This window comes from Muscardinus avellanarius, assembly GCF_963383645.1.
Source record: "Muscardinus avellanarius genome assembly, chromosome: 12".
Taxonomy (NCBI): domain Eukaryota; kingdom Metazoa; phylum Chordata; class Mammalia; order Rodentia; family Gliridae; genus Muscardinus; species Muscardinus avellanarius.
Genome location: NC_137798.1, coordinates 14,809,851 through 14,953,712, shown reverse-complemented (window position 1 = coordinate 14,953,712; position 143,862 = coordinate 14,809,851). Strand labels below are relative to the sequence as shown.

At 44.1% G+C, this 143,862-nt stretch overlaps 2 protein-coding genes across 5 annotated transcripts; both read right to left on the bottom strand.

The window, feature by feature from the left end:
- Nucleotides 1–29,574: 29,574 nt before the first annotated feature.
- Nucleotides 29,575–143,189, bottom strand: NEDD4 (NEDD4 E3 ubiquitin protein ligase; the record flags this gene model as incomplete). 4 transcript variants are annotated; one of them, XM_080707990.1, is made up of 29 exons in its annotated part: nt 29,575–29,677; nt 30,369–30,441; nt 32,598–32,694; nt 33,488–33,595; nt 33,690–33,749; nt 35,234–35,294; nt 35,544–35,617; nt 36,129–36,224; nt 36,951–37,021; nt 37,109–37,230; nt 40,022–40,251; nt 42,391–42,456; nt 43,868–43,932; nt 44,025–44,079; nt 44,277–44,357; nt 46,165–46,359; nt 47,923–48,042; nt 51,059–51,124; nt 52,672–52,839; nt 52,931–53,048; nt 59,672–59,838; nt 65,023–65,125; nt 67,770–67,831; nt 70,278–70,328; nt 106,371–106,424; nt 129,837–129,875; nt 129,968–130,046; nt 137,075–137,148; nt 143,145–143,189. In XM_080707990.1, the coding sequence occupies 29 exons, from the start codon at nt 143,187–143,189 to the stop codon at nt 29,575–29,577; spliced, it is 2,703 nt and encodes a 900-aa protein (XP_080564116.1). The 4 variants fall into 4 exon arrangements, with proteins under 4 accessions (XP_080564116.1, XP_080564113.1, XP_080564114.1 ...); XM_080707987.1 differs by lacking the exons at nt 106,371–106,424; nt 129,837–129,875; nt 129,968–130,046; nt 137,075–137,148; nt 143,145–143,189 and adding an exon at nt 97,119–98,567; XM_080707988.1 differs by lacking the exons at nt 70,278–70,328; nt 106,371–106,424; nt 129,837–129,875; ... (1 more) ...; nt 137,075–137,148; nt 143,145–143,189 and adding an exon at nt 97,119–98,567.
- Nucleotides 133,825–134,443, bottom strand: LOC308271577 (MARCKS-related protein-like; the record flags this gene model as incomplete). The annotated part of the gene is made up of 1 exon (XM_080707991.1): nt 133,825–134,443. The coding sequence occupies exon 1, from the start codon at nt 134,425–134,427 to the stop codon at nt 133,825–133,827; it is 603 nt and encodes a 200-aa protein (XP_080564117.1). The 5' UTR covers nt 134,428–134,443.
- Nucleotides 143,190–143,862: the final 673 nt, after the last annotated feature.

The window sequence follows — 143,862 nt, the reverse complement described above, 5'->3', positions numbered from 1 at the left end:
AGGGGCCCTGCCAGCTCCCCTGACCCTCATACTAAGTCTATGGCCCCTCAGGGAGGCCTTGCCCAGCTCCCCTGACCCCCATGCAAGGTCTAAGGGCCCTGCCAGCTCCCTGCCCCCCATGCCATGTCCATGACCCTACAGGGGACCCTGCTTAGCTCCCCTGACCCCCATGCCAGGCCGCCCCTTGGGGGCCCTGCCCATCTTCCTGACCCCCATGCCAGGTCTAGGGACCCTGCCCAGCTCCCCTGACCCTCATGCCAAGTCTGTTGCCCCGCTGGGGGCCCTGCCCATCTCCCCTGACCCCTATGCCAGGTCTGGGGCCATCTCCCCTGACCCCTGTGTGAGGTCTGTGCCCCCGCGGGGGGCCCTGCCCATCTCCTCTGACCCCTATGCCAGGTCTGTGGCCCTACTGGGAACCCTGCCCATCTCCCCTGACCCCCTCCAACCAGCCCAGCCTGCAGAACAGCCCAGGCGCCCGGAGATGGACAAGTGGTCTCATTTGCAAGGGCTCTGCCTACAGAAGGCAGAGAGATTCTCCTGAGATTCCAGATTCCCCAAGTCGGCCCATGTTGGGGATAATGGGCTTTGGCATAGTATAATGAGTTCACTCAAGGGGGAGGTGTCAGAGAAAAGGAGCGTATGCATGTGGGGGGCGGTACTGGGGTGGAGCCCAGGGCATTCTACCTCCCAGCTACACCCCCAGCCCTATTTGTTATTTTTGATTTTGAAACAGGGTCTCACTGAGTTGCGGAGGGCCTCACTAAGTAGCTGATGCTGTCAGCAAACCGTGATCCTCCTGTCTCAGCCTCCCAAATGCTGGGATTACAAGTGTGCACCACCACGCCCAGCTTCCCCAGCCCTATCTTTTATTCTTATTTTATTTATTTATTTATTTTATTGCAGTACTGGGGATGGAACCCAGGGACATTCTACCTCTGAGCCACAACCCCAGCTGTATTTTTTAGTCTTTATTTATTTATTTATTTTTGCAAGTCTGGGATGGAACCCAGGAGCATTCGACCTCTGAGCTATACCCCCTGCCCTGTTTTTTATTCTTTATCTTTATTTTGAAACAGGGTCTCACTGAGTTGCAGAGGGCCTCACTAAGTAGCTGAGGCTGTCCGCAAACCACGATCCTCCAGTCTCAGCCTCCCAAGTGCTGGGATGACAAGCGTGTGCCACCACACCTGGCTCCATGATGCATATTATTTCTAACAATCATGCTTGCCCCGATGCATCTTCTTCCTAACACCGTGGGAGACCAGGCTTTGACACATCACCCTGCTCAGCAGTGCGGCTGACCAGCAGAGACACAGAGATGTGAATTACTCACAGCTCCTAAAATGAATTGAGGGTAACCAGAGGAGTTGGGTGTGTGTTTAAAGAGTACAATCAGATGCAGAACGTGTGTGGGTCCTAGAGAGCACTTACATGTGGATTAGTATTTGCTAATCCCAAACTAAATCTGTGGCCCCTGGTGTGGGCACAGGCTAAACGCTAGTGTTAACAAGAGCTGCTCATAGAAAACTAACTTTGGTCACTAAGGTTTCTACACACTCACTGCCTGAAGCATGTTCCAGGGATCCTCCTAAGCAGGGAGAAAATTAACAGCTCTAAAACACTACCTTCGCCGGGCGTGGTGGCGCACGCTTGTAATCTCCACGCTTGGGAGGCAGAGACAGAAGGATCGTGCAGGTTCGAAGCCAGCCGCGCGCGCTGGCTTAGGAGACCCTGTTTCCAAATAAAAATGTAAAAATAGGTCTGGGAGTATAGCCCGGAGGTAGAAGGGCTTCCAGGAACCCCAGTACCACCAAAAAAAAAAAAAAAAAACCAACAACAAAAAAAAAAACAAAAACAAAACAAAAAAACCACTACCTTCGCCGGGCGTGGTGGCACACGCTTGTAATCCCCGCACTTGGGAGGTAGAGACAGGAGGAAGCCAGCTTTGCTGGCTTAAGAGACCCTGTTTCCAAATTTAAAAAATAATAATAAAATAGTTCTGGGAGTGTAGCCTGGAGGTAGAAGGGTTTCATCCCCAGTACCACCAAAAAAAAAAAAAAAAAAATAGGGCTGGGGGTGTAGCTCGGGGGTAGAATGCCTCTGGGTTCCATACCCAAAGCCACAAAAAAAACAAATTAATTAAAAATAAAATATAATAAAATAAAACACTGTCTTCCCCCAGAGTTGTTTAAGAAAGATAACTACTTAGCATTTTCAACTTAAAGACGTGTAAAACAGCAAAACCCTTGGCTACAGATATTGCTACCAAATCTTTGTCATAATGTAGATGAGTTTCAACTATGTCCAAGCATCAACATAAAGGTTCACAGAAAGAGAAATCGTTTGGGGTAATAAGATAAAGCATTCGCAAAGATGTGTTAAGTACCTGATGATTCAGATTTACACAAAATAATACACTTAACTGTTTGCTGTTAAAATAGCTTTTTTTTTTTTTTGAGGGTCTGGGGATAAAACCCAGGGGCATTTGACCTCCGAGCTACACCCCCTGCCCTATTTTTTTATTCTTTACTTTGAAACCGGGTCTCACTGAGTTGCAGAGGGCCTCACTAAGTAGCTGAAGCTGTCCGCAAACCGCGATCATCCAGGTCTCAGCCTCCCGAATGCTGGGATTACAAGCGTGCGCCACCACGCCCGGCTAAAATAGCTTTTTTTTTTTTAAGCGTGACATTCTTCTCCCTCATGACTCCTGGTTCTCCTTCAATCGACCCTAAGTGCTCATATTTCCTGGATAAGAATTGCTAATAAGATACTTTTATACTGTTCTTCGTAATAAATCACAAGAATAGAGGTCGGGGAGGGGAAAGAGACCCTGAAAGGCAGAGGAAGAACTTTTTTTTCGTTTTTAACTGTCCTTTGTCTTTTCTTTAACATCCAATCAATCATAATTAATTGATTCTTGCAGGGGGGGTCTTTGGATAAAACCCAGGGTCATTCTTCCTCGGAGCTATAACCCCAGACCTATTTTCTTTTCAAATAGGGTCTTACTAAGTTGCGGAGGCTGGCACTGAACCTGGGGTCCTCCTGTCTCGGCCTCCCAAGCGCTGGGGTCACAGCGCAGCGCCACCACGCCCAGCTAATTGACTTTCACGAGGCGGCTTTGCACTTTGAGTTGCCTGGGGAAGAATATTTGCATTCTGTGAAAATGAAGTGAGTTGAGATTTAAAAAAAAAAATCCTGTGGGATCTTTTCTGATTCTCTGTTTACTCCCTCATGGTGGGCATCGTCAGACTTAAATACACTACATTGTATAAAGCTCATAGCATACCCATCTGATTCTCACAAGGACCCGGGTGGGCAAGTAGAGATGTTATTATCAGTATCTTCATTTTAGCCAGGCCCACATGCTCGTCATCCCAGCATTCGGGAGGCTGAGACTGGAGGATTGTAGTTATTTTATTATTATTTTTTTTTTAAACAGGGTCTCACTAAGTTGCGGAGGCTGGCCACAAACCTGCGATCCTCCTGCCTCAGCCTCCTCAGTCCTGGGATTACAAGTGTGCACCACCATGCCGGGCCGTAGCACATTTCTTTGAATAACACAGTACATATCTTCTCAGACACTTTAATTTTGCCTTACATATTATACTTGTTTTATATCATGATCTAGACCTTGTTTCAAAATAAAATAAAATAAAATAGAGATGGGGGTATAGCTCATCTGGGTTAAATCTCCAAATCACAGCCGGGCGTGGGGGTGCACACTTGTAATCCCCGCACTTGGGAGGCAGAGACAGGAGGATCGCGCAGGTTCGAAGCCAGCCGCGCACATTGGCTTAGGAGACCCTGTTTCCAAATAAAAATGGAAAAATAGGTCTGGGAGTGTAGCCCGGAGGTAGAAGGGCTTCCAGGAACCCTAGTACCACCAAAAAAAAATAATAAATAAATAAATAAATAAATAAATAAATCTCCAAATCCCCCAAAAAGAGAGTTGTTACCCAATTCGTGTGGATGTCCCATAATTCCTACCCAACACAGCCCTTTGCATATAGAAGGTTAGCGTGTAATAGTTAAAAGCCCGGTTTTTGGTTGCTAACACACTAGAGTTCAAATTTCACTATTGCATAGACAGGTTACTCAGACTCTCAAAGCTAATCTATTTAATGGAAGTAAGTACGATACCAATGGGCTACTGTGGTGTAACGTGATGCTTGGAAAATACCTGCTATTCTTATTATTTAGTAAGTGAATATTCCCAATTGTAAAAAATAAATAAAACCTTTGTCCTTTCATAGTGGTGCTGGGGATTGAATCAAGGGCATTCTATCTTTGAGCTACACCCCCAGCCCTAGTTTTTATTCTTTTTTTTTTTTGTGGTACTGGGGGTGAAACCCAAGGGCCTTCTACCTCCAGGCTACATTCCCAGACCAATTTTATACTTTAATTGGAAACAGGGTCTCACTAAGTTGCTGAGAGCTTCACTAAGTAGCCGAGGCCGGCTTCGAACCTGTGCGATCCTCCTGTCTCAGCCTCCCAAGCGCTGGAAATATAAGCGTGTACCACCATGCCCAGCCTATTTTTTTATTCTTTATTTTGAAATAGGGTCTCACTGAGTTGCAGAGGGCCTAAGTAGCTAAGGCTGTCGGCAAACCGTGATCCTCCTGTGAGCCTCCCAAGCATGGGGATTACAAGCGTGTGCCACCATGCCCGGCCTACATGACTTACTTTTTTAAGTTACTAAACTGGTTCTGAAAGAGGGAAGCAGGGTCTTGGTGTCCAGCTCCTCAAAACTACCCCTTGAAAGAGAATTATCATTGAGATAAATAACTACTTAACTTATATTTTTCTTTTCACAATTCTAAACAAAGACAATTACTTTCAAACTGAAAAGACTGGCGCCTATATTGTAGAAAAAAGCTGAAATCTGAAGGAAGGTTAAAAAGAAAAACAAAACAGAATCAAGTTTCTTTAATAAATCAAGTCTCCAGGACCAAATCCGTGAAAAAGATATCATATAACTTCACCCATCAAATTCTGAAGCTTGTACTAAATGATTTTCAAACCCCTGACCTCTAAACACTACAGGTTTCTATGGAATCACAGCACCATCGTAGAAGATTATGAATCAGAGAACAGCAAAAGTCTACCTTTAGTCAGGCACTGTGGCGCAGGCCTGTAATCTCAGTGCTTGGGAGGCTGAAAGAGAAGGGTCACAGGTTCGAAGCCAGCCTCAGCAACTTTACCAGGGCCTCTTCAATTAGTGACACCCTGTTTCAAAATATATAAATATAGCCAGGCGTGGTGGTGCATGCAGTGGTGCATGCTTGTAATCCCAGCACTGGGGAGGCTGAGACAGGAGGATTACACAGGTTTGAAGCCAGCCTCAGCTACTCAGTGAGGCTCTCAGCAACTTAGTGACACCCTGTTTCCAAATTAAGTATAAAATAGGTCTGGGAGTGTAGTCTGGAGGTAGAAAAGCCCCTGGGTTCCACCCTCAGTACCACAATATACATATAAAATAGGGCTGGAGTGTAGATCAGAGGCAGAATGCCACTGGGTTCATTCCCTAACACACACACACACACACACACACACACACACACACACACACACCAATGGCCATGGTGGTGCATGCTTGTAATCCCAGTTCTTAGGAGGCTGAGACAGGAGGATCACAGGCTAAAGGACAGCCTCAGCAAGTAGTGAGACTCTCATCAACCTAATAAGACCCTGTTTCAAAATAAAAATAAAATAGGGTGAGGGTGCAGGTCAGGGATAGAATGTCCCTGGGTTCTATCTCCAGTACCATAACAAGGGGGCTCACAACAAACTTCCCCCAAACTTTCCAGGCTTTTTTTATTTTCCAATCCTTTTTTTTTTTTTTTCCCCAGGCTGGGGATGGAGCCCAGGGGCATTTGATCTCAGAGCTACACCTCTTGCCCTGTTTTTTTTTTTAATCAGAGCATCACTAAGTAGCTAGTGCTGTCCGCGAACCGCGATCCTCCTGTCTCAGCCTCCCGATTGCTGGGATGACAAGCGTGCGCCACCACGCCCGGCTCCAATGTATTTTTATAGTTAGTACCAGGTAAGCTTTTCTGTGATCAAGTTTTTCTCCAAAAACTTTCACTACCCCCTCGCCACCTGTAAAATGGCCTCATTGCCTATAAAACGCAAAAGTGCTCATTACAAACTCCTTAATTCTAATGGCATCCGATCTGGCCCAACCTGCATTACAATTTTATGACCAGTTTTTTTCTTGTACATATGTAACCCTCAGGCCAGAGTGAAGGCTCCTTTGTTTATCCCAAAGCACCTGAACTGTCCTGACTTGGAGCTTTCGTAAAAACTCTTCCCTAAACCAAGGGGACCTTCCGGCCCCTTCACACCACACGGCAAGCTAGAGCTTTCCAAGTCCCAAGTATACATTCAGGAGCAGTGCTGGTGTTAGGATGTCTAAAATCTCATAGTATTTTCATGGAACATAACTTTATATATTTTACAACTAGCCACTAAGCACCTTGAGGTCCCAAATCATTATCGATTCACCTTTATCTTATTTTATTATTTTGGTTTTGTTCTTTTTTTTTTTTTTTTTTCCAGTACTGGGGATGGAACCCAGGGGCATTCTACCTCCGAGCTACACCCCCAGCCCTATTTTTATTCTTTATTTTGAAACAGGGTCTCACTAAGTTGCAAAGGGCCTCATTAAATAGCTGAGTGGCTTTCATGAAACCTGTGATCCTCCTGTCTCAGCCTCCCAAATGCTGGGATTACAAGTGTGCGCCACCACGCCCAGCTTTATTTTTATTTGGAAACAGATTTTCATTAGATTGCTAAGAGTCTCTCTAATTTGCTGAGGCTGGCTTTAAACCTGTGACCCTCCTGCCGCCTCCCAACTACTGAGGGTGCATTATCACACCTGGCTGCAAGGGTCTTGCTCTTGTCAACCTTTTGAGAAATATCATTTTCTTTACAGTAAGTGTGAGGAACCCGAGAGCTGGAGAGTATGTATAATCCTCTTCTTGGTTGCTTTCCTGCTTTGGAGAAAACGGAAAGTTTGATAACCATACCACAGTGTACATGTTGCTGGGGACTGAACCCAGGAGCCTTCTATCTCTGAGCAACACCCAGACCTATATTGTTGTTTATTTGGAAACAGGGTCTCACTAAGTAGCTGAGGCTGGCCGGAAACCTGCGATCCTCCTGTCTCAGCCTCCTTTAATTTTATGTATGTATGTATGTATGTATGTATGTATGTATGTATTTATTTATTTATTATTGTGTGTGTGTGTGTGTGTGTGTGTGTGTGTGTTACTGGGGATTGAACCCAGAGGCATTCTACCTCTGAGCTAGACCCCCAGCCTTGTTTTATTCTCAGCTAAGGCTTTCATTGAACCTGTGATCCTCCTCCTGTCTCAGCCTCTCAAGTACTGGGATTACAGGCATGTGTCACCATACCTGGTTAATGTGTGTGTGTGTGTGTGTGTGTGTGTGTGTGTGTGTGTGTGTTACTGGAAATTGAACCCAGGGTCCTTCTATTTCTGAGCTACACCCCCAGACCCATTTTGTTTTTTATTTGGAAACAGGGTTTTACTAAGTTGCAGAGGACCTCACTAAGTAGCTGAGGCTGGCTGGAAACCTGAGATCCTCCTGTCTCAGCCTCCCAAGTACTGGAATTATAAGTGGGTACCACTATGCCAGGCCTGGCTAAACTATTCTTTTTCTTTTTGCGGGTCTGGGGATGGAACCCAGGGCATTGGACCTCCGAGCTACACCCCCTGACCTATTTTTTATTCTTTATTTTGAAACAGGGTCTCACTGAGTTGCAGAGAGCCTCACTAAGTAGCTGAGGCTGTCTGCAAACCACGATCCTCTGGTCTCAGTCTCCCGAATGCTGGGATTACAAGCGTGCGCCACCACGCCCAACTAAATTATTTTTAAACAGGGTCTCGCTAGATTGCTGAGAATTTTGCTAACTGGCCTCAAAACTGGGATCATCCTGTCTCAGCCTCCCAAGTACTGGGATTACAGGCATTAATTACAGGCGTTAAGTCTTGGCTACCTACGGTCATTTTAATTTTCTATTTCTCCACGAAGATTTCAAGCAAGTCTCTGTTGATCTTCCAACATTTGACTCTATGGTGAGAACTGATTACTGAGGACATTGTTGGCCTTATTTAGGCCTGTGCTCTTTCTAAGCATCTTCTCTACCCTAAAGAGACTCGTCAGCTGCTCCAAAGACCCCTAAAAGTTTCTATTTCTTTTGTGACCTCTGTCTCCCTCTCCCTCCATCTCTCCCTCCCTCTCTCTCCTCCCCCTCCCTCTCTCTCCTCCCCCTCCCTCCCTCCCTCCCTCTCTCTCTCTCTCTCTCTCTCTCTCTCTCTCCTCCCCCACCCCTAGCAGTATGAGAGATTCCAGGGGCATATATATGTTTGCTCCATGACTGTCCACATACTACGTACTCATTTCCCCAAACTGAGCCGTCACCTAGACTCTTGGGAGAAGTCTGCATTCTTTAAAACCATCGCAGCAAGCCGGGAGTGCTGGCACACGCTTGTCATCCCAGCATTTGGGAGGCCGAGATAGGAGGATCTCGGTTCACGGACAGCCTCAGCTACTTAGTGAGGCCCTCTGCAACTCAGTGAGACCCTGTTTCAAAATAAAGGAAAAAGGAAAAAGGTCGAATGCCCCTGGGTTCCATCCCCAGACCCGCAAAAATAAAATAAAATAAAATCATCGCAGCATCTTGAATTAAGTAAAAAACGTTTTCAAATTAGACAGCTTGAATTTATTAATAGACACTAAAATAATTTTGGATCCTATGTGAATTGAAAGGAGAGAATCTGCCGGCTTCTGGCCCAAAGGTGACCCTTTCAAAGACGTTCTCATTAGTCCTGAGTGACAGGGGGCACCGAGCCAGCCAGGACCATTTCTAAAGTGTTAAGCTGACCTTAGGCAACAAGGTTATGAGGTCGGGAGGGGTCGAGCCGGGCTGAGGAGAACTCTGCCTTTTGTAGAGAGCTTTTAAAAGGCTTCAGCTTTCTGTCCCCCCACCCCCCTCTTCTTTCTGGTCTTACCCTGCCTGGCTGTTTTCAAAACCACCATGATTTGAAATCTGACTCATGGGCTGACCTCCCCGTCTAAGGGCAGAGGGACAACCAGATGCCGCGGTCCCGCAGCTTCCCGTGTGGCGGGACGGCAGGAGCCGGGAGATGAGGCTCTGCCATCTGTGAGGATGGCTTGATGAAGACACAGCCTCCAGGTCTTCAGTCCCCCTGGCTTCTCTGTGTTTACGGATGTTTCTCTGAGGATCTCCGAGTACATTCAAACATTTGGGGCTAATTTTTTTCTCATCAACAGAATGAGACATTTGAGCTGCATGGCACACCCTTCTTGCTTCTGATTTTGTTAGTTTGGCTAGCTAAAATAACTTTCCTTGGTTGCTGTGGTTGTTCCTATTTAGTAAAAAATTAAAGAAGGAGCCAGGGATGGTGCACGCTTGTGATCCCAGTGCTTGTGAGGCTGAGACAGGAGGATCGCAGATTTGAGGTTAAGTGCCCAATAACTTAGCGAGACCCTATTTCAAAATTAAAATTAAAATAGGGCTGGGGGTGTATCTTAGAAGTAGAACACCCCTGGGTTCAATCCCCAGTAAAACACACACGGGCACACGTGCACGCGCGCGCGCACACACACACACACACACACACACACACACACGAGAAGCCATATTCTGTTTTCTGTAATATACGTATTTTTCTAGGAATAAAGACACTGGTTACTCTTGTTCCTTTTATTTTGTTGTTTTTTTTTTTTTTTTTTTTTGGTGGTACTGGAGTTCTTCCTGGAAACCCTTCTACTTCTGGGCTACACTCCCAGACCTATTTTTATATTTTTATTTGGAAACAGGGTCTCTTAAGCCAGCAAGGCTGGCTTCGAACCTGCGCGATCCTCCTGTCTCCACCTCCCAAGCACAGGGATTGCAAGCGTGCACCCGCTCTTGCAAACTATTCTGAGTATAATTACTGGCATTGTACAAGATGGAGTAATACATTTGAGGCTCCGACTCCAAGTACTAAGCCTTTGCTTTTAGCCCCAAACTACTTAAGAAATTTAGTACCAGCTTCTAAGCCCCTGCACGTGGCCTGTGCTCAGACATGACTGTGCTTGGTGTCTTTAGCATGTAGCTGGAACATTACTCATGTAAGCCTCTCCACTCTCCCCTGAGGGTTCCCAATGATCTCTTATTAAAGATTTATCTTTTCCCCTTTTTGAATATTTAAATTGATGCATTTGGACTGACATTTTTTATGCTGAGACATATGGTCACTTGTTCAGGAATATCTTTTTTTATTTTTATTTTTTTTGCAGACCTGGGGATGGACCCCAGGGACATTCTATCTCTGAGCTATGCCCTCAGCGCTATTCCTTTTTCTTTCTTTCTTTTCTCTCTTTCTTTCTTTCTTTCTTTCTTTCTTTCTTTCTTTCTGCGTCTGGGGATGAAACCCAGGGTAATTTGACCTCCAAGCTACACCCCCAGTCCTGTTTTTTATTCTTTATTTTGAAGGAGAGTCTCACTGAGTTGCAGAGGGCCTCGCTAAGTAGCTGAGGCTGGCTGCAAACCGCTATCCTCCTGTCTCAGCCTCCCGAATGCTGGGATGACAAGCGTGTCCACCACGCCCGGCTCTCAGGACTATCTTAATTGATGTAGAGACATTTTCTCCTCATTAACCTCTCTTCATCAATTAGAAAAGGAAATGGGCAAGACCTCACTATGAGTCCTTCCATTTCTGAGTGTTCACGTTTCCCTGATTTGGGAGGTCCGAGGGAGTCTGCGCCTGGCCTGGACTGTCCTCCAGGCCCCCGCGGCAGTGCGCTCAACTCCCTGAGGCCATTGGTGGGCTCTGGGCTCCTGGTCTCCACGGGAGGCTGCCGGCAGCTGAAGGCAGGCAGGCAGCTCTGGATGCCAGATGCTTACCAAGCTCTGCCACCTCCCTTTCAGGAGAAAATGACCAGGAGAAGAGGAGGAAATGATGATCACGGCCCGTGATGACCCAGCATGCACTCCAGAGGGCCAGTGGGAACCCTGGGCACCTGAGTAAGAAATTCAGATTTGTTCCACTTAATTCGATATTTACACATTTAAGTTTGTGTCAGGTGAGCAATAGAGACAGGCAAGACCCACAAGAGGAACAAGAGTCAGGTCCAGGAGCCAGCGAGGGAGGAAGAAAAATACAGACAGAACTTACACCCCACCTTGGAAAGGGACATGGCCGGCTGCCGTGGCGCCCACCTGAGTCCCAGCAACTCGGGAGGCCGAGGTGGGAGGACCACATGTTGAGGCCAGCAACAGGGACCTGTATCAAAATACAAGATAAAAGAGGCGGGGTGTCGCTCAGTGTAGAGCATCCTGGGTTCAGTCCTTGATACGGCCCCCCTCCCGCACACACAGCAGACACATGGGGATGCTCTGTGGGGACAGAGGATGGAGTTGCTGGGGGGGACTCCGCTGGCTTCATGGGGAGAATGCACTTTAGCTAATTCTTTTTATTTTATTTTATTTTGCGGTACTGGGGATGGAACCCAGGGGCATTCTACCTCCGAGCGACACCCCCAGACCTATTTTTTATTCTTTATTTTGAAACAGAGTCTCACTGAGTTGCAGAGGGCCTCGCTAAGTAGCCGAGGCTAGCCGCTAACTATGATCTTCCTGTCTCAGCCTCCGGAATGCTGGGATTACAAGCGTGCGCCATCACACTCGGCTCTATTATTTTTATTTTGAAACAGAGTCTCATTAAGTTGCTGAGGCTGGCCTCAAACCTACAATTCTCCCAAGTACTAGGATTACAAGTGCAGGCCACCACAACCAACCCACATACTGACTTTAAGAGTTTGCTTCACCTAAAGGTGTTGAAGGTAGCCCCAAATCCTAGATGTATGGGAAAAAATCAAAATCCATTTCTTTTTTATTTTTTTGTGGGTCTGGGGATGGAACCCCAGGACATTCTACCTCCAAGCTACACCCCCAGCCCTGTTTTTTATTCTTTATTTTGAAACAGGGTCTCACTGAGTTGCAGAGGGCCTCACTAAGGAGCTGAGGCTGGCCACAAACCGCGATCCTCTGATCTCAGGATCCTGGGATCACAAGCGCGCCCACCACGCCCGGCTTAGCACATCTATTATAACAGGACACCTTTTGAGCTAGAGGATCATAATCAAGCCTGTATTTAAGGTTGTTTTTGTAAATCTGCCTTCCTATGAGCCCTACAAAAACAGGAATTCTATCTTTATATTCCTCAGACAGGGCAGCATACAACCTTTCATCGAGTGGGAATTTGATAGTCCTGGATACGTAAAAGAACGTGAACAAGGGCAGCCCCTGTTCGCTGGGGTTGAGCAGCACAGCCAACCTGTTCTCTTCTTCTTCTTCTTCTTCTTCTTCTTCTTCTTCTTCTTCTTCTTCTTCTTCTTTTTTTTTGTGGTACTGGGGTTCCTAGAAGCCCTTCTACCTCCGGGCTACACTCCCAGACCTATTTTATATTTTTGAAACAGGGTCTCTTACACCAGCGCGGCTGGCTTCGAACCTGCACGATCCTCCTGTCTCCGCCTCCCAAGCGCCGGGATTACAAGTGCGCGCCACCACGCCCGGCCAGCCAACCTGTTCTTTGAGCTGGATAAGGTGATCTGGTGGGAGTCCTGCTCCTGGGCTTCCCGTGGCTTCCAGCTCCTGGGCTTTCTTCCGCCCTGCTGATCTGCACTTCTCAGGATCGTCCTATCCATCTCCCCAATTTGGGGAAAGCAGTTTACCCTGTGGCTTTAACTCTCCACTGGCTCTTAAGAAGAGCTAATAATTTTCAGTCAGGTGTGGTGGTGCAGGCCTATAATCCTAGTATCTGGGAGGCTGACACAGGAGGACCTCAGGTTTGAGGCCAGCCTCAGCACTTAGCAAGGCTCTCTGCCACTTAGCGAGACCACTGCAAAACAAAAAGTAAAAAAAAATAGGGCTAGAGCTGGGTGTGTGGCGCATGTTTGTAATCCCAGTACTTGGGAGGCTGAGTCAAGAGGATCAAGGGTTTGCGGCCAGCCTCAGCAGTGCTAGGCCCTCCAGGACTTAGTGAGACCCCAGTTCAGAAAAAACGATGAGCCCCGTGTGGTGGCACCGGTAATCCCAGCATTTGGGAGGCTGAGAAAGAAGGATCCAGGTTTGTGGCCAGCCCCAGCTATTTAATGAGGCCCTCTGCAACTCAGTGAGACCCTGTTTCTAATTAAAGAATTAAAAAAAAAAAAAAAAACTGCAGGTGTAGCTTGGAAGTAGAATGGCCCTGGGTTCCATCCCCAGTACTACAAAAACAAAAAAACAAAAAACAACAACAACAAAAAAAGATGAAGCCAGGCACAGTGGTGCATCCTTGTAATCCCAGTACTTGGGAGGCTGAAACAGAAGGATCACAGGTTCAAAGCCAGCCTCAGCAATTTAGTGAAGCTGTTAGCAACTCAGTGAGACCCTGTTTCCAAATAAAAAATAAAAAAGGCTGAGGGTGTCTTCTGGAGGTAGAAGGCCCCTGGCTCCATCCCCAGACCAAAAGTGAAGTAAGGCTGGCAGAGAATTTTCAGCTTGTTCAGACTTTTCCTCTGCGCGGTGGGAGTGGCGGCTTCGGAGCCAGAAGGCAGAAGTCTCTGCAGGTCTACCTTGGTGTAAGAAGCAGATGACCCGGCGGAGGCAGCGGCACTGTGCATGAAGCCGCTCTGCCTGGAGGCCCATCCTGGAGGGCCTGTGCCCTGGAGGCCCACCTGGCTGTGTGTGTCTCTGAGGTCCATGCCCCCCTCTCCAAGGGGCCTGGGAGGGCTCCTCAGAGCAGCCAGCAGAGGAGGTCACAGGGTCACAGGATGGATGAGGCTCCGGGCTCACCCAGGATGGGGCCACTCCTCAGAGAAGGGACTCTGAAGTGTACAGAATCGCTAGAAGCATCGACCTCGCCTCAGACACTCCTGTTTGTAAAGTTTGGCAACAGGAGAGAACAGGGCAGACAGAAGAATAAATTAACTTCTATTTTATTTTCAGAGGGTGCTGGGATTGAACCCGGGGCATTCTGCCTCTGTGATACACCCCAGCCCTTTTTATTACTTATCTTTCTATTTATTATTTATTTATGGGTGTATTTTTTTGGGGGGGAGGTTGGTACTGGGGGTGTTACCCAGAGGCTTTCTACCTCCGGGCTATACTCCCAGACCTATTTTATGTTTTATTTGGAAACAGGGTCTCACTAAGTTGCTGAGAGCCTCACTCAGTAGCTGAGGCTGGCTCGAACCTGCGCGATCCTCCTGTCTCAGCCTCCCAAGTACTGTGAGTGTTTGAAAGACTAGAGAGGAGCCAGGCGTGGTGGCACACGCTTGTAATCCCAGCATTTGGGAGGCTGAGACCAGAGGATCATGATTCGAAGACAGCCTCAGCTACTTGGTGATAAGTCAGGTCCCTCCCTTCCTCCACCGGACCCTGCAGCAGGGACAGGAGGTGGAACCCGGAAGCCACAGTGGAGATGTCGTTGGGAGACTCCAGGTGTCTCAAGAGGACCAGTTAGCCCCACCCCAGGATCCAGCTACATAAATACCTTCTCTGACCACATGACTCTGACCATCAACCACGGCTCTGCTGCCGTGTGGTTGCTGCTCTGTCCTCATCCTCGGTCCCTTCCCCCACGGTCAGCAGACCTCGCCTGAAGGCGCCAGTTGATTAAAGAGGCCTTTAATAACTTGGCTGGTGTTTGCCTCCTTCGAGACCCTCCAACTTCATTTCAAAGAAAAAAGAATGGGGCCGGGGTTGTAGCTGGGAGGTAGAATGCCCCTGGGTTCCATCCTCAGTACTGCAAGAAAACAATTAAAGAAAGAGAGAAAAGGGCTGGGATGTAGCTGGGCACTTGAGCAGGCCTGGGTCCAATCTCTAGTATGGAAACAGTGGCGGGGGCTGGGGAAGAAGTTAGCAGGCGGAAGCTGTCTGGTGTTTTTCTGTTAGCTTCCTAACACGGTTATAACCAGTATCACAAGCTGGGAGGCTTAAACAACAGAAACTCAGCATCCCAGTTCTGGAGCCTGGAAGTCTGGGAACAAGGCGTCACAGGGTGGGCTCCTTCCAAGGGGACCTTCCCGCGCTCTCCCAGCTGCAGCGTTGCTATCATCCTCTGCATCTTTGCCTGGTGGCGCCTTCTCCAGCGCCTCCGTCTTCCCGTGGCATCTTCTGCGTCTCCACGCGGCCTCCTTCTAGACACAGCAGCCATGCTGGATGAGGCCACCCTACCTAGGATGGCCTCATCTTAACTAATCACACCTGTGGCTGTCCTAGTTCCAATAAGGCCACTTTCTGAGTTACTCGGACTTACGACTCCGATATATAGGTTGTTTTGAGGAGGCACAAGTCAATGAATAATAGTTCCCTGTTTTATAAATAAACAGGAATCAGCCGGGCGTGGTGGCGCACACTTGTAATCCCAGCGTTTGGGAGGCTGAGACAGGAGGATCGCGTTGGAGGACAGCCTCAGCTGCTTAGTGAGGCCCCTTGCAACTCAGTGAGACCCTGTTTCTAAATAAAGAATAAAAGTATATAAAAGTATAGGGCAGGGGGTGTAGCTCAAAGGTAGAATGCCCCTGGGTTCCATCTCCAGTACCACAAAATAAATAAACAAATAAACAAACAAACAAACAGGAATGAGGCTCAGAGAGGTTTAACGAATTGCCCAACACTAGCCAGCCGAGAAGATACAAGCCAGGGACTGAACTCCTGCCTCTCTAGCTCTGAGAGGCTCTTCTGGATGGACTAAGGGCTGGCGAAGAGCAGACAGAGCCTGGCATGGCGGTGCAGGCTTATGATCCCAGCACTTCGGGGGCATTTATTAAGTTACCGAGGGCCTCACTAAGTTGCTGAGGCTGGCCTTGAACCTGTGATCCTCCTGACTCAGCCTTTAAGTACAGGCATGTGCTACCAGGCCCAGCTTGCATATTGATATATTTTCATGCTAATTCACAGTATTTCTGCACCTTTTGGAGCAGAAGGCCAGAAAATAAAAAACAATGGTGAGCAGGTGAGGTTGTCTCCTGCTCCACTGAAGAAGTAGGTCTGCTACAAGGTGTTGGTGTAGGGTTTCTGCCATCCAAATATACTCGAGCACATCGAGGCTTGCCTGCTGCCTGACTTCCTTCCGTCTTTCCTTCCTTCCATCTTTCCTGTATTAGGGATTGAACCCAGTAGCATTCTACCTCTGAGCTACATTTCCAGCCCTTTTCTTCTCTTTTCTTTTCCTTTCTTCCTTCCTTTCTTTTTTTTTCTCTTCTTTTTTGAAACAGTGTCATTAAGTTGCAGAGGGGCTCACTAAATACCTGATGCTGGCCTTGAACTCGCGATCCTTCTGTCTTAGCCTCCCAAGTACTGGGATTACAGGCATGCGCCACTGTGCCCAGAAATCATGTTTATTTTTATTATAAAAATTAAATAATGGTGATAGCAATAATTGATGCGTCTATAGTACTTTATAATTGTCTTTACAGGATGCTCACATCTATTATGTTCATTAGAAGGCCTGTATAATACCAACTTCTTCTTCTTCTCCTTCTCCTTCTTCTTCTTTGGGTCTGGGGATGGAACCCAGGGGCATTCTACCTCCGAGCTACACCCCCAGTCCTATATTTTTATTATTTATTTTGAAGCAGGGTCTCACTGAGTTGCAAAGGGCCTCACTAAGTAGCTGAGGCTGTCCGTGAACCGCGATCCTCTGGCTTCAGCCTCTCAAATGCTGGGATCACAAGCGTGCCCACCACGCCCGGCTTGCCTATTTCTTTTATTTGCCCACCAGGAAAGCAAGATCAGAAAAGTCAGCGACTTACCTAGAACCTTCCACCCAGGGGTAAGGAGAGATGGCTAGGATTCGTGTGTGTGTGTGTGTGTCTGAGCTACACTGCGACTCCTATTTTATTTTGAAACAGGGTCTCACTACATTGTGGAGGTTCCCGAGGCTGGCTTTGAACCTGCGATCGTAATCCCAGTACTCGAGAGGCTGAGAGAGGAGGATCGCAGGTTCACGGCCAGCCTCCGCAACTTAGTGAGATCCTGTTTCAAACTAAAGAATAAAAAATTGGGCTGGGGATGTAGCTGGGAGGTAGAATGCCCCTGGGTTCCATCCTCAGTACCGAAAAAAAAAAAAAAAATAGGGCTAGGGGTAGAGCTTGGAGAAGGAATGCCCCTGGGTTCAAGCCCCAGTTCCACGCATACACGTGGGCGCGTGCACACACACACACACACACACACACACACACACACACATTGCATAGGGAAGATCAAGAGAATAAAGAGGGGGAAATGTCCCCTAGATTCCGGAATGAGTAGCTCACAGTCACCGCTTAAAGGTTCTGGGAGCACTGGGGGAGGAAATGGAGCAGGGGTGGGTGAGGAGAGGGACGCTGAGCCGCTCTAGTTCTCATTCAGAAAGCTTGGCCGGGAAAGGAAGAGGGAGCGGGGGTCAGCGCTGGAGGGCACAGCAGGATGCGGGGAGGCTGGGGGCTGGGCATGTCTGGGACTCATGTGATCTAAGCCGGCCTCTGCTTCCAGATGTGCATCAGCCGCAGCGGACTACAATAGTATCTCCACCGTCGGCCGAGCCAGGTCCCCGCTCTCACCAAGACATGTCGCCTGCACGTGTTATTAATTGTTTGCAGTGCTGGGCAAGGCATAGCCCGGCACTGTCAGACAAGCCCCTGCGCTGGTTATGTGCACACTGCCACGCACCGCATCTCCCACGGGAGACCTGCTGGGAATGCCGGTCTCAGGGTCCCTACCCTCGGTGTCCCTGTTTGGAAATTGGGGCTCCTCTATCTCAGAGTGTTGCTGGGAGACTTCAATAAGCTAAAACACGTGTAGTGCTTAACTCAGTGCCTGGGAGAGACTACACATTCAGTACCTAAAAGCTATTAGTAGCTGTGGTCTTGGCGAAACAAAAAACGCAGTGATATTACTGTCTCGTCCTTAAAAATCAAAGCAGGCCGGGCGTGGTGGCGCACACTTGCAATCCCAGCATTCGGGAGGCTGAAACCGGAGGATCACGGTTCCCAGACAGCCTCAGCTACTTTGTGAGGGCCTCTGCAACTCAGTGACACCCTGTTTCAAAATAAAGAATAAAAATTTAAAAAATAGGGTAAGGGTTGTAGCTCAGAGGTCGAATGCCCCTGGGTTTCATCCCCAGACCTGCAAAAAAAAAAAAAAAAAAGAAAGAAAGAAAAGAAAAAAAGTCAAAAGAGGCATTATTCTTATTTTTCTACTATTATTATTATTATTATTATTATTATTATTATTATTGCCTCCATGCTGTTTTTACCGTCTCTTTTTACTAGAATTTTCTCTAGAGAGAGATGAAGGGGGTTGAATTGGGTGCCCCTCCCCCAGTCAATCCTCTGCTATCAGGTCAGTCTGTGTGTGGGAAAAAGATCTGAGATCTTTTCAAACAGATCTGGGATGGGGGTTGGGAAGGTCGGGCACCAAATGAAACTCTTTGATCTAAAAAAAAAAAGAATGCCCTCCTACACACACACACACACACACACACACAATTTGGTTTCTCTCTATCCAGCCTGAATCCAGGATGCTTCCTCTTTGAGGCCACAGAGACAAAGATAACATTGCTAAGAGTTTCTACTTCCATAAACGTTAAAACTGCAAAGTTCCACGGAAGCCTGGTGTGGTGGTGCATGCTTGTGATCCATCCCAGTGCCTGGTGCTGGGGAGGCTGAGACGGGAGGATTGAAGGGTTGAGGACAGCCTAGTGAGACCTTGTTTTAAAGAATAAAATAAATAAGATAAAATAGGGCTGGGGGCATCACTCAGAGGTAGAATGCTTCTGGGCTCAATCCCCAGCACCAAAAACAAAAGAAAACAGCAGCATGAGGAACAGCTCTTTCTCTACCTACAACATCATTAATGGATCAGACCCGTGCGCATTCGGATTATTTAAAGGAAAAGCTTCCTGCTTGGGCGATAGATGGGAGAGTGGGGTGCAGATGGAGAGAGGGCAGACGCCGCCGTAGCTGTAGGCCATTCTGCCTCAGGAACCCAGACCAATATAAACAAATATCCATTCCCACTGCGATTTTCTTTCAAGTTTTCTTAGCTCTTCACAAATACCAATTCTCCTTTGATCCCGAGGGGGGAAATGGAAACCGGCTTCCCGCTGCTCTCACCCGCTCTATCTCCCTGAGACCTACTGCTGATTAGGGGGGACCCACCGCGTATCTCTGCTCTTGGAATGTGCTGCTACAGTGCTCGCTGCTGTCAGGGGAAGAGCGATGGCCTCTCAGAGACTGAAGATAAACAAATTCCCTGCTACAAAGCTTGTTTCCAGCACCACCTACCCGGCCCTGCTCTGAAAGGACCCTTCTGGCCACCCCCAAGCTTTAAAAACCTCCAGACTTAGCAGGGCATGGTGGCCCACGCTTGGAATCCCAGGACTTGGGAGGCGACACAGGAGGACCGCAGGCTTGCTGCCAGCCCCTGCTACTTAGTGAGGCCCTGTTTCAAAATAAAGAAAAGCCGGACATGGTGGGCACGCTTGTCATCCCAGCACTTGGGAGGCTGAGACAAGAGGATCATGGTTCGAGGACAGCCTCAGCTACTTAGTGAGGCCCTCTGCAACTCAGTGAGACCCGGTTTCAAAATTAAGAATAAAAAACAGGGCTGGGGGTGTAGCTCAGAGGTAGGGTGCCCCTAGGTTCCATCCCCAGTACTGAAAAAAATAAAAAAGAATAAAAAGTAGCGCTGAGGGTATAGCTTAGAAATAGAATAACCCTGGGTTCAACCCCTAGTTCCTAAAAAAAAGAAAACTCCAAACCTGAGCGCCCCGAAGCCACTCCCATCACGCATTCCAAGTAACTGTGGTCTCAGGCCCCTGCAGGGCACCGTGGTCAGCGCAACTCGGAGGCAGTGCTGAGGCAGACCCGCCAGCAGGGCCAGAACACCCGAGAGAGCCAGGTGTGGTGGGAATGCTTGTAACCCCCGCGCTTGGGAGGTTGAGACGGGAGGATCGCACAGGTTCGAAGCCAGCCTCAGCTACTGAGTGAGGCTCTCAGCAACTTAGTGAGACCCTGTTTCCAAGTTAAAAAAAAAAAAAAGGCCTGGGAGTGTAGCGCGGAGGTAGAAAGCCCCTGGGTTCCACCCCTAGTACCACCAAAAAAAAAAAAAAAAAAAAAAAAAAAAAGGCAGAGGGTGTAGCTTGGAGGTCAAATGCCCCTAGATTCCATCCCCAGACCCACAAAAAGAAAAGAAAAAAATAGGCCTGGGGGTGTAGCCCGGAGAAAGAATGTCCCTGGGTTCCAACCCCAGTATCAAAAAAAAAAAAAAAAAAAAAAAAAGCAAAACAAAATACAGACCCTCCTCCCAAGAAGGAATGTGGTTCTATGTTGTCCAGAGCCTGTCTGATCTGTGGAGGCCACAGGAAGGTGGACTGTCCCAAGGTCCCAGGGCAGAGACACCATGCCACCTGGCCCCAAAGCGGAGTGATGCGTCCTGGGCCCCCTTCCCAGCGCCCACTCACACCATCCTCCTCATAGGAGACCAGGCGAGCCTGACCTCTATTATTATTATTATTATTATTATTATTATTATTATTATTAATTTGGTGGTAGTGGAGGTGGAACCCATGGGTATTCCACCTCCGAGCTACACCCCCTGACTGATTTTTTTGTTCTTTATTTTGAAACAGGGTCTCACTGAGCTGCAGAGGGCCTCACTAAGTAGCTGAGGCTGGCCCTAACCACGATCCTCCAGTCTCAGCCTCCCAAATGCTGGGATTACAAGTATCTACCACCATGCCCGGCTTCAGTTCTCTTTTTTTGGTATGGGAATTGCAGGCATGTGCCACCATGCCAGGCTTCCCAGCTTTTTTTATTTTTATTTTGAAACAAAGTCTCACTTAATTGCCCAGGCTGGTGACCCTTCTGCCTCAGTCTTCCAACAGTTGCTGGGATTATAGGCATGTGCCAGCATGCCCAGCTATACATTTAATATTTTCTACTTAAATCTTAAAATTATTAGCCAGGCGTGGTGGTGCACACTTGTAACCCCAGCATTCGGGAGGCTGAGACAGGAGGATCGCGGTTCACACAGCAGCCTCAGCTACTTAGTGAGGCCCTTTGCAACTCAGTGAGACCCTATTTGAAAATAAAGAATAAAATATAGGGCTGGAGGTGACGTTCAGAGGTAGACTGTCCCCGGGTTCCATCCCCAGTAACACACACACACACACACACACACACACACACACACAGGAGAGAGAGAGAGAGAGAGAGAGAGAGAGAGAGAGAGAGAGAGAGAGGGGAGAGGAGAGGAGAGGAGAGGAGAGGAGAGGAGAGGAGAGGAGAGGAGAGGAGAGGAGAGGAGAGGAGAGGAGAGGGAGAGAGTGTGTTGGGTCCTATTTTTCTGACCTATCTCTTCCTGACCTGCTCAGGCCACAGTACTGATCTTGCTTGCGGCAACCAGAAAAGACTAGAAATCCACATTTTCTGGGTGCCAGCCCAGAAGGCCACAGCGCTGTGTCTGTGATTCCCCTCTGCGATGGCCCGGGCGGCCTGGGCGCCATCAACAGCGCCGCCCCCTGGCGTCTGCAGCTTAGGGGCTGAGCGGAACGAAGGGCCTGACTTGTCCTCTCCCCTCTCTCCATTTTTTTCTCAATATCTCTTTGCAGAATACTGATGACTGTTTAAAGCAAGACCATTTTGATGTGCTTGAAGAAAAAAGAAAAAAAAAAAAAAAAGCAAGCAGTCAGCATCTTTTCCAAGTGTTTACCAGGATTAACAGGAGCGCGGGCCCGTGGCGCCACCTGCCGGCGGCGGGGAGCAGGGCGGCCGTTTTGTTTGGGGAGTCGCGGAAAGTGGATCTTAGGGCTTCTCTGTTTCTCGTGTGTGTGTGTGTGTGTGTGTGTGTGTGTGTGTGTGTGTGTGTGTGTGTGTGTGTGTGTGTGTGTGTGTGTTTCTGGGATTGAACCCAGAAGCATTCTGCATTCTACCTCTGAGCTACACCCCCAGTCCTATTTTTTTTTTTTTTTCCGGTACTGGGGTTGGAACCCAGGGGCATTCTACCTCTGAGCTGCACGCCCAGCACTATTTTTCATTATTTTGAAACAGGGTCTCACTGAGTTGCAAAGGGCCTCACTAAGTAGCTGAGGCTGTCCGCGAACCGTGATCCTCCTGTCTCAGCCTCCCGAATGCTGGGATCACAGTGTGCGCCACCACACCCAGCTTTTTATTTTTTATTTTGAAACAGAGCCTCACCAAATTGCTGAGGCTGGCCCCAAACTTGCGATCCTCCTGTCTGAGTCTCCCAACCCCTGGGATGACGGCAATGAGTGCCCCACTGCACCCAGCCGCCCTCCGGTTCTTTACCCAGCTTGAATACCTTCAAGAAATGCAGTGGGTTGGAGGCAGCCTATCCCTGGGACAGGCCTGGGACTCAGGCTCCTGCGGCGTGGACTCAGCCCGCCTCTAACAGTGGCAGCCCAGCCCTGACTTCCTGGGCACTGCACCTGTCGTCTTCTCTGTGGTGATCAAGTGTCCACTGCTCTCTCCGGCGGCATCTCCTTGGTCCTTCATGAAGTTTCTCTCCTCACCGTGCAGCCTCCATCCCCCCCCACCCCTGCACCGTGGCCCTGGGGGCTTGGCTGGGGGTTAGCAAGGCACGCAGGAACCCCGCCCGACTGCTGGCCTCGGGCCATCCCTGAGACAGCCGGGCTGGCCCAAGGCTCTGTTGTGGGATCCCAGCTCCTACGGCCTGCTCTGCTCACCAATCCCCAATCCCGTCACCTCCGTCCTTGAACGAGCACTCCCTGCCCACTTCTCAGCAGTGAGGTGAGGTGAGCCCTCTGGCATGGCTGCCGGCACCCTGAGCTCACACGCCGGGCTCTCTGCAAGCAGAAGTGGCGATTTTCTTCCAGGATTTAGGCACAACTGCACTTACTCTACATTTTATGTCTTCCTTCCTGGAAACAATTTTCATAATGGCTTGCAGAATGGATTCCAGCTGGAGAATCCTTGACATTACAAGTCGCCTCTTTCCTCCTCCCCTCCCTTCTGCCAGGTCCATCTCTGCTGCCCCAGGGAGCTGGGAGGCGGGCCAGGCCACCAGGGCCCAGGACCACACCAGACACAGCCAGGGCTGCCAGCTGCTGCCAAGACTCCAGGACCCGATCCTCAGCTCTGTGCTGGGCGTGGGGCTTCTTGCCCCGCCTGCCCCGCAACACCACCTGAGTGACTTGGGACAGTTTTATTTTTATTTATTTATCTTTGTGGGTCTGGGATGGGACCCAGGGGCATTCAACCTCTGAGCTACACCCCTGCCCTATTTTTTATTCTTTATTTTGAAACAGGTCTCACTGAGTTTCAGAGGGCCTCACTAAGTAGCTGGGGCTGTGATCCTCCTGTCTCAGCCTCCCAAGTGCTGGGATTACAAGCATGCCCACCACGCCTGGCTTAGGAGGGTTTTATTTATTTTTTAAGTACTGGGGGTTGGGGCCATTCTACCTCTGAGCTATACCCACAGCCCCCTGCCCCCCCCCATTTCTTAAAACTTTGAAACAGGCTCTCACTAAAGTTGCTGAGGCTGGCCATGAACCTATGAGCCTCCTGTCTCAGCCTCCCAAGTACTAGGATTACAAGCATGTAGTTCCACACTGGGCTGTGTTTTGTTTTTTGTGGTACTGAGCATTGAACCCCAGAGGCAGTCCACCTCCAACCTACACCCCAGTCCTATTTTATTTTTATTTTTGGAACAGGGTCTTACTAGGTTGCTGAGAGTCTCAATAACTTGCTGAGGCTGGTCTTGAACCTGCAATCCTCCTCTTCCAGCCTCACAAGTACTGGAATTACAGGCATGTGCCACCTTGCCTGACTGAGTAGAGTGTTGAACACTGGGAAACAGCGGTGTGCATATATATATATATAATATTATATATATATATATATATATATATATATATATATATATATATATATATAATTTTTTGCAGTACTGGGGATAGAACCCAGGGCCATTCTACCTCTGAGCTATACCCCCAGTCCTTTTTTTTATCCTTTTATTTTTGGACAGGGTCTCACTGCATTGCAAAGGGCCTCACTAAGTAGCTGAGGCTGTCCTCGAACCGCGATCCTCCCGTCGCAGCCTCCCGGATGCTGGATGACAAGCGTGCGCCCCCCCCCGCCCGGCTCTAACGGCGGTGTACATTAGGGCCGGTTGTGAGACTATAGTAGCTACTCTTTCCGTATAATAATTGTTTTTCCAACAAGATCGCCATTATTACTATTAATTGAGATTCAAAGCTAGTGGAGGTGGCGCTTTCTCTTTTCCTAAATTATATATTTATTTGTGCAAGTATTCCACAGAGCTTGGAGCATGTAATTATCCTGGCACAAGAAGCGTTTGCTATCTTCCTAAAGGGAAACATACCCTGTTGGAGTGATGCCAGTCACACTGTTCTGTGTCTACCTTTTACTTCTGAGCCTGGAGAACAAGGGGAGGGTTAAGGGACTCACCAGGCTTGGGGTTCGGCTGCCCTGGGAATCCCGGTCACCCACAGGGAGCCACTGGCTGCTGCTCTGAGGGGCTCGGGAGAAATCACCAAAGAGAGAAGACACAAAAATATTTGAATTGTCTTGTAACCTCTCCTTAGCTGTGAAACAAGGTGGCCTTTACAGCCCCCTCCCCAGAGAGACTAAACACTGGGCCAGGACTATTTTTAATGAAAGCCCATAAAATGCAAGCATTTGAAAGGAGTGCTACTCTGCTCCGCAGGCTCAGGACCACACAGAGGACCCTTCCTGGTGGAGGTCTCAGCAGGTCTTCAGCAGGAGCAAACCTGGGCCCATCTGCGGTCTGCGGGCCCAGCCGAACTCTCCCAGAAGAAGACCCAGGGGCAGGGATGTGAGCAGACCTGTTGATCTACCCTCTTTCCCCTCTTACACATGGGCTCCGCGAATCCAGGGTCTATTACCTTGGGAAAATATTGCAGTGTGAGCCGGGCGTGGTGGCGCATGCTTGGGCGGCTGAGACAGGAGGATCGCACGGGTTCGAAGCCAGCCTCAGCTACTTAGTGAGGCTCTCAGCAACTTAGTGAGACCCTGTTTCCAAACAAAATATTAAAAAAAGGTCTGGGAGTATAGCCTGGAGGTAGAAAGCCTCTGGGTTCCACCCCCCCAGTACCACCAAAAAAAAAAAAAAAAAAAGAATGGGATAAAATATTGCCGGGTGTGGTGGCGCACGCTTGTAATCCCAGCATTCAGGAGGCTGAGACTAGAGGATCGCAGTTCGCGGACAGCCTCAGCTACTTAGTGAGGCCCTCTGCAACTCAGTGAGACCCAGTTTCAAATTAAAGAATAAAAAAACTAGGGCAGGGGGTATAGCTCGGAGGTCAAATGCTCCCGGGTTCCATCCCCAGACCCACAAAAAAAAAAAAAAAAAAAAAAAAAAAGAACTAGGGACATAGGTCAGAGGTAGAAGGCCCCTGGGTTCAATTCCCAGTACCAAAAAAAAAAAAAAAAAAAGACCAATGGAGGAATATAATAATATTTGGTAGCTTACGCTGCTAAGTAGAATAAATAAGGTAAACATTATAACAGGTAATAAAGTATGTGTAAAACTGATAAATCAGAGAGCAGAGCCAGAAACATTATTTATAGACGTGGAGAGGGAAATAACAGAAACCTAATCATGACCGTCAAATTCCCTCTTTCCTGTCACCTTTACTAACTGGAACTCTTCTGAAAGAGAAAGCAGCGTCCTTTCCCCAAGCACAGATGAGTCCCGACTTGACGATGGTTCCACTTGATACCGACATTTTTTTTTTTTTTTTTTTTTTGCGTGTCTGGGGATGGAACCCAGGGGACATTCAACCTCTGAGCTATACCCCCAGCCCTATTTTTTATTCTTTATTTTGAAACAGGGTCTCACTGAGTTGCAAAGGGCCTCACTAAGTAGTGGAGGCTGGCCTCCAGCCACAATCCTCTGGTCTCAGCCTCCCAAATGCTGGGATTACAAGCATGCACCACCATGCCTGGTTCGAAATCCAGTCCATTTCTAACTTTGTCTACTGGATATTTTATTACTAATAAGACTTCTGGAACATGACCTTTTGTAAAGTATAGACTGACCATCTGTGGTTAAAAGACAATAATCATGTTAGTGCATCAGTTACAAAATCAAGATTATCTTGATAATTAGAAGATATCAACCAGCAGACTGGCTTGAAAACACTTCTATTTAAAAATAAGTCACAGCCAGGCATGGTGGCGCACGCTTGTAATCCCAGCATTTGGGAGGCCGAGACAAGAGGATTGTGATTCAAGGACAGCCTCAGCTACTACTTAGTGAGGCCCTTTGAAACTCAGTGAGATCTTGTTTCAAAATAAAGAATAAAAATAGGGCTGGGGGTGTTGCTTGAAGGTAGAATGCCCCTGGGTTTCATCCCCAGTACCACCAAAAAAAAAAGTCACAGTTTTGTTTTTAAAATTAGAATAGAGCTTTATTTGTGCAATTGAGACTTTTAAAACAAGTTTATACATTAAAGTATAGAATGAATTTCGATACGTTAATCTTGATATTTATCATATAAGATTAAAAAATGTTGAATAGCTTGTAATCAAAACAAATTTTTCAACTTGGTATCTATATGGAAAAATTTCAGCATTATAAATAAAACACTAGAACAAATACCATTTAAACTTGCATTTGTAATACAATTTTGTCAAAATGTTTTGATGATAGAAAATACAGACTAAAATAATGTGCTTAGAATTCATTTCTAGAAAAGTATGGTGCCCTTGCTTTATAAAAATGTCTCTATTGACTCTCCATCTGAGATACTTTCTTCCCGGGGTGGGGGCCGTGCCGCGCAGCATGGGCTCCTGGCCCATCGACCCGCAGCGGGGCGCTCGGCGGCCGCGGTGGCCCGAGCAAGGCTGGCTTCACTGACACCAGGTTCTGTCCGAGTCACAGGATCAGCCACATGAGTGTCACCAGTCAGATAAAAAGAGGGCCGGGTGTGCTATTTTAAAGACCGTGTACAGTCCTGCTTTAACCATCTTAGACATGTCCCTCCATCCTTGTCTACGGTAAATCATTTTATTTTTATTTATTTATTTTTATGGTACTGGGGGTGGAACCCAGGGGCTTTTCTACCTCCGGACTATACTCCCAGACCTATTTTATACTTTATTAGGAAACAGGGCCTCACTAAGTTGCCGAGAACCTCACTAAGTAGCTGAGGCTGGCTTCGAACCTGTGCCATCCTCCTGTCTCAGCCTCCCAAGCGCGGGGATTACAAGCGTGCGCCACCACGCCCGGCATCATTTTATTTTTAAATGAGGAGGGTCTTTGGGAGCATAGTTAGTGTGTACAACTGATTTGACAAAATCTGATGGCCACCTCCAAAGCATTTTCTGGTTGTAATACTTTGCAAAACACTTTCTAATTTCGCAGTTCTCCGGGACGTACAACAATTTGTGTGATGATAAGGGTGTTGTGATTATTCTAATTTGTCAGATGAAGAAACAGGAACTAAGATTCGGTCGCTCCAGTTCACACAGTTGGAGGTGAGAAGATTTGCACCCAGTGGTCATGCCTAGATGCTGCTGGACGCTGGTGAAGGTGCACGGATCTGTGGATCACTTTCCCTAAACCAAGCTGTTGAGGTCGGATTTGAAAAGTGGTTTTGTGACTGTCGTTTGAAATCGACACTGTTGCTGTTGGGCGCCTATCATGTTATTCCCAACAAACTAAGCCCAACAGCCAGAAGGGCTTTTTACAAGTTTTACAGAAAATTATATGCATTTAAGAATGTTTAAACATATATTTACAATTATTGCTATATCCCCCAGGTACAATATTGAGAAATAGACTTAATTTTTATAAGACTATTTTCTGTATAATTGTTCCAATACAGACATGAAACATATAAGCCTTGGCACACCTGACCCCTGCAGGTGGCCTGGGCCTGTAATACTGTTCCGTACGCAGCTCACCCTCCTTTACATGGTTCATTTACGCTTCTGTGAGTTCCTTGAGGATGAAGGCTGGGCTCAGTCCCACCGTCACTAGTGATTCCGCCCAAGGGCCTAGCACGGTCTGCACACAAAGCTCTCATTCAGACTTGCTGAACACACGCACGCGCAGGCACTTGTATTTGGTTAACAGGATTCTACCTGTCGTGTTTTGCCTAAAGCGTTCTGGATGTGTCATCAAACACCATCATTTTCGTAGTAAACAGCGTTTTTAGAAAACAGAAAACAACGTGGTAACGAATTTATACAAAGTGTGCATTTAACTGCTCTTTGGTTATTTTTAACAAATTTTTGGCTTTTGATACTAAAATAATACTAAAAATACAAAAATGTAACTACAGAAATCAGCTTAAACTGTAAACATAATAAACCATGTAAACATGTATCTACTACATAACTGTGAGTTTAAGAGTGACCAGGAAAGACAGGAGCATTTAACTCCACTCTTCATGGCTTATTTAGAAATACTGCTTTGTGGAGCTTTGGTTTAATACTTGAAGGAATTCTTTTAACCACACTACAGCTTGAAAAGTAGAGCCCACACTAATGAACCGTAAGGACATTCACTGAGAGGAAGGCTCTAACACATCCCATCTATTGCAAATGGGAATTTGCTTTACATCTTATAATCTACCTTGTTTAGTAAATCTGTGGATTAACAAAACCCAAATACTTTCATATATATATATATATATAATTTTTGTGGTACTGGAGGTAGAACCCAGGGGCTTTCTACTCCCAGGCTATACTCCCAGACCTATTTTTTTTAATATATTTTATTTGGAAACAGGGTCTCACCGAGTTGCTGAGAGCCTCACTAAGTAGCCGAGGCTGGCTTCGAACCTGTGTGATCCTCTTGTCTCAGCCTCCCAAGTGCTGGGATTACAAGCGTGCCCACCACGCCTGGCAAACCCAAATACTTTCAAAGTGAAGAAGTACACAATTTTTTTTTTAAAGTGTCAACTGACTAAAAATACAGGTAACACACTTTCCAAGGTTTTTTCAAGAATCTGGAGAATAAGGTAATTAGGCAAGTCTACAAAATAATAAATAGCTGTAGGTAGCACTGAGAATACGGAAGTTTACTCAGTATTAGAGCATTTCCCCCCAAATTTCAGTTTCCTCCTCAAAACGCATCTAACTTTTCATACATGATACTTATCACAAATATTTCACAGTTATATTTCAGTAGTTTAGAAAGACCTGGCTGGCAAATACTGCGAGAGGTAAGTGTTCAGGACAGAGCACTGTTTCAGACACACAGGACAGATCCTGTTTGTGCTCTCTAAAGGTAGAAAGAAGTAACTGCATGAATGCAAGACAGAAGGGATCGAAATAAAAGTAAAACTATTCTTTTAGTCATACTATTTCTTAATACTATTTATTAATAGTCATGCTATTTCTTCTAGTGTTTTTAATTTTTTTCCCAAAATATGGGAAGACCCAGGGACCAAGTTTTAATAGTGCCCTGGAAAATTTAAGTAAAAAAATTTGCTTCTAAAACGGTAGCAATAAAAACGGCCACCGACTGCCATGTGCGATCTAATCGACTCCATCAAAACCCTGAGTGTTTTCAATTGCCACCTGCAGCTTATCCCATAATTCTTCAAATGATTCATAGGGCGGTAAGTCCAAGCGATTAAAGCTGGAAGGAGAGAGGAACTTGTTAGAAATTATTAGCACAACACACGCCATGACGTTCTGTCTTGGGGTGAGGCTATTCCAGGGGCACCAACGGACATCTTTGCACCCATGTGTTAGGCCGGGCCTGGGCTCCAGCATGGACCCCCTGACTCCTTGGGCCCTACCTTGACTTCTAAATGTCTGGAGTCTATGGATTTGAGATCCGAAGGGGAAGTGCCCCGCCCCTTCTTGGGATGGCATTTCACCCACCAATGGACGTAACACACGGCCGTCAGATTGGATTGGCCTCTCCAACATTCAGGTTCCTAGACTTTTTTTTTTTTTGGCACTGGAGTTGGAATCCAGGATCATTCTACCTCTGAGCTATATCCCCAGCCCTACCTACTTTTTGTTCTTTATTTTGAAACAGGGTCTCACTGAGTTGCAGAGGGCCTCACTAAGTAGCCGAGGCTGTCCATGAACCCGGATCCTCCTGTCTCAGTCTCCTGAATGCAGGGATGACAAGCGTGTGCCGCCATGCCCAGCGTAGGTTCCTAGACTTGGAGCCCAGGCCTACCTCATAAAGCACCACTCCTGGCTAAGTGTCACCAGCCCCGCGTGTAGCACAGACCGGCTGGACCCGATGCACTCAGACCAACAGAGCAGCTTGCTCTCCGGGGCTCCGCTCTGTCAAGGACAAAGCAACCGCTTACCAGGTATGAGCTCTTGGCAGCTTTTCAGGGGTGCCCCACTGCTCCACCGTAAAAGACTGTGGTCCATTCGAACCTGTAAAGAGGAAGAGTTTTGGTGGCTTCATTTACTACACCAAGGAGTCACTGGGCATTTCAAAACCGACTTTTCTTTCTTCTTCTTCTTCTTCTTCTTCTTCTTTCTTTTTGTGTGGTACTGGGGATGGAACCCAGGGGCCTTCTACTCTGAGATACACACCCTGCCCTATTTTTTATTCTTTATTTTGAAACAGGGTCTCACTGAGTTGCAGAAGGCCTCACTGAGTAGCTGAGGCTGTCCTCGAACCGTGATCCTCCTGTCTCAGCCTCCCGAATGCTGGGATGACAAGCGTGCGCCACCACACCCGGCTCTTTTTTTTTTTTCCCCCAATACTGGGGATTGAACCCCGCTGCATTCTACCTCTGAGGTATGCCCCAAGCCCTTTTTACTTTTTATTTTTGAAACAAGTTTGTGATCCTCCTAAGTACTAGAATCACAAGCGTGTGCTATGCCTGGTTCAAAACCCACTTTTTCTAATGTCGAACTTATACAGGGAATGGATCTGGTTTAAACTCGAGAGAAAGAAACCTGTCCTGTGTGATGGCGCCGCTGTCAAGCCAGGAATGTGGACTCCTGGCAGACGTTAACAGTGAGCAGTGGCCCATGGCGTGGGGCAGGTGCTGTGATCCTGCTGTCTGCGGGGCCTACACACCACTCTTCTCTACTGACACCTTCAGAGGCACACAGACAAAACGAGATTCTCTTTTGAGTCCCACCAAAACCAGCTTTATTTTGTCTGATTATGTAAGTGTTATTGTAAAAAAAAAAAAGCTGAAGTAACAGAATTAAACACAATGAAATATTAAAAAATCACTTCCAAGTCGGGCGTGGTGGCACACGCTTGTAATCCCCGTGCTTGGGAGGCGGAGACAGGAGAATCACGCAGGTTTGAAGCCAGCTGTGCTGGTTTAAGAGACCCTGTTCCCAAATTAAAAAAGTATAAAATAGGTCTGGGAGCATAGCCCGGAGGTAGAAGGGATTCCAGGAACCCCAGTACCACCACACACAAAAAATCACTTCCAAGTCAGGCTTAGTGGTGATTACTTGTAAGGTTGAGATAGGTCGAGGACAGCCTCGGCATCTTGGGAAGACTCTTGGTAACCTAGTGAGACCCCGTTTCAAAATAAAAAATACCCGGCCATCGTGGCGCACGCTTGTCATCCCAGCATTCATGAGGCTGAGATAGAAGGATAACAGTTCGCAGACAGCCTCAGCTACTTAGTGAGGCCCTTGGCAACTCAGTGAGACCCTGTTTCATAATAAAGAGTAAAAAATAGGGCTGGGGGTGTCACTTGGAGGTAGAATGCCCCTAGGTTCTATCTCTAGAACTGCAAAAAAAAAAAAAAAAAAAAAAAGGCTGGGAGTGGAGCTCAGAGGCAAAAAGACCCTGGGTTCACACACACACACACACACACACACACACACACACACACACACACACACATAGTTTGAAGGCATAATACCTCTGGGTTCAATTCCAAGCATCAGGAGGAAAATAATTTATAATAAAATTTCTGAGCAAGCCCCAAAGAAATCCACAGTAGTTCCCTCTAATCCAAGAGGAATACATCCCAAGATCCCGAGTGGATGCTTGAAACGGTGCGTAGTACCATACCCTAGATATGGTTTTCACTGTGCATACTGTGATCAAGTTTAATTTATAAATTCATATAAGATTAATTACAATAGCCAATAATAGAACAGAACTATTGGAACAACACACTGTAGCCAAAGTCATGTGAGTGTTACGTGTCTCTTTCTAGGTGGGCATTTAATAGTCTGACAGCAAACGCTTCAGCCCCGTTTCCCAGGTGACACTCCTCGTTTACTCAGCGCGCTACCGACCGCCCGGAACGTCAGCGTCCAGGCCTGACACCCTGGAGCTGATGCTTTTCTTGAAGTGTCAGTATCCTGAGAACAGGACTCACGTTCAAGAAAAGAAAGCACCTCAAACTATTTCCTGTTTTTCTCCTTCACTATCTGATTAAAAGGTGTAAATCTATTTTGACCTACTTCAGTGTTTATGATCGTAGCTTAGAAATCTCAATTCTTTCTGTAAACATCGAGCTAAACACATTAAACGGCAGAGTCAGGAGCCGTAACACCGTCGGCTGGCGCTGCCCCCCTGCTCAGGATCCCTGCACGGTCCTTACCGTAGAGCTCAGCAAAGCCGTTCATGGGCACACGGGATGTACCGGTGACAAACTGAAGCAGTCTTATTCTTTTTTCTGAGTCCATCATTAAAACAGCCTGAATAAGGTAGAAACGTTGAAGAATAGTACTTGAAAAAGTGCTAAGTTATTCAGAAAAATATGCTCAGAAAAAGACCAGATAATGTCGTGATATGAATGTCATTATGAATCTATCATGTACAATTACGACGCACCAATAAAAGGAGAAAATAATAAAATTTCAATAAAATATGATTTACTTAAGAGCATAATAATCAATAATTTACTATAGTTGCATTTTTTTTTAGTTAGGTTTGTTTTTATGGGTAGGTTATAAAGTTCTTGAAAACTCTGCTCACTTTGGCAGCACAGATACTAAAATTGGAATGATGCAGAGACTATTCCCATGGCTCTGGAACAAGAATGACATGCAAATCTGCAGATCATTCCATATTAAAAAAAAAGTTCTGACCTGGGCACTCATGGCTTTTTAAGAATTGCCCTCATTGATTTTGCTGAATGACGTATGTATTTCTCTGCAAGAAAATTGAAAGGAGTCAAGCAGGAGCCTCCAAGAACACAGAGTGGATGATCACAAGTTCCCATGAGAGTCCCCACTTTGGCAAGAAACCATTCTTGCCATCACCATTTGCTACACTCCAAGCCCTTCTCTTGGTCACATCTAAATACTTACGGAGACTTGCACTCTGACCAGAATGTATGTACATGTACGGAATCGAAGACGATCTTTGCTGGGCTATATATTTTTTTGCAATACCTATAAGTAATCCACGAGTATAGTTCACTTGGAGTTGACATAAATATGATTTAGTCTACCACAATGTAACCTCTGAAGAAAAGTTTTAAATTACCTTCCAAAACCACTGTATGACTCGGTGGTTTGCACTGTAGCCATTTTTATACTTGGTATGCTCTCTCCAGTCGGCCACGTCCACGTCGCCCAATCCGCACATGAGAAGCTACATAATTAATAAAAGTGCGCGGTGAGAACTGTAAGCCGGAAGGACAAGGGGTACACAACTTCTGTGTTGATGGGAACAGAACGTTTCTTACCTCCAGTTCATTTTCATCAAAAATTTTGATGAGATCCTGTGGTATCAGTTCAAAAAATCCCTAGCAGAAACAAAATGTACTTAAAAACCTGGGTAGCGGGCTCAGTGGGCATTCCTAAGACTTCAGCTTCGGGGACTACAGAAGAAATCAAACTTCTACATCCGTGTCCTCACTATTTACTCATGGGTTCTTTACCATGATCGTATGTGTTCAGTCTTTTCTCTTTTATTATCCTCAAAAAGGTTGGCTTGTCCTCCCTCCCTCCCTCCCTCCCACCCATCCATCCTGGGATTGAACCTAGGTGTACTCTACCTCTGAGCTACATTCTCAGCCTCTTTTTACTTTATTTTGAGACAGGGTCTCTCTGAGTTGCTCAGCCTGGCCTTGCACCTGTGGTCCTCCTGCCTCAGCCTCCTGAGTTGCTGGGACTGTATCTGTGTGTCTCTGTCTGTGTCTGTCTGTCTGTCTGTCTGTGCCTGTCTGTCTGTCTGTCTGTCTGTCTCTCTCTCTCTCTCTCTCGCTTTTGTGGTACGAGGGATTGAACCCTGGGTATTCTGCCTCTGAACTACACCCCCGGCACTATTTTATTTTTAAGTAGGGTCTTGCTAAATTGCCGAGGGCCACCCGCCAGCGACACCTTAGCTTCTGGAACTCCGTCTGCTCTGGGTGTCTCTCCCTCTGGCATCTTTGTTAAACCTTTCGAGGCCTCCGTTTCTGCGGAGATGCCTGTGCCAGGCTCTCGCTACTCCTCCTCATTTTCTGTCTTCCCTAGTCCGCAGCCACACTGCACATATGCAAATGGCCCCAGATGCATACTCTCTCCCCTAATTTCCCTTCCCGAGGCCACTCAAACACAAAGACTCCTCCCACACCACTGTCGTGACTTGTCTTCCACCCTGGCTACCTCGCACCTGTACACCGCAGCGCCTTCCCAGCTCTGCTAGGCTGCGTCTGAGGCTGGCCTGGCTGTCTCTAAGTTTTCTATATATTACTTCCAGAATGATCTCACTAAAACTTATTTATTTATTTTTTAAGTTTTTTTTTTTTTTGTGGGTATGGGGATGGAACCCAGGGGCATTTGACCTCCAAGCTACACCCCCTGCCCTATTTTTTTATTCTTTATTTTGAAACCGGGTCTCACTGAGTTGCAGAGGGCCTCACTAAGTAGCTGAGGCTGTCCACGAACCGCGATCCTCCAGTCTCAGCCTCCTGAATGCTGGGATTACAAGCGTGCGCCACCACGCCCGGCTCAATTTATTTATTTATTTATTTATTGGAGTGCTGGGGATAGAACCCAGGGGCACTCGACCTCCGAGTTATACCCCCAGCCCTATTTTTTACTCTTTATTATGAAACAGGGTCTCACTGAGTTGCAGATGGCCTCACTAAGTAGCTGAGGCTGTCTGTGAACCGCGATCCTCCTGTCTTAGCCTCCCGAATGCTGGGATCACAAGCGTGCGCCACCATGCCTGGCTAGGCCCAATATCTTAAACTTATAAATAATTTCTAAATTTGTAGAAGAGCAAAGGAAATAAAATAAATACCTCCTTAAAAGCAGCCATTTGCTTCTGGATTCGGTTGACAAATCGCCATTGAATTACAAGACTGAAAAGGAAAAAGTACATTTTATTCTTTTTCACATGAACCAAGAAAAAAATTTAAGCCATATTTATTCCAGTCAGAAACAGAAAATAAAGACTATATAAAGGAAAAGTTGAATGCAGAGGTTAATACTACAATTTATTTTTCACAGGAAAAAAGAATGTTGAGATTCCAATCATGGGAGAAGATAAATAGGTTTAGGAATTTTTTTCTCAGAAGGGAGTATAAAAATATTTCTAGAAAAATACTTACTAAATATATTCCTTTTTGTTCTTATTGGTTACAACAATTTCGGATCCACCATTTTTTAATTCATGTTGATGTGTCTAAAATTAAACACGACACCTTAATATGTTATTTTAGTGAGAAAAATAAAAAGTATGAATATTATAGTTATTCCAGAAACCTGTTATTTTAAATTAAATCTACTCAAAAGCTAAGAGCTATGAAAACTCAAATATTAGTTTTACTACAATACACACAGAATGAGTCAAATGTGTAAAAAAACCCCACAAATTTTGCTGAGAGAGAGCTTTTGTTACTGTAAAATATATGTAAAAATAAAACAGAGAAATTTACTGAATGTGTATATTAACATCTAAACTCAAGTTACAACATCTCTTTCACAACCGATGAAAGGAAAATTGAGTTTAATTTGCTTTTAATTGAGCCCGGTACTTTTAATTTGTGCCCAGTGTGGTGGCGCACGCTTGTAATTCCAGCATTCAGGAGGCTGAGACCAGAGGATCGCGGTTCGCGGACAGCCTCAGCTACTTAGTGAGGCCCTCTGCAACTCAGTGAGACCTGTTTCAAAATAATTGAGGAAAATTCACAAACCTGTCCAAAGAGTTCTTCATCTATGATAAACCTGAGGTCCAATTCTGTTGGGTCATTTTCAAGAATCCATCTGAGTGAATTGTAGTATTCACTATCCTGGATAGGAAAGTTGCATTTTGAAAGTCTGGATATATAAAGACACCTGAACTTGCAAAAAATATATGCGGAGGGTCTGAATTGTTGAGAGAGAGATGAAAGGGCTAGTTGTACGTCACACACACACACACACACACACACACACACACACACACCCTGAGGGGGACTGACAGGTAAAGCGCAAGAGTAAAAACCTATCCATCAACAGACAGGCCTAGAAATCCATCTCTGTGTGGAAGCGCTGGCGATACCATTAAGGGGTTAAATAAAACGGTTTTCAGATAAATCCTGACTTCCATGGATATCTAGGAACACCCCACACTTTTCTCAAATGACCCATGAGAATGTGTGTGAAATGTTTAAGCATTTACGAGAAAAGGCAAGTTAAAGAAAAATTTGAAATATTTGTTACTTGGCCCAAGTTAAAGAAAAATTCCAAATATAGACGCTCAATTAACCCCCTCAAATACCTGTGTGATCTTGTGATTTATAAAGAGTCATGCTAGTTGCACATGTGTAATAAAAAAGGAGCAAGAAATGCACTTAGTACTAAGTAAGACGTCCTGGAATCCATGCGTACCACATTGCGTGGGGCGGTTCAGAAGCACAGGTGACCACAAGCTGCAGTCAGGGATGTGGTCCTGGCCCCTAGGCTACCATTTAGGAACACATGCCAGCTGCCTATTAAGTCAAACCTCCGCCCCATTAACAGTGAAAAGCACACACCACTGATTCCATATCATGAAGCGTTATCGGCTTGTGTAGCATCATCTTGTAAAACGGGCGGATGAAAAAACCTGGCGGGAAACGAGATCTATTTAAAACGATTACCACGTAAAAGAGAGCACATCTTTACGGTGACATGCTTCGTACTTAACACTAACCATCCAAGAGCTTGCCATGATAAACTGCCATCCCAGCTACGCGACCAATAAACTTGAAGTAAGAGAGGTGGTCTTCATTACATAATCCAGAGTTTGGGTTTATCTGTAGAGTATAGTTATCCCTGAAAGACAAACACATTTAAATGCTCCTCTTGCTACTTTAGATTTTTTTATTATTATTATTTTTTTTAGTGGTACTGAGGATGGAACCCAGGGGCATTCTACCTCTGAGCGACACTCCCAGCCCTATTTTTTTATTCTTTATTTTTATTTATTTATTTATTTATTTATTTATTTATTTATTTATTTGCGGGTCTGGGGATGGAACCCAGGGGCATTCTACCTCCGACCTACACCCCAGCCCTATTTTTTATTCTTTTGAAGCAGGGTCTCACTGAGTTGCGGAGGGCCTCACTAAGTAGCTGAGGTTGTCTGCAAACCATGATCCTCCTGTCTCGGCCTCCCAAATGCTGGGATGACAAGCGTGCACCACCATGCCCAGCAGAAAAAAAAATTTTTAACATGATAAGTAATTATAAAATTTATTTCTCTATTTAGAGTTATTTACTATGAAAGCTATATTTGACCATTGGACTTTGTGCCCTTCTTTTGGTACTGGGGATAGAACCCAGGGGCATTTAACCTCGGAGCTACATCCTCAGCCCTATTTTTCATTATTTATTTTGAAACAGGTCTCACTGAGTTGCAGAGGGCCTCACTAAGTAGCTGAGGCTGTCCGCGAACCGCGATCCTCTGGTCTCAGCCTCCTGAATGCTGGAATTACAAGCGTGCACCACCACACCGGGCTCAACTTAATGGTTTTAAAGGTAATAATTTCCAGAAGGTGGAAATAACCCAAATATCCACTGACAAATGGATGGACAAATAAAATATGGAATGTACAAAACATAAAATAAGAGGAAATGATGACACGTGCTATAGGTGAACCGTGAGGACAGCATGTTCAGCATAATAAGACAGACACTAAAAGGGGAATGCTGTACGATGCCACTGATGCGAGGCACCCGGGCACTTTTATTCCCTGAGAAAGAAAGTAGAGAATTGATTTCCAGGAAACGGGGAGTCAAGTGTTCGATGGGGATAGAATTTTATTTTGGGAAGAGGAAAGTTCTGGAGATGGTGATGGTGATGGCTGCCCAGCAAAGTGAATGTACTTGAAATGCCAGTGAACTGTATGTTTAAAATGATTAAACTGAGAAACTTTATATTATATATATATATATGTTTTTACCATAATTTTCAAAAGACATTTCTGAAATATTAGTTGCACTTTCTCAGAGTAGCAATTTTTTTTCCCTCCTGTATGCAGTCACATAAAGACACTTAGGCCAAAAAGCTGGGTGTGGTAGCACACACCTGTAATCTCAGTACTTGAGAGGCTGAGACAGGGGGATTGCAGGTTCGAGGCCAGCCTCAACAACTTAGTAAGGCCCTCGGCAACTTAGCAAGATCCTGTTTCAAAATAAAAATAAAATGGGCAAGGGAGCCGGGTGTGGTGGCGCACGCTTGTAATCCCCGCGCTTGGGAGGCAGAGAAAGGAGGATCGCGCAGGTTCGAAGCCAGCCTTGCTGGCTTAGGAGACCCTGTTTCCAAATAAAAATATAAAAATAGGTCTGGGAGTGTAACCCGGAGGTAGAAGGGTTTCTAGGAACCCCAGTACCACACACACACACACACACACACACACACACACACACACACACACACACACGGCAAGGGATGTAGCTCTGATGAAGAACATCCCTTGGTTTAATCCCCAGAAGCAATAAATAAATAAGCAAGCAAACACACCTAGACCATGAGCAGTGGCCATGTGTCTGTGTCTGCAGTCCCAGCTCCTTGGGAATCCAAGGCAGGAGGACCACTTGAACCCAGAGCCCCAGGCCAGCCTGGGCATCAGAGTAAGACCCTGCCTTAAAAATATATAAACTGGGTGTGGTGGCGCACGCTTTTAATCCCAGTGCTTGGGAGGCTGAGACAGGAGGATCATGCAGGTTCGAAGCCAGCCTTGGCTACTTAGTGAGACCCTGATTCCAAATAAAGTATAAAATAGATCTTGGAGTGTAGCCGGGAGGTAGAAAAGCCCCTGGGTTCCACACCCAGGACCACTAAACAAACAAACAAACAAACAAACAAAGCCTGGCATAGTGGCACATGCTTATAATCCCAGCATTTGGGAGGCTGAGACAGGAGGATCACGGTTCTAGGACAGCCTCAGCTACTTAGTGAGGCCCTCTGCAACTCAGTGAGACCCTGTTTCAGAATAAAAAAAAAAAAAAAAGGGCTGGGGTGTAGCTTGGAGGTAGAGTGCCACTGGGTTTCATCCCAGTACCACAAAACAAACAAACAAACAAACAAACAAGGAAAGAAAGAAAGGAAAAAAGAAAGAAAGAAAGAAAGAAAGAAAGAAAGAAAGAAAGAAAGAAAGAAAGAAAGGAAAAACAAACGAGGCCTGGGAGCCGGGCATGGTGGTGGACGCTTGTAATCCCAGCAATCTGGAGGCCGAGACCAGAGGATCGCTGTTTGCGAACAGCCTCAGCTACTTAGTGAGGCCCTCTGCAACTCAGTGAGACCCGGTTTCAAAACAAAGAATACAAAATAGGGCTGGGGTGGTAGTTCTGAGGTTGAATGCCCCTGGGTTCCATCCCGAGACCCGCCTCCCCCCCAGAAAAAGGGCTGGGGGTGTCGCTCGGAGGTAGAATGCCCCTGGGTTCCATCCCAATACCACAAAATAAATAAATAAATAAATAAATAAATAAATAATAAAAAATAGGGCTTGGGGGATGTCGCTCAGAGATAGAATGCCCCTGGGTTCCATCCCAGTACCACAAATAAATAAATAAATAAATAAATAAATAAATAAATAAATAAATAAATAATAAAGGCACTTACGTGGCAGAATATTCAAACAACCCATAATAAGGGTTGAACATCTCCTTAGAGATGAGGAAGAACCACTCCCTGGCAACCCCTCCGTAGTCGAGCCCCTTCTCGCCGTCGAACTCGATCCAGAGCCGCGCCTTGAGGAGGTCGGCCCTCTTGACGCCCATGAGCCTGCGGTACGAGTCTTCGAGGACAGTGGCGCGGCGAAGTTTCATTTCAAATTTGTTTGGAATGTCATTCTGAAAAGTCAGGGAAGACAGACGTAAGGTTCAGATCAACTCCACACGATGACAAATTCCTCTTTTATGCAAGTCACAGCTCACTGTAGCCGAGTGTCTTTCTGGGAAACGCAGTCAGGGAGAGCACGGTGAGGCCGACTGTCTTAGATTCCTCTACTGTATGGGAGGAGGCAGCCATTTTCTCTAATCATGTAATGGCACAGATTTCTAATTTTCCTATCTAAAGAGGCTACAGATGGCCAGGCAGGGTGACACACCTGTAACCCAGCACTTGGGAGGCTGAGACCAGAGGACCGCAGGTTTGTGGCCCTCTGCAACCTAGAGAGACCCAAAATAAAAAACAAGAGGTTTCAGGTAGTGAGGAGGGCCACAGGGAGGAACTTGATCCATGGCGCCTTCCATACTAAGTTCTGAGGACGGCCATTCCGACTGGTCGCCCGGCCGCGGCCGCTGCGCAGTCCCTGCCTGCATCCAGCTCTTCTCATGGTCGTCCTGCCTCGCTCATTAACAGCTGCCGATGTCTACTAGATGGACGTTATCTCAAGATGCCTCTCTGGAAGCTCCTTCTGCTCCCTGCACGGTCATGGATTGACTCACTGACTCTTCCTAGCGACACCACGAAGAAACTATTGTTCATTTCACGGATGAAAACGGAAGAAAGTCTCAGCTTCTGAATCTCTGCTCTTAATTGAGGAGCCACAGCGCCACATTTGTCTTGATCAGATTCTGTACTTACAGGACAAATGTCAGCGGCTATGCTTTGGGAAGATCTTACTGTTAAGTTTTCTTCCCTTGTGGCACTGGGGTGGAACCCAGGGACATTCTACCTCCGAGCTACACCCCCAGCCCTATTTTTTATTCTATATTTTGAAACAGGGTCTCCCTGAGTTGTAAAGGGCCTCACTAAGTAGCTGAGGCTGTCCGTGGTTTGCGATCCTCCTGTCTCAGCCTCCCGAATGCTGGGATTACAAGTGTGCGCCCCCATGCCCGGCTTATTTAAGGAAATTTAAGTCTATATAAGTGCGCTGCTTATTCAATTTAAATAATGGTAAGATTCTTCTTTATTGCCGACTGGAATGCCACTGTGTGTATCCCCCATAGATTCGCAATCCATTCATCTGTTGATGGACACCTAAATTGGCTCCGTATTTTGGCTATCGTGAACGGTGCTGCTATGAACATGGTCATGTGTGTCTGGAGTTCAGATTTCGACCCTTTGGTGTATACATGTGAATATAACACTGCTAATCTGGATGCTTCATATGGGGAGGGAGGGAAATGGTGGAGGTACCAAGTACTGTGTGAATATATGCCACTGTCTGCATAATCTACTTTATGACGTGACACTATAATGCACCAGTAAAAATATTTATGTATATAAAATTTAAAAAGTAAATGCTGGTAAGGTTGGAGAAGAGCCATTACAGACGGTATAAAATCTGGGAGTATAGCCCGGAGGTAGAAAAGCCCCTGGATTCCATCCCCAGTACCATAAACACACCCCCCCACCACCACAAAAAACCAAGAAGTGCAACTCAATACTGCCACCTCGTGGTAGTATTCCTAAACTGCAGGGAAAGCAACCTCCTAAGTAGGCAGGCATTAAAAATGGTCAACACCAAACAAAAGAATAGATGGGCAGACGACGAATTTAGTTCTAAACCTCTTCTTCAATTTGTGGTGATGGAAACAAGCGTAACACACATATCTGATACACAGAAGGAGACAAGTAACAAGAGCACTCTTCCATTTACAGTAGATTTTAAAATTATGATTATCACTAGAAAACAACAAAGTCATGTAACACAATCCAGGATGAATCGAGATGATGACTTACTCTTGCTCAGATTCTACGGTGACCAAGCCCTCAAACACTACAAGAAGACACCAGGCCTAAGCAAACTTTTCATACTATTTTTCTAAATTCTAAAATTTTTTGAGAAATAAACATAGGCATAAAATTATTATGATCGTTAATGATACATGAGTTATTAAAAATAAGCACCCTTTCCCTATGAGAAAACTGTTCAGAGCTGTTTCAAATATAGAACAAATTTTCTGTTACTTTAAAAAAATGGGTGTCCCATCATTCTCAGTCCGTATCACGATCATTCCCACGTACTTAAAAATGTCACTAACCTGCTTCTTCAACTTTCTTCGGAAGAATTCATACTTTCTTTTGTAATCCCTGGAGTAGGGCACTGCCTTTAGTTGAAATTTTGGAAAAATAAAGAAGGTTTAGGTTGTTTTATTCTGGAACAACTTAAGTAGTTCCCCTTTGGGTATTTCATGAACATTACTTAAACACATTCAAAAGAAAAGATTTGAATACTGAAGTTTCATTTGAAGGTGAAAAGCTTAAAAATTTAAAATTTCTCTGTATAAGATAACATTATATTCAGTGATTCTTATGGATGTAATTTTCATCATGCAATATTCTACTTGTGTGTGAGTGTGGTACTGGGGTTTGAACCCAGGAGCATTCTACCTCTGGGCTACACCCCTATCCCTATTTTGTTTTTTTATTTTGAAAAAGAGTCTTGGCTATATTGATCAGAGTTTCACTACTTGCTGAGGCTGTCCTTGAACCTGTGATCCTCTCGTCTCAACCTCCCAAGTACTGGGATTACAGGCCTGTCCATCACGCCTGTCTATCATGCAAGATTCCTGAAGTGTAACATGCCAGAAACTGGAAATTTCTTCCAAGTAGAGAAATATTAGAAACAAAAAATTTCCTTTCTAAATAGACTTCCAAAGGGCTCCCTCCATTGATGGAACAATTTGAAAAATGTATTTTTTTCCTTAGAGTCCAGGAATTGCCTTTTTAATCCATTATTTTAAAAGGCTGTACACTAAGATACGAAACAGTAATTTAAAAAATTCCATACATTCAATTTTATTCATTCATATGAATTAAAAAATAAAAATCTGAATAAAATGTGGAAAAAGTGGCTATAGAAGGATGATTTTCCTATCATTAGCCTGACTCAAGAGCAGTTAATTAATTAATTAAAAGATATGACGCCGGGCGTGGTGGCGCATGCTTGTAATCCCAGCATTCAGGAGGCTGAGACCGGGGGATAGCAAGTTGGTGGGCAGCCTCAGCTGCTTAGTGAGGCCCTTTGCAACTTTGTGAGACCAGGTTTCAAAATAAAGACTTAAAAATAATAGGGTGTAGCTTGGCGGTCGAATGCCCCTGGGTTCCATCCCTAGTACCGCAAAATAAATAAATAAATAAATAAATAAATAAATAAATAAATAAATAAATAAATGTATGCCAGCCATGACTCTGGAGTTTATAGGCTGCGCAGCTCTCTCCTCCTGATCCGCTCTTGGCTGTTCTCTGATTTCCTGAGGACGGACAACACTTCTTTTTCCCCCAGACAATGACAAGCACTACCCTACTAAGCAGCCTGGGAGCCCACTGCCCTACATTTTGACTGCTTGGCTCACAAGGGGTAGAGATAATGGCTTCATACTCTGTTTTCAAGTAACTGAGCCCTGGAGTAAGGGAGGCGGGGCGCAGGAAGGCAGACCGCTTCTCTCAGTACTGGACGACTCGCCCTTGGCGGCGCAGGCGGGAGACCAGCCCCGGAGGCCCGAGACAGAGACTTACTGGTCCAGCTGTTGCTGCATTCTGATTCTGCAACCGAGGGTCTTCCCACTGTGTCCTTTTAATATCTGAAAGGAAGGGGAAAAAGATGCTTTCCTTTTTCATATACAGAACTCAGTATCCCAACAAGTAATGTCATGAAAAGCCACATTGCACATACTGTGGTTGATGTAGAAGGTCCGTCCATCTACGTGAGTTCTCTCTTCCCATCCTGGCTACAATTAAAAATGTGTTTCCATGATTTCAGGACAGGGCTTTTACAGTACTTGTTATATGGTTAATTTGCACATTCAATTCTCTGAAGGCATCAATAGTTTAATAATTATATTAAATACAGTTGTTAAAGGACTACTCTATTAAAAAATACAAAGGTTTGAGATAGTCCAGTTAGACTGCTTGTGGGTAAACTTACAGGTAGAGGTCCTGGGTCGCTGGGAGAGTCCAGCAGGGCTGTTCCCCTCAGGTGAGCCGGGGTTTTCAATCTTGGATCTTCCTGTTTTGGGGTTGAATAAATACATGAACAACACACACACACACACACACACACACACACACACACACACATGTGCGTTCAAATAACACAAGTTATTATGTTGCAATGTTTTCTAACTCCATAGATATTTAAGAAACTCTTTAAAATCCATTTATACTTCATTCTCTCCTCTGTGACTCTTTAGTAACTGTGTTATTACATCGAGCTTTTCTCTGCATAAAAATTAGTGAAAGGCTGGAGCGTTAAATTGGTCCACATGTTATTTCTACACTTCTGAACATGTTCCTTGGCACCTGCTTGTTCAAATGCTGACTTACTAATGTGTGTGTGTGTGTGTGTGTGTGTGTGTGTGTGTGTGTGTGTGTGGTGTGTGTGGTGTGTGTGGTACCGGGCACTGAACCCAGGAAGACATTCTACCTCTGAGCTAAGACCCCTGGCCCTATTTTAGTTTTTATTTAGTAATAGGTTTTTGCTATGTTGCTGAGAGCCTCACTACATGCTGAGGCTGGCTTCGAACCTGCAATCTTCCTGTCTCAGCCTCTCAAGTACTGGGATTACAGGCATGTGCCTCCACACTCAATTTATAGATATTTTTTAAAGATAGGTAGATAATCCTAATAAAGTTAATTCAGAGCAGGTATGGTGGTATACACCTGTAATCCCAGTACTTGGGAGGTGTAGCTCAGAGGTAGAATGTCCCTGGGTTTCATCCCCAGTACCACAAAAAAAAGTTTAACTTATTTGAATTAATTCATATGTGCTTTAATATTATGTTATTAAATAATTTCTTAAATAAAACTCTTTTAGTTTTATTCAAGATATGTTGGTCTCCCCCCCTCCCTCCCAGTGCTGGGAATTGAATCTAGGTGTACTTTACCACTGAGCTACACCACCCCTTTTTATTTTTATTTTTTAATTTTATTTTATCTTGTGATACTGAGGATGGAACCCAGGAATATTCTACCTCTGAGCTACACCCCAGCCCTATTTTTTATTCTTTATTTTGAGATAGAGTCTCACTAAATTGTGGAGGGCCATGCTAAGTAGCTGAGGCTGTCTGCGAACCATGATCCTCCCGTCTCAGTCTCCCAGTACTGGGATTTCAGGTGTGGACCACCATACCTGGTATATGCTGAACTTTTTTTTTTTATAGTTAATTAATTAAAAACCTATTCATCAGTTGCTGATTTGGGTAATTTTTTTCTTTTAGTGGTGAACTAATTACCAAATATCTTTAAGACTTATCTTAAAAATACTTCTTCAACCTAGCCTCACAAAGGTCTTTTGGCAGTAAATAAGATGTGGGTTTGAAAGTCCTTTGGAACTCATATAAAGGTAAAAGATTAAATGGCTAGTGAGCTAAAAACTAGAAATAGAAAATAAATGTGAATATCTCCATGACAATTCAACACGATATTAAAAGGAGGCACAAGAATGTCTTGAGCCGGGCGTGGTGGCGCACACTTGTCATCCCCGCGCTTGGGAGGCTGAGACAGGAGGATCGCAGGTTCAAAACCAGCCTCAGCTACTTAGTGACACTCTCAGCAACTTAGTGAAACCCTGTTTCAAATTAAATATAAAATAGGTCTGGGGGTGTAGCCCAGAGGTAGAAGGCCCCTGGGTTTCATCCCCTGTACCATTAAAAAAAAAAAAAGCATATCTTGACTATGAATAGTGTTCTTAAGAATTCCACCTATCTTTCAATGAATACTAGGAAAGGCAGGTTGTACTAATTCACATCTAAAGGTTATAAAGAGCTACACGAGAGATTACTATTGTAATAAAAACGGAACAGTAGCACAGTTACCCAGGTCGTGGTTTTGGTGTTGTGGTCAATAAAGAACGGCCTCCCGTTGGGTGCACGCTGAAACTCCCAGCCTCGGGGAAGGAAGCCTGGCGCGGCTTCAGAGGGCAGGCTCCCCTGCTGGGCGGCCTCCCTGCGGGGCAGCTGTGGCGGACAGCCTGCAGGAAGACTTGGGCTTGACTGCAGCTCTACTGCGACCTAACACAGTAACCAAATCACACGGTAAAACTTCATGCCTACTCACAAATAGCCATGATTCAAAAGACAGCTCAACGGTGACTCTTGTCTCTACAATCTGGCAACGGGTTTGTGTATGATGTATGTTCACCACTTTGTGTACGGTCCGGTTAAGTGCAATAAGAGTTTTGCCTTATTTTTGGTTTTATTTTAATATATTTTAATATATCAGTAATTTATGTAACTGATAACTTAATTTTCTACTTCTGCAATTATACATTCTTTAGTGTTTGTTTTATTTTTATTTTATTTTTTGCGGGTCTGGGGATGGAACCTAGAGGCATTTGACCTCCGAGCTACACACTCCGCCCAATTTTTTATTCTTAATTTTGAAACCGGGTCTCACTGAGTTGCAAAGGGCCTCACTAAGTAGCTGAGGCTGTCCGCGAACCGCGATCCTCCGGTTTCAGCCTCCCAAATGCTGGGATTACAAGCGTGCGCCACCACGCCCGGCTTAGTGCTTGTTTTAAAGCTTTCTAGTCTAATATATATGTATGCATACATGTATATTTGTATATGTGTGGATGCATGTATGTGCCCATATATGTAAAAGATTAGTCAAAAAAATTGTTTAAGTACAAAAAAGATAGCTTAATTTACATGTGAAACACACACTTATAAACAGGTCTTAAATATCTGAGGCTCTTTTCAAATGTAGTTATGATGTATTATAAATTTTTCCCAACTTTTTTTTTGGTACTGGGGATTGAACCCAGGGGCATTATACCTCTGAGCTCCCCACCCCCAAGAACAATTTTATTTTGAAACAGGGTCTCACTCAGTTGCAAAGGCTGGCCACGAACATGTGATCCTCTTGTCTCAGCTTCCTAAGGGCTGGGATTACATGCGTGTACCACCATGCCTGGCTTCCCCAATGTTTTTATAACTTTTTCATGTATTTCCAACAAAGCGTTTTGCTAAACTTTGTTTTTATAATAATCAGGGATTTCTCATTTAATTCTCAAGTAGTAAGATGGTGGTTAGCGGTCAGTCTGCTATGGAGTCTGCACTACAGGCCTGTGTCTGCTCCAGAGTCGGGGAGGAGGGCGGCTCTGCTCCCCAAGACTCAGGGGGAGTACCCGGCACACAGAAACGGGTCTAAACGGGGTACAGAAAAAATAAATGACAAGTATGCACTATAGAAATGGACAACTGAAAAGCAGTGTAGTCTTGTGATAGATTATTAGTGAGTAGTTAAAAGAAACACATAAAGCCGGGCATGGTGGCGCACGCTTGTAATCCCCGCACTTGGGAGGCGGAGACAGGAGGATCGCGCAGGTTCGAAACCAGCCTCAGCAACTTAGTGAGACCCTGTTTCCAATAAAGTATAAAATAGGTCTGGGAGTGTAGCCCGGAGGAAGAAAGCCCCTGGGTTCCACCCCCAGTACCACCAAAAAAAAGAAAAGAAAAGAAAATGAGCTGGAGACGCTAAAGCTCCCAGTAGGTCCTGCCAAGCGCTGCAGTAGCCTGCGCAGGAGTGGGATGGTCTACACCTCTGAGAAGACAGGTGACAGACTGCGGTACCTGTGCGGCGGGCTTTGTCCAGGTGGTGGTTCTGGAATTGTGGTCTACATAGTACAATCTCCCTCTTTCATCTTGCTTTTCTTCCCAACCTGGTGGCAATCCAGACGAAGTAGGCAAAATCTAAAGGACAGAGTAACAGGAGGACTGAACGTCAACGAGAAGAGTCCTTTTATAGCCGGGCGTGGTGGGCACGCTTGTCATTCCCGCGCTTGGGAGGCTGAGACAGCAGGATCACACAGGTTGGAAGCCAGCCTCAGCTACTGAGTGAGGCTCTCAGCAACTCAGTGAGACCCTGTTTCCAAATAAAGTATAAAATGGGTCTGGGAGTGTAGCCCGGAGGTAGAAAAGCCCCTGGGTTCCACCATAGCACCACAAAAAAACACAAACAAACAAACAAAACCTGAGATAGTTGGCTAAGATACATTGCTTGTAACCTTGGCAGTGGAACTACAGAAACCACACTCAGGTGCTGAGTGGACAATTGCCCGTCTTCTGCAAAGGCTGGGAGAAGGTATTGCTGTAGTCTGTGACAAGCCTTATTTCCAGGCTTACTCTGGACATTCCTGGGCCTGGCTTCTCCTTCTTATTTGGAGCAAACTGACTCCTGAGGCTTGAGCCAGCTCCTGAAAGCCCCTCAGCCTGTAAATGCCACCTGCAGAGTCCTCACTGGGTGACTCGATCACGGAGGCGCAGCAGCTGTAGGTACCTGGCTGCGAGTTATGGACCGTTAGACACCAAGTGATGGAAGTCGCAGTTTAACAAACGTCCATCAGCCGGTGAAGATAAGTGAGGTCGATACGTCTGTGCTGAAACGGCATGAACTCCTGAGACCTGCAACTTGGTCGAAAAATGTCACGCTAAGTGCAAGGGCCAGACACCTAAGACTACGCAGCGAGGCTTCACACTTAGGGTTCCCCTAAATCAAAGCTCTCGAGAAGGCCAAGTCCTGGCAAGAGCGGAGGGCGGTTGCTTGGGGCTGAGCGTCGGCATGGGAGCTGAGGTCACTCTGCGGAGTGATGGAAGGCTTCTTAAATTGATTGTGGTGATGGATGAATATACAAGAAGTCATTTAATTATACACTTGGAAGTAGGCGGGTTTTTCTGGTACGTAAATATACTTCAAGAAAGCTATAAGGGTTGGGGGTATAGCTCAGTGGTAGAGGGCTTGCATGTGCAAGGCCCTGGGTTTGAGCCCAGTACTGCAACTGACTAACCGACCGACCGACTGACCAACCAACCAACTAATCAACCATCAACAACAATAATAACAAAATCAATGTATTGAGGGGGAAAAATGATTTTCTAGTATATAAAACATAAGACATTTTTAGGTTCTCTTGTTCATCTGGTATACTTAAAATTGTTTCCTGGGTGAATATATGTCAGTCAACAAGAGTCAACACTTTGACTGTGCGGAGCATCCGGAAGCAAGTGGACAGAGCCACGGCTCTCTGGTTAGGCAGGTCCCGGTCTGGTGGAAGATGAGGACAAGCGGCCGCCAATGAGGCAAGGCTGGCGGGGCGGGGCCACGGCTCGCTCAAAGTCAGGGTAAGTCTCCTCCTCCACCTCCAGTTCCCCATGTCTCCCGTTTCTCCCTAGCTTTTACATATTAGGGAAAGCATCCGATTTCTTCTTTTTTGTGACTGATTAATCTCACTTTAGACCCTATAGAGGAGCAAATAAGGCGACCTGAGGGGATGGGAGGGGGAAAGAGGGAAACTCTCTAATGCACATGACGTACTTAAACACATCAAGGTCAATCACTAAGCCAAGCATGGGAAGGAGGGCTGGGGAGGGAATCGGGTGGGGACTGGGTAAGGGCTAATTGGGTGATGTGTGCCTGTATGTCTCTACCATCTTTTATCCCATTAAGATGTAAGACTACAATGCACCAATAAAAAAATTAAGAAAAAAGAAAGTTCGTGCTGGCTGGGCCGGTGGATGGCAGGGCAGGTGCTTCTTCTTCCTCAGCACAGGCTCTGAGCCCTTCTGTCTCAGAGGACCATCTTTTTAGGCATTCTGAGCTGAAGATTTTGGAGCCTCTGGAATTTCCCCAGGAGCAAAAGCTCTACCTTTCAAAACTGATGGACACTCAAAATGACAAATGATTGTTGGGGGGAAAAAAATGAGGCCATTCCCAGGGGAGAGAGGACTTGTCCCACAGCTAGGGGAGGGAGGGAGCTGGGGCTTGAAGACAGGGGGTTGGAAGAAAGAGCTGAGGCGGGAGTGGACGGAGCAGGAGCTTTAGGAGGTGACGGGAGGAGGCTGAAGAAGGCTGGGTCCAGGCATTGGCACAGCGGGTACACAGGCAGACCCGCCTTGAGGCACAAGTCAGGAAGACGTAGAGGCAGGGAAACCAAGCGGGAGTTGACTGCCTAGGCACAAAGCCCTTGAGGTCCAAGGTGCAGCGGGGGCTGGGCTGGGGCTCGGCGGAGGGGACGCACAGCCTGGTAGAATGGGGGACCCAGGCAGACGGGGACCAGGGCTTGGTAAAACTCCAGCCTGCCAATACCACGCGCATCAATGGGGCGGGGGATCCAGGCTTGATGTTTCACGCGCAGGGAAGCACTGCTGGATTCCATGTGTACACAGAGCTACATGCCACATGCCACATGCCATGCCTGAGCAGAGGCAGCTGGGCACCGGAATCCTGACTGTATGTGCACGCAGCCGACCACGCCCCGCCAGCACGGGCTCCAACTGACAGGCTGGGGTCACCGCGGTCACCAGCACAGACCTGTATTTGTGTGTGTGTGTAGGGGGGGGGTGTCTGGGGATAGAACAGAGGGGCATTCTACCTCCGAGCTATACCCCCAGCCCTGTTTTTTATTCTTTATTTTGAAACAGGGTCTCACTGAGTTGCACAGGGCCTAAGTAGCTGAGGCTGGCCACCAACTTGTGATCCTCCGGTCTCAGCCTCTCGAATGCTGGGATGACAAGCGTGCGCCACCAGCCCGGCTAGACTTTGCTTTGATAACACGGGAGGCAGCTGTCTGCATTCTGTCTCTGAAGTTTGAGCACCTCTTCCAGAAGCCCATCCCTACATAGGCAGCCGCACATCACACAGCGTCCAACAGGTAAATACGGCGCCGAGTCTTACATTTGTATTGATGATGGAGGGCGAAATAAAACTCACCACAGGAAGAGTAGGGTGTTCCTCCAAAGTATAGGCTTGTAAGCTGCCTCTTCTGCAGGAGTGATTCTTGTTTGGGGAAGAAAGCAGAACAATGGTACCTTTAGGTTTGTGCTGGAGAGCATGGGACCCTCCTGGCCTGGACAGCCTCCCGGGTGCTCTGAATCCCACGCCTGGGTCGGGCTTCCCCTCCACGCCATCCCAGCGTCCTGTTTGCTCAGTTTCCTCATTCAGCGGCTGCTCCCAGGTCCCATTTGGTCTCTGGTGGTAGTGGGTGTGGAACCCAGGGGCTTTCTACCTCCGGGCTGCACTCCCAGACCCATTTTATATTTTATTTGGAAACAGGGTCTCATTAAGTAGCTGAGGCTGGCTTCGAACCTGAGTGATCCTCCTGTCTCGGCCTCCCAAGCGCTGGGATTACAAGCGTGCGCCACCACGCCTGGCGTCAGCCCTATTTTAGTTTTTATTTTGGAACAGGGTCTCACTGAGTTGCAGAGGGTTTCATGAGGTTGCTGAGGCTGGCCTTGAACCTGCAATCCTCCTGTGTCAGCCTCTCAAGTACTGGAATTACAGCCTGCACTGCCTGCCCAGCTATTGTTTTTTTAAACAGGGTCTCACACCCGTAGTCCTCCTGTCTCAGCCTCGAGTACTGTGATGTAGGCATGCTCGCCATACTCAGCTTGAGTTACTTTTATAATAGTAAAAATACCCAGAGGTAAGAGAACGGGGTCCTATCTGATTTATTGCCAGCAAATCAACATACTAGTTAGGTCTCTGACTATCGTTTCCCACTTCCCTGACAAAAAAATAAAGTGAATGAAAGACAGAATAATGGAAGGAAGGAGGGAAGGAAGGAAGGAGGGAAGGAAGGAAGGAAGGGACACAGGCTTCTGACGGGCATCTGCATAGAAAGTCACATGGCCATGTACAGCGAAGCTTTGTGGAGAAGGTGCTAGAATAGAGGTTGGCAACTTGGCCTGTGAAGGTCTAACTAGAGTAAATATTAGCTGCGAGCCAAAAAGTCGCTGTTACACCTCCTCAACTCCGAAGGTGTGGTGTGAAAGCCGAGGTGAATGGGGCCGGCTGTCTTGCTGTGGTGAGGACGGGCAGTTGCCGATTTGGCACACGGCTTGCAGTTTGCTGACCTCTGAACTAGACTAAATCCTATGGGGGAGGGATTTATGTCTGTTTTATTTACTGATATACAGAAAGAAAGAAAGAAAGAAAGAAAGAAAGAAAGAAAGAAAGAAAGAAAGAAAGAAGAAAGGAAGGAAGGAAAAAAGAAAGATAGATAGATAGACAGATAGAAAGAAAGAAAGAAAGAAAGAAAGAAAGAAAGAAAGAAAGAAGGAAAGAAAGGTGTTCCTGGTGGTTTTGGATGGAAGACTTTGATGTAACAGCCATGTAGACTCTCGTGAGCATTTGGATTATATATCCATGGCTCTGCTCCATACTGCTGGTAAGGATATTTGGAAAAGTACCATGCATGCTGTAAAGTCTCGAGGTCCCTAAAACATTCATGACCCTCAGACAAAATTTTATGTAAAAGTTATTGAGTGGAATAATATTTATACTATAAAATCCTGAAGCCATTAGCAGAATAGAAGGCATCCTACTGAGCTGAGCCCTGGCTGGCTGATGGCAGAATTTCCATCAATGGTGAATCTGTCGTTGAATTCTTCTGTGAGATGAGCCTGAACGTGGAAGTTGCTTGGTGGTGGAGGTGGCGGCCAGGCCTGGCTGCTGTGCAAGGCGGCTTCATCTTCTCTTATGATTTCCCAGTTCTAAAATAAACAGAATCAGCTTGAGCTAAACATGCTTTAACCTGCTGCTATCACACAGGACTGCCGATGAGATTAAGAAAACCATTTATACCTCGAAAGACTCCTGGTTCTCAACACTTTCTGTTTCCTCAGATATTTGTCTCCTGGTGGTAAAGGCGTGTTGTGCTTGCAGGTGAAAGCTGCCTCTTTCGGTGTCTGTGAGGTTGTCCCTGGATTGCAAGGGTAAAAGGGCATGATCTGTGTCTTCACATAGTTAAAAAGATACTCAGAGACTGTGATTATTTATTTACATTGCAGTACTGGAGATGGGACCCAGGAACATTCTACCTCCAAGCTACACCCCCAGCCCTATTTTTTATTCTTTATTTTGAAACAGGGTCTCACTGAGTTGCAAAGGGGCTCACTAAGTAGCTGAGGCTGTCCATGAACCGTGATCCTCCTGTCTCAGCCTCCCGAATGCTGGGATTACAAGTGTGAGCAACCACGCCCAGCTTTGTGATCATTTAAAAAATGCTAATGTTGGACTGCAGGGCATTTTGTTAAGTGAGATTAGTCAGTCACAAAAAATAAGAAGAGACTTCCGGGAAGATGGCGACCGAGAAAAGCGGGGCTTAAGAGCTCTGCTAACAACCAATCTCCAGTACCACAAAATCAGCGCCTTTCATAGCCAGAAAACACCATCACCAGAGAAACAAAAAAATCACCAGGCTCCAGAGAGAAAGCGGACTGAGAACAGAGCTCAGAGCCATAGAGGAGATACACTGGCCTCATGCCCGAGGCCGCGGCAGCAGCGCCATACTGCCGGCAGCAGCGGCAAATTCACCGGACGGCTACAGCAAGCAGAGGTGAGCCACTGTGGAACAGCCAGGCGGGATTTCTCGCCGCAGGTAAAATCTAAAGCTCCCAGTGGCTGAGCTCAGCACACGCCGCAGGGATTCAGGGTGGAAATCAAAACCAAGAAGAAATACGCCAGCTCACGGCCAAGGGCATAGCAGCAGTGCCATACTGCCACTGGCGGCAGCAGCAGAGAATTCACCGAATCCAGTACAGCTACATCTGCGTACTCAAGAACAGTGAGTCAAATTGCGGGCCGCAGAGGAGAAATCCCAGTACTGTACTCCCTGGGATTTGACCCAGTGGGGGAGTGGCGGTAGCAGAGATATCACACCATAGGAGAACGTGCAACCTGGCACCCCCCACAGTCTAAAGCAGCCTCTATCGACTCTCTGGGTCAGAGACTCTGTGATACAACCCAGTAAAGGAGTAGTGGGGTCAGAGATACTACAGACTCGAGATCCAGAACACCTTAAGTCATAGCGACCCAAGGGAAGAACCCAGAGAAGGCACAAACTTCTGAAATCATGGGAAAGAGGAATAATACTGGAGCAATGAATGCCCACAACCCCACAACATCAGAACCTGATAAAACAGAAAATCAGAGATTTCTAGAAGATCAAATCAGGAAAATAACTGTAGAAATAATAGAGGTGCTTCGAAAAGAACTCAGAGAGAGCCAAAAAGAGATAAAGGATGCAATTAATGAAGTAAAGGCCTCAATTCAAAGCACAAACAACTGATTAGACCACATGGAGAACAGAATCTCGCTCTTAGAAGATGATCATTCCAAAAATGAACGCATAGTTTCTAATCTAGGAAAAAATATCCGACAGCAGGAATCTGACATTGAAGAAATATGGGCCCATTTTAAGAGAGCTAACCTAAGAATAATTGGAATAGAGGAGGGAAAAGAAAGTGAAACCAAAGGGATCAACAATCTCTTCAAGGAAGTAATAGCAGAAAATTTTCCAAACATAGATCAAGAGGTTGATACACAGGTCCAGGAAACTTATAGAACTCCCTTTAGACAGGATCGGAGAAGAGGATCCCCACGCCACATAATTGTCAAAATGACCAATGTGGAAGCCAAGCAGAGAATCTTAAAGGCAACAAAAGCAAAGGGCCAAGTGACATTCAGAGGCAAACCAATTAGAATCACTCCAGACTTCCCAAACCAAGTCATGAGAGCCAGAAGGGCTTGGAGTAACATATTCCAAACTCTGAAAGAAAACAACTTCCAGCCAAAAATTTCCTACCCAGCAAAACTTTCTATCAAATTAGATGGAGAAATAAGAAGCTTCCATGACAAACAGAAACTGAGGGAATTTTTGTCTTCAAAACCAGCACTAGAGAAAATACTCAAAGAGATTAACTACAAAGAAGAAATAGGTAACACACACCAGAACCAGAGAAACAAGAGTTTCCATCCAATAGTCAACTAAGATTGGTTATCTGTGGAGATTCATTACTTATGTTAGTCTTTTACCTATCTCTAAATGGTATTGTTTGCCTTTATTGTTGTTAATTTTTAGGATTTCTAGTTGGAATATTAATATACCTTCAGATATAGCATTTGGAAATATTTTATCCCATTCTATTAGTAACTGTTAACTCTGTTTACATTGTCTTTGGATATACAATATTTTTTTTTTTATTTTTTAGGGAGTTTGTATACTCTTCTGTTGCCTGTGCCATTGAAATCATTTCCAAGAAATCACTGCCAATTTCAGTGTTGTGAGGTTTTATGACCCAGATTTTCTCCTAAAAGTTTATAGTCTTAAGATTTATATTTAGGTCTTTTATCTATTTTGAGTTAATATTTGTATATGGGATTAGGTAAGGGTCCAACTTTATTCTTTTCCATGTAATTATTATGTTTCAACAATATTTAGTTAAAAGATTATTATTTCTACCACCAAATGTTTGTGGAAACCTTGTCAAAAATAACTTGACAATATAGGGAAGAATTTAGCTCTAGGCTTTTATTTAACTCCAATGGTTTATATATCTGCCTTTAGAATAGTACTACACTGTTTCAATGATTGTAGCTTTATATGGTTTGAAATCAGAAAATATATATCTTCTAGCTTTGTTCTATTTCAAGATCGTTTTGGGTATCTAGAGTCCATATTCCATATTAGGATAGAGTTTTTTTCTGAAAAATAAATAGATAAATATATGATAGTTTCACCTAAAAAAATAGAAAAAAAGTATTCTCTGGTAAGAAAGAAAGTAAAAAGAAATAATGAAATGTTATCTTTAAATCATCAAAAGCTTGGTATCAGACAAATGAAACTGTTATGTGAGATTATCATTTTTAATTTTGGATAAATTGCTATAATACTAGATGTCAACCACTAAGCCAAGCATGGGAGGGAGGGATGGGGAGAGAATGGGGTGGGGATCGGGTGGGGGCTGACTGGGCGATGTGTGCATGTATGTCTACAAAAGTTTGTATCCCACTATGATGTAAGAATACAGTGCACCTATTAAAAAAAAAAAAAGAAATTGGATGCTCCCCCTAATATGTGAAAGCAAGGGAGAAATGGGTCATAGGAGGAACTCCAGACAAAGGAGATTCTATAGAGGAGCAAATAAGGCGACCAAACTGAGGGGATGGGAGAGGGGAAGAGGGGAAATTTCTATTGCACACGATGTACTTAAACATATCAAAGTCAATTGCTAAGTCAAACATGAGAAGGAGGGAGGGGTGGGAAAAGGCAGAAATTGGGGAAGGGCTGACTGGGTGATGTGTGCACACATGTCTCCACCATCTTGTACTCCATTAAGATGTATGACTACAGTGTACCAATAACAAATTAAAAAAATAAAAAATAGCCAGGTGTGGTAGCGCACGCTTGTAATACCCGTGCTTGGGAGGCTGAGACAGGAGGATCGCACAGGTTCGAAGCCAGCCTCAGCTACTTAGTGAGGCTCTCAGCAACTTAGTGAGACCCTGTTTCCAAATAAAATATAAAATAGGTCTGGGAGTGTAGCCCGGAGGTAGAAAGCCTCTGGGTTCTGCCCTCAGTAACACACACACACACACACACACACACACACACACACACACACACACACAATACTAATGTTGGATTCGTTTTTATTGTATTTGGAGCTGGGTATGATGGTGCACACCTGTAATCCCAGTACTTGGGAGGCTGAGACAATAGAATCACAGGTTTGAGACCAGCCTCAGCAACTTAGCAAGACTCTGAGCAACCAAGTAAGACCCAGTTTCCAAATAAAAAATAAATAGGGCTGAGTGTACCTCTGAGACAGAATGCCCCTGGGTTCTGAAGCACCAAAAAACAAAACAAAACACAACAAAAAACCATTTGGCTAAGGGTTCGTTCTTTCTTTTCTTTTCTTTTTTCTTTTCTTTTCTTTTCTTTCGGTGGTACTGGGGTTCCTGGAAGCCCTTCTACCTCCGGGATACACTCCCAGACCTATTTTCTTTTTATTTTTGGAAACAGGGTCTCTTAAGCCAGCGAGGCTGGCTCCGAACCTGCGTGATCCTCCTGTCTCCACCTCCCAAGCACGGGGATGACAAGCGTGCGCCACCACGCCCGGCTAAGGGTTATTTCAACATGCATAAATTAAATTGTGAGCGCAGTGGCACCTTCAGAGAACCTTATGGAGTTAAGGCTTTTGTTAAAATATCTAACAGGTCAGATATTTTAGTTCATCACTGAGTCTGTACTGTCAGAAACAGAGGCAATCAAAACTATTTGTTGAATGACTACTAAGAGTTTTATAAGTAATTTCTCTGTATTCTTATTCATCATGTCAGTACAAGAGTAAAATCTAAAGCGGCTGTACAGTTACATATACCTCTCCCTGAGTCAGAAAATACGGACAGAACTGGTCTTAGCAAGGAATAAATTTCCCCAAATGCAGGCGGCTGAATGAAAGACCGCCCAAGGACACTACAATAATTAAACGCTTGCTAAAATAGGAATTAAACAGTAGATGTTTTTTTATTCTATCCAGATGAGGGCCTGGGATGAGAAAGGGTAAGAGTACAGGCTTGTCTGAGTGTAGGAAAGGTATAAGCCTTCGGCATTAATAGGCTATATCATTCTACTTATCTGCATTTAATATAGCCAGATTAACGGATTAAGGATTTTGTGCTGAGCTCAGTGGCACTGCCTGTAATCCCAGTGACTAAGAGACTGAGTCAGGAGGATCACAAGTTCAAGGCCAGCCAGGGCAACTTGGTGAGATCCTGACTCAAAAAAAAAAAAAAAAAAAAGAAATAAAGAAAAAGGGCCGGGGCTAGAGCTCAGAGGTAAAGTACCCCTGGGTTCAAATGCTAATACTGCAAAATAGAAACAAAACTTGTTTAAATACTTAATAACAAATTATAATCAATTTACTAATGTTATATACATCCAGGACAGTGAGAATACCAAATTTTAAAAATTATTAAAAAACTGACATATAATAATTGTATATATTGTATTTCGGGAATACCATGTGGTTTTTTTTTATAGTACTGGGGGTTGAATCCAGGGAATTATACCTATGAGCTATATCCCTTGTCCTATTTATTGTTTATTTTGTATTTTTTTTTTGTACTGGGATGGAACCCAGGGGCATTCTACCTCTGAGCTACACCCCTGCCCTATTTTTTAGTCTTTATTTTGAAACAGGGTCTCAATGAGTTGCATAGGACCTCACTAAGTAGATGAGGCTGTCCATGAACTGTGATCCTCCTGTCTCAGCCTCCCGAATGCTGGGATTACAAGTCTATGCCACCACGTCCGGCTTATTCTTTATTTTGAAACAAGGTCTCACTAAGTTGCGGAAGGCCCAAGCATCTGAGGCTGACCACGAACCTGTGATCCTCCTTTTTCAGCCTCCCAAATGCTGGGATTACAAGTGTGCGCCCCACACCGGCTCCGTGTAGTGAATGTTCTGACACATGTACACATTGTAATAGTTAAATCCGAGTGTTTACCACACCTATCACCTCATACATTAATAATTTCTTTGTGGTTAGAACATTTAAAATGTTTCCTTTTCTTTCTTTCTTCTTCTTTTTTTAAATATTCAGCCAGGCATGATGACACACACCAGTAATCCCGGTACTTTTGGGAGGCTGAGACAGAAGGATCGCTGATTCAGGACAGCCTCAGCAACTTAGCCAGATCCCTTTTCAAAATGAAAGAAATAAAAATTCAATATGATATTGATAACTAGAAATATCCAATACAATATTGATAAGTATTATGCAATAGAATGTCAAGACTTACTCTAACGGCGCCTTTGACCTGTTAACAATTCCTCCCTAACCCTCAGCCTCTAGAATGCCAGTTTTTATTGTACTACACGTGGTAAAACCATAATTTTGACAGATGGTTTTAAGAAAATGTGTCATTTTCTTTTCACCTAAATGTTTGATTTTTGCTACCTAAAAACGACATCATAGTGAAAGAAATAGGAGTCTATTCTAGTCAGGCAGCCATAATACTGAGACGCGCAATAAGGTAATTTGGCAAATTTTAGTTTTTTTAATTCTTTTTTTTCCTTTTGGTACTGGGGATGAAACCCCAGGGGCATTTTCTAAGCTGTACCCCCAGCCCTATTTTTTACTCTATTTTTATTTTTTGTGGTACTGGGGGTGGAACCCAGGGGTTTTTCTACCTTGGGCTACACCACCAGCCCTATTTTATAATTTATTTGGAAACAGGGTCTAAGTTGCTGAGAGCCTCACTCAGTAGATAAGGCTGGCTTCGAACCTGTGCGATCCTCCTGTCTTAGCCTTCCAAATGCTGGGATTACAAGAGTGTGCCACCACGCCTGGCTAAAAATCATATTTAAAAAAAAAAAAAATCACCGAGAAAGCACTTTTAAAGCTGCGCTATAAAAATCCTGATCTTAAAGTTTACGGGTCCCTAGGCAACCCTGGATCCTCTGGAGACTAGACTTCAAAATGAAAATGAGTGGTCAAAGGTATCCAGATCACACACGGAACGCCATCGGCACATACTGAGGGGTTGGTCTTTTCCACTGTGTTCTTCGGGATTCGTGGTTCACATAGTAGGTCCTCCCAAGGACGTCCTGCCTCTCTTCCCATCCTGGGGGTAGAGGAGAAGGTTCTTGTTGCTGTTGCAAATGGCACGCAGCATCTGGTTGGTCCAAAACAACCCAGCCAGGCTGAAAGACAGAACAGAAACTCTTAGGCATATGCTCGGTTTTTTAACTTTATAAATTATATGCTAAAGGAAACTTTAAAAGATTTTGCATGTTCAGTTCTAGAAATTATACATAAATAGAATTAGCACATCTTCAAATCTTTTTTTTTTTTTTTTGTACTGGGGATTAAACCCTGGAGCAGTCTGTCTCTGAGCCACATCCCCAGCAATTTTTATTTTGAAACAAGGTCGCATTAGGGTGCTTAAGATCTTGCTAAGATGCTGAGGCTGGCCTCAAACCTGCAATCCTACTGTCTCAGCCTCTCAAGTACTGGGATTACAGGCTTGCTTCACCATTCCTGCTTCATCCTCAACTCTTAAGACCATAATACGAATATTTTGTGATGATAAATTTATTGGTAAAATGTAAACCATTTAAATTTTGTTTGGAAATATTTTGATTTTTCGAAAAAAGTTTAAAAGCCTATGGAATAGAAAAACAAGGAAAAATTTAAAATGAACAAATATTGGTGTAAAATTAGAAACCGAGAAACTGCAAAGCACAGTTTAAACTAGTCATCTCGGGCTGTTCTCTAGATTATAGGCGACTGAATGCAGTCTTGGTTGCTGTCTCATCGAGAAAGCATCTTGCTTTGGTAAAAATAAACTGAGATGGGAAAAATATCAGTAGCTAAAAGTCAAATATACACAGGCATGACAGAGAAGGGCAAATGAGAAAAAATGGCTGCAATGGGTTCTGTTGGGATAGAAGGCGTTTTGATTTTCTTGTCTGATTTTTTCTGTTTCTCTTCTATATCAAGGAAAGGAGTTTTTGTCGAGGTCATAAAGCAGTCAAAGAAAGATCTTTTTGAAAGATTTTTTTTGAAAACAACAACAATAACAAACAAATGTACTGGATGTTTGGTTTCTGTGAGATTAGCAAGAAACAGAACACACAAAGCCTTAGCTAAGTTATTCGAATAAGGAATCAGTTGAAAGGGGAGACAAGCGTTGATGACATGCTTTTCTGTGAGGATTCTCATAACAGGAAAGGTGGCAGGTAAAAGGTTTTGTTAAACACTGCCATGATTAGGAAAGCATTAGAAATGGAAAGAAACAGCTTGGCGTGGCGGCACCCTCCTGGAATCCTGGTACTTGGGAGGCCGAGACTGGAGGATCACAGGCTTGAGGACAGCCTCCGCAAGTAACAGACTTAGCAACCTAGTGAGGCCCTGTTTCCAGATGAATATAGGATAGGTCTGGGGTATAGCTCTCGGTGCAATCCCCAGTACTCCCTCTCCCCACCCCGCCCCACAGAAGTTGAAAGGAACTAATTAAAAAAACCCACAAAACTCTAAAATGCTCTTAATAGGACACAAGAGAGACCTGACGGAATGGAGAAACATTATCTTGGCTAAGAAGACACAATCTCACAAAGGCGTCAGTCCTTCTCAAGTTTTCCTATAAATCTGCAAGGTTTTGATAAAACTATGCTACTTTTTTTTTTTTTAAATAGAGAAGCCAATTCTCAAGATAAACACAAACAAAGAATAATGACTAGTGTCATTCCAAAAAAGATCAGCAATGGGTGTGGATCAGGCAGCCCCGCTGAAGACAATGTTGTAGACATTAACAGCTCGATGGGGCGCTGGGGCTTGTAAACACAGAGCTCAAGAGAACGGGTCAGAAAGAGACCTCAATTTATCGGAACTCGGCTTATGACAAGACATTCCACATCTGTGGGAAAACAGATTGCTTAGAAAATGGGCACCTGTTTGAATAATACAATTTAATTTGGATCCCTACTTCACGCCTTCCACCAGGTAACTTAAATATCTTTCAGCCTGAGCTGGGTGTGGCAGAGCATACCTGTAGTCCCAAGAACTCAGGAGGCTGGGGCAGGAGGATTACCTGAGCCCAGTAACTTGAAGTCAGCCGCATAGCAAGACGGTAGGCCCTGGATTCAATCCCCCGTTCTCAAGGAAACAAAACCAACACCAAAGATAAAACAAAACAAGGCCCCGCCTCAACGATTTGATTCCGTTCTACTGTTCTGTTCCATTCCGTTCCCTTTCATTTCATTCCATGAGGGTGTGTCGCTATGTTGTCCACACTGGTCTCCATACGGGGCTCGAGATCCTCCTGCCTCTAGTAGCTGGTTCTACAGGTGCACTCCACCACGCCCAGCTCAGACTGAATTATACTTAGAGGTTAAAAAGTAAAACCAAGAGCCCGGCGTGGTGGGCACCCTTGTAATCCCCGCTCTTGGGAGGTGGAGACGGGAGGATCACGCTGGTTCGAAGTCAGACGCGCTGGCTTAAGAGACCCTGTTTCCAAATTAAAAAAAACTATAAAAATGGGTCTGGGAGTGTAGCCCGGAGGTAGAAGGGTTTCCAGGAACCACAGTACCACTAAAATAAAAATAAAAATAAAAAAATAAGACCAAGCTGGGTGCGATGGCACACACTTGTAATACCAGTACTTGGGAGGCTGAGACAGGAAGATTGCACAGGTTCGAAGCCAGCCTCAGCTACTTAGTGAGGCCCTTTGCAACTCAGTGAGACCCTGTTTTAAAATAGACAATAAAAAAAATTGGGCTGGGGGTGTAGCTCAGAGGTAAAATGCCCCTGGGTTCCATCCCCAGTACCACACACACAAAAAAAGTCTTTTATGTTACTCAAGTAAATTCAAGAAGAAAATGAAAAAAAAATATTAATCAAGGCCTTTAAGCAATGTGTTTCAAATTTCAAAGGAAGTACAGTTGTACATTTAGAAAGTCCAGTTTTTTTTTAATTTCATAGAATTCATCCCTATTAAATGTGTATTATCAAGCCGGGCGTGGTGGCGCACGCTTGTAATCCCCGCGCTTGGGGGACTGAGACAGGAGGATCGCACAGGTTCGAAGCCAGCCTCAACTACTTAGCGAGGCTCTCAGCAACTTAGTGAGACCCTGTTTCCAAATAAAATACAAAATAGTCTGGGAGTATAGCCCGGAGGTAGAAAGCCCCTGGGTTCCACCCCTAGTACCACCAAAATAAATAAATAAATAAATAAATAAACATGTAATGTCTACTATTTTTCATAAAATACTTTTCTAAGGATCCGTAAGCCTTACTGCATCGAGAGTCTCAAAGCTACTATGTCCTTGCCTACAATTTAACAGAGTCAAAGAGGTTCAGAAAGAAAGCGTTCACAGACAGGACAGACGTTAAATGTTAGTCCTGTAAAATACAACCAACAACGGTTCGGTTGCAGAGTACAAAATCCAGTGTTACATAATGATGACTTCCCGCACACCTCGCTAAGGAACGAAGGCCGCTCAGGAGTAAGTCTCCCTTCCAAAGTACAATTGCTTCCTTCAAATAGTAGAATCTTACAGATTCAGTCACAAACTAGATGTCAAAGGACTGGGCAAGACTTCTCTGGCCACCAGCTGCAAAGAAGATAAATAAACAGACTGGTGTGTTTGGATTCCTGCGGCCTTTCGTAAATAAACTTCTACGCGCCTACATCTCCTGAAATTATAAGGTGCACTCCGAGGGCATTCCAACACTGAGGCGGGAGACCGCAGCAGGGGCTGAAGCAGTTCTCCTCGCAGAACTGACCCGCGGGTAAGGTCCCTGTGGCCAAAAGCTGGAGCAGGTTACGAAATCATGAAGTGCTGTTAATTTTTTAAAAGTTTCTAAATAAAGAATTTTCTTTCTTTACAGCAGACATCCTTCATTTCAAACAGAATTCTACTATGCACTTGCATAGTAGGCTGTTAGGTAGAGAAGCTTGTACCTATTGGGTTTCTTAAAAACTTCAGAAAGATTATTATATGAAAAACCAGAAGAAAAAAAAACAATTAAGAAAAACAGGTAATAACATATGTGCATTTAGATTTAAGAGAGGAAAACAAGTTGTTTGATTACCAGTTACCTAGAGTTTATGATTTAAAGAAAAACAATCTTTATTTCTATAATTATATATTCCTCTGCAAAGCAAAAATCTCATTACTATACTTAAAAAATTCCCAGAAAGCTTTGTTGCAAATTCTCTGCCTGGCCTAGAGCATTTTTTGAAGGCACCTGGGCAGGTGAGGCGGAGCCCACCCAGCCCTTGGGGAAGTTCCTGGTTTCTCGGTTCTTATGGAGACCAAAGCAGACCCTCAGCAAAGAGTCAAGTCTACCCAGGAAGGCTCCAGAGGTAAACCTTCCAAAGCAGCTCAGCGCCATCTGCTGTGTGCTTTCCTAAGTGATGAGGAAATGATGTCACCTAGCCGGGCGTGGTGGTGCACACCTGTAATTCCAGTACTTGGGAGGCTGGGATAGGAGGATCGCAGGTTCAAGACCAGGCTTGGGTGATGTAAATGTCCAGGTAAATTTATATTTTTAATATTTTATTGGTGCATTGTGGCCATACATCTTAATGAGATAAAAAATGGTGGAGACATACACACACACATCACCCAATTATCCCTTACCCAATCCCCACCCCATTACCTCCCCATCCCTCCTTCCCATGCTCGGCTTAGTGACTGACCTTAATATGTTTAAGTACGTCATGTGCTTTAGCGAGTTTCCCTCTTCCCCTCCCATCCCCTCAGTTAGGTCGCCTTATTTGCTCCTCTATAGGATTTCCTTCTTCATCTAGAGTTCCTCCTGTTACCCATTTCTCCCTAGCTTTCGCATATTAGGGAAAACATCCGACTTCTTATTTTTTGTGACTGACTAATCTCACTTATCATATCTCCTCTAATTCCATCCATTTCCCTGTTAATGACATAATTGTGTTTTTCTTTATGGCCGAGTAAAATTCCATTTGTATATATCCCACAGTTTTGTAATCCATTCATCTGTTGATGGGCCAGGTAAATATTTTTTATTGTACACATCAATTTAATTGAATGAAGTTTTTTTTCAGAGAACAGTAAAATAAAATAAATTAGGTGTGTGTGTGTGTGTGTGTGTGTGTGTGTGTGTGTATTACTGGGGATGGAACCCAGGGGCATTCTACCTCCAAGCTACACCCCCTGCCCTATTTTTCATTCTTTATTATTTTGAATCAGAGTCTCACTGAGTTGCAGAGGGCCTCACTAAGTAGCTGAGGCTGGCCGTGAACAGTGACCCTCCTGTCTCAGCCTCCCGAGTGCTGGGATTATAAGCCTGTGCCACACGTCAGGCTTAGTTTTTTTTAGTTTAACAAAATATTCATAAAATCTTACCTCTAGTTCCTCAGCTTGTTCTGTGTTTTCTTCTTCTGAGCCACTGGTTTTGGGTAAATAAGTCATTTTTAATCTTAGATAACCTTTAACTCTTGACTTGGGACTGTAAGAGAGAAAAGAATAATTCACAGAACTTTAATAGTAGGAAGAAAAGCATTCATTTAGTCTGTTGAACACCCACTGACTACTGGGGATTCATTAGAGGAGAGTCAGAGGCCAGTTTCAGGGCAGAAGACGTCTAGCAAAGAAAGAGATGGTGGAGAAAAGGAAATACACAAATGAATCATTGTTACAGATAAGATACTGAGAAAGTTTAAGTGTGAGACCAGAGAGAAATTTGGAGTGAAGTCACACTGCAGCTGGACCGGAAGACTAGGAGGATTTTGATCTGCGACAGAGGAGGAAAAGGCCTAACTGGAGAAAAAGTCCACAAACCAAGAAACAGGTGGGAAACTCGGGGCATGATTTGCAACTGGCAGCAGCTGGGTTTAGCTGGATACATGAAGGGGAGCGTGAGGGACAGGGATGGCCCCGATGATGGAGCTCCAGGAATTAAGAAAACCTTAGGCTCTTCTGCAATGTTGGGAGCCGCCGAGAATTTCTGGAATGAGGTATCCTCAAACATGAGCTTAATGAAAGCCGGGCGTGGTGGTGCACGCTTGTAATCCCAGCATTCGGGAAGCTGAGACAGGAGGATTGCGGTTCAAGGATAGCCTCAGCTACTTAGTGAGGCCCTCTGCAACTCAGGGAGACCCTGTTTCAAAATTTAAAAAGACTGGCCGGGCGTGGTGGCGCATGCTTGTAATCCCCTTGGGAGGCGGAGACAGGAGAATCACGCGCTGGCTTAGGAGACCCTGTTTCCAAATCAAAATGTAAAAAATAGGTCTAGGAGTGTAGCCCGGAGGTAGAAGGGCTTCCAGGAACCCCAGTACCACACACACACACACACAAAAAAAAAAAAAAAATTAAAAAAGACTGAAAAATAGAGCTGGGGTATAGCTCTGAGGTACAGTGGCCCTGGGTTCCACCCCCAGGACCACACACACACAAAATGAATTTAGTGGAATTCTACTAATCTGGCCTCATAGTCGAGGATGATAGAATGGAGAGAGGACCAGTAGTAGTCCGGAGCTTGCTGTCCCACTCTTTGGACCTTCCACCCATCAAATCTCACCTCTCTTCACACTATATTTTCTCTCTTGAATCACGGGTTAGTCAAGCTCCGGGTTGCTGCTCACTGTAATAATTTTGAAAATCTGACTTTTGTAAGCTCCTAATTTAATTCTATCTATTGCCCCTACTAATTCTAGCATCCCAAGGTTTACTTAAGAAATCCTTAAGTTCCGAACCTTCTAAATAGTGTTTTTTGGTTTTTATTTTTCCGCCGTCAGTTAGGTAACTAATTATCCTTTGTTTTTCTAGACACCGGAGCCCTGATCCTGCATCTTCAAGATAAATTCCTTTAATCTTTTTATTGTTATCTGTATCATTCTCATAAATTTGGTAGATTAAGTACCCCCTCTCTGGAGTAGTCAGTAAAATCCTTGGTTCTTGTTCCCAAGGCTGTTAGTGTGACTTACGTCTCTTACAGTGAAGAGCTTATGCACACTCGGCTTTGTTGCTACAAATAATGGATACAGAGAATGCGCTCAGACGATGTCGAAAAATTTCTCTACAGTTCTGTTCCATGTCTTTCCAACCAGAAAATAAGTCCATGGGTTGGACTGAATGGGGCTAAAAGAAATGTAGGGACAGAGGACATTTCTATCTGAATAAGGTTCTTTCTGCATCTACAATCATAACCAGTGCATCCACAATTATAGACTATGCATCATAGACGATACTTTTTTTTTTTTTTAAAGAAAAAGACACTAAATAGCATCTGTCAAATTGTGAAGCAGGATAGTAGGGCAATTGGATAAGAGAAGAAATATCCGTTCAGTTATTTGTAGTACGCAGATGTCACAATCCGTCCAAAATGAAAAGAGAAGACATTTGCATTCTCAATATTTGCAGAAATTATGTGACTTCTTTTACAGAGAGCAAATATAAACCCAGGCCCAGAGCACTGTCTCCTTTTTGTTTAGTACTCAGATAATAGAGAATAATTTTTTTATTTTTTATTTTTATTTTTGGTGGTACTGGGGGTGGAACCCAGAGGCTTTCTACCTCCAGGCTATACTCCCAGACCTATTTTTTATGTTTTATTTGGAAACAGGGTCTCACTAAGTTGCTGAGAGCCTCACAAGGTAGCCAAGGCTGGTTTGAACCTGTGCAATCCTCCTGTCTCAGCCTCCCAAGCTCAGGGTTTACAAGCGTGCGCCACCACGCCCGACAAAGATGATAGAGAATAATTTAAAGACGTTATCTGAAATGTAAAATGCTACCCAAGTTCCAATAGCACTTTTTTTTTTCCAAATGCATTTTCTGGCTTAAAAAATAAACAAATCGCCAGGTGTGGCGATGCACACTTGTAATCCCAGTACTCGGGAGGCTGAGACAGGAGGATTGTATATTCAAAGCCAGCCCCAGCTACTTAGTGAGGCTCTCAGCAGCTTAGTGAGACCCTCTTTCCAAATTAGAAAATACGTCTGGGAGTATAGCCGAGAGGTAGAAAAGCCCCTGGGTCCCAAACCCAGTACCACGAAAAAAAAAAAAAGAAACCTGGATTACCAAAGAGGCTACTCTAAGTTTTAATAAAGAGAGGGGAAAATGGCTTATTACACTATGATTTTGTGTTTACTGACCTTCTTGGGTGAAGAACAAAGTCCTTAAATGTATATGGCCTCTCCATCCTTGGATTTTCGGTCTAGAAGAAAATGATGAATTTTCAAGATATATCTATAATACCAAGATGTTAATACATTTTTTCAAGAATATCCAAGGTAGCGTTGAAGAATGAGAAAGAAAAGTAATTTTCGTTTTTAAAATGTTTCATTTAAATGTTTCATTTTTAAAATGTTTAGAATTTGTAGTTTGGCACAATGGGAATGGTAGCTGGTATCAGGCTCAGACACCAGCTGGACAGGGTTAAGTGCGCAGCCACAAGGAAGGAAGGAGAGGAGCCGGGAGCGGGGCCGGCATGAGGGTGATGGCGCCCAAGAGGGATAAGAAATGCATGGCCTCAGCAGGCCGGTAGCTAGAGCAGTGCTCCAGGGAGAACGACAAAGCAGGAGCCGCTGGGTAAACGCATCCTCGAAGCTTATGATGCAGATTCTAGAACCAGCAACTATTCAAGTGACTGAGAGTACAAAAGTCCCTCCTTCCCTCCCTCCCTCCCTCCCTCCCTCCCTCCTTCCTCCCTCCCTCCCTCCCTCCCTCCCTCCTTCCTTCCTTCCTTCCTTCCTTCCTTTCTTTCCTTCTTCTCTCTCTCTCTCTCTCTCTCTCTCTCTCTCTTCCTTTCTTTCAGGTTGGCAGCCCTTTGTTTTTATGATTCTGATTCTTTACTTCTATGCTGCTTAGCATTGCTAATTGTGCTGTGTGACTTGAGACCCTTCCCCTCAGCTCTCAGGACCACGTTTTACTTGGTTGTCTGTCTTTTCTCTCTCCTCGAAGGCACCCAGGATCAACTAAGATTCAATCTTGCCTCTCTAGTCTCGTCTCTTATTGGAGAGCCAGTTAACCTGGCTGCTGGCTGCTAACTCTACTGTTACCTGGACAGTGATAACTTTCAGTCCTCAAGTCCCTTTCCTTCTACAATTTATTTTTATATTTGTATCAGCTGTCTACTTTAAACTTTAATTATTTCTGTTTTCTATTAAAATTCAGTATGTCCAAAATACATTTACTATGTTTCAAAACAAAATGGTTTTTCTGCCACGCTTTTCTACTTAAGATACCACCCTTATCCTCCAAGTCAACTTGTGCTATATTTTATTTATTTATTTATTTATTTATTTATTTATTTATTTATTTGTGGTACTGGGGGTGGAACCCAGAGGCTTCCTACCTCTGGGCTATACTCCCAGACCTATTTTATATTTTATTTGGAAACAGGGTCTCACTAAGTTGCTGAGAGCCTCACTAAGTAGCTGAGGCTGGCTTCGAACCTGTGAGATCCTCCTGTCTCAGCCTCCTAAGCACTGGGATTACAAGCATGTGCCACCATGCCCGGCTTTATTCTTTATTTTGAAACAAGGTCTCACTAAGTAACAGAGGGCCTCACTAAGCAGCTAAGGCTGCCCGAACCTGCGATCCTCCTGTCTTAGCCTCCCAAGCACTGGGTTACAAGTGTGTGCTACCACGCCCGGAAACTTGTGTTACCTTGACATTCTCCATGTCAGACACTTGTCCAACAGTGTTGTATTCTGAAAGTGTCCTACCTGTCTGTTTCCTCCATTTCTATACTGATCCAGGTTTTCTTTTTTTTTTCTTCTTTTTTTTTCTTTTTGGTGGTACTGGGGTTCCTGGAAGCCCTTCTACCTCCGGGCTACACCCCCAGACCTATTTTTACATTTTTATTTGGAAACAGGGTCTCCTAAGCCAGCACGGCTGGCTTCGAACCTGCGCGATCCTCCTGTCTCCGCCTCCCAAGCGCGGGGATTACAAGCGTGCGCCACCACGCCCGGCAGGACCCAGGTTTTCAGTGTTTCGTGTTTATATTGTTGTAAACTATCTTAGTTTCCTTCTATAAGCCTAGGACTTCCCTCACTCTAGTTATTCAGCAGAATATTTTCAAACGGCTTCTCTTTAAATGATGTTTATATGATGTCAACACCCTTCAGTGGCTCTCTATTTCTTAATAGGATTCATGTAAGAAAATACTCAAGAGATATGTGAAATGAAAAATTAAGCCAGGCATATTGGCGCACACCTGTAATCCCAGCAATTAGGAGGCTGACACAGGAGGATCGCAGTTTGAGGACAGCCTCAGCTACTGCTTAGTGAGGCCCTTTGCAACTCAGTGAGACCCTGTTTCAAAATAAAGAATCAAAAATAGGGCTGGGGGTGTAGCTCAGAGGTAGAATGCCCCTGGGTTCCATCCCAGTACCAAAAGAAAAAAGAAAAAAAAAGAAAAATTAAGATTAATGTTTTGAAAAATATGCTCAAGAAATAAAGCAGTGGACAATTTGTAAATAAAAATTTACATTAACTGTATCATGTGTAAAAGTACTTAAGTTAAAAATACACACACACACATACACACACAGACACAGACACACACACACACACACACAGACACACAGACACACACACACACACACACACACACACACACACACACATACACACACATCATGGATGCTTATACCAACCGGTAGTGGATAAAGAGGAACGTCCACTTGGCCTAGGAAATCATCTCTTGTCTATAAAGAAAAGAAGAAAAAAGTGGGTTAGTGATATGCTAAATTCCTTTAGCCAGTTTCAATAGCTTACTGCCATTATGCATGGAAATACACCTTTTTCCTGTTTAGTTATACGTATCATTAATGGAAAACAGAAAATTAAAAGGAATGTAGTACAACTGCCGGTAAAGACAGAGGAGCCCATATTAAATTTATCTCTCTGTATATAGGCAATATATGCTCAGACGAAATGTAAAAATGCTTTGAAAGCACAATGCAATACCCAGAAACAAGCAGAACCTGGGGGGCATCGAACCTCGACAGGAGGAACTACACTAAGAGGATTCACAAGTACACGATTCGCCACCCGGTAGAACTCCACAATCCGTACGGCGTGAAGTGCTTGGAATATAAGCAGAAATTTGTAATTTCCTGGCTGGAGGAACCAGAAGACCAAGTCTGGGGTTAGCAGCCTAATTGGAAGGTGAGGGAGGATAATCTCCGAAAAGAAGAAACCATAAGAGCCTCCAAATCTATATATAAACTCTACCCAAATCCCTCGTTTATCCCCAAACTACACCAGTGAAAGGCAACAGCTGCAGGCCGAGAGGACAAGCAGATCCCAGCCCACGCTGGAAAGGAGGAGACAGCATCTGGAGCTCAGCGAGGTTAGTCTGCTACAGCAAAAGTCAGCGCTCTTCAGGGAAGAAAACGGAATTCACTGTCTCCATTATATCCTGCAGACACTGTCTAGCATACAATCAGAAGTTACTAGACATGCAAAGAATACGAGAACGTGACCTAGTATCAAGGGAAAAATTAACCAATAGGAAGCAAGCCCAAGATGATCCAGATCCTGGAATGAGCAGATGAGGAAGTAAGAGCAGCTGTTATAAGGATGGTTAGGATTTTAAAGAAAGATAAGGTCGTAGTAAATGAACAGGTGAGGACTCTCAGCACTGAAATGAGAACTATAAAAATGAATCAAGTCTATATTTTCATAATGAAAAATATATGAAAATAAAATTAGTGGACAAGCTTAAAATATGGTTGAAGATGACTGGAGAATAGTTCTATGAACTTAAAAGACACATCCATAGAATTTATCCAAAATGAAAACTAAACTAAAGGGTACTTGTGGAAAAGTTTCAAGCAGTCTAAGATATGTGTCACTAGAATCCAGAGAAAGTGTGTGTGTGTGTGTGTGTGTGTGTGTGTGAGAGAGAGAGAGAGAGAGAGAGAGAGAGAGAGAGAGAGAGAGAGAGAGAGAGAGAAGAGGAGAGAATTGGGGAAAATAAAAAGCAGGCAAAATTGTTCTACATCTGAAAAAATAATTGTAGATACTCAATAAACTTGAACTGAAGTAGGATAAATAGAAAGAAAACACAACCACACTATTAAATGCTGAAAGATAAAGGGAAAAATCTGGAAAGCAGCCAGAAAAAAACAACACATCAGCCTGGCATGGTGGCGCACGCTTGTAATCCCAGCATTTGGGAGGCTGAGACAGGAGGATTGCGGTTCGTGGACAGCCTCAGCTACTTAGTGAGGCCCTGTGCAACTCAGTGAGACTCTGTTTCAAAATTAAAGAATAAAAAATAGGGCTGGGGTGTAGCTTGGAGGTAGAATGCCCCTGGGTTCCATCCCCGGTACCGCAAACAAACAAACAAACAAACAAACAAACAAAAAACCCACATTAGACTCAGGGGGCCTATGATATAAATGATAGCTGACTCCCCATCAAGACAAGGGAAGCCAGAAGGCGACAGAATCACGACTCATAAGAGCAGAAAGAAAAAGAAAAGTACCTAGAATTCTATTTCTAGCAAGGGAAAAAATGGTCAAAACTGATAGAAATATGAAGAGATTTGGGGTAAATAAAGTTATGATAATTTTGCCATCCACAGGTGACCTCTACGGGATGTGAGAGAGGAAGCTCTGATGCTGTGGATAAATGGACCAGATGGAAATCAGATCTATAGGGAGGAATGAATGGTAGATACGTTGATAAATTAAAAACAGACACACAAACAAAATTCTTCTCACTCTCTTAAAGGACAAAATATTATTTACAGAAAAATATCACTATATTATGGGTTTAAATATACACAGATGTAATACAAATGGAATTACAGTATAAAGTATAGGTGAAGTAAATTAATCTAGATTTTTATAAGAATTTTATGCTTTATATTAAGTGGTAGGATTTAGGTTAGTCAATCATTAATTGATGGCAAAGCTAAAAAGCCAAAAGAATTGTAGTGGAATATTATAAAATAGCTCATTTTGAAATAATTTTAGATTTACAAAAAGTTACAAAAAAGTTCTAAAAGTGCTAATATAATTTCTACCAAGCTTCCCCAAATATTAGTATCTTACACAACTATGGTCTGATGATCAAAATCAGGAATACTGTTCACTAGTTTACGAACCTTACTCAAATGTCACCAACTATCTCACTAATTTTTTGTCTAGGATCCAATTCAGAGCCACACATTGCATTTAGATGTCCTCTCTTTTTTTGGTGGCACTGGGGATGGAACCCAGGGGCATTCTACCTCCAAGCTACACCCCCAGCCCTATTTTTTATTCTTTATTTTGAAACCGGGTCTCACTGACTTGCATAGGGCCTCACTAAGTAGCTGAGGCTGGCCGTGAACCCAGATCCTCCTGTCTCAGCCTCCCGAGTGCTGGGATGACAAGCGTGCCCACCACGCCCGGCCCCTGCCAGACTTTTCTATCACCATGGATGAGTGTTTCAACTTCTCGCCATCCTCGACGATACGGTCATTTTGCTATTATCCCTCCTTGTGGATGCCAAGCGTCTGCGCTCCCCAGCAGCCTCCACAAACAACAAACAAAAACACAACTTCCCTATGGTTTCAGTCTCCATTGAAGAGGCAACGCCTGGTCACTGCGAGACAGAAAGAAAACGCATCCCATCCCACCTTCCTAAGAAGAGCCTGTTTTGATTGTTTCACATTTCTTGTTCATTGGTTACTTGTGTGACAAATCTATAAAAATGAAGAAGTGAGAATTTCCTTGTCTCAGCTACCTCTAGAATATAAAAAGAACATTTTACTCATTTCTTGCCAACGTGTTATCTTCCTTCATAAAATAAATGATTCCTGAAACGAGTTTCTAAGTGCCTACATAAAATAAAATGATCCCCAAGAACTGGATTTGCAATACTAGAAGGCTGAACGCATTTTCCAAACTAAAAATCAATATGCAGGGTCTGAGAAGATGGGGAATGTGAAACTGGGAATTATCCTGGAAAGTTTGGGACATACGATTGCTACAAATATGCAATCAGAGGCTCTTTTTCCATTGACAAAAGTTAAGTTAAAGTCGTCCCTGTGAAGGCCAGTCATCTGTAATATTCATTAATGTTTTTCTAGCCAACCATTTGTTCCAAATTCTGAAAATCGAGCATTTCTTTGCAAGAGATCTTTCCTATATTTGAACAGCAGGCAGCTAACCTAAGAAAGCAAATGTGTACTGAGTACAAGTTAAGTTATTTAAGAATGTTTGGAAATGTGAGAGTTTAGAATGCCAGGTGATTTAAAACACAACTATCTTAGCGGGAATGTTAATATCAGTAAATAATATTTAAAAAATATTTTAGTGACATAGATTATAATTTTCTAATTTTATTAGGATATCAAAGTTCAAAATTCAAAATTTATTTTTTATAAAAACAGCAATTAGATCTATAAATATTCTAACTTTAGAAAGGCAAATTTGTTCATTTTGATAAGGATGAATAGTAGCTGAATGTTCTGCTTTAAGAAAATTCAAAGTAATAAAAAAAATTTTAAAAAGTTATATTGTCATAGCTTCAAGAAATATTATCTTTAAAAATGTTTCCATTATCTCTACATCATAAATAATATTCCAGAGTAAATCTACTATATAATTATAATGGATGGAAGAATCATTTCTTTACAAGCAGAGCTCAAAAATATATCCAAAGATTTCTGCTTTAATATCAATCAAACTTTTGTTTCAATCATGCTTTTTTTTTTTTTTGTACTGGGGATGGAACCCAGGGGCATTCTACCTCCGAGCTACACCCCCAGCCCTAGTTTTTATTCTTTATTTTGAAACAGGGTCTCACTGAGTTGCAGAGGGCCTCACAGAGTAGCTGAGGCTGTCCACAAACCATGACCCCCTGTCTCAGCCTCCCAAGTGCTGGGATCACAAGCGTGCGCCACCACACCAGGCTTGCATTAATATTAACTTTCCTCCCTCCTCAAAAAGGAGAGAAGTTCATTTCATTATTTAAATTTAGATTCATAAACATATGAAATAACAAGAGAAGCACATGTATAAAGTTATAATTTTACCAGGAAACAGATAACTGATAAAAGAGATAAGGCACTTCCTTTCAGAAAGAAATATTCATTCTTGATTGAAAATAGTCACAGAGATTCATACTTCTGAGCTCCAATAAATTACGGCATTGATATTTTTTCTAGGAGTGTTTGTCAAGCTACAGGGAAAAGAAAAGGTAAAAAAAAATTTATTTTTGGTACTGGGGGTAAAATTCAGGGGCATTTTACCTCTGAGCTACACCCCCAGCCCTATTTTTTATTTTTATTTTGAAACACTGAGTTGCAAAGGGCCTAAGTAGCTGAGGCTGGCTGAGAACTGAGATCCTCCTGTCTCAGCCTCCCGAATACTGGGATTACAAGTGTGTGCCACCATGTCTGGCAAGAAAAGGTAAATTTTTGAGGAGATAGAAGATAATATTCTCTGGAGAGTCATCTCTTTGTTTTTATTTTTTACGGGTCTGGGGAGGGAACCCAGGGGCATTCGACCTCTGAGCTACACCCCCTGCTGTATTTTTTATTCTGTATTTTGAAACAGGGTCTCACTGAGTTGCGGAGGGCCTCACTAAGTAGCTGAGGCTGTCCATGAACCGCGATCCTCCTGTCTCAGCCTCCCGGATGCTGGAATTACAAGCATGAGCCACCACACCTGGCGGGAGTCATCTCTTTAAATGAGAAACTAAGCCGGGCGTGGTGGCGCACGCTTGTAATCCCCGCGCTTGGGAGGCAGAGACAAGAGGATCGCGCAGGTTCGAAGCCAGCTGCGCACGCTGGCTTAGGAGACCCTTTTTCCAAATAAAAATGTAAAAATAGGTCTGGGAGTGTAGCCCAGAGGTAGAAGGGCTTCCAGGAACCCCAGTACCACCAAAAAAAAAAAAAGAGAAACTAAATTAGCAGATGGACATCACTTATAAGACAGAGTGACAGTTTTAACAAACAATAGCAGAGCTGTGTGACATCTCAGATATTTAATTTTAAAAAAAGAAAGCGTGAGAAGACGAGCTTCCAGTGGACCACTGAAGGCACGGCAGCCTGGGGCCTTTTTTCTGTTCCCAGACTAACCTAAAATCCAAGATCCAGGGGGATGTAATCCACCCGAGCAGTTTTCAAACCTTACTGTGTGTCTGAATCACCTAGAAGGCTTTTAAAAGACAGAAGAGGCCAGGAGTGGTGGCGCTTGTTTGTAATCCCAGTACTTGGGAGGCTGAGACAGGAGGATCGCAGGTTCACAGTTAGCCTCAGCAACCTACTGAGTCCCTCAGCAACTCGGTGAGACTTTCAAAATTAAAAAAGAGGGTTGGGAGTTAGCTTGGAGGTAGACTGCCCCTGAGTTTAATCCCTGGTACTGAAAAAAAAAAGTTTATGTCATGCAGAACTGTGAACTTTGGTTTGCTAGTGTGCATTTTAATATTATAAGATTGTACAGCATTTGACATTATACAAACCTACTGTCAGTGGGACAGGCTTTATATGACATATCTTATAGATTAGTGAGGAATATATTTCAAAAATACTGGTCCATCTAGGCTGGGCGTGATGGTGCACGCTTGTAATTCCCACACTTGGGAAGCAGAGACAGGAGGATGGCGCAGGTTCGAAGCCAGCCTCACTGGCTTAAGGACCCCGCTTCCAAATAAAAATATAAAAATAGGTCCAGAAGTGTAGGCCGGAGGTAGAAGGGTTCCATCCCCAGTACCACCAAAAACAAAAAACAAAAAACAAACAACAACAACAAAAAAAAAAACTGGTCCATCTAAACAAAGAAGGAGATACTATAGATGAGCCAGTAAGGTGGCCTAACTGTGGGGATGGGAGGGGGAGGAGGGAAATTCCATAATGTCCATGATGTAATTTAACCAACACCAAAGCCAATCACTGAGCAAACATGAGAAGGAGGTGGGGAGGGAAACGGGCGGGAATTGGCCAGGGCTGCTGGGTGCTGTGTGTATGTGTGACTCCACCACCTTGAACCCCAGTAAGATGGACGACTACAGTGCACCAATTTAAAGAAAGTTTAAAAAGTACTGGTCCAGAGAAACACCTGTAAGTTCCTTAGTGTGGGGTCCCATGTCCTTTATACTTGTTTTTCCAATCTACCCTGCATCCTTATTTATTAACATAAGCCTCACTGGTCACTGAAAAAAAAAAAACAAAAAAAACCCCACTGTATTTAGTTCTCCCAAATCACTCTGTTTCTGCTTCCTGGAATTTTTTTTTTCTCTCATCTTTGCCTGTGTAAATCAGACCTCTATATGAAGTCTAGGTCAATGCCATTTTAATGAACATTTTCTTGCCAAGCCTAAATTGCCAATATTCTCCTCCATAGTTTTACTTTACTTTGTCTGGTTTTTTTTTTTTTTTTTTGTGGTACTAGGGGTGGAACCCAGAGGCTTTCTACCTCTAGGCTATACTACCAGACCTTTTTTATATTTTATTTGGAAAGAGGGTCTCGCTAAGTTGCTGAGAGCCTCACTAAGTAGCTGAGGCTGGCTTCGAACCGTGCCGTCCTCCTGTCTCAGCCTCCCAATCGTGGGGATTACAAGCGTGTGCCACCACGCCCAGCCTACTTTGTCTGTTTTAATATCCGCGTTATAGTTCTTTTCTACTCCAACTGGACTATAAACTCTTTGAGGTCCACGAATGCTGGCACTGGCTGCAGCGGCCAGGCTCCCCCAAGCTCGCTGAGCCTCTCATCCATGAAACCTAAAGACTGACCAGCAGTGCTGTGTCCGCAGTGAAAGCGTGTGTGAGCATTGTGAAGAAAAAGTACAAAATCTTTGCAGGCGCAGAGTAGAGGGGTTAAGGAAAACAGTTTGTTCTTTGTATTCGTGTGTGTGTGTGTGTGTGTGTGTGTGTGTGTGTGTGTGTGTAATATCTAGATGTAAATTCTAAACTAGTAAGTGGTTTAAAAATTGAAATAGTACAACTTAATGAAAAATCATGACATCTTTGTCTCCATTAATTCCTCTTAAAAAAAAAAAAAGCTAGCGATTTAGACCTGACCCAGTCACCTCTGATGGGAGGGATAGATCAGGAAGAAATAGTAGTTGCAGCATTAAAGCCAAGTCAGCAGTTGTGTCAGGAGACTGTCCCATACCCAAAGAGTAAGATATCAGGGTTTCCTCATCCTTCTAGGCCTCTCAAAGCCCACCCGCCCATTTCAAAAGGTCACGGAGTTGAGCGGGGTTGGGGCTCTCAGGAGGGATACGGCCGGTTCAGCTCTGGGAATCTGCCTGCCTTCTCCACCTGGCCTGAGTCTACCTGTCACTGCTGAGAAAACTGTAATGGCTACGACCCCTTACCTGCTTCCCACAGGTTTGGCTGTGCTTCTGCTCCTGGCCCATTTGCTGGCTTTCCTGCCCCGGGGACTGAACTGTATGTTGTGGTTTTTTTTTCAAGTTGTGGGAAATTGTCTTCCTTTAGCAAGGGTGGCCCTAGCTCCCCCCTACCCTTGTCTCAGCTTTCTGTATCTGTTCCTGACCTTTCCTGCCCCCTAGTGGCCATGAGCACTCTCCCATCCTTGATTTTCCAAAGCCACTCCACGGACTCTGAAAAAGTTGGTAAAATACGACTCTCTTGTATTCGAGTCCTATGAAATTACAATCCTGATCTCCTATTGATAAAATCTGCAATGACAAAAATATACCATGAAAGGTAAAATCCACAACTGAATTGGAGTTAGATTCAGAGAAAAGCACTCCATTTAATAGTTTAAATATCATTAAGGCTGAGACAGGAGGCCAGCTTCAGCTAATTAGGCCCTCGGCAACTTAAGGAGACCTTGTTTTAAAATGAAGAATAAAAAGTAGAGTTGGGTGGTATAGCTCATAGGTAGAATGCCCCTAGGTTCAATTCCCAGTACTGCAAAAAACAAACAAACAAACAAACCCCAAAACAAAACAAAACAAAACCCCTACAAACTACAATGTTTAAAAGGAAGGTAAAAGTTGGGCATGGTGGCGCACGCTTGTAATCCTCGCACTTGGGAGGCTGAGACAGGAGGATTTTGCAGGTTCAAAGCCAGCCTCAGCTGGTTTAAGAGATGCTGTTTTCCAAACAAAATATAAAATAGATCTGGGACTTCCGGGAAGATGGTGACCGAGAAAAGCGGGGCTTAAGAGCCCCGCTAACAACAAATCTCCATTACCACAAAATCAGCACCTTTCATAGCCAGAAAACACCATCACCAGTGAAACAAAAAATCACCAGGCTCCAGAGAGAAAGCGGACTGAGAACAGAGCCACAGAGGAGATACACCGGCCTCGCGCCCGAGGACACGGCAGACGTGGCAGCAGCGCCATACTGCCGGCGGTACCGGCGAATTCACGGGACGGCTACAGCAAGCCGAGGTGAGCCACTGCGGAACAGCCAGGTGGGATTTCTCCACGCAGAGAGCGTCTAAAGCTCCCAGTGGCTGAGCTCAGCACACGCTGCAGGGATTCAGAGTCGAAATCAAAACCAAGAAGAAAACGCCAGCCCCATAGCCGAGAGTGTAGCAGCGGCGCCATATTGCTACCGGCGGCAGCAGCAGAGAATTCAGCAAGGCCAGTACAGCTACATCTGCGTACTCAAGAACAGTGAGTCAAATTGTGGGCCACAGAGGAGAAATCCCAGTACTGTACTCACTGGGACTTGACCCAGTGGGGGAGTGGCGGTGGCAGAGATATCACACCATAGGAGAACGTGCAACCTGGCACCCCCCACAGTCTAAAGCAGCCTCTATCGACTCTCTGGGTCGGAGACTCTGTGATACAACCCAGTAAAGGAGTAGTGGGGTCTGAGATACTACTGACTCGAGATCCAGAACACCTTAAGTGAAGTCATAGTGACCCAAGGGAAGAACCCAGAGAAGGCACAAACTGCTGAAATCATGAGAAAGAGGAATAATACTGGAGCAATGAATGCCCACAACCCCACAACATCAGAACCTGATAAAACTGAAAATCAGAGATTTCTAGAAGATCAAATCAGGAAAATAACTGTAGAAATAATAGAGGTGCTTCGAAAAGAACTCAGAGAGAGCCAAAAAGAGATAAAGGATGCAATTAATGAAGTAAAGGCCTCAATTCAAAGCACAAACAACCGATTAGAACACATGGAGAACAGAATCTCGCTCTTAGAAGATGAGCAATCCAAAAATGAACGCATAGTTTCTAATCTAGAAAAAAATATCCGACAGCAGGAATCTGATATTGAAGAAATATGGGCCCATTTTAAGAGAGCTAACCTAAGAATAATTGGAATAGAGGAGGGAAAAGAAGGTGAAACCAAAGGGATCAACAATCTCTTCAAGGAAGTAATAGCAGAAAATTTTCCAGACATAGAGCAAGAGGTCGATACACAGGTCCAGGAAACTTATAGAACTCCCTTTAGACAGGATCGGAGAAGAGGATCCCCACGCCACATAATTGTCAAAATGACCAATGTGGAAGCCAAGCAGAGAATCTTAAAGGCAACAAAAGCAAAGGGCCAAGTGACATTCAGAGGCAAACCAATTAGAATCACTCCAGACTTCCCAAACCAAGTCATGAGAGCCAGAAGGGCTTGGAGTAACATATTCCAAACTCTGAAAGAAAACAACTTCCAGCCAAAAATTTCCTACCCAGCAAAACTTTCTATCAAATTAGATGGAGAAATAAGAAGCTTCCATGACAAACAGAAACTGAAGGAATTTATGTCTTCAAAACCAGCACTAGAGAAAATACTCAAAGAGATTAACTACAAAGAAGAAATAGGTAACACACACCAGAACTAGAGAAACAAGATTTTCCATCCAACAGACAACTAAGACTGATTATCTGTGGAGATTCATTATTTATGTTAGTCTTTTACCTATCTCTAAAGGGTATTGTTTGCCTTTATTGTTGTTAATTTTTAGGATTTCTAGTTGGAATATTAATATACCTTCAGATATAGCAATTGGAAATATTTTATCCCATTCTATTAGTAACTGTTAACTCTGTTTACATTGTCTTTGGATATACAATTTTTTTTTTTTTTTAGGGAGTCTGTATACTCCTCTGTTGCCTGTGCCATTGAAATCATAACCAAGAAATCACTGCCAATTTCAATGTTGTGAGGTTTAATGACCCAGATTTTCTCCTAAAAGTTTATAGTCTTAAGATTTATATTTAGGTCTTTTATCTATTTTGAGTTAATATTTGTATATGGGATTAGGTAAGGGTCCAATTTTATTCTTTTCCATGTAATTATTATGTTTCAACAATATTTAGTTAAAAGATTAATATTTCCACCACCAAATGTTCGTGGAAACCCTGTCAAAAATAACTTGATAATATAGGGAAGAATTTAGCTCTAGGCTTTTATTTAACTCCAATGGTTTATATATCTGCCTTTAGAATAGTACTACACTGTTTCAATTATTGTAGCTTTATATGGTTTGAAATCAGAAAATATATATCTTCTAGCTTTGTTCTTTTTCAAGATCATTTTGGGTACCTAGAGTCCATATTCCATTTTAGGATAGATTTTTTTCTGAAAAATAAATATACAAATATATGATAGTTTCACCTAAAAAATAGAAAAAAAATATTCTCTGGTAAGAAAGAAAGCAAAAAGAAATATTGAAATGTCATCTTTAAGTCACCAAAAGCTTGGTATCAGACAAATGAAACTGTTATGTGAGATTACCATTTTTAATTTTAGATAAATTGCCATAATACTAGATGTCAACTACTAAGCCAAGCATGGGAGGGAGGGATAGGGAGAGAATGGGGTGGGGATTGGGTGGGGGCTGACTGGGAAAAGTGTGCAAGTATGTCTACAAAAGTATGTATCCTACTATGATGTATGAATACAGTGCACCAATAAAAAAAAAAGTAAAAAAAAAATAAATAAATAAATAAATAAAATAGATCTGGGAGTGTAGCCCAGAGATAGAAGGCCCCTGGGATGCACCCCGAGTACCACCACCAAAAAAAAAAAAAAAAAAAGGAAAGTAAAAAACAATTACCACATTTTTCCATGTGGTTTTAAGGTCTAGTGATGCACTGCATATGATAGGAAGAAATTTACTTATTTTACTTATTTATTTTACTTATTAGGTACTGGGGATAGAACCTAGAGGTATTCTATATTCTTTTTTTGTGTGTGTGGTACTGGGGTTCCTGGAAGCCCTTCTACCTCCGGGCTACACTCCCAGACCTATTTTTTATATTTTTATTTGGAAAGAGGGTCTCTTAAGCCAGAACAGCTGGCTTCCAACCTGCGAGATCCTCCTGTCTCCGCCCCCCCAAGCGCGGGGATTACAAGTGTGCGCCACCATGCCCGGCGAGGTATTCTATATTCTACCTCTGAGCTGTGTCCTGCTACTACCACTCCCTCCCAAGACCTTTTTATTTTATTTATTTATTATTTTTATTTTTTATTTTATTATGTTTTTTGCAGGTCTGGGGATGGAACCCAGGGGCATTCTACCTCTGAGCTACACCCCCTGCCCTATTTTTTATTCTTTATTTTGAAACCGGGTCTCACTGAGTTGCAAAGGGCCTCACTAAGTAGCTGAGGCTGTCCTCGAACCGCGATCCTCCTGGTCTCAGCCTCCCGAATGCTGGGATGACAAGCGTGCGCCACCACGCCCAGCTTACGTTTTGTTTTTAAACAGGGTCGGGCTAGGCTGCTAAGAGTCTCGCTAAGTTGCTGAGGCTGGCCGTGAACCTGTGATCCTCCTGTCTCAGCTTCCCAAATTCTGGGACATCAGACTCAGCTTTTACCTTAAGAAAATAAGTAAGTTAGCTCACCATATCTAGAGAAAGGCTGAAGTAATCTTTGTAAGGATGTTACTGGGAAAGAAGTCACATTAGAAAAGGAGGGCTAATTGGGTGGTGTGTGTGTGTATGTATCCACCATCTTTTACCCCATTAAGTTGTATGACTACAATGCACCAATAAAAAATTCAAAAAGGAAAAGGAGGAGCAACTGCAGTCTAGCGGGACACAGCAGGCCCCCAGACTGACAGTGGGATGCGTTGCATGTTCCTGGAAATACAGCAGCAATGCTCAAAAGGAGTGGATTTGTTCAAGAGTACATGGTAGCCATCCCTGGGGAGCCCCAGGATACTGAAGAGCACTTCAGAGCTGCTTGGAACCTTGTTATTTTTTATTTTACTTGTACTTGTAAGTTGAGAAAACTTAGATTATATGTAGTGAGTAAGCAGAGTTTACTGTCTGCTTCAGAATTATGGTATCAGTATAATACAGTTCAAAAGTTCTACCACCTGACAGTTTCCAAAGTAAACCACAGATAAATAAGGTGTAAATAAAATTTCACCACAATGACAAAACAGAATTATATAAAAGTGATTATATGAGTCATATAAGACTGGGCTTTTATGAATATCTTATAACTATATAAAGTTAACTATATCTTATAACTATATCTTAAAACTATAAAACTATATTTTACATGTAAGATGTAAAAGCTGCATTACTTTGCTTATACCTTATCAATACAGCTGCCACTTAAGCATTTTAAGAGGCACCCTAACATGCTTTCTTTGGTTAAAATGTGAAAAAAAATACGTAACAGCTAGAGGATGATTTCTCCAAAAGATAAGGAAAAAATTAGTTATAATAGTTGCCTTTACAAAATCAGCTATTAATTTTAATGTCTTCAAATATAATTAAACATTTAAAATGAAAGCAATGGTGTTAGTGAAAACTGTGTTGTCTTACTATAGAAAGATCTGGAGGAACTTCCAGGAAGATGGTGACTGGGGTAAGCAGCCCAGCTCAGTCATGCTCACACTCTATCTCTATCACTGTGAAAACAGCATCTTGACAAGAGAAGAAAATCAGCAAAAATTGAAAGACGATAAAAACAGAGCCAGAAGACAGAACAGGGACCAGAAAGGCACCCTGCCCACCCTCCCTGGGGAATGGCTGCAGCCCCAGGGGCCACAGTGATGCTATCTTGCCTAACCACACTAGGACTGCAGGCACTGAGACCTCCGGAGACTCTCTAGCAAAAAGCCAATGACTTGATGCAATGTAAGCAGCTGCAGCTCATTAGAATGGTAAGCGCAGGCTCCTCACCTCATGCTCCACAGAGGTATTACTGCCTGGACTCCCAGCTAGAACCTGTGGCAGTGGAAGCCAAGCTGACCTCATCCTCCAGAGACCTAGAGCGGCACTCAACAACCACCTCCCTCCTCACTCAACCTTCATCACTGAATACAACACAACTTGCCCTTGTTTATAGCAGCTGACACCTACAAAGAGAGAGAAGGCTATTAAAAGTAACAAAGATACAAACTTAAGAAATCTGAAATCATGAGAAGGAGGAATAGCAAGGAAGCAATGAGCTCCCACAACCCCACAATAACAGAGTCCAACAACAGACAATTGCAGAGATCGCCAGAAAGACAAATCAGAACTTTAATAGTAGAAATGATCCAGATTTTCTGAAAAGAATTTAGAGAGAGCCTGAAAGAAATAAAGGAAAATATAAACAAAGCATGTGACACTCTCAACAGGAATCAGAAGCTCTGTAGAAAGCGAAGGATGCAATCATTTAAGTGAAGGCATCAATACAAACTATAAAAAGTGACTAGACCACATGGAAAACAGATTCTCACTCTTAGAAGATGACCACTCCAAAGATAAATGTATAGTATATAATTTAGAAAAAACAATTTGACAGCATAAATTGGACATTGAAGATATGGGGTGGGTGTATTCATTCAAGTCACCCCTCCATGCCAGTCTGGTATGGAGCTGTACCTATCCTCTGTATTTCTATCTTTCTAATAAACTTCTTTTAAAAAAAAGATATGGGGCAATTTTAAAAGAGCTAACCTAAGAATAATAGGCATAAAAGAGCGAAGAGAAGGTGAAACCAAAGGGATCAACAATCTTTTCAAAGAAGTAATACTAGAGAAATTTCAAACAGAGAAAAAAAGTCAATACACAGATACAGGAAACATACAGAACTTCCTTTAGACAAGATCAGCGAAAAGGCTCACCACGCCACATAACAGTCAAACTGACTAATGTAGAGACCAAGGAAAGAATCTTAAAGGCGACAAAAGTGATAGGCCAAGTGGCATTTAGAGGCAAACCAATTAGAATCACTCCAGACTTCCCAAACCAAGTCATGAAAGCCAGGAGGGCCCAGAGCAACATATTCCTTACTTTGAAAGAAAACAACTTGCAGCCAAAAATTTCCTACCCATCAAAAGTATCTCTTATATTTTACAGTGAAATAAAAAAATCTTCCATGACAAACAGAAGTTGAAAGAATTTATGTCTTCCAAACCAGCACTAGCAAAAACACTCAGAGAGATTAATTACAAAGAAGAAATCATTAAAATCCCAGAATCAGAGAGATAATAATTTTCATTAAACAAACAACTAAGTAAAGAAGAACAAATACTACCTGAAACAGAAGTTAAAACTCAAAATGTTAGGACTTAAAAATCATCTCTTAATAATCATGCTGAATATAAATAGCCTCAACTCCCCAATAAAAATACATAAGGTGGTAGCCAGGTGTGGTGGCACACACTTGTAATCCCAGCATTTGGAAGTCTGAGACAGAAGGATCATGGTTTGTAGACAGCCTCAGCTACTCAGTGAGGCCCTTTGCAACTCAGTGAGACCCTGTTTCAAGATAAAGAATAAAAAAATAGGGCTGGGGGTGTCACTTGGAGGTAGAATGCCCCTGGGTTCCATCCTCAGTACCGCAAAAAAAAAGTGCAAAATGAATTAAAAATCAGAATCCATCTATATGTTGCTTGCAAGAAGCACACCCTACATGAAAGGATACTCACAAACTAAAGGTGAAGGGCTGGAGCAAGGAACTCGAAGACAAGCAAGCAGAAGTAGCAACTATGATATAAAACAAATTGGACTTCACGTCCAAGTTTATCAGAAACAAAGCAGGTCATTTTTCACTGATAAAAGGAATAATACAGCAAGAGGAAATAATGAGAGTCAACATTTATGCCCTAAACATAGGTGCAGCCAGTTTCACAAAACAAATTCTTTGTGACATTAAGTCACACATAGATCCCAAGACAATAGTACTGGGAGATTTCAACACTCCTCTCACACCGATGGACTGCTCTTCTAGACAAAAGGTCAATAAAGATACCTCAGGGGAAAAAAAAAAAAACAGAGAAAAAAAAGATACCTCAGACCTAGAGAACACCATAAACCAGATGGACCTATTAGACACATATAGAATGTTCTACCCAACTACGGCACAGTTAACATTTTTCTCAGCTGCTCATGGAATCTTCCTTCAATCTCTTTGATTGCTTTTGGTCGGTTTAGATTTTCTGTATCTTCTTGAGTCAGGACGGTTGTATGTATCTAGAAATTTGTCTAGAAGAACATAGTGTTACAGGAGGTAGAATGACAGGATGTTGTATTTGACCAATAAAAGTAATCAAAAAAGCAAAGTAGTTCTAAATCTTGGGTCTCAAGTCAGAAGAAAAGAACCATTTGAGAAGGAAACTGGTTCTTTGGTAGCCTGTCAAATAATACCAACAGTGGCAGTAAAGAATGGACTTGACCCGGGCTATATGTTCTTCAGAGTAAAAGTCATTCTTCAGACTATAGTCAGCCCAAATGGAATTTTCCTTAAATGACTCCTTTTTTCCTCCCCTTTGATGCTTTTTTTTTTTTTTTTTTTTTTTTTTTACCAAAACAACTTTTCCTAAGCAGCTTTATCTTGTAAGGTTTTCCTACCCCAGGATAAAAGTCTTTTCAGAAAGCCGGGCATGGTGGCACACATCTGGAATCCTTGGGAGGATTACATCTGTAATTACTTGGGAGGCTGAGACGGGAAGATTTCAGGTTCAAGACCAGCCTCAGCAACTTAGCGAGACCTTGTTTCTAAATAAATAAGTAAAATCAGGCTGGGAGTGCAGCTCAGAGGTACAGTGTCCCTGGGTTCAATTTCTAGCAACACACACACACACACACACACACACACACACACACGCGTCTTTTCAGCTGTAGAATACAAAAATAGTTCTGAGTTTGGGTCCCAATATAACATTTACTAGTTTTGTGATCCTGAGTAAATTATTTTAACATTCTTAGCTTGTTCCTAAGTTTCCAATATAGAGATAATAACTATCTTAGAGAAGTTTTTAAATATAGCATATAAAATAGTTTATGTTAACCGCCTTAATCTTTTACAGATATGAGGTAAGATTTTAAAAAAGAACATACCCAGCTCTCCAAGTTGTAATGATGGCAAGCTTCCAACATTACGCTGCACTGGGAGGCCATCAAGGTGTCTTCTGCCTGTGCTACTCTCAAACACATTTTAAATGGGTTGCCTCTCTTCCTCTCAGTGACAGGGATGCATATTTATACTTAAGTGCATTGCCAAAAATGCAAAAGGTTGAGAAATATGTTGAGGGAATGACATTTTTATTATAGGGAATGTTTAATTGTCTTTGCAGGAGTATACTTCTGAATTATACAAAGGGTATGTCAAACAACGGGTATGAAAATGAGATTTCATTTACTGCACACTAATTATCACAGGGCTTAACAATTCAGAAAGTTGGGCACGTCGGGACATGCCTATAATCCTAGTACTTGGGGAGCTGAGACAGAAAGGTCACAGGTTTAAGGCTAGAGCACGGTAACTTGGCAAGACCCTGTTTTGAAATAACATTTAAAAAAAGACCGGGAGTGTAGCTCCGTGGTAGAATGCCCATGGGTACAATCCTCAGTACCTCCCTATACACACACAACAAAAATCCAGTAAGAAAATATCACTTTTAAGACATGGTTTTACTCTGAGTTAATTCAGTTCCAGAACACTAGAGAAAGAAATCAACTCCATTTCTAGTTTATCACTAATTATGGGTATAAAACACAATGGGGCAATTACTGAAAGTTTCTTTTCTGGAGAGACAAACTGACACTCAGAGAAAGACTTCAGGTACTGACGGCTGGCAGGGATCCTGCAGTGAAACCCAGCATCTGAAAAGCCCCGTAGTCACAGAACCTATAGGCAACTTCATAGCAACTCACTCTCAAATACAGACACCTGGAAGGAAGTGTCCAATAAAAGGGAGAAAGCAACAAAAATAACATCTAAAAGACCAGACCCAGAACAAAATTTAAAAATAAAACCTGACCTAAAGCATTCTCAGAAATATGAGACGCTATTTATATTTATTAAAAAAAAATCCAAGATGTTAGCCAGGTGTATTGGCACATGCTTGTAATCCCCACGCTTGGGAGGCTGAGACAGGAGGATCACACAGGTTCGAAGCCAGCCTCAGCTACTGAGTGAGGCTCTCAGCAACTTAGTGAGATCCTGTTTCCAAATAAAGCATAAAAAAGGTCTGGGAGTATAGCCCAGAGGTAGAAAGCCCCTGGTTCCACCCCCAGTACCACCAAAAAAAAAAAAAAAAAAAAAAAATGTTAGGAATAGGGAGGAAATCATCAGAAAATAAAAAAAGAACTTTAGAAATTAAAAATAATCAAGTTATTTTTAAAAAAGAAAAAACCTGGGAGGTAGAGGAAACAGAAAGTAGGAGAGAAAAAACAATTATAAGATTAAGCCAAGAAGTGCAAACTTTGGCCAATAGAAATTCCAAGAAGAAGGAACACAGAAAAACAAAATCTTGAAAGAAATAATATTTGGATTTTTAAAATAGGCATATGTCCTGAGACAAGAGGATCTCAGGTTTGCAGTCAGCCTCAGCTACTTAGTGAGGCCCTCTGTAACTTAGTGAGATCCTGTTTCAAAATAACAGAATAAAAAACAGGGCAGAGGGTATAGCTCAGAGGTAGAGTGCCCCTGGGTTCAATTTCCAATACTGGAAAAAAAAAAAGGCACATGCATTGTCATGCAATCACTGTTAATTAAAGTTATAGGACAATCACATATCTCTGCATTCAAGGTGTTCAACTGCCTGAAACAGGCAGATTGACATAGTATTCTATTCTCTTCCCTGGTTGTTTTCTGTGAATTATACTGTCTTCTCATCTCAATGATAAACTCTTCAAATCCAGGAGTAATTCTTTGCCACTTATAGCAGGTACATTCTATTTCTGATAAATACATCTTAAACTCATTTGCTTTGAAGATGACTTGAATTTCCACTAAGCTCTGTGATTCCTTCAGAGGGCTCAGCCTTGGTACAAAAGTAAAGGTCATTCTTAACTAAAACAGTTACTTGAAACTCCAGGAAGTACTCTGAGAATCCTCTCTTGCCTCGAGTTTAGAAGATAATCATTTTATTAAGCAGTGATAAACTTAAAGCCAGCCAAATGACTTTGATGAAACACCCTTAAAATTCTTCACTCATTTGATTTTTTTTCTTCACAGATCTGAGCCTCTACCCAGACACAGAGTTCTACAGTACCAGTTAGTGGAATATTGAGGCTATGAATCAGACTCCACTGTGGAAACGAATCCTTGAGTCACGAACATAATATTCCACTGGCATACACCCCAGGGACAAGGTATCTATTTAGGAGTCCCATTCTTCCATGCAAGGACGAAGCATCTAGTAGCTTCCACGCGTCAAGACAGTCCCCACTTCAATCTCCTCATTTAGTATCTGATTTTGTAGGGCCTTTGGTCACCTTCACCTTATCAGAGCCCCGAAGTCATCTCTATCCGGTTCCAAAGAGCCCCAGGCTTCACCCATTAATTTAATAAATAATTGCAGAGTATACATGCAGTCCTTAGCAGCAATAAATAAGTCGCCAATTTAGAGAATTATATTCTAGTGAATTACAGCCCAGAAAAGATTATTCATTTGTTTAATCTCTTCTTTGATCAGTTCTGGATAATTTCCATCCTCCTGCCTGCTTGCCTGCCTTATTTCTATGATCCCATCTTTAACCTTTTCTTGCAGTTTCTTTTTCCTCTCATTTTTCATCTGAAATGTTTAATATCTAATGAAGCTTTTCTGAAACTGGGCTAATCTTTCCAAAAAAGCATAAAACCTAGACCACTCATAAGATTTCTTAAGGTGCTCCAGACGAAGAACAGTTTCTAAAACTCTCAGATATTGGTTTATGCCAGGTGTGGTGACGCATACCTGTAATCCCAGTACCTGGGAGGCTGACACAGGAGGATTGCAGGTTCGAAGCCGGCCTCAGCAACTTTAGCAAGGCCCTTAGCAACTTAGTGAGACCCTGTTTCAAAATAAAGAATAGCCGGGCATGGTGGTGCACGCTTGTAATCCCCATGCTTGGGAAGTGGAGACAGGAGGATTGTGCAGGTCTGAAGCCAGCCACACTGGCTTAAGAGACCCTGTTTCCAAATAAAAATATAAAATAGGCCTGGGAGTGTAGCCCGGAGGTAAAGGGCTTCCAGGAACCCCAGCACCACCAAAAAGATAAATAAATAAAGAATAAAGAATAAAACATAGGGTTGGGTGTGTAGCTCGAAGGTAGAATGTTTGGGGTTCCATCCTCAGTACCAATAAATAAATTAATTAATTAAAATAGGGCTGGGGTATAGCTCAGAGGCAGAATGCCCCTGGATTCAATCCCTAGTACCACAAAAAATGTTTATTTACACTTGGGAAGTAATATATGGTTTTAAGTAGTATTAAAGGTATCTGTTTACATTAAAATATATATTATATTAATCTTTCTCCTTCAAGCTATCCAAGGACAGCTTTTAACTAAGCAGTGATTGTATATAATGTTTCCATTCATTACAGTTGGCAATGTAAGATTTAAACATCCTTAATAATATCCTAATCAGTACTGCTAAAGAGAAGTGTGTTAAAAAGATTGGAAACTGAAGATATTGCTTGAATAAGTCAGAAGAGTGAAGGAAAAATGTAACATCTCAGTTGTGTATTTTTCAAATCTCACGTTGAGAAGGAAACAGCCATGCAGGCAACCATTTTTAGGGTGACAGGGATAAGGGCTGGGGTGAGGCTCAGGGGCAGGGCAAGCACTCTAGCACCCGGAAGGCCGGGGTTCAACCCCCAGCTCTGCAAATAACAAACAAAACCCCCGATATAATGCACCAATAAAAATTTTTAAGAAAAGAATATTCTACAACAACAAAATCCAAACCAACAACAACAAAGATTCCCAAACACCTCAGAACAGAAATTGGGATTACAACTGTAATGGGTTTAGGAGATTTAAGTAGAACCATACATTTTATAGATGTACTCTTAAAAGAAACTAAAATGCAGCATGTGGTGGCACATTCCTGTAATCCCAGTACTTGGGAGACTGAAACTGGAGGATCCAGGTTCATAGCTACTTAGTTAGTGATGCCCTCTGCAACTTAGTGGAACCCTGTTTCCAAATAAAGAATAAAAAATAGGGCTGAGGGTGTAGCTCAGAGGTAGAATGCTCTGGGTTCACTCTCCAGTTCCACACACACAATTTTTTTTTTTTTTTTTGGTGGTGGTACTGAGGTTCCTGGAAACCTTTCTACCTCCGGGCTAAACTCCCAGACCTATTTTATACTTTTTATTTGGAAACAGGCTCTATTCAGCCAGCGCGGCTGGCTTTGAACCTGCGCGATCCTCCTGTCTCCGCCTCCCAAGAGTGGGGATTACAAGGGTGTGCCACCACACCCGGCCACAAAAAAAAATTTTTTTAAAAAGGAAAGAAAAAGCCGGGCGTGGTGGCGCACGCTTGTAATTCCTGCGCTTGGGAGGCAGAGGCAGGAGGATCGAGGCCAGCCGCGCTGGTTTAAGAGACCCTGTTTCAAAAATACAGAAAGTAGGTCTGGGAGTGTAGCCCAGAGGTAGAAGGGCTTCCAGGAACCCCAGTACCACCAAAAAAAAAAAAAAAAAAAAAAGGAAAGAAAAAGAAACTAAAATGTAATCCTTGAAAATATAAATGTTAGAATTCTAAAAGAGTTACACTAAAGTTCTTTTATAAGAAAATTATGCAACTTTGCTCTTAAATTTTTCTTGGTCCAAATAATCTCTTTTATGTAACACATTTCTATCAAATTCTAGTCTAAATGGATTTAAAACTCTGAAAATCTGCAAGTTGTTCTGGCCCTGGCCACAGGTATACCTATGGTCCTCCTTTGTTTAAAGGTGGGAGAATGCTCCATTAACCAAGAATTGGGGGAAGCCTCTTATATTTCAAAATAAAATTTACATTCATAAATAGTCAGTCACTAAGCCAAACATGAGAAGGAGGGAGGGGGAGGAATGGGGTGAGAATTGGGGAGGGGCTAATTGGGTGATGTGCACGTATGCCTCCACCATCTGGTACTCCATCAAGATGTATGACTACAGTGCACCAATAAAAAGTTTAAAAAGAGAAAAAGAAATATTGTCACTATATTACACAATACATTATCTGATGGAGAAAAATGACTTCACAATTTTAAAAATAAAATTCGAATTCTGAGATCAGTAAAAAATAAAAAAATAAAAATTTCTGCATGTACACCTGGTATCTGGTGTGTGTGTGTGTGTGTGTGTGTGTGTGTGTGTGTGTGTGTTGCTGGAAACCTAACCTCGGGCCTGTCCTCATAAGGCAAACACTCCAGGTAATTAATGTGCACATAAAAATTTGAAAATCACTGGTCCCGATGACATGTAATAAGCCATTCTCGAATTGCAATCCCTAATAAAGCATTAGAAGGCAGCCTGTGAACAAAACTTTGAGAGAGAACAAGAAATAAACCTGGATTAGCTGAGCTGTATCATGAAACGTTACTCTCTCAGCTTTTGTAGAAACCAAAGCTAAAAATGTGTCCAGAATGTTCTTGCACTTAACGAGCATCGGAACTTAAAGATACTGCACACTGTATTGTCAGTGTCGTTGATGAAATTTCTTTTTGCCTAGAAATGTGTTTTTCTATTAAGGTAAACTGAGATGTTTCACAGTGTCATGGCTGTGTAGTGGTTCTAAGTCACAAGAAGATGTGATCTTTTCTTCCTCCCACTGACATCAAGGGTTTCCCACTGCAGGTGTCTTTGTGGCGAGTGTCTCAGGGGTTGAGCTACGAGGCAGAGACACGTCAGCACTGCCTGCCCACTCACTCAGGCCTGCGGCTCTCCTGAGGCCTCAGGAGTTTGATTAAATGTTAATGAATTAAAGCTTTTCACCAGCCGTTCCCCCACTGAGAGCCTCCCCAAAACTTCTCACTCAACTGGGACAGATCTGCTCACCACTTGTTTGAAAATTTCTCTTTATCTCCAAGTATCTGTTTTCAGCTACAGTATTCCAAATCCACTCAAGGGCAAAAATACTGAACCAGACACTTGAGCAACACCTGAGATATTTTCTGGATATGCCGACAAGACAACTGGTTCCCTCTCTGAGTGCCCCCCGACCTTTAACCTTCCTGACCTCGGCTCACGCCTGGCCACGCTGCAGCCCAGACACGCCCTTCTGTCTAGCCAGCTCCCAGGCCTGGATTCTCCTGCTCCATCCCCTTCTCCATCATAAAGTAATGGGCGAGTAGATCTAGACGGTCGAGGCTTTACAACAGCCAGCGAGAGAGCTGTCTATTGCCCTAATAGTTTCTAGGAATTGGCCTTAAAACCCTGGCCTGCTCACTACATGGAGGTTCTCTCTCTCTCTCTCTCTCTCTCTCTCTCTCTCTCTCTCTCTCTCTCTCCCTCCCTCCCTCCCTCCCTCCCTAATTTTTGTGGTCATGGGAATGTAACCCAGGGGTGTTCTACCTCCGAGCTCCACCCCAGCCTTATTTTTTATTCTTTATTTTGAAACAAGGCCTCCTAAGTTGCAGAGGGCCTCACCAAGTAGCTGAGGCTGGCTGCACCGTGATCCTCCTGTCTCAGCCTCCCAAGTGGCTCCTTTTTTTCATCTTCCTGTTTTAGTGGGAGGCAGGGGACTGGGAAGTCGGAGCAAGGCTGCTCCAGGTGACTTGGGACTATTCACAGGCAGTCTTGAGTTTTCACTTTTAATTCTCTGTTTCCCTCATTTGATATTGCTGGACGCCCATTCCAGCGTTGACTCCTCTACTCACTTACGCCATCATTCCAAAGTGCAGGAGCAGGGAGGCTCCTGGGAAAGACTGCTGTCTTGGTGGAGAGCGGGACCGTCTTCCATCTATCTGAGTGGTCTTTACTGTACCCCTTGCCCGCGCCGTCTCACACTCACATGAGAGCGCCCCACACACGACGCTTGCTGTCCCTGCCCCCTTGCCTCTCCTGACTTCTCCAGCCTGGCTTGCCACCTGCTGGCTTCCTAGGCTCCTCTTGCTAAAATCGCCAAGGCCTCCTACCTGCTGCATCTAGTGGGTGCTCAATGCTCCAGGGCACTGACAGTCCTCCTCCTCCGCCATCTGCCCTCTCCGGGCCTGTCCACCACGCTCCTTTCCTTCTCATCTCTCCTCTCACCAGTGCACTGGGCTGGCGGCCCCCAGAGCTTGGGTCTTTTCCTCCCTTCTCGTCTCACTTCCAGGCTTTCCTGGCCGAGTTAGTCCTCACCAGAGGCTTTGGCTGCACCGGCAGCTCCCAACCCGACTCGCAGCTCTGCATCCCCAGCGGCCACGTGCATGGCAGCTGACCACGGCGGCCCCTCAGCCCACACCACAACGATGAGCAGTTTCCACTCCACCCTCTCCCCGGCAGATAATGAGCAAAAACTTTTATGACTAAAAGAAACAATATAAAAATGCTTCTAATAAAAGCATACAAGGGCCAGGCGTGGTGGCGCACGCTTGTAATCCCTGCGCTTGGGAGGCTGAGACAGGAGGATCGCACAGGTTGGAAGCCAGCCTCAGCGACTGAGTGAGGCTCTCAGCAACTTAGTGAGACCCTGTTTCCAAATAAAATATAAAATGGGTCTGGGAGTATAGCCCACAGGTAGAAAGCCTCTGGGTTCCACCCCCAGTACCACCAAAAAAATAAAAAAATAAAAAAATAAAAGCATACAAGGGGCAACGGGAGGCATGCAAGCGTGGGCACAATTTTAAGGTATATTAAATAATAAAATAATGAAATGTCTGAACATTGTGACGACCAAACACAGGAGACTCAGAAAATGAACGGACAGGGAAAAATAAAATAATAATAGAGTGAGCTAGCTACTATACAAATTCTAGAAATTTCAATAGTAGTAATTTTTGTAACAGTGTAAGTGCCTGACTTAACCTATATCTTGACTGAAATGACCAAATATTTCACACAATGTGAAAACATCAAATTTCTACTTGCAGACCCAAAGTGACCATACAGCCGTCATGAAAGCAAGACTTATTCCCGAAGGCATCCATAAGCAAACGTGCGCCAGCCATGAGTATGTTCTTCGCTGTGCTGAAATAAACACGAAGATGATAAGGTTCCGACTTCGCTCTAAGTTGTAAACACAGGGAAGCCTGAGCGGGTAAAAGTTCTCACTAGAATTTAAAAATTAGTCCCTAATGAGCTGTTGGTCCAAGAGAGCTAGAAACCAGGTATTAGGCTGCAGCTAAACACAAGAGAACAAAATCTGTAGACCTCCCGGAGCTTAGAAAGCGGGTCTCTGACCGAAGCAGCGATTCTGTGTCATGCCGCTCGGTAGAGATAGCCGACACTGCTCACGGCTACTCTAAGATTAACCTGTCCAGACTCAGCAGCTCCGAGTACTAAGTGGACTAACTGGAAACATGGGACTATTTTGGGAGCTGTTTATTTATAAATCAGTTACAATATACTACTATAATTAGATTAACAGAATTATTGATAAACAGAATTATTTCTAAAACGTCATGATTGCTGCCACTGCTAAGTTTAGAAAGAGCAATATTAGCATCTTCCTTAGCAAACAAGCCCTTGACCCACTGCTTATCGATTGGATTAATTTACATCTAGTCCATATTAAACTTAACTGTCATTCCACTGTTTACAATACTTCTATAAAGAGCAATTGTTTAATAATCATTGAAAGGCTAAATGATTTAAAGCTCTCTAACAAACTGCACACCGTGTTGCGGAGGGCCCCACTAAGCAGCTGAACTGGCTACCCACCTGCGATCCTCCTGTCTCCGCCTCCCAAGTACTGGGATTACAAGTGTGCGCCACCACGCCTGGCTCTTAAAAATACATTTAAATTGGCCCTTTTGAAAAGCATCATCAACACATTATGTTACCACAAAATCGACTATTTTAAGGGTATTTCTATAAATATTAGATATTTCTAGGCTAATTATGCCTTTCAGAGTGTTTCACTAAATAGGACATGTATTAGTAACACGAATGTATTATAATATTAACTCAACCAGCAGACAGTGAACGTTTTTGTCACACTGCCACTCCATTTCTTTCTGTTTTGTGGCAGACGGCTGCATGGATTTTGATTTCCTAAAAGCTGGCTTTAGAAAGTTTTTTAAATGAAATGAATAATTCTTATAAAACATGGAACAGAGTTTGAAATCTGACTTTTAAAAAATATTCACTCAAGTAGTTGCTTAGATTAGCCTCTGGGCATTGGTAACAATGATTATATTTACCAGATTTCAAAGACAGAATTACAAGTAATTATTTAATATTTCATTTACGAAAGTTACTCGTCCAGACGCTATTTTTCAATCTTTAATGCAGAACTGTTACATAAATACAAATAAACAAGTAAGCTTTTATTTTTCATTTTTCTCCACAAACCACATACTATCATCTAGAACTGGTTTAGTCAGAAAAAATTTTCAATTTCCTGGAATCTAGCAAGCCCTTCCAAATACAAAAATTTAAAAAACCATTCCAGTTTGAAACACTGTAAATACTTTTAGAAGGCCAAATTACATAAAGGGCTGCTTTGGCTAAGGTTCATTACAGCTAGATTACTTCTAATAAAGGAAAAGGTCAAAATAATAAATTAACATGGTAAATAGAAAATTATGGGAAATGCCTAGTATTTTAAGGCAAATTCAAACATATAACACTTAGAAATCAACAGCTAAAAAGGTGAGCTCCATTTTAGAAGGCACCGTTAACTGGCAGCTAAGGAAACACAAGGTAAGAATAAAACTCCTGTGGCTGGGCTGTATGCACATGTAAATGTCATTTATTTACCCTTTGCTTTAAACATGCAATATACTATGTTGAATCAATGACCTTATCAATACATGTATTCTAGAGAAAATATTTTTTCTGTGTTCACTTTTAACAAGATCTTCACATTCTAATAAGATTTCTGCTGATATTTTAATAAATAAGCATTCTATATTTTATTTCCCAATGATTAGGGGGTGGAGAAGAGAAATGATCATTTGGAAAGTGTGGACCACATATGGAGTTACACATTAAAATACTGTGCCCCTTCAAAGAAAAATATACCAAGAAAAAGCATATGAAATATTGTTATCTGAAGCCTGGCCTTGTGCTGTTGAAACACCTTATGGTTTTAAGTCTCTTAGGAAAGTTTCTTTTATAATACAGCTCGTCTACTGCTGAACGTTCACGACTCCAAAATACCTGCTGCTGAGGACTCGGAGAGTGTATGAACGGCTGAGTGCTAACGGAGTCTAAGCGCATGTCTCACTGGCTTATTTTAGTATAAGTTAACATTCAGTAAGCGCGAAGGCAACTCACCTGACAAGAGGGAGACAGGCGATTTGTGAACTCTCCGACGCTGTCTCTAGATGAACTGACAGCTTCACCTTTATTTCCAGACGCAAACTTTATGTGTAACTGAGACGGTCCCCCTTTAGAGCAACTGCGCTTAAGGCTAGATAAACAAGAAATACTGGCACACGCTCCTCCCAGTGACACACTCCTTTGCACAGCGGCAGGGCTCCTGTGTGTGTGTGAGCTGGCCAGCCTCTGACAGTCGGTGTTTTGGGGCGACGACCTGGGCCTGGGCCGGGCCTGCTCTGCATCAGAGTCAGGCCGCGCCTCTGACAGAGCTGGCTCCTGGTCACCGTCTCCTGCTTCACACTCTGACACGGCTGCTTTTTGTGGAGTGAAATGCACCGAGACACAAGAATGGCCTTCGGGTGACTCTTCACAGACGGTCTGATTTGGACCATTATTTGAAATAACAATATTCTTTTGCGACGAGCCCTTGGTGTGGAGCGGCCGTACGTCTCTGAGCTCCCCGGGAGCGCACGCTGTCTTAGACAACCGCAGCCCATTGACGGCGGTGGAGAGGAAGCCCTTAGCACTCAGCCCATCTTCGCCCTGTGCAATTTCACTAGAAGAAACAAGCAGCTGGTGTGAGGTTTGATGGGGTCCTCTGCTCAGAAGAACAGCCGCATTTGTGGGAGAAGTTGGCGGGGTGTTTGAAGGACTCCGAGGGGAAATCACCAAAGACAAGCAACGTTTCAGTGGACTTTTTGCCTTCCCGCCCTCTGACGATTTCACGCTCTCTTTTCCTTGCTCTGAGCCATCCTGGACAAGGGGAAGTGCACCTGGACTCCTTGCAAACACCTCCCCAGGAGGAGTATTCCTGTTTGGCGCGCGTCTCTTGGAGGTGCTGTCAGAAGATAAATTTCCACCCACAAAAGCATCATCGCTCGATGGAGGCGTGTAACCACCGCTGTCACTGACGCTGCTGGTGCAGGAGCCCCCGCTTGTGGTGCTGGCACACGACCCACAGACACTCCCGTTGCTACTGTGGGACCCATCATCACTGGCTGAAGAGCTGCTGAGGCTCCCGTCACCCACAGCACCGAGACCACTGCCAAGCGTGGCACTGCTGTGAACGCCGCTCTTCAAGACACGGGCGAGGGGAGCATCGCCACCACCAGCTAAGGCGCCGCCCGACTGAAGACGCCCGCTGTACCTCGCTGGCTGTAGCGAAATCTGGAGGCAGCTGATCTTCTTACTGGCACTTCTGGATGGAGGAGCCGATGCTCTTTCTTGAGGCTTCACATTTCCCTCTGCTGACGGAGCCAGCCTCATTTGAACGCTAGACGTCGAGATCTGCGTTGGTTTTCTGAAGCCCACGTGAGCACGGCTCTCCAAATCATCTCCGGAGGTTTCCGAAGGGTAAGTATTGCTTCTCCTGGCTGCAAAGTGCAGTCCCAAGCCCTGTGCCATTTGTTCTCATTTTAAACATGTGAAGGGCTGCGAGTCATGACCGAGATCTCTGTCTGTAGACAGGCTAGGAGCAGCTGCACTGTACCGAAAGAAAAAATCATTTGTGGCGCCTAAAAGAGCTAGGAAGCTGAAGGCTTTATCCCAAGGAAAACATCAAATATCAGATACCAGTTATCACAGGCAGAAAACGACGACGGCGGCCCGTCCCTGAGACTGACGGTCCCGGAATGTCTCGAATCCCCTGTAGTCAAAATGCCTTCACTTACAAAACACTTGGTTTCCAGCGACCTTTAAGCTGAGCTCAGCTGCACACACTGACTCAAACACAGCCAACCTTGTTTCAATTATACCTTCTCCAATTTGCATGAATGAGTAACACAGAACAACAATCTCCTAGCATTTCAAGCCGAAACAGTATTTGTTCACCCCAGCACTACTAAATGAACATTTAGCTACCCGAATCACGGTGCCCATACTTTCTCCAGCAGAGTTTGACCACTAATATTTTTACCCAAAGGTATAGAATTACAGGAAGTTGGTAGGAATGAAACCCCATGTAATTGCGTATCAAACCAAAGATCAAATTTCCAAATAGAAGCCATACTAAGAATTTAGTCAAGTTAGTTAATACAGAACGGAATATGGACTGTTAACGTTTTAGAAAATGAACACATTGGGTACATTCAGAAATACAAAAAAAAACACTTTGATGACTTAAAACTTCAGCATTAAATCAAACAGAAAAGATATTTTAGCTTCTGAAATTCTAGTTATAAAAAGCGAAAGCTTATGCATAAAGCTACAGAGTGAGCCTAATAATACTACTGCAGAAATTGAACATAGGTCTAAAAAAAAAGCCTAAGAGAAGCTGTCACCAAGCCTTTTCCTCTTGTAATTTTAAGGACTTTTCCAGCCAAGTAGTACAGTCTTTAAATGATGCCATTTATATTTTGACTATTAAAACTCTGCCAAGACATAGCCTAAGCAAACATTCCATAAAAATATATGCAGATTAGACAGAAAAACTCTACCCCAACGGAGTTGGACACATTCGAGATTTTATTCCACTGTCTGCAATTCATTCACTTAAGAGAGTGTTGTGGTAAGAAGTTAAATCTAAAAAGGATTTAACACATCAAATAAACAGATCTCAATGCCAATTCTGTTCTGAAAAACTTTAAGAGCTCTTTGCCGGCCCCTGCTGGTGCTTTAAAACAATCCACGTAGCTGTTTGATATCTATAAAGAAATACAAACTATGCCACACATTTCTTTATATAAACAAAGTACAAACTTGTTTACATTTTTGAGAATTAGCACTGCCCCAGAGGTGGAATTACTAATGAGAGCTGATACAAGGCTCACAGTCGAGAACAGTAGACTGTCTGTCCTTTTAGAGGTTGTGATTTCGTGTGTGTGTGTGTGTGTGTGTGTGTGTGTGTGTGTGTGTGTATAACATATATGTTTGCTGTGTATTTATTTAACCTTTATTTTCAGTTTACTATGCAATAAAAGTTCAATATTTTAATTTCTCTCCCAAATGTCATAGACCAAGGTTGGTATTCTATTTGAAAGAAACAAATTTATTTTTAAATAATACTCTAGGGTATATTTAAACCCCTTACCTGAATTTTATAGCTGGACTCCAGTGTTAAATATATACTGGCTCATTCATAGGGAAGGAAAAGTAAAACAGTTCGGTTGTTTACACCGCATGGTACTACACCTAAGTAGTATTTTTCTAAATAATTTTTTTCTAAGTAAAAGCAAATATGTAAAACATACACCTCGTTTAAAAAAGAAAACTGCTTAAGCTAGATCTGTTTTCAATCAGTTTTCTAACGTGTTTTAATCAATTAAGATGTGACAAAATATAAATATGGAAATCTGTTTAATTTTATTTGGCTGGCACAAGATAGTCTCTAACTTAGAAAATGTATAACAGTTGTAAAGTTAGTAATACAATTATTGGGTTATTTTGCGTTTATATCACCTTTTCCTTTATAATTTTTATAGATTTCAGTACGTATTCCTTTATTGTTCTTTTTGCTTTAAAGGGTGAAAAGTCCTAATCATTTCACTTTGCCTTCCAATGACTTTAGCATTTCTCCTTTGATTAAATTAGGGGTTTAGTAACATGCCTGAGGCCTAAGACTTCCAGTTAGTTAGAAAAACTCTGAAGCTTGGCGTGGTGGTGTACATCTGTAGTCCCCGTACTCGGGAGGCTGAAACAGGAGGGTCGCAGGTTTGAGGTTAGCCTGGGCAATTTGGCATGACATACAACAGCTTAGTGAGATCCTGTTTCAAAATAAAAAATAAAAGGGCAGCAGAGGTAGGTCAAGATAGAATACTTCTGGGTTCAATCCACAGTACCAAAAAATATCCTTTGATTATTAATATAAAATAATGAATCTCAGGTATTTGGCCTGATAAGTGCTTTCTCTTCAGTAAACCAGGTTGACCAGTGGTTAACTGTGCCTCCAACTTGACTGGGTTTACTACAAGCGCCGTTTTCGTGTCCCCTCACTAGATTCAAGCTTCTACGGTGTGAGGACCATCATGAGACATTTCTTCGGATTCTGCTCAGCTTGTGCTGGACACAAAGCAAGCACCAAATAGTACCAGGTGGGAAGGTGGGTGGGTGGGTGGACGGAGTCACCAAAGTCACTCTGACTGCTTAATGCTGTTTTGTTTTGTTTTTTTGCAGGTCTGGGGATGGAACCCAGGGGCATTTGACCTCCGAGCTACACCCCCTGCCCTATTTTTATTCTTTAATTTGAAACCAGGTCTCACTGAGTTGCAGACGGCCTAAGTAGCTGAGGCTGTCCATAAACCGCGATCCTCCGGTCTCAGCCTCCCTAATGCTGGGATTACAAGTGTGCACCACCAGGCCCAGCTAAAAGTTTTAAAATTTTTGTATGCCATATTTACCAATCTAGAAATATATATATATATATATTTTAATTATATATGTAGTTTATACATATATCATTTAATTTTGTTTTTGGGGTGTTAGGGATTGAACCCAGGGGCATTCTACCTCCGAGGAGAATCCTCAGACTGATTTTATTTTTTTGTTAGAAACGGGATTCGCTACGTTTCTGAGGCTGACTTCACACCTGTGGTCCTCCTGCCTCAGCCTCCAAGTACTGGGATCACAGGGTGTGGCAGAGCGCCCAGCGGATCTAGAAATATTTAATTGCTAATGTCAAAGGCAATGCTCTCGTCCTCCCAACTTGCCACGGGCTGCAGGCCAGGGTTACACATACATAATAAATGCTCAGGGAGCACTAATGAACCAAGCACTGTTTGACAGACGGCATGTTTGGCAGAAAAGAAGCAGTCACATCACAATAAAAATAATCGCAAAACTAAGCACGGTGAAGAGAGATGTGCACAGCAGGCCATGGGGTACACGCCGCGATCCCAGCACTGGGGAGGCTGAGACAGGAGCGTCACGGGCTCAAAGCCAGCCTCAGCTACTTAGGCCCTGCTTCAAGATGAAGAATAAAATATAGGGCTAGGGGTGTAGCTCGGAGGTAGAATGTCCCTGGGTTCCATCCCCAGTACTGCAAAAAAAGTAAAAAAAAATTTGCAAAAGGAAACAATGTTATACACACACACACACACACACACACACACACACACACACACACACATATATATAATAAAAATTTTTAGAAAGCAAAGAAATAAAATTATAAAATTCTGGACAGTGGATAATGCTTATAAAGAAAGAAAGAAGATACAAGTGGGAAGGGGTACAGGTCCAAAGACTGAAAATGTTTGTTCCTCTGTTGAGGGATAAGTGCACAGACATTTATCTTACTACTAAAAATATGGATTTATATCATGGATAATTTTGTACGTATCTTTCATGATTTAAAAACAAAACAAAGGGGACTCTGGGCCCCGGGCTGGACCGCGCGTAGCATGCCAGACCCCTGGAGAAACCGGGCTCAGTACCCTGGGTCCCGCGCAGGGGTCGCGCGGGGCACGCCAGCCAGGGCCCGGGTCAGGGGTCTCTGAGCCCTGGGCCAGACCGCGTGTAGCATGCCAGACCCCTGGAGAAACCAGGCCCAGTACCCTGGGTCCTGTGCAGGGGTCGCGTGGGGCATGCCAGCCGAGGCCCGGGTCGCGGGATTCTGGGCCCTGGGCCGGACCACACGTTGCACGCCAGACCCCTGGAGAAACCGGGCCCAGTATCCTGGGTCCCAGGCAGGGGTCGGACGGGGCACACTGGACCCTGGAACATCCGGGGCCCGGGTCGCAGGACTCGACCCCAGGCGGAGTAGTGCTGAGCACGCTGGACCCATGGGGAAACTGACCAGGTCACAGTGCTACCGAGTGCCTGATCCCACTACCTCCTCAAATCACATGTACTGTCTTCTCTTATTTAAAAAAAAAAAATGGAAAATAAAAGAAAAAGAAAAAGAAAAAGGAAAAATATCGGAGAGGGGTTAAGAAGGCCGTGGCAGATGCCAGGACACTGGAGATGCAGACAAAACTTATCCAAATGCACTGAAACCTATGGAAAACTTCCCCGTGAAGGAGGACTGCTGTTTCTCTATATTGTTAAGAATCTCGGACATAACCTGTAAGGAGAGAGTTTAGCGGAGACCAAGGAGAAAGGTGGTGTTGAAAGCAGTCTCCACGATGGCGGTGGAGACTTGTATTCAGGAGAAGCAGAAATCGGATCCTACCAACCTTACTTTTTGGAGAAGTTACACCAAATGTCGAATGCTACCATCACGCATGCTTAGGAACACTGGGCAACATTCAGAGTGGAAAAAGAGCCTGGGAAGGATTTGAAATGGTGGAGGCAGTGGCAATGGCAGTGGCCAGTACTCAGGGGAGGCAGAGATCTGATGCATTACACCTGGAACCTTTGAAATAATAACCTCAGAGGCAGAATGCTACCACCACGCACCCTCGAGAACGTGGGACAATTGATTGGGTGACGAGGGTGCTCGGATTGGAGCCTGCCGAGGGGTGAGGCCGGCGACGGACACAGCAAAGCTGGGATTGGAGCCTGCCATGAGGCAAGGCCGGTGCTGGAGCCTCCGAGGCCAGGATTGGAGCCTGCCGAGGGGTTAGACTGGTGCTGGGGCCAGTGAGGCCAGCATCGGAGCCTGCTGTGAGGCAAGGCTGGTGCTGGGGCCTCAGAGGCCGGGATCGGAGCCTGCCGAGGGGTTAGGCTGGTGCCAGGGCCAGTGTGGCCGGGATTGGAGCTCACCGTGAGGCAAGGCCGGTGCTGGGGCCTCCGAGGCCAGGATAAGAGCCTGCTGAGGGGTTAGGCTGGTGCCAGGGCCAATGGCTAGCATCAGAGCCTGCCGTGAGGCAAGGCCGCTACTGGGTCCTCTGAGGCCGGGATTGGAGCCTGCCGAGGGGTTAGGCCGGTGCCGGGACCAGCAGCCGGCATTGGAGCCTTCCGTGAGTCAAGGCCACTACTGAGGCCTCCGAGGCTGGATTGGAGCCCGCCGAGGGGTTAGACCAGGGCTGGGGCCAGCGAGGCCATCATCGGAGCCTGCCGTGAGGCAAGGCCAGTGCTGGGGCCTCCAAGGCCAGGATCCGAGCCTGCCGAGGGGTTAGACCGGAGCTGTGGCCAGCAAGGCCGGGATCGGAGCTCACCGTGAGGCAAGGCCGGTGCTGGGGCCTCTGAGGCCGGGATCTGAGCCTGCCGAGGGGTTAGGCCGATGCCAGGGCCAATGGCTGGCATCGGAGCCTGACAGGAGGCAAGGCCGCTACTGGGGCCTCTGAGGCTGGGATCAGAGCCAGCTGAGGGGTCAGGCTGGTGTCGGGGCCAGCGAGACCAGAATCGGGGCCTCCCATGAGGAAAGGCTGCTGCTTGAGCCAGCGAGGTCTGGATCAGTCCACCGGGTAGCCAGGCCACTACTGGGCTGTCAAGAGTGGGATCGGTACTTGCAACGTGGCATGCACAGAGAAATATCGCAGAAAATAAAAATCAGATGCTTCCCCTAATCAGCAAAAACTAGGAGGAAAGGGACAACAGGAAGAGGTCGAGGTATAGAAAGGGCCCTATAGTGAATCAATTAAGGTGACCAGTCAGAGGGTAGGTATGGAATAGGGGAGGATGGAGCCTCTTTAAAATGCAGGAGGTACATAAACAAATGTATCAAAGTTAATCACCAAACAAGCATGGGATCAAGGGAGGGGGAGGGAATGGGATGGGGGCTGGATGAGGGCTAATTGGATGATGTGTGCTTGTATATCCTCTCAAGTCTTGTACTCCAATGTGATATATGATTACAATGCACCAATTAAAAAATAAAATAAAATAAATAGAAAAAAACACAAATACTAATTTCATCTGATCAATCTAGAAGGAAAACAGACTTTTCACAGACAGAGAGGGTGGGAAGAGCATTTCCTATTCTATATGAAAGGCAAAAATACAAACAGAAAACTAAAGGATCTGCAGATGATCATGTCTGATACCCAGACCATCAACATCCATCTCTCGACCTGAGAAAGTCAGACTGCCACCAGTAATTTTCCTTGGGCAGCCAAAAAAGTACCTCTCTTAGGATCTTAAGATTTCATTGGCAATATTTTCATTTTTCTAGTACAATAATCATTTCTTGAAAAAAAATGTTACACACACACACACACACACACACACACACACACACACACACACCTTTGTAAAGTTTCTTTAACTGGGCATGATGGCGCACACTTGTAATCCCAGCACTTGGGAGGCTGAGACAGGAAGAGCGCAGATTCAAAGTCAGCCTTGGCAACTTTGTGAGGCTCTCAGCAACGTAGTGAGACCTTTTTTCCAGACAAGAAATAAAATAAGGATAGGGGTGTAGGTTGGAGGTAGAATCCTGGGTTCAATACCCAGTACCCAAAAAAAAAAAAAAAAGTTTCTTTGTTAAAAAAAAAAAAGGAACAAAACTGTTTAATTCTTTTTTTGATGCTTGTATTTAATAACTGATAACTTTGAACACTTAATACTATTCTTTTTTAACTGGGGATGTGAACCGAGGGGCCCTCTACCTCAGGGCTATACTCCCAGCCCTATTTTATATTTTATTTGGAAACAGGGTCTCACTAAGTTGCTGAGAGCCTCACTCAGTAGCTGAGGCTGGCTTCGAACCTGGGCGATCCTCCTGTCTCAGCCTCCCAAGCGCGGGGATTACAAGCTGCACCACCACGCCAGCACACATAATACTATTTTCATACTTAATCTGTTAAAATCTTACAGGCTTGAAACATGAATGTAAGATTCTAAGGATTTAAAAAAGGATGCCAAAGAGATAAAATTAGGAAAATGATAGGAATTCAAGATAGTCTTTAGGGAGCTACAAATCAGAACTATCACTATATAAAACTAGCATCAGGCTGACTCTGGCTCTGTGAGGACTAGCAATCATTTAGGGGGTCTTATTTGCTCCTTCTTTATCTGTGCAGAGGACAAACTTCCTTTACAGAGGAGTTAGGACAAGAGAGTGGATGCCAAGCTGGAACTGGGTACAGGGACCCTCAAGAAAAGTCACCGCGGGAGGACGCGCAGCTGAAGAACACGATGAAGGCTCCCGGGCCTCCTGCCCCCGGGCTAGGGGAGGCCCAAGGCTGGCACAGTGGCCAGTGCGCAAGACCTTCCACCTGGCCACAGCTGGAGCTGGCCCAGGAAGAGAAGGCCGGAGAAGCCCAGGAAGGGGAAGACTGGCCAGGGACACCCCAGGTCACCTCTTGACCCACAGGGTCCCGCCCCACTTCTCCCTCCGGCCTCCTGAGATACACCCGCCGCACGCTTCACACAGCGCATGGCACTCACCAACCGGTTCTCATCAAACACTTCAAAAAGGAGCCGGTGCTGCTGAGGGTGGACCTAAGGAAGAAAAACACAGTCTCTCTTAAAAACAAGAAGGCGTCAATCCGCAGATACTGAGAAGTAATGCTTCAAATGTTGGCATTTGCACGTTTTATTTATTTATTTATTTATTTATTTATTTATTTACTTACTTATTTATTGTGGTCCTGGGTATTGAACCCAGGAACATTCTGCCTCCAAGATATACCCCCAACCCTTTTATTTTTGTTTTTTTGTTTTAAAGCAGGGTCTCACTTAAGGGTCTTGCTAAGTCATTAAGGCTGGCCTCGAACCTGCGATCCTTCTGTCTCAGCCTCCCAAGCACTGAGATTACAGGTATGTGGCACTCACCTGGTTTATGATGTATTTTTAAATTTCATAAAACACTTTGTACAAAAGCAGACCAGTCGTGGGTCATTTTCTGATAGTTTTAGCATAACCACAGAGCGCATTTGGTTTATTTTTCAAAAGTAAAATGAAGGAAAATAAAATTTTAAAAGATTAAATGTTTGTAAAAATGTAAAAATGTAGACTAGATTTTAAGGTCTTTTACTCATTTATATTTATTCTCTTTCCACTTACCAGTTTAGAACCACCCAAAGTAGATATGGATTTTTATGGAAACTAGTGTTCTGCAACTTTTAATATTGAACTTAATAAAACCATTTGTTGTTCAATGATAGAAGGTACGTAAGCAATAAAAAGTATACACCAGGTTCTCACTCCTTAGATTCCGAAGCACAAAAGGAAAAATTGCATGCAATATTTTTCAAAGCCAGTGCCTTTTATTTTGCTGAAATGTTTCAATATCGAGTTATAAATCTATTTAGTATCAAATACAAAGAATATCTTTAACACTTTCTTTTAACACCAGAAGTTAAGATGCTGTATAAAATAGGCATTAAGGTTATTTTTACTACAATACATATTATATTGAACACTACAATATTCTAACACACACATATATATATATATATATATATATATATATATATATATATATATATATATATATATACAAATTGATAGCCTTCAGAAAAGGGTTCTATACATGGGACATGATCCCTAATTCAAAGCCAACTCTCCCTTCCTTTTTAGAACGGTGTTAATTTTATCTGCATCAATGTGCACAACTCTTGAGACCATTAATTTTTTTTTTAATACAGAGGATTAAACGGAGGGCCTCACACATACTAGGCAAGTGCTCTACCACTCATCCACATCCCCAACCATTTTTATTTTATTTTGAGACGGGCTCTAAATTGCCCATGCTGGCTTTAAACTTGAAATCCTCCTGCCTCAACCTCCCAAGAAGCTGAGGATGTACCACCATGCCTGGCTTTATTTATTTATTTATTTTTGCGATACTGGGGATGGAACCCAGGGACATTCTACCTCTGAGCTACATCCCCATCCCTATTTTTATTCTTTATTTTGAAACAAGGTCTCACTAAGTTGCAGAGGGCCTCACTAAGTAGCTGAGGCCAGCTGCAAACCGGAAATCCTCCTGTCTCAGCCTCCTAAATTCTGGGATTAAAAGTGTGTGTCACCACACCAGGCTGCCTGGCAGTTTTTAAAACTGAAATGTAACATATATTCAGCAAAGCATAAAAGTATACTAATCTCAACTGTACGGCTTAATGACTTTTTACATTTGTATACAGTGCTGTCACCACCCAGATCAAGGCAGAAGAACCCACTTGTGTACCTCTTTCTCTGTGAATAATGGTGCCCACTGGAATTGCTCAAAATGTAGATCTTAATACGTCTACCTAAAATGCATTCCGTGCACCTAGGGATGACCGGTGAGGTCAAGATGGTGCCAATAATTGGTTGGGACTTCTGAGAGAGCTTTCATTCAGCCGGGTTAGGCGTCCCTTTGCCTGTTGGCATTTATCTTTTCTGCCTAGAATTTGGTTAGGATGGCTGGAACTCCTGCAGCCATCTTGTAACTGGGAGCAACTTAGAAGATCCAATCATAGTTCTACCATAGATATAGAAAAATAGTGTAAGATAATACCCCTTGTAAAGAGGAAGCAGAACTCTTGAGGAGGAGATGAAACTGAGCTGGGACTTGAAAGTTGAGAAGAATTTAAGTAAGAAAGCATAGAGAACACTGCCAGCAAGGCAGGTCACACGAGGGGAGAGGGCCTGGGGACAGGCTGAGTGCCCTCAAAGGGGATGAGACTGAAAAGAATGATTTGGTAAGAGACGGGGCAGGAAAACATTGGTTAGAGTGCGGCCGGGGCAAAGGCTCCGACTCTGCCTCCTGGGCCCAAACACTAAAATATTTATTATTTGGTCCTTGAAGAAAACTTTTCTGACCCTTGTCCTAAGAAATTGACTTTGTGTTATCTAGTAATTTCTCTCCTACTTATCTGGAAAGGTACTGGTCGAGGACATCTGTAGCAGGTGTGAGATAAGAACCACTCAAGTCATTTGCTCGGCCTGTGGTTCATAGAAGAAATTCTGACTAAGAGGGGCAGAAAATCAGCTGAGGTGACCCTGTACTCAACTGGCTGGAATTCCCAAATGATACTATAACCAGAAGGGAGAAAATTGCCCGTACAAAACATTTTCAGAAGTGAAGGGAAACGGTACTTTTTAAGTTGAAATGCTTATCAAAGGCCCAACACGATGAATTTTAAAAACTGTACACACACTGTGAATTTTTAAAATACTAGTCTAAAGATAGTAATCAAAAATTTCAAGGAGAGAAGAAATAAAGACTGCATTTTTCCAGGAGCGATATCTCCCTGTTTCTGAGGAAAAATTATATTTAACCCAGAATCCTATTAGAGGCCAAACGTAAGTTGGCTATTTACTCACTTACAGTAGCTGGAAATCCACTTGGGACGTGCGTGAGCTTTTCAATAATAGAGGGATAATGATGAGGACCATGAACAGGAGCGAATCAAAAGCGGCTTAACCCTAACCCTAACCCTAACCCTCAGGAAGCAGGGACAAGAGAGGGATGGCTGCTTCCCACTAGAAGCCTTTGGTACTTTTGCAGTGCTGGGGCTGGAGCCCAGAGGCATTCTACCTCCAAGCTACACCCCCAGCCCTATTTTTTATTAGTTATTTTTAATCAGGGTCTCACTGAGTTGCAGAGGCCCTCACTAAGTAGCTGAGGCTGTCCATGAACCACGATCCTCCTGTCTCGGCCTCCCGAATGCTGGGATTACAAGTGTGCGCCACCACGTCCAGCTTCAAATAGTGAATTTCTTAAAATGAGATTTTAAAAACTAGGGGGCAATGCTATAGAAAATAATACAGTTCACAGTGTTATATGTAAAGAAAAAGTGGATGTAGGAAGAACAAAAATATAACCACCAGTGGCAGGGCATTTGAAGAAAGGATCAGTATTTGAGTTTATAAATCCACAGAAGCGTAGGCAAAAACTTCAGAGAAAAATACTCATTTTTAAAAATAAGAATAAACTATACAAATATATTATTCTATGTTCATAAAGAATCTGAAGCAATGTTCATGAAAATTCTACCTGCAGTTGTAATAAAAATCACAATGTAGGTGACATCTTAAATAATATATTCATTGAGACATAATTCACATACCATATATTTGACTCCTTTAAAATATATATATATATAGGCCGGGCGTGGTGGCGCACGCTTGTAATCCCCGCGCTTGGGAGGCGGAGACAGGAGGATCGTGCAGGAACCCCAGTACCACCAAAAAAAAAAAAAAAAAAAGACAGGAGACAGGAGGATCATGGTTCACAGACAGCCTCAGCTACTTAGTGAGGCCCTTTGCAACTCAGTGAGACCCTGTTTAAAAATAAAGAATAAAAAATCGAAGCCGGGCGTGGTGGTGCACGCGTGTAATCCCAGCATTACAGAAACAATAAGTTTTCAGATAAGGGTTAGATACACAACTTGCAGCATGCACAACTTACTGCTCACTGATGGAGTGCCTGGCCCTTCCTCCCACCTAAGAGAGTTCTGATTTGATTCAAAGATTGGATGACAATATGTGTGGGGGACAGACAGCCACTGCTCACTCTTGGGGCCAACTCTTCTTGGTCCTGTAGTATCCCTTCTCCTTTGCAATGAGTAGGTTACAAATGTGCATGGGAGACAATTCTGACCCAAGAGATAAGAGACCTTTTCTGAAAGGATTCTTCACCTTTAAAGAATATCATGGGGGGGAAATCCCCTTTTTTGCCCCTGGACATCAGCAGGGTGACATCTGGAACTGCCTGATGCATCTGTGACCACAGAGAGAATGCCCAGGGAGACCCCGCGAGCTGAGTCAGAGAGACCTGCCACGGCCGGCAGATTCACCCACCTTCCCTTCTGCCTCCTGTGATCAGAGCTAACCAGTGCGCTCACTGTGTAATCCAGCTGGAGTTGTCCTTCAGGCTGCTACTTAAAGCTGCAAGCACTCTCCCTGATTCACCTCCTCAGGGAGCCCCCAAGCCCCCAGAGTGGCTGAGCCATCCTCGACACCCACCCATGGAACCTGTTTTCCCTTTCATAGTTCTCAGCAATCTGGAAATTCTCTTGAGTTCCTTACTCACCGAGGTCTGGTCTAGACAATAAGCTCTGCCAAGGGGAGGAACTGGGGCCGTCTCATTAACAAGTACTGCTGAAGTACCCAAGAAGCAAGAAAAAATACCACACAAACATTTCATGTGCCTGGGAGCTAGTAGAGTATACATGTGTACACAGATTTATGTATATGAGTACATAAACTATCTCAGGAGATCTGTCTACATCTATTTACATATCATACAAATTATATAATCTCAGGATTTCACACCATCAGTAGTGTGATGATAAAATCAACTGATACCGAGAACGGAGCTCAGAGCCACAGAGGAGATACGCTGGCCTCACGGCTGAGGACGTAGCAGCAGCGCCTTACTGCCGGCAGCAGCAGCAAGTTCACCGGACAGCTCCAGACCAACGTACTCAACAGCCCACCAGGCTCCAGAGAGAAGCGGTGGACAGTGAGCCGAGGTGAGCCGCTGCGGAACAGCCCGGCGGGATTCGGCAGATTTTTCGGCACAGGGAGCATCTAAAGCTCCCAGGGGCCAGGCTCAGCACATACTGCTGGGAGTCAGAGCGGAGCTCAAAACCAGAGAAGAAATACGCCAGCCTCACGGCCGAGGGCGTGACAGCGGCGCCATATTGCCACCAGCAGCAACAGCAGCGAATTCACCGAGTCCACTACAGCTCCATCTGCGTACTCAACAACAGTGAGTCAAATTGCGGGCCCCAGAGGAGAAATCCCAGTACTGACTCCCAGGGACTTGACCCAGTGGGGGAGTGGCGGTGGCAGAGATATCACACCATAGGAGAACGTGCAACCTGGCACCCCCCATGGTCTAAAGCAGCCTCTATTGACTCCCTCGGTCTGAGACTCTGCGATACAACCCAGTAAAGGAGTAGTGGGGTCTGAGATACCACAGACTCAAGATCCAGAGCACCTAAAGTGAAGTTGTAGTGACCCAAGGGAAGAACCCAGAGAAGGCACAAACTGCCGAAATCATGGGAAAGAGGAATAACAATGGAGCAATGAATGCCCACAACCCCACAACATCAGAACCCAATAAAAGAGAAACTCAGAGATTTCTAGAAGATCAAATCAGGAAAATAACTGTAGAAATAATAGAGGTGTTTCGAAAAGAATTCAGAGACAAAAAGAGATAAAGGATGCAATTAATGAAGTATAGGCCTCAATTCAAAGCACAAACAACCGATTAGACCACATGGAGAATAGAATCTCGCTCTTAGAAGATGAGCAATCCAAAAAATGAACGCATAGTTTCTAATCAAGAAAAAAATATCCGACAGCAAGAATCTGACTTTGAAGAAATATGGGCCCATTTTAAGAGAGCTAACCTAAGAATAATTGGAATAGAGGAGGGAAAAGAAGGTGAAACCAAAGGGATCAACAATCTCTTCAAGGAAGTAATAGCAGAAAATTTTCCAAACATAGAGCAAGAGGTCGATACACAGGTCCAGGAAACTTATAGAGCTCCCTTTAGACAGGATCGGAGAAGAGGATCCCCACACCACATAATTGTCAAAATGACAATGTGGAAGCCAAGCAGAGAATCTTAAAGGCAACAAAAACAAAGGGCCAAGTGACATTCAGAGGCAAACCAATTAGAATCACTCCAGACTTCCCAAACCAAGTCATGAGAGCCAGAAGGGCTTGGAGTAACATATTCCAAACTCTGAAAGAAAACAACTTCCAGCCAAAAATTTCCTACCCAGCAAAACTTTCTATCAAATTAGATGGAGAAATAAGAAGCTTCCATGACAAACAGAAACTGAAGGAATTTATGTCTTCAAAATCAGCACTAGAGAAAATACTCAAAGAGATTAACTACAAAGAAGAAATAGGTAATACACACCAGAACCAGAGAAACAAGATTTTCCATCCAACAGACAACTAAGATTAGTTATCTGTGGAGATTCATTATTTATGTTAGTCTTATACCTATCTCTAAATTGTATTGTTTGCTTTTATTGTTGTTAATTTTTAGGATTTCTAGTTGGAATATTAATATACCTTCAGATATAGCATTTGGAAATATTTTATCCCATTCTATCAGTAACTTTTAACTCTGTTTACATTGTCTTTGGATATACAATATTTTTTTATTTTTTAGGGAGTTTGTATACCCTTCTGTTGCCTGTGCCATTGAAATCATATCTAAGAAATCACTGCCAATTTCAATGTTGTGAGGTTTTATGACCCAGATTTTCTTCTAAAAGCTTATAGTCTTAAGATTTATATTTGAGACACTGTTTATAAAAAATAGTTAGATGTATAGCTCAAAGGAAAAAAAAAGATTTATATTTAGGTCTTTTATCTATTTTGAGTTAATATTTGTATATGGGATTAGGTAAGGGTCCAATTTTATTATTTTTCATGTAATTATTATTTTTCAACAATATTTACTTAAAAGATTATTATTTCCTCCACCAAATGTTCGTGGAAACCTTGTCAAAAATAACTTGACAATATAGGGAAGAATGTATCTCTAGGCTTTTATTTAACTCCAATGGTTTATATATCTGCCTTTAGAACAGTACTACACTGTTTCAATTATTGTAGCTTTATATGGTTTGAAATCAGAAAATATATATCTTCTAGCTTTGTTCTTTTTGAGATCATTTTGGGTATCTAGAGTTCATATTCCATATTAGGATAGATTTTTTCTGAAAAATAAATATATAAATATATGACAGTTTCACCTAAAAAAAAAAGAAAAAATATTCTCTGGTAAGAAAGAAAGCAAAAAGAAATATTGAAATGTTATCTTTAAGTTATAGAAAGAAAGCAAAAAGAAATATTGAAATGTTATCTTTAAGTTATCAAAAGCTTATTATCAGACAAATGAAACTGTTATGTGAGATTATCATTTTTAATTTTGGATAAATTGCTATAATACTAGATGTCAACCACTAAGCCAAGCATGGGAAGGAGGGATGGGGAGAGAATGGGGTGGGGATCTGGTGGGGGCTGACTGGGCGATGTGTGCATGTATGTCTACAAAAGTTTGTATCCCACTATGATATATGAATACAGTGCACCAATAAAAATTTTTAAAAAATGAAAAAAATCAACTGATACTGTTTTTATAAAGAGAAATGAAAGGCAGCCTAATGTATCAGAGGACAATAAGGTTGGCCTTCATGTCTATTTATAAAAGCAAATATCATATACAAGTCATATTATTTCTGTAGAATAATGAAAACACACACACATATACATTATGTAGTCTTATATCACGAGTATGAGTGCTAAAGATATAAGCAGGCACCACAGGAATACCAGGCCTGGGGCAGGGCTTAGCGTGGCGGTACATGCTGGTCTAGGCCTGGTGTACGCAGTGTGTACAAGGCACCTCATGTATAACTTGCTTGCCTGGTCTCATCTGAGCCTCCGTAATGAAGATTTCACTCTGCCTCATAATCCAGCACTGACTTCAACATGGAATTTCCCCTGTTGGTCAACTTGCCAGTGACAGTTCCTCACAAAGACTATCTTAGAACTTGGTGATTTTTTTTCAAAGATATGAAAGCGCCCTTCAACTTCGGACCACAAATTTCATTTGGCTGAACGCCCAACAAAGTTTTTACTGTAACATATTATCCTAGCAGATGTTTTTATGGTGAATACATCCAAGTGAAAGCATTCGGGGCTATGGATAAATAATTATATAAGTGACAAAGAGAAAAATAAGGATTACAAATACTAATGTCCTTTGTGCAGGACATATTTAACCACGTGTTTTCCCTTCTTTTTCTAGCTATGATGGATTAGCATTGATTCACACAAAATCATCTGTTTGTAATAAATTTGGAAAATTTCTGATTGAAACAATGTGCCACCTATAGTGCTCGAATTTAAATTATAATTATTTGAATTACATTAGCTATAACATTTGATACTAGTGAAATGATGGTAAATTAAGCAACGAATAAAAGGTAGAATTCTGAGCCTGATTTATCAATTATAAATGGCCTTTATCTATTTATTTCTTTTTTTGTGTGGTACTGGGGGTGGAACCCAGGGGATTTTCTACCTCCGAGCTATACTCCCAGACCTTTTTTATATTTTATTTGGAAACAGGGTCTCACTAAGTTGCTGAGAGCCTCTCTAAGTAGCTGAGGCTGGCTTTGAACCTACGTGATCCTCCTGTCTCAGCCTCCCAAGCACAGGAATTATAAGCATGTGCCACCATGCCCGGATAAATGGCCTTTAAAAAAAAAAAAAGATACAAATAAGTGGAAAGATACCTGTGTTCACAGACTGGAAGAACTTAATATTGATAAAATGGACGTATTTACCCAGAGCAACCTCCAGATTCAATACTATCCCCATCAAAATTCTAATGGCAGTTTTTATAGCAATAGAAAAAAAAGTCCTAAAATTCACCTAGAACTACAGAAGAGACTGGATATAAAGGAAGAGCCACGCTGGCGGCCTCACACTGTCTGGTTTCAGAACACAGGGTGAAGCTACAGTGCTTAAAGTAGCCTGGCGAGGACCTGGGCACAGGCGGAGCCCAGAGAACGCCCTCAAGGCAGCCGGGCGCACACGCACACGGCAGGATGCGTCCTTCAATAAACAGTCCTGGGAAACTGGACATCCACACCTGAAATAATGACACTGGACCCATATTTCAAACCATACACAAAATACCAACTTGAGATGGGTTGAGGACATAGACATAAGAGCTGAGACCGTACGCCCCTAGAGGGAAATGAGGAAATCCTCTGAGTTTGGTCTTGACAGTGATTCCTTGAATATGGCACCACAAGCACAAGCGACAAAAGTAGACAAGTAGGACTACACAAGATTAACAAGCTTCTGCACAGCCAAAACAAAACAAAAAGCCACCAAGAGTGTGACGGGCAACCCACAGGGCGGGAGAAAGTATTTATGATATATAGCTGGTATGGAGTTAACCTCCTACCTACAGAAGGCCCTCCAACGCTCAGTGTAAAAGAAAATGAAACAAAACAAAACAGTGCACGCTTGCAATCCCAGCACTCGGGAGGCTGAGACCGGAGGATCGCGGTCCGCGGACAGCCTCAGCTACTTAGTGAGGCCCTCGGCAACTCAGCGAGACCCAGTTTCAAAATAAAGAATAAAAGATAGGGCTGGGGGTGTAGCTCGGAGGTAGAATGCCCCTGGGTTCCACCCCCAGTACCGCAAAAACAAAACAAAACAACATACTGACTTGATTTTAGAAAGTGAGCTGAGAACTCAGTCATTGCTTCAAAGAAGACATAGGAACGGTACGTGAACACATTGTGCAAACGGGGCTCAAGTCCTGAATGAGCAGGGAAGTGCAAGTCCAAACCGCAGTGAGCCCACACCTCACCGCTGTCAGATGGCTTCCGCGCAGAAACAAGTAACAGATGACACGTGCTGCAAGGTCTCGGGGACCTGGAGCCATGGGACTGCTGGGGAAATGCGAGGTGCATCCTCTGGGGAAACGCTACGGAGGCTCCAGAAGATGGAAAGACCCGAGAACATTATGCTTAGTGAGGTCAGCCGGGCACAGCAAGAGAAGGTACATCTGTTTTCTTTAACATGCCCAAACTAGGGAGCATTGGGATACCAGAGGGACTCCAGATAATGGAGGGGAAACCTCAACAGAGCTAGAAATGAAAGGAGAGGAGAGGAAGAAGGCTGAGGTTGATTAGTGGAGGAGTTACATCCGAATATGTGTAAAATATGAATGTAGCATGGTCATCTGGACACTCGTTGGGGGGAGGGAAAAGACGGGGAGGCACCGAGCACAGTCTGAATGTGTGCCATTTTCAATATGTTCCACATAAAAATTAAAAAATAATTTTTTTGTGGGTCTGGGAATGGATCCCAGGGGCATTCAACCTCGGAGCTGCACCCCCTGCCCTATTTTTTATTCTTTATTTTGAAACAGGGTCTCACTGAGTTGCAGAGGGCCTCACTAAGTAGCTGAGGCTGTCTGTGAACCACAATCATCCTGTTTCAGCCTCTTGAATGCTGGGATTATAAGCTTGCGCCACCACGCCCAGCTAAAAGAAATAAATTAAAAAAAAATAAAACAAATGTAAAAAAAAAAAAGAAAAGCAGATCTTTCAGAGGATCTGGAAATCCCACCTCTGGGTATACTCCTAGAGGAAATAAAATCACTGTTATCAGAGAGATGCCTGCACCCATGTCACTGTGGCTCTGCCCACAGTGGCCACGACACGGAAACAACCACCGCGTCCACCCAAGGACGAATAAAGAAAGGGTGCTAAATACACACAGTGGAATATTACTCAGCCTTTAAAAAGAAGGAAATCTTACCATTTGCAAGAATATGAATGAACTCTACAGACCTTATGTTGAGTGGAGTAAGCCAGTCCCAGAGGAGCGAAGGCTGCACCATCCCTCTTACACGAGGTATCCAATAAGCCACACTGACGCAGAGAACAGAATGGTGGGTATCAGGGAAGAGAGGAGACGGAAGTGGGTTGTTCAACAGGCAGAAAATTAGTTATGCAAGATAAGTTATAGAGATCTGCTGTCTGACATTTTACCTATACAACAGGACTGTACAGAGCACTGAAAATTTTAAGTGAAAACTCTCAAGTGAAATGTTCTTATGGTTCCCCAAAGAGCAGGGGGCAGAAGAACACTTTTGGGGTGATAGGTACGTTGATTACCTCCACTGTGGTGCGACAGCTCCAGGCACATGCAGGTTTAAACCCATTAATTTGTACATATTAAATATGTAAAGTTTTAGGTTTATCAACTACACCTCAAAAAGACAGTTAAATTTTAAAAATTCGCCGGGCGTGGTGGTGCACACTTGTAATCCCAGCACTTGGGAGGCTGAGTCAGGGGGATCGCACAGGTTCAAAGTCAGCCTCAGCTACTTAGTGAGCCCGTTTCCAAATAAAGTATAAAATAGGTCTGGGAGTACAGCCCGGAGGTAGAAAGCCCCTGGGTTCCACCCCTGGTACCACCAAAAATAAATAAATAAAATAGTGTAGGAGGAGTGTAGCTCAGAGGTACAAGGCCTGTGAGTTCAATCTCCAGTACTATAAAAACAAACAAATAACCCCAGAAAGATACAGGGCAAACCCGCATTCTCCTCTCTATCCATACTTCCTCCCCGCAGCCCCGCTTTGGGAAGCCATGCCTGTTTAGTAATAATTACGCAGCACACTGAGGTGTTGGCTGCGCCGCCCTGCGCCGTGTCCGCTTGGTGCAGCGGCCGCAGAGCCGTCCTTCAAAGCCCAACACTGCGCTGGTGCCTTGTTTCTGCCTTTCTAATACCGCACAGGCGGTGACTCCGCCATTCTGATTTAAACTTGGACTCTTCAAACAAATGCCCAAATTATCTGATTCTCTCATGTTGGTTTATAGCCATATATATTTATATATTTTGTCTTTTAAAGAATGTGTCCGGGCTGGGAGTGCAGCGCAGGGGTAGAGTGCTTGTCTAGGGCACATGAGGCCCTGGGTTCCATCCCTAGCAACACATGCTGTAAACACTCACACGCACACACTCACACGCACACATCCATTTTAGCTAAATTGTGACAGTTATTAGCATAACATTGTTAGTAAAATGCCCTTTCCATTTTCCCGAGGTGTGGCTGATGCTCCCATGGCTCCCTGCTCTCACTCCATACCCTGCTCATGTTTTTTATTTTATGTGCCATGGATGGTTTATCAGTTTTATTAATCTTTTCAAAGAACTAACTTTAGTTTCATTTATTTTCCTTACTTTTTGTCCATTTTCTTTCTTTCTTTCTTTCTTTCTTTCTTTCTTTCTTTCTTTTTCTTTCTTTCTTTTTGGGTGCTGGGATTGAACCCTGGGGCATTCTACCTTTGAGCCGCACCCCCTGCACTACTTTTTATTCTTTATTTTGAAACAGGGTCTCACTGAGTTGCAGAGGGCCTCACTAAGTAGCCGAGGCTGTCCACAAACCGTGATCCTCCTGTCCTAGCCTCCAGAATGCTGGGATTACAAGTGTGGGCCACCACGCCTGGCTTTCTAATTGTTTTCTACTCTATTTCCTTCTATTTCGTGTGTGTGTGTGTGTGTGTGTGTGTGTGTGTGTGTGTGTGTCTGGGGGTTAAACCCAGGGCCTCAGGCGCGCCGGGCAGGTGCTCTGCTACATCTCCAGCCCCTCTGTGTGTTTTTATTTTGAGACAGGACCTCGCTCCGTTGCCCAGGCTGTTCTTGAACCAGCCATCCCCGTCTTGGCCTCCCAAGTAGCTGGGATTACACGTATGTACCACTGTGTCCAACCTTTTAAATTTTTGTAAGTTTAAAGTAAAAGCTTAAATCAGTGGGTTTAAATCTTTCCTGGTTTGCGCCAGGAGTGGTGGCACACGCTTGTAATCCCTGTACTTGGGAGGCGGAGACAGGAGGATTGCACTGGTTCGGAGCCAGCCTTGCTGGCTTAAGAGACCCTGTTTCCACATAAAAAGTAAAAAAAATAGGTCTGGAAGTGTAGTCCGTGGGAGTGTATCCCGGAGGTAGAAGGGCTTCCAAGAGCCCCAGTACCACCAAAAAGAAAAATCTTTCCTGGTTTGCATATAGGTATTTAAAGGTATAAATTTTAGCCAGGTGAGGTATGTGCTATAATTCCAGTACTTAGGAGGCTGAGACATAAGAATCACAGGTTTGAGACCAGCCTCAGTAACATACTAAGACTCTCTGCAACCTAGCACTACCCTGTTTCAAAAAAACATAAAAAAATAAATGTGTATTGCTGGGTGTGGTGGCACACACTTGTAATCCCAGCATTCGGGAGACCAAGACAGGAGGATCACGCAGGTTAGAAGCCAGCCTCAGCTACTTAGTGAGGCCCTCTGCAACTCAGTGAGACCCTGTTTCAAAATAAAAAAATAAAAAACAGGGCTGGGGGTGTCACTCAGGGGTAGAATGCCCCTGGGTTCCATCCCCAGTACTGCAAAAAATAAATAAAATAAAGGTGTGTTACTAAATTTTAATTTACATCTGCTGTGATCAGAGGACATATTCTGCTAAACTTCACACTTTACAAATGTATTCTGACTAGTTTTGTGGACTAGTATATGATCTTGGTTAATATTTTATGGACATTTAAAAAGAACATATATTCTTCAGGTATTAGATGTAGCATTCCATACATGCCAACTAGATAAAGTTGACTGATAGGGTTCAAATCATCTAGATACTTACTGATTTGCTTTTTGTCTAGTTGTTTTATCAATTACTAAGAGAGAAGAAATAAAACATTCAACTGTTGTGGTTTTATTTTTCTACTTAATTCTGTCAACTTTTGTTTGATAATTATGAAGATTAGGCATGTAAAAATTTAGGATCGCATGTCTTTTTGATGAATTAGCCCTTTTATGATCATAAAATATCTCTATCTCTGGTAATAGTCTACGTTGGCTAATGTTAATAGGACTATTAACATTTTCCAGGGTTTTGCATAGTATGCTATTTCTGTCTTTTTAACCTGTCTGGGTCTTTATACTCAAATATGTCTCCTATGGAAAGCATATAGTTGAATCTTGCCTCCTTTTGTAATTATTGGCATGCCTGGCTTTATGACTATCACTTTTCTATTTCTATATTACTTTATTCTTCTTTTGCTTCTATTTATTTATTTATTTATTTATTTATTTATTTATTTATTTATTTATTTATGTGTGGTACTGGGGATGGAACCCAGGGACATTCTACCTCCCAACTACATCCCCAGCCCTATTTTTTAATTCTCTATTTTGAAACAGGGTCTCACTACATAGCTGAGGTTGTCCCCAAACCTGAGATCCTCCTGTCTCGGTCTCCCAAGTACTGGGATTACAAATATGTGCCGCCACATCCAGCTTCCTCTTTGTCTTTAAAAAAAAAAAAAAAATCCAGTTTTTGTCAGTATTCATTTCCTTTACAGATTTTCACACGTAACTTTCTGTTTTACTTTCTCAGTGGCTGCTCTAAAGCTCACGATACGTTTACTTAAATCATTCTAACAGTGGAGCTGAGCGGCTGGGATACCTTTGGCTATCCTGTGCTCTTGCCAGGAGCAGGCGACGGCAGCCCCAGCCGACTGTGCACCCCGAGGAGCCTACTGCGTGCCGCTTGCAGGCTCCGGACCAAAACCAAGCCCAGCGCAGGTTTCAGAATCTAGCCAACCTTGCCTTCTGTAACAGACAGCCTTGGCTCGAGGGCCCCGTCTCCTTCAGGAGATCCTTAGAGCTGTGCTTCAGTACAACATCCTCTCCTCTCCTCGGAGTCGGGATGAGAAGGCTCTCTCCTCCTGCCCTCCCTCCATCCACAGGCCTCCTCCAGTAAACCTCTCGCATCTCTAAACACACCTTAGCGTGTTTCCAAGAGGTCCCAAACCAACTTGGAATAAAGTGTCAGGGTTTAAAGGCCTCACCCACACCACCTGGACGGTAAGAAGCAGCCAGAGCGAGTGTGGGAAACACAGCCCCCAGCACCAGGTGGTGACCCCGTGCCCAATGATGTCCTGCTGCAGGGGACACTCTCACCGGGTGTTTTAGGCACTTGAATGATATGGAAAACCATGTCCACAGAAACAATAGGGTTGGCTAGTTGTCACTACATCGTCTCCATGTCTTACAGAAAAATAATGAGAAAACACAGTTAACAAATACCTAATGGCTAAGCATGAGGCTCGTGGGGCCTCTCCGGTGGCTTGCTAAGTGGCCTGCACCTCCCGGAGGGGAAACAGGACACAGCTGAGGAGCAGACTCGGTGCAGATGGTCCAAGTTGGAGAGCTCTGGGATCCTGAAATGCCTGGCCACAGCAGATGTGGGAAGGTCGCGGATCGGACGCTTGGACAGGAGGGTCCGGGTGGGTGCCCCTGAGGACTTGGCTCTGCACGCCCTCAGGGCTTATAGTGTCTCGTTCTCTGTAACAAAGGCCAGAGAGTCCTTTGGGCAGGAAGGACTCAGAGGCATCTCTCCCAGAAAGAGGGCTCCCCTCGAGGAACTGCTACCACTCCTCTCTGGCTGCTGGATAACTAACCTTACATCCCAGGATAGCCCAGCTGGGTTGATAAGGGATAAAAGAGACTGGATCATGAAGCAGCTTTAGGAATTAGCTAGCACGTACCAGAGGAGACGGAGGAACCCCCTTGGGGACCAAGATGCTCAATCAAAGGGTCAGAAACGTTAAGATCGCATACCCAATCTGCCAGGAAAAGGGATTTAACACCTGTCAAGGACTCAGACAGGCCAACTTGGTGCTAGTGTGGCTTCTAGAAACCTGAAAAAGGGGATGGCATGTGCTGTAGGACACGGCCTGAGTTGCCTGGCAGATGGTCGGGATGGAGTGAGAAAGCCCAGGGAGGAGGCGCCGGAGCCCACACATCACAGGAAGCCGATGAGGAGCTGTTCTCCACAGGAGGGCCCAGCACACATGCTGCTCACTCATCAGCACTGTGTTAGTGAGAGGCCCCAATCCTCGAGCTCAGAGGTGGCTCTGGCCCACAGGCCGGAACCGGGGGCAGAAGAGATGGCCATTAATAGCCGCAAATAGGATGACCCCACCTCTTGCCCCCAGGAATAGAGGCCGCGTGTGACTGCCAGGAGTAGGACCGCCGGTTGTGGGATGTCCAGCCAGGCTGGAGAAGCAGCGGGCAGACTTGCTGGGCGGGGAAGAGCATGGCCTCCCTACAGGGACAGTAGGCAGCTGCCCGAATACGGTGTGGCTTAAAATCCACAATCATGGGAAGGTACGAGGGGTCAAGAAAGAGGCCAACGGCACTGATCCCTCGGTTAAAAGGTCACATCCCCTGTTCGGCCTCTCCACCTTCTGAGGCCCTGAAGTCCACGGCCCATTGACTAGAGAAGAGACCAGTCCCCAGGAGGAGGCACTCTGAGCTGCGGCAGGAAGTGTTTATTACGGTGATTCTCCCCCTTCCTTCTCCAATGGAACCTATGGCCATTTATTTGGGGTAATTCATATTGGGAGAAATTAGTCCTCAGGCTTACATGGGAATATTGCAAACAGTCTGTGTTGATACCCAGAGACCCAAAGCCTCACTCTGGCTCCCCATTAGAGCAGGACCTACAGGAACTAGATTAAAAAATGAAGTCCTAAGCCAGGCGTGGTGGGCACACTTGTAATCCCAGCATTCGGGAGGCTGAGACAGGAGGTTCAAGGTTCGTGGACAGCCTCAGCTACTTAATGAGGCCCTCTGCAATTCAGTGAGCCCTGTTTCAAAAAATAGGACTGGGGGTGTAGTTTGGAGGTAGAATGCCCCTGGGTTCCATCTCCAGCACTGCAAAAAACTAAAAAATAGAAAAATAAATAAAGTCCTAGCTAACGCCCAGCTTAGGGTGAATCTATTGATTCTGTGGATCCATCTGATGATAGCTTCTGATCCCTCTATAGCCGGTGAATAATTAAGAGAGAGTATATATATTGAGATTGGTATATAATTGAGATTATATACCAGTATATAATTGAGTATATAATTGAGATTGGCATATAGGACATTAGCTATCCCCAAACACGACCACACCACATCGATGGCTGTAAGAGTTATCATAGTGAGAAGGCCACGTGGACGCCTCAAAGCTGTCCTCTCCCTGGTCAAGACAGTAAATCCGGGACTGGACTCAGTGGAAGAGGGCTTCCTAGCATACGCGAGGCCCTGGCTGGGTTCAACGCCCAGAAACACTCACGCAAACACACAGAGTAAATAAAAAACAACACTGATTAGACATGATATTAAAATACAAGCAACAAAAGAAAAATAGATAAACAGAACATCAAGACTAAAAACTTTTTGCTTCAAACGATACTACCAATAAAGTGAAAAAGACAACGCACAGAACAGGCAAAGCTTTCTGCAAACCACAAACTTACTAAGGGCCTTTGTATATAAATATATAAAGAACTATGACAACCCAATAATAAAAAAGACAGATAACCTAACTATAAGATGGAAAAGGATGTAAATAGACATTTTCCCAAAGGAGATAGACAACTAGATATACAGTAAACCTAAGAAAATATGCTCAACGTTGTTAGCCGTTAGGAAAGTGGAAATCAAAGCCACAATCTAGCTGGGCATGGTAGTGTACGCCTGTAATCCAGTACTTGGGAGGCCAAGACAGAAAGGTTGCAGGTTCGAGGCCAGCCTCAGTAACAACAGGACTGGGGGTATAGCTCAGAGGTTCAAAACCCTGGGTTCAAAACCCAAGCAAAACAAAACAAAACCCACTATCGGGTAACATTTCATATCCAAAACAAAACCCACTATCAGGTACCATTTCACACCCGTCACAAAGGGTGTCATAAAAAGACTGACAGAAACAATTGTCAAAAATATATGGAGAAATCAGAACCCTCGCACACCCCTGATGGAGATGTACAATGATACAGTCACTTTGGAAACAGTTTGGCAGTTCTCAAAATGCTTAAAATTAGGAGTTATCATATGATGTGGCAATTCCATTGCTGAGTCTATACTCAAGAAAGCGAAAATATGTACATGCAAAAACTTGTATATTAATATTCTTCATAGAGTCATTTTTCATAAGTTAAAAACTGGAAACTGATGCCCAGGTAAATAAAATTTTTACCCACATAGAGAAATGTCACTTGGCAAGAAAAAGAAATGGGTTGATACATGCTACGACCTGGCTGAGCCTTGAAATGTTATGTCAAGTGAAGGAAGCCAAACACAATTTTGTATAATACCATCTGGGCGAAATGTCCAGAACAGGCAAATCTCTGGAGACCTTGCAAGTGCGTGGGGAGGGAGAGGGCATTAGGGAAACGGGGACTGACGGATAGTGGGCGTGCGGTTCCTTCACGGGGAGATAAGAACGTTATAAAACTGTTTTTGGTGATGTTAGCACAATTCAGTGACTGTAACAAAAACTATTGAATTGTGTATTTTAAGTGGATGCGTTATGTTCTATGTATTATAGTCTCAATAAAACTATAAAAAAAAAAACCCAAACGAAGCCGGCGTGGTGGCGCACGCTTGTAATTGCTGCGCTTGGGAGGCGGAGACAGGAGGATCACGCAGGTTCGAAGCCAGCCGCGCTGGCTTAGGAGACCCTGTTTCCAAAAAATAAAATAGGTCTGGGAGTGTAGCCCAGAGGTAGAAGGGCTTCGAGGAACCCCAGTACCACCAAAAAAAAAAAAAAAAAAAAAAAAAAAAACCAAACGAACATATCACAACCCAGAGGGATGTCAAAGATTAATACCACCACTGAAGGTCAAAAGGCTCCAAGTGCGGTTCATGGCAGATGCCCGGTCCCCAGGTGGTTCCTGCAGAAACTGAAAGACTCTGGGGGACGTCTATACAGCAGGTTCAACCAAGGCATCGTCTCCACTGCCTGCTGGTTCTTGGACAAAAGGAGCCCAGACAGTGGTTCCATGGGTCCCTTGTTGTGTTCTCAGGAGTATTCTTTCTTTGGGGACTTGAACCTCTAACTCTGTAGAGCCCAGATTTGCAGGTATGGGGAGCACCAAGTCCTATGGTGGGCCGCTGGTAATAACAGTGGCCTGGGCCACTCCTCCTCTGTTCCTGGAGCCATGTATACTCGGGAACACAGGCTCATACTGAGGTCTCGGATTTAATGAATAGACTATCTCCCAAAGAATAGTAACCCATCTTGGCAGAACACTGCCTCCAAAGTAGGATGCAGTTGTGGCTTTCGTAGGCCATTCCAGCGCCCCGTGAGGCTGACGGTTCTGGACAGGGTGATATAATCCATGGATTATGTCCATGGGTAGATATATACTATATCCATGGATAGATCCATGGTCATAAGCCTTCCCTTCCTCCCTCTCTATCTACTGGTCCTCTGACAGGATCAATGGTTGAGTGGATTCCCAACCCCAGGATCACGCTTTCTTGACCAGAAAGGCAAACATATACCTAGAAGAGGTATCCATTCATGTGTGGACAATTTACTGAACCTTTCACAAACAAAGGGATCCAAGTTAGTGAATTAAAACAAAGAGTCAGGAGGGTTAATGATCTACAAACTTTCTGTCTGGTTTTGGTAGCAGGGTAATGTTATCCTCATGAATTACTTTGGGATGTGTTCCTCCTCTTCTGTTTCTGGTTAGGCACCGTGTAGAACTGAAATGATTCATTCCTTCAGTGTGTGTTAAGAATCAACAGCAGGACTATCTGGGCCCGAAGTGTTCTTTGTTGGAAGGTTTTTAACTTCAAATTCAATTTCTTTAAGAGATATAGGGCTAGCCGGGCGTGGTGGCGCACGCTTGTAATCCCCGCGCTTGGGAGGCAGAGACAGGAGGATTGCGCAGGTTCGAAGCTAGCCGCGCGCGCTGGCTTAGGAGACCCTGTTTCCAAATAAAAATGTAAAAATAGGTCTGGGAGTGTAGCCCAGAGGTAGAAAGGCTTCCAGGAACCCCAGTACCACCAAAAAAAAAAAAAAAAAAAAAGAGATATAGGGCTATTCAGATAATCTATTCTTAAGGGTAGTAGGTGTTGTTAAAACAATTAGTCCATTTTATCTTAATTATTAAATTTGTGGGCACAGAGTTCTTCAAGTATCCTTTATTATCCAGTTGATGTCTATAGGTTCTGCAATGACGCCCCTTTTTAGTTGCTTAGGTAGAAGCTTAGATTAATGATTAGGGACCCCTCTTTTCTAATATAATAATTTAATGCTATATATTTCTCTCCAACCATTAGCTACAACCTACACATTTTGATGTTGTGTTTTTATTTCATTCTATTAAAATGTTTTCTAATTTCCCTTGAGAATTCTTATATTTTTGGATTACTACAAAGGGTGTTAACTTCCAAATACTTAGGGATTTTTCCAGACAGCTTTCTGTGATTGATACCTACTTTACTTCCATTACAATTAGCAGCCATAATTTGCATGATTTCTAATATTTAAAAATATTGAGAATTTGGTTTTGGTCCAGCCTCCTAGCATTGAATAGACGGTTGTTGGGTGGAGAGGTTATAGCTATCAACAAGGCAAAACTGCTAGTGTTTCAAGACTTCTATTTCTTTACTAGACTCTTTTGCTCTATTTTTTATATTAATTACTGAAGGAGAAAGCGAGGAGGTTTGAATTCTCCCAGTATAATAATGTATTTGCCTATTTTTCTTTTTAGCTTTGTGTATTTTGAAGCTCTGTTGTTAGGTGCATACATGGTTATTATTTTTCAATGTGCTAGCATTTTTTATCATTTTATAATGGTCTTCTTTATCCTTGATAATTTTCCTTGTTCTGAAGTCTACTTTGCCTAATATTAATGTAGTTACTTCCATTTCTTTTAATTACTTTTTGCATGGTGAGTGTGTGTGTGTGTGTGTGTGTGTGTGTGTGTGTGTGTTACTGGGGATTGAACCCAGGGGTTTTTTCCTTCTGAGCTACAGTTCCAGCCCCATTTTATTTTTAAACAGGATCTCACTTAGGTTTTTGAGGCTGGCCTTGAACCTGCGACCCTCCCGTCACAGTCTCCCAAGTACTGGGATTATAGGCATACACCACCATACCTGACCACATGGGATGTCTTTTGGGTATCTTTTTAATTTTAACCTATCTTATAACATCTAGGTTCCTACCTCCCCCTTCTTAGCTTTTATTGAGGTACAACCGACGAATACAAAATATATGTATTCAAGATTTACGTGCAATTTGATACATGTACTTTGTGAAATAATTACCATGATCAAATTAATAATCTATTACTATATAGTTAACCATTTTATATGTGCATGTGTGTGTAATAAGGACACCAGAGTCTCTTAGTAAACTTCCAACGAGCAACAAAGGATTGTGAGTGTGTCCCGTGCTGCACCTGAGACTCCTCAGATACTCCATTTCATCACTGACACGCACGCCTCCTGACTCACAGTTCTCCATGTATCGCACTCTTCCAGCTTTAGAGTTACTTAGAGCATCCGGTTAAGCCCAATATCCTATTATTGTATCATGCTAAAACTGGAAGTCTTCATATTAAAAAAAAAAAAACTTCAAAAATATAGCACTAGCTGGATACCTTTTTAACGTGATAATAAAAAGCCATCAAATCATTTATCGTTATGACTAAGCCCTATTGACATGAACAAATCAATGAAAAGAGAAAAGAACAAGACATGAAGAAAATGTCAACATATTGAAAATACATATATTTCTGAGTATTATGCAATGAGATAAATAAAATAATAAGAAAGCTGGGCGTGGCTGGGAGTGGTGGCGCAGGCTTGTAATCCCCGCGCTTGGGAGGCAGAGACAGGAGGATCGCGCAGGTTCAAAGCCAGCCGCACGCACTGGCTTAGGAGACCCTGTTTCCAAATAAAAATGTAAAAATAGGTCTGGGAGTGTAGCCCGGAGGTAGAAGGGCTTCCAGGAACCCCAGTACCACCAAAAAAAAAAGAAAAGAAAAGAAAGCTGGGTGTGGTGGCGCACGCTTGTAATCCCAGCATTTGGGAGGCTGAGACAAGAGGATCACGGCTCAAGGCCAGCCTCATCTACTAATGAAGCCCTTTGCAACTCAGTGAGACCCTGTTTCAAAATAAAGAATAAAAAAAATAGGGCAGGGGGTGTAGCTCAGAGGGAGAATGGCCCTGTGTTCCATCCCTAGTACTGCAAAAAAAGAAAAAGAAAAAAGAAAAGTACAAATAAATTTAAAACGCAACCACTTTGGAGGCATTTAAAATTCTCTCCCAAGTAACACATGTTCTAAAGAAGCGATTAAACCCAGCCATTATCAAATCTGGAATTTATTCTGGTGAAAGAATAAAATAAAAATATAAATCTATTTTTCTCCATAATTAACTCAAGATTCCCAGATTTCCAGACTGATTTAAAATGCTGTTTTTATGTTGCACCGGAGTGGAGGACATCTCTCTAAACAAGCGCAACAGCAAAAATGGAAACAGACTCCGGCTTTCACTTCAGCAATTTATTCCTCATCAGTCACTTGACTAAAACGGAACGAAACCACACAAATGGGGACCGTCCAGTGCAGAGCACGGCTGAGCGGCTTCCCTTTTACTGACTGAAGTCAAGTGTGGCCTACAGAGCCACAGGGGGCTGCAGCTCCGGCAGCGGTGGCTAGCCGCAGGCACCAGAGCCCTACGCGGGACGAGGCAGAGAGCCTGGCCAGGTCGAGGTGACCACGGGCTGAGTGAGGTCAGGGGCTAAGGAGGACGGCGGGGAAGCAGGAATGAAAGCGCAGAAGTCCTCCAGGAATGTTGGCCTTTAGGGGAACAGAGGAATGAGCCGAGAGCTAAAGCGGGAACGGGGTCACAGAAGATATTAATAAGATAATCTGAGAGGGACCAGCAAGGAGGTCACCGATGTACATCACTGGGCCAGCGATGCTGCTGACACAGGGAGGATGTGCGGACACTGGCCGGCCTGAGGTCCCTCCCTGGAGGCTGACATAACCTCTGATCAGAGCTGGCTCTTTGGTGTACGAGTCGGGGAAGTGAGCCATCAGGAACAGCCAGCAAGGTGTCTAAGAAAAGATGTGCGTGTCTATCCATAGTTCCTCACGAGTTCTTGTCTGGACCACTGTTTGTTTGTTTGTTTGTTTGTTTGTTTTCAGTCCTGAGGATGGAACCCAGGGGCATTCTAGCTCTGAGCTACACCACCGGCCCTATTTTATTTTTTATTTTGAAACAGGGTCTCACTAAGTTGCAGAGAACCTAAGTTGCTGAGCCTAGTCTCAAACCTGCAACCCTCCTGTTTTAACCTCCACGAGCTGGAATTATAGGCATGTGTTTTTCATAACACAAATGGTTCCTGGACCTTGCTATCCTGGGGACACCTAGTTTTAACTCTTCAAATTTTTAAAAGTAGAGGCAAATTCTAAGGTACATTTTAAAATATTATACATGAGAACTTATAATTCTAACCTATGGAGAAATAATTTATTTTTTCTGTTTTAATAAAATAAAATGCATACTTACTCTGAATAGTATTTCTTCGTTCCATTTTGGATTCAAAGACTAAAAGAAAATAAAGTATAATTCATCTTTTATATTTTTGTCACATAAGAATAAAGTTCATTAGAAGTGTTTTAGATGCTGAGAAGTCTGACCTTCTTAACGGTTTTCGTTTGCACACTTGTAAAAACTCCATCCGTTGGGTGGTATAACGTCACTCTCACATAAGGGTCGCTGTTAAAATTTTAAGAAAGAAAGTTTAATTGCTGCTTAGCCTACCCTCCACTTATCCCCATTATCACACGCATAGTTTTCCTAGTTAATTTCTGCAATTATTTCCTGTACTTAAAAGTCAGGGTTCTGTATGCAGGGTTAGCAAATATATTAATTTTTAAACCTTGCTAAAAAGTTTAAGTACCCTGTTAGCTACATGAGCAGAGAATTAGAGAAGAAAACCCTTTAATCATAGGTCTAAAGACTTAAAAACTTTTTAGATTTGGGAGTAAATGAATGTGTATGTATGTATGCATATATATATATATATATACTGATAGGGAATATTCTCAATATATATTATATAATATTAATAGATATCTATAATATAGATAGACAGGGAATTGAACCCAGAGATGCTCTACCATTGAACTATACTCCAACTCTTTTTTTTTTTTTTTTGCAAGTCTGGGGATGGAACCCAGGGACATCGTATCTCCGAGCTATACTCCCAGCCCTACTTTTTAGTCTTTTTTTATTTTTTTGAAACAGGCTCTCACTGAGTTGCAAAGGGTCTTGCTAAGCAGCTGAGGCTGTCCGCGAACCATGATCCAGAAAAGACAATACTTTTCCTCTTGACTAGCCTTAGCGGTTCTTTGTTGTTGTTGTTGTTGTTTTGTTTTTTTGTGGTACTGAGGTTCCTGGAAGCCCTTCTACCTCCGGGCTACACTCCCAGACCTCTTTTTACATTTTTTTAAATTTGGAAACAGGGTCTCCTAAGCCAATGCGCGCGGCTGGCTTCGAACCTGCGCGATCCTCCTGTCTCTGCCTCCCAAGCGCAGGGATTACAAGCGTGCGCCACCACGCCTGGCTAGCCTTAGCGTTTTTTCTGAAAAGCACCTGAACATATGCACGTGGGTATGTATTCATATATACTTTCCTACACTGCCTACTCCTTTGGACTCTGTCAATTCCTGTGTCAATGTATCTGTCTTGATGACTGTAGTTGTATTGCAAGTCTTGAAATGATGTCCTTCAACATTGCTTCTATGTGTGTGTGTGTGTGTGTGTATGTGTATGTGTGTGTGTGTGTGTGTGTGTGTGTGTGTGTGTGTGTATGTTGGGGGGCATGCCTGTAGGACTGGAAATTGAACCCAGGGGCATTCTACCTCCAAGCTACCATGCCCGGCTCCAACCCTGCTTTTTTACAAAATTGATCTGGCTATTCTGTGCCTTGACATTATACATACATACTGGAATTAGCTTATCAATTTCTCCAAAAAAGCACACTGGGATTGTGCCAAATCTAACCAATTTGGAGAGAAATGTCACTCTAACAATTATCGTCTTCCCATCTATTAACATGGCGCATTTATCTGTTGATTTAGAATTTCTTCAATTTCCTTTAGCAATGTCTTATAGCTTCCAGAGTACAGTTCTTAAAAATCTCTTGTTTCCTTGATTTCTAGATAAGCTACCATAAACAGAGACTTTAAAAACTTATTTTCCCATTGTGTATTAATAGAATACAAAAGATTGGATGTGGTGGTACATGCCTGCAATCCCAGTACTTGGGAGACTGAGGTAAGAGGACCACAGGTTTGAGGACAGCCTCAGCAACTTAGTGAGACTCTCGGCAACCTAGAGAGACCCTGTTTCAAAATTAAAAAAAAAAAAAAAGGTCTGGGAGCACAGCTCAGAAGTGGAATGTCTCTGGGTTCAATCCCAATACCACCGGGGGAAAAGAAACAACAAGAAGACATAAAAGTATAACTGACTTTAGTACACTGACTGTATTATTTATTGATTTTTTTGTGTTACTGGGTACAGAACCTAGGGGCATTCTACCTCTGGACTACACCCCAGCCTTTATTTTGAAAAGGGTCTCACTAAGTTGTAGATGGCCTTACTAAATTGCTGAGACTGACTGCAAACCTGCGATCCTCCTGGCTCAGCCTCCCAAGTACTGGGGTTACTGGTGAGTGCCACCACGCTTGGACCAAACTTTGCACTCTTGGGAAAAATCTCACCTGTCACCTCATCATATATTGATCAATTTTATTTGTTAAAAGTTTAGTAAGAATTTTTGTATCTGCATTCATCAGTTTTCTTATAATGTCTTTATTTGGTTTTGCAATCAAGATTTTTAAATGCCTAAAAAGTGAGTTATAATATTCTGTTTTCTAGCCAGGCGTGGTGGCACACACTTGTAATCCCAGCCTTTAGGAAGCTGGGACAGGAGGATCACGGTTCGCGGGCAGCCTCTGCTACTTAGTGAGGCCCTCTGCAACTCAGTGAGACCCTATTTCAAAATACAGAATAAGCTGGGCGTGGTGGCGCAGGCTTGTAAACCCAATTGCTTGGGAGTCTGAGACGGGAGAATCGTACAGGTTCGAAGCCAGCCTCAGCTACTTAGTGAGGCTGTCAGCAACTTAGACCCTGTTTCCAAATAAAAGATATAAAACATGTCTGGGAGTATAGCCTGGAGATAGAAACACCCAGTACCACCAAAAAAAAAGGAATTAAAAAATAGGGCTGGGGGTGTAGCTTGGAGGTAGAATGGCCCTGGTTTCCATCCCCAGTACCGCAAAAAAGAAAAAAAGAAAAGAAAATCTGTTTTCTAAAAGAATTTGTATCTTTTTTTTCTTCCTTTAAGTGTTTGATAAGTGTGTTAAGTTAAAGCCATGTAGGCTTGAGCCCTTCCCTGTGAAAGGCCTTTAACCACATATTCTTTTTCTTCAATTAGTAAAGGGCTACTCACATTTTCTATTTCTTTTGTAGCTAATCTTAGTAAACTTAGAATTTCATGGAAATCGTGTGCCATTCTTATTGATAAGAAATCGCACAAAATGTTCTTTATCCTCTTTTGAAGATCTGAGTATCTAGTATCAATTCTCTTCAACTGGAAAATCTTCCTTGAACATTTCCCACTGGGCATTCTGTCAGTGACAAATTCCCAGTTTTCTTTTTTCTGAATGTACTATTTTGTCATCAACTTTGAAGAATATTTTCACTAAATCTAGAATGCCAGATTCTTTTTTTTTTTTTTTAAAGGGATGACATTTATTCCTTTCCAAATGTTACAGTAAAACCAGGTGGAAGAGAATGGTTTTAGCAATTAGAAAAAAAAAGTACAAATCTGGGGTTTGGCCATTAAAAGTTATTTCCAACAACGGGAGAAAAAAAGACAACAAGAAGTTGTTTCACATTACAGACCTCCCTCCCACCCCAAAGCCTAATACTTGCTTACCAAGTCAAAAAAGAGACACAGGTGATTCACAAGCTGGAGGTTGGAACTTGAGTAAGACATATATAAAAACCTAGACAGGGGTAGTGTCCTCCCCAGCCCAGGTGCCACTAGGCACAGCACAATAGACTAAAACTCAACAGGGGAAGGCTGGACACTCAGGGTTTTGGGAGTATGAGCACCCCACTTCTGGCTCAGGGATTTGGGGGGCAGGATAAACAAAACCTACTTGGAAAAGAATTGGAGAAAACCAGCAATTGCCTTCTGCAAGGGTGGGGACAGGGAGGTAGGGCCAGGGACAGGAGCATTTCACATCACTAACCTAACTTGGGAAAATGTAAGGAATCATCTTCAACTGGCCTTAGGAGGAGGACCAGATGGCTGATGGGAGAATCCACAGGAGGGAGAGGAGAGGGAACGTGGCTGGGAGGGGGCAGCAAGCCCCTTCCTTTCTGGGCACAGGAAGGCAGCCAGGGCACCAAATCCAGGCAGTGACCTCACAAGGACAGCACAGTTTTTGCAGCTTAGAGATCACCACCTGTCCCCACCCAGCTACTCATTCTGCTCAACACCGGCAGAGGCAGGGCCGCTCTCTGGCCCCGAGGGAGTGGACGGCTCTGCGGCCTGGGGCCCTGCCTCCTCTTCTGTGTCTCCTCCCTTGGAGGCAGCACTAGCCTCTGCCCGCTTGGCCTGGGGCTCCTGGCTCTCCGGGGTGGCAGCGGCCTTCCCTTCCTGGGCAGTGCCCTCCTCGCTGCAGGCACCCATCTCCCCCTGCTCCTGCTCTTCCTCCGTGGGTGAGGAGGCAGAAGAGTCGCCCCCGCCCTCCTTCCGATTTCTCTTGAAGGACAGGCCGCTCAATTTGAAAGGCTTCTTGAAAGAGAATTTCTTCTTCTTCTTGGGGGTCTCCTTGGGGGCGGCTTCCCCCTTAGCCTCTGCTCCCTGGCTAGCGGGCGCGGGCTCGATGGCATCACCAGTGGCCCCAGCTGCCTCATCTGTTCCGTTCACAGGGGGCGACTCCCCTTCACCCTTGGGGGATAAGTCTCCATTGCTTTTCACGTGGCCATTCTCCTGTCCGTTGGCCTTCGCGGGGGACGCGCCCGCCGCCTCCTCGGCCGTCACGTCGCCCAGGGGAGCCTTGGAGCTCTGGCTGCCCATGGTGGGGGTCTGCTGGGGCGCCCGGAGCCGCCCCGGGCTCGCGCCGCAGGGGATCGTTCCTAGAATGCCAGATTCTATTGAGCCACTTTCTCCCCGACTCCACAGCTTCAGAGGTCAATCCCTAACTGGATAGTAGTTTCCCTGTATATAATGAGCCATTTTCTTTCTTTCTTTCTTCCTTTCCTTCTTTCTTTCTTTCTTTCCTTCTTCCTTCCTTCCTTCCTTCCTTTCTTTCTTTCCTTTTCTTTCTTTTTTTTTTTTTTTTGGTGGTACTGAGGTTCCTGGAAGCTCTTCTACCTCCGGGCTACACTCCCAGACCTATTTTTTATATCTTTTTATTTGGAAACAGGGTCTCTTACGCCAGCACGGCTGGCTTCGAACCCGCGCGATCCTCCTGTCTCCACCTCCCAAGCGCGGGATTACAAGCCACCACGCCCGGCTATTTTCTTTCTTTCTTTAGTGAGGATTCTTTTTTCATTGTTCATGGCTCTCATTAGTTTGACTTTTGTGTATCTCAGTGCCCTCCCCCCCTTTTGGTACTAGGGATTGGACTGAGGGGCATTCTACTTCTAAGCTACACTCTAGCCTCTTTACTTATTTTTACTTTGAAACAGGGTCTCACTAAGTGGCTGAGGCCTTGCTAAGTTTCTGAGACTGGTCTGGAATCTGTGATCCTCGTGTGATCTGTGAGCCTCCTAAGTGCTGGAATTATAGGTGTATACGACCATGCCTGGCTCTCAGAGTCTCTTTAAGTGTTCTCCTGCTTGATATTTTTTTTTTATTCTATGAATTTATGTATTTCACCAAACTTGGAAAAAATTTGACCATTCTTCCTTTAAATATGTTTTGCCTTCTTTACCTCTCCTGTTTTTCTTTAATTACAGGATATTTAAAAAAATTTTTTTTATTGGTGCATTGTATTTATACATCATAATGGGGTAAATTTATGGTTACCTCTCCTATTTTTTTGGGACTTCAATTATCTGTATGTTATACTGCTGGATACTACCTAACAAATCCCTGAGGCCCTGTTTATTTCCTGATCTTTGTCATCTAATTAGGCAATAATTTATTTCTCTTTCAGTTTGACTAGTATTTTTTTCATCTCCGTTCTGCTATTAAATCCACTCAAAAAAATTCAATTTCAAATATCCCACTTTTCCTTTCTCTCTCTCTCTTTTTTTTTTTTTTTTGTTTGTTTTTGCGGGTCTGGGGATGAAACCCAGGGGCATATGACCTCTAAGCTACACCCTCAGTCCTTTTTTTTTCTTCTTCTTCTTCTTTTTTGGTGGTACTAGGGTTCCTGGAAACCCTTCTACCTCCGGGCTACACTCCCAGACCTATTTTATATTTTTATTTGGAAACAGGGTTTCTTAAGCCAGCGAGGCTGGCTCCGAACCAGCGCGATCCTCCTGTCTCCGCCTTCCAAGCGCGGGGATTACAAGCGTGCGCCACCACGCCCGGCTATTTTTTATTCTTTATTTTGAAACAGGGTCTCACTAAGTTGCCGAGGGCCTCACTGAGTAGCTGAGGCTGTCCGCAACCCACGATCCTCTGGTCTCGGCCTCCCGGATGCTGGGATTAAGCGTGCCCACCATGCTCTCGATTTACTATGAATGTATTTTCTTTTCTCTCCCGATGTGTTCCATTTTCCCGCTTTTATTTTTATTTTTATTTTTTAGTACTGGGGATTGAACCCAGGGCATTCAACATCACACCCTAATCTACTTTATTTTATTTTTTTTAATTTTGAAACAGGGTCTCTTTGAGTTGGAAAGGGGCTCACTAAGTAGCTGAGACTGGCCTCGAACCTCTGGTCCTCCTGTCTCAGCCTCTCAAGTACTGGGATTAGAGGTGTGCATGCCACCACACATGGGTCCTGGCTCCTTACAGATCTGAAAATTTTATATCATAAATGTCAAATTAGGGAGACTGCATTCTGCGATATTTCCTCTGATGAGTTGTTGGGTTTTTATTGTATCACATAATTAATCATCTTGTTCGAACAAGGGTCACAGCCTTCTATTGGGCAAGGACTCTCATCTCATCAGATCCTCTGACATCAGGCGAGTCACTGGGCTTTCTAGACTTTCCCTATAGGTCTCCACCATTTAGATCCTTTAGATCCAGTCTGCTGATTCCCCAGGTCATGAAGACCAGAATTTCCCCAGGTTCTGACTCCACCTGGCCTCAGACTCATGCTTAAAACTGGAAACTCATTGCAAACCCTTCCTCCACGGCCGACTCCACGAACCTGCCCCTGCGTCACGCTCCGCTACTGTCAAGCTCCTACCGTTTCTATCATCAGCCAGAGTTTACAGTCATTACCTGCTAAAGAATCCATAAAATTAAAATTTTGTGAATTTCTGAAGGCAGAACTCAGTCATGAATCTCCTAACTACCACTCTGATTGGTACCTTTGCCTCACTTCACAAATTCAGTAATTCAGATTCCTAGAGACGGAGTCAAACACCAAAACTGGACAAAATACTATTCTGCTTTGTATGACAATTTACTAATAAACATTTACTTATGACAGTTTACTAGGAACACTTTCCTTATCACTCCGTTTCTCATTTAACCATAATTTGGGCGAAAATTAACAAAGGCAAAGTTTTAAAATTCTAACCTAATTTAAGATACTTACCTAGCTCCCAAAATGTCCTTCTTGGCAAGGCCAATTCCAGCTATAACTTTCACCCTTACAATTCGTGAATTCTCCTAAAATATAGAAATTTATATTTAATCTTATGTACTTATAATTTAAGACACAAGTAACTAGGATGTTAAAATTTATTAGAGGAATATTTTTAAGAATTAACTTGATTAATGCCGGGCGTGGTGGCTCACGCTTGTAATCCCCGCGCTTGGGAGGCAGAGACATCGGAGGATCGCGCAGTTTCGAAGCCAGCCGCGCGCGCAGGCTTAGGAGACCCTGTTTCCAAATAAAAAAATGTAAAAATAGGTCTGGGAGTGTAGCCCGGAGGTAGAAGGGCTTCCAGGATCCCCAGTACCACCAAAAAAAATAAAAAAAAAATTAACTTGATTAAAAGCTATATAGGAGAAACTTAAAACTAGATTATATTTATATATTACTTTATTATCTATAAAATAATAACAATGTCAAATTATCACACTGAATAAGAATCACTCATTGCTTCTAAAGAAAACCAAAACCAAAGTAATAAAACTAAAATGAACTTATCATCTGCCAGTACTGAAAAAAAACAATGAAAGGAGCAGCTCAGCCGTGAGCCCCACACCCTCTAGGGTGTGAGAACACCGGCCGCAGGCCTGTGCTGGCCATCAGAAGACAGGAAGACTCTCCCCCTCTGAGAGCCCCAAGGGAAAGCACCTGTCACACAAGGTGGGTAGCCCCCCAGGTGGCCGCAGGCTCGGGCGACCCCACCCCGCGCCCACCACTCACAGAGGAGGCCCGGGACCGCACAAGGAGCAAGTTAGAACACAAGAGATACGGAAATAGTGCGCTCAATGCGGAGAAGAGGTCAAGAGAATGGCCACGGCGGGTGGGGTATCACGGACGGTGGCCATGCAGGAGGTGTGGACAGCGGGCTAGGGGGGTGCAGGGAGGCAGGAGCTTGAGGAATTGCACAGCAGCCGCCGCACGTGCACACACACACACACGGCCACAAAGGGAGTGTGAGATGTAGGTATATAACAGAATTAATCCATCTTCCTGGACGTGGAGGCAGGGAGAGTATCAGGGAAGGCTGAGGAAGGTCCATTTAACTGGAAAGGGTGAGCAGGAGTCGGGAGGAGGAGAAGGACACCAAGAAGGACCCCGAGAAGTGTGGGCCGCAGGGACCGGGCAGCAGGGTAGGCGGACAGGGGAGGTAAACACACGTGCGGACAGACTTGCGCCGTCATCAGTAGGGTGGTTACTGGTTTTTGTTCTTAGTATCTATTTCTCACATATTTAGGTTGTTTTTTTTTGTGTGTGTGTGGGGGGTCTAAGGAGGGAACCCGGGGACATTCGACCTCCCAGCTACACCCTCTGCCCTAGTTTTTATTCTTTATTTTGAAACAGGGTCTCACTAAGTTGTAGAGAGCCTCACTAAGTAGTGAGGGTTGCTTTCCCTGCGATCCTCCTGTCTCCGCCTCCCGAGTGCTGGGATGACAAGCGCGCCCACCACGCCAGAAAAGGGCTGTTTAGGTTTTCATTGTCTACGATGTCCTTGTTTTTCGTGTATCCCCAGCTTTCCATTTTTAGTTTTCTGTACACCTGTCACAAATGTTACTGCAAACCGTCAGAGCTTTGAAAGCACTCGATGCAGTAAACCCAGGGGCATGCTACCTCCACGATGCACGCCCAGTCCTTTCTCTTTTTTGTTTTGAAACAGTCTTTTTTTTTTTTTTTGTGGTCCTGGTGGTGGGACCCAGGGGCTTTTCTACCTCCGGGCTACACTCCCAGACCTATTTTATACTTTATTTGGAAACAGGGTCTCACTAAGTTGCTGAGGCTGGCTTTGAATCTGCGCGATCCTCCCATCTCAGCCTTCCGAGTACTGGGATTACTAGCGTGCGCCACCACACCTGGCTGAAACAGTCTTGCTAGGTTGCTGCGACTGACCTTGAACCTGCGATCCTCTAGAGCGAGCCTCTCACTTTCTGGGACTCTAGGAGTGCGCCGTGCCCAGTTCCTTCGTGACATTTATACAACGCCGACTTCTCCTCCCTCTTGGCTCTGTGTTCAGTACAATCTGCTGTACATCACTATAACCTCACCTCCTGTCAAATGCCCAACACGTAGTAGGCCAACGAATATGTACTAAGCAAATAGAGAATTTAAGTACTTTGGAGGCCCAGCTAAAAGTTATAAAAAGAGAAGACAGAAGATGTGGAGACAAGGCGTAAGAATGGCCCCAAGTTTAACAATTCACACACTCATCTGTCACCTCCCAGGAGTCTCTTCTCTTATATGGGCCATTTGCAGCGGAAAAGTAGAAAGAGCCAGTTAGGGCACAAAAGAGACCTGGGCTTCACTCCAGAGTTGCTATCTCATGAGAAGGGTCCTTGGCAAAACCAGTGGCTCAGATTCTAGACCTATTGAGTGAGGGCAATGCTATCTACTTTTGCAAGATTGGGTGATGATTAAAGTTAGAATATGAAGCCGGGCATGGTGGCGTATGCTCGGAATCCCTGCACTTGGGAGGCTGAGACAGTTGGATTACGCAGGTTCAAGGTCAGCCTCAGCTACTTAGCGAGGCTCTCAGCAACTTAGTAAGACCCTGTTTCCAAATAATTATAAAATAGGTCTGGGAGTGTAGCCCGGAGGTAGAAAGCCCCTGGGTTCCACCCCTAGTACCACACACACACACATACACACAGTTGTCTTGGTGCCTGGCACAAAGTGAGCTCGATTGGAAGCAGCTGTTATTATATTTAGGTTGACTCTTTTTCCCTGAAGACAAATGTGCTCATTAAAGCGTCCTCACGCGCCGTGCTGACCGCGTGCCCACGCCATCTTCTCAACGCCCCAAGATGTCTCCCATCAGTGGAAGCCAGACCCTGTGGCCGGGCCACGAGTTGTCATAATGGGCCACAGGCATATTTACTTCTCCAGTCCTTCAGAAAAGTCTTCCAAAACCCTTTTCATTTGCTTGGACTAAACTTTCCCCTTGCATTTAACTCCAGGATTCTCTTATGCCCCGCATTCCTCTAGCTTCTGAAGACGTTGGTAGGATCAGCAAGGGAACCAGAATCATAAAGCAGGAGAAGCTGGTCACATCACTTGCCGCAGAATTCAGCAGAACAGGAGGACTATGGCGTTGAGGAGTTACAAAAAAGCAGTAACAAAGACACTCCATGAGAGACCGGGATAGATGACCAACGCGGCTATCTTCTATTCCTGTGTGGTGCATAAAAGTTTGGGACTGTGTTCCAGACTCAGCACCGTGCCAGGGCACACTTCTGCTCGGCCTCGGTGGGCTCAGAAGTGTCAGATTATACCCCGAGTTTCCCAATGCTACTGCGCTGTGTAGCTGTTGCCCCCAAAGGAAGCCATTCTTCATACGTGCAAACTACCCCCAGCTGGCAGAGGAAGCCCCTCAACTCTGTGGCTTCACTTCTTTCTCCGCTTTGTTTCAGGCTTCAGTTACCGGAAGCAGAAATCACTCTAGATATTTCGAGAAGACAGAAGTAAATTCCGGGAATAAGGTGCTTACAAAATTATTGGAAGAGCTGGAAGAGGAGACTCTAGGCTGGATGTCCGCGGGGATGGGCCCACCAGGGAGCTGCCGCCTTGCCCCAGACAGAGATGGGTGAGTAGGAGCCACCGCCAGACAGAACCTGAGGATGCCCCCCAGCACCTGAAAGAGGCCACCGCCACTACTCCTGTGGCTTTGGGAGGAAAATTCAACGTCTACATGGCTGCGCCTGCCAGCAGAAAAACAGAGAACAAAAGCTCCTCTTCCACCTCCCAAATCGCACGTGAATGCACCTCACTGGGTAGCTACTTCACATCTACAATAATGATGCAAAGAGCTGGTGTGGTGGCGCACACCTGTCATCCCAGCACTCGAGGGACGGGGTGCGTGGACAGCCTCAGCTACTTAGCGAGGGCCTTTGCAACCCAGGGAGACCCTCCTCCAAAAAATAAAAAGACTAAATAATGGGGCTGGGGGTGGAGCTCAGAAGTAGAATGCCCCTGGGTTCCATCCCCAGTAGCAAATTAATAATAATAATAATAATAATAATAATAATGCAAAGGGAAAAAAGTATGGGAAACACACTGCTTTGCTTTCTGGCCTCTACACAACTGGGAGGTCTGCTGGAAAGAGGCTGGAAATGGTGCCGAATGCCTTAAATCCATGGCACTGCTCCCTACCACAGACGGGTGGAAGTGATTCCCCACTACAACCACATGACTGTCAGAGCAAATCAGGAATCAATTCTATTACACTTCCTTAGTTAGCTAGTGTCTTAATGGTGAAATTCCACATATAGAACCTTTTACATGTGGAAAAGAGCTACAATTCGCTGCAAAGTCTTCACGATCTAAACCTCAGCGTACTTTACGATGAATACGCTCCTAATTGTGACTCGGTGCTCAAAAATGCCAATTAAATGGCGTTTCTGTTTTTCCAGTCTATCCTATTTCTGTTTACTTTTTTCTCCGGTTTTGTTTTCAACTTTGTGACAATCATCTTCTGCTGTAACAGAAAAGCTACTCTACTTTTAATCAACAGCAGAGGGCTGCCTATTCTCAGACAAGTCTGGGTATTAGAGGTGCCATAGCTGCAATGACTTTTTTTTTTTCTTTAAAAATGTGGAGAAGCTGGATGTGGTGGCGCACGCTTATAATCCCAATACTTGGGGGGCTGAGACAGGAGGATCACAGGTTCGAGGCCAACCTCAGCACGTAGTGAGATTCTCATCAACCTATGAAACCCTGTTTCAAAAATAATAATTAAAATGACGTCGTTGTGGGGGTATAGCTTGGAGGTAGAATGCCCCTGAATTCAATCCTCAGTACCTCAAACACACACATACAAAAAAAATTGCATATATTTATAGAGTACTATGTGCTATTAAAGGGTGAAACATTCAAACTCCTTCTGGCATTGTGAAATAGACGGCATACGGCTGCCTTCAGTTAGCTTTTGTGCAACAGCCACCAGAACTCTTGCTCCGACTGTAGCTCCTGCTCTCTGGCCCTCCTCCGCTGGCCTGGGGGAGCGGCTACTCCTCAACGCCTACGAGATCATTTCGTTTTCAGACTCAAACAGTAGCGACATCACGCAATACCTGCCTTTCTGTGCCTGGCTTATTTCCCTTATTACCTCCCTCCGTGTTAGGGCAAATGACAAGATTTCCCAGGAGATTAAAGTCTAATGGCCTCACCTAAACATTCTCACAATACCCTGGAATGACAAATGGTTTATAAACAAAAAGGCCTCAGGAGTGTGTGGAAGATATCTGCAGACATCAACTTGCCGAGAGAAGACACTCTTATAACGCTATTAGAAGATACCTAAACCAGCCCCGGGTGGTGGGCGGCACACCTGTGGTCCCAGCACTGGGGAGGCTCAAACACGAGGAGGCCAGCCTCCTAGTGAGGCCCTCCATAACTCAGGGAGACCCTGTTTCAAAATGAAGAATAAAAAAATAGGGCTGGGAGTGCAGCCCGGAGGTGGAGTGCCCCTGGGTTCCATCCCCAGACCGCATTAAACAGACCAGCCGACACCTAAACTCTCTCTATAGATGGGGTAGCAACAGGCTACAGGTGACAGACGCGCGGCGTGTTTGGCTGAGCGCAGGCACTTCATCTGAACCAGTCGCAGTCTCCCGTCCCCATCCCCGGCCTCGAGGGCCCGGGAAGCCTGTCTCGCTGGAGACCACCTCTCCTGAGCGGCCTGGGTGCAGCTCCAGCACAGAAAGCGAGGGGTCACACACCGGGACCCTTAGCTTGCAAAGGGAACGGCGGAGGCCAGATCTTTCAAGTATTTATACTTCCTCGGCGTGGTTCTCTTAAATAGGGACGGAGGCAGGGAGGCGAAGCTGAAGCCCCGCAGGTGACACTTGTTGCTAACGAGGAAGATGAGCCTCTTTTAAAGATGGAAAATGAGTTTCCGTCCCAGGCTCCATCCCAAGCTCCACGCAGAGGCTCGAGCCGGCTTCTGACACCGAGATGCCCGCGAGGACCCCCCGGGCGCCAGCGCCCTCGGCCCGCCCGCCCGCCCGCCCGGCCCGCGCACCTCGGCCTCCGGCAGCCCCAGCACCTCCAGCGCGCACGCCGCCATGGCCCGAGCTCGCCGGGGCCTGGGGGAGGCGGAGGAGGGCGGGAGGAGGCGGAGGGGGAAGGGGAAGAGGAAGAGGAGGGGGAGGGGAGGAGCAGGAGGGGGGAGGGGGAGGGGGAGGAGCAGAGGGGAGGAAGGGGAAGAGGAGCAGGAAGAGGAGGAGAAGGGGAAGGAGGAAGAGGAGGAGCAGGAAGAGGAGGAGGAAGAAGAGGAGGAGGCGGAGGGGGAAAAGGAAGAGGAGGGGGAGGGAGGGGAAGGAGGAGGAAGAGGAGGAGGAGGAGACAGCCAAGGAGCAGGAGGAGGAGCAGGAGGAGGAGCAGGAGGAGGAGCAGGAGGAGGAGCAGGAGGAGGAGCAGGAGGAGGAGCAGGAGGAGGAGCAGGAGGAGGAGCAGGAGGAGGAGCAGGAGGAGGAGCAGGAGGAGGAGCAGGAGGAGGCGGGGCAGGAACGGGAGGAGGAGCTGGAGGAGGAGAAATCCCCAAAGGCTTATAAAAGGAACCATTTGGTATAGCTAGCCGACAGGCAACAGTTAAGATAATTCCAAATGCCACCGATTTGACTCATGGTGTTTTATTCTTTTTGTTCAAATAAAAAAATCATAATGACCAGCATCTGGGAGGCTGAGACAGGAGGATCACAGTTCTCAGCCAGCCTCAACTAATTAGTGAAGCCCTTTGG